At 38.0% G+C, this 107,570-nt stretch overlaps 2 protein-coding genes and 1 long non-coding RNA gene across 5 annotated transcripts; all 3 read left to right on the top strand.

Annotated features, from left to right (window-relative positions):
- Positions 1 to 26,036: 26,036 nt before the first annotated feature.
- LOC134854327 (synaptic vesicle glycoprotein 2C-like) lies at positions 26,037 to 54,864 on the top strand. 3 transcript variants are annotated; one of them, XM_063870539.1, is made up of 10 exons: positions 26,037 to 26,167; positions 37,293 to 37,394; positions 37,488 to 37,713; positions 38,060 to 38,339; positions 38,673 to 38,753; positions 43,251 to 43,474; positions 46,578 to 46,696; positions 47,169 to 47,281; positions 51,672 to 51,841; positions 54,552 to 54,864. In XM_063870539.1, exons 1-10 carry the CDS (start codon positions 26,074 to 26,076, stop codon positions 54,733 to 54,735), a joined length of 1,593 nt encoding a protein of 530 aa, XP_063726609.1. In that variant the 5' UTR covers positions 26,037 to 26,073; the 3' UTR covers positions 54,736 to 54,864. The 3 variants fall into 3 exon arrangements, with proteins under 3 accessions (XP_063726609.1, XP_063726608.1, XP_063726610.1); XM_063870538.1 differs by having other exon boundaries at positions 37,293 to 37,713; XM_063870540.1 differs by lacking the exon at positions 47,169 to 47,281 and having other exon boundaries at positions 37,293 to 37,713; positions 54,552 to 54,665.
- Positions 54,865 to 59,943: 5,079 nt separating this feature from the next.
- On the top strand, positions 59,944 to 62,121 carry LOC134854288 (uncharacterized). Its single transcript, XR_010164402.1, has 3 exons — positions 59,944 to 60,840; positions 60,913 to 61,165; positions 61,406 to 62,121. It is a non-coding gene; the product is annotated as an uncharacterized LOC134854288 (long non-coding RNA).
- Positions 62,122 to 62,615: 494 nt separating this feature from the next.
- Positions 62,616 to 78,982, top strand: LOC134854134 (beta-alanine-activating enzyme-like). The gene is made up of 7 exons (XM_063870257.1): positions 62,616 to 62,775; positions 63,291 to 63,541; positions 63,818 to 63,980; positions 69,251 to 69,487; positions 72,638 to 72,874; positions 77,688 to 77,975; positions 78,331 to 78,982. Exons 1-7 carry the CDS (start codon positions 62,721 to 62,723, stop codon positions 78,888 to 78,890), a joined length of 1,791 nt encoding a protein of 596 aa, XP_063726327.1. The 5' UTR covers positions 62,616 to 62,720; the 3' UTR covers positions 78,891 to 78,982.
- The last annotated feature ends 28,588 nt before the right edge of the window (positions 78,983 to 107,570 follow it).

Raw genomic sequence — 107,570 nt, forward strand, 5'->3', positions numbered from 1 at the left:
GAGTCCTTGAGTATCTCGCACTTTGATGGTTTACACTTTAGCCCCAATCTTTTCATGCACGCGAACACCTCGTCAAGTCTCTCAATGTGGTCTTCTAGTGTTGGCGTTGCTATTACCACGTCATCCACGTAGCACATTACCAGGTTGCCATACTTCTTTGTCACGCCTATCAGCGCGTGTGCCATCAATCGCTGAAACGTGGCTGTGGCATTGCAAAGTCCAAACGGCATCCGTTTCCATTGAAACAGACCCAACTCGCAGGCAAACCCTGTCTTGTCCCTGTCCTGCTTCCGTAGTGGTACCTGCCAAAAGGCCGAGCCTAAATCAAGAGTCGTAAAAAATTTTGCATCACCTAACTTCGAGAGGCTCTCATCAATCCTAGGTATGGGATAGGCATCCTTCACCGTGACGGAGTTCAGGTATCGAAAGTCACAACAAAACCTCAACTGGTCGCCTTTCTTTTTGGCCATCACTACTCCACACGCCCACGGTGACTTGGATGGTTCTATCATGTCATACTCTAGTAACGTCTCGATCTCTTTTCTACACGCGTCCGATTTGTGTGGGGTCATGCGCCTCGCCCCCTCCCTGTGTGGTACCGCGTTTTCCTCAAGTTCTATTTCAAGTTCAACGAAATTACAACACCCGATATCCGCTTTATGCCTCGAAAAAACTTCCTCGTTCCGCTCTAGTACGTCCTTGATGGCTTCGAGCTGTTCATCTTTCAGTTTGCCCCTCAAATGTTCAATCTCCGGCAGGACCGGTTTTTCATTTTGCATTTCATCTAGTGTGGGTCGCTCTGGATAGTTCGAACAGCTCGACAGCCCATCATCCGTTTCTGACTTAAGTGATTTAATAAGACCTGAAGAATCTTTTATTTTCTGCAATCGTCTCAAGATACAAATTCTGTCCCTGTGATTGGGACAATCAACAACTTCATTTTGTTTTGAGTTCTCAATTGTTTCATATCGAGTTTTAACCGGTAAAGCATATCCCAGTTTCCTCCCTCTCTGTATCGTGATCGGTATATCAAGGGTATTCAACAAGACACTGACGCAGAGGCCGCTCTTCGTTATCGAGAATGATCTTCCTAAAACAGCAGCACTTTGACTATTAGGATTTGGAACTATACACACTTGCTTGTTGTCACTTAGTTCATTGTAATTTTTCATCCTCAAGCTTACGATTGCCGCTTCATTAGCTTTTAGCCTCACCCTCCTACTCAAGAATACCGGTGCTTTGTTTTCATTTGCCATTATTAAATTTACCGGTTTGATTGCGTACCTCCTATCCGGGTTCCGTATCCTGAACATTGCGTTATTTAGATCAATCGTTACGTCAAAATTCCTGATGAAGTCTCTGCCCAAAATGAATTGGTCAGATTCATCTAGGTTTTCTACCACGATAAAGCTCATCCACAGGTTACGTTCCCCCAGATTGAGCGCTATTATCGGCGTTCTGCCTAACACGCGCAGGGCTCCTTTGTTCGCTGCCGACAACCGTATTCTCGAATCTATCAAGTCATCTTTGTTGAAGCCCATTCGTTCCCAAGTTTCGATTGGTATGACACTCAAGACCGCTCCCGTGTCAAGTAACCCACGTAACTGAGTCTTCTTGCCACTTATGTCTAGCACGTGCCCTGTCACATCTGCCTCTGTCCCAATGTGCATTGCATCTTCTTCGAGCATGGCGCAGTGTCCAATCGATCTCACTTTCAATTCTTCTTTCCCTACGTAGATTTGCCCAATTAGGTCTTCGTCACATGTTATCATCGTTCTGGTATAGATGTTGATCCCATCTATGTTTAGCATCACCTCGTGTGGACCATAAGCTTCAGTATACCTATTATCAACACGTACCGACTTGCTGCCCCTCTCGTGAGTAGTGCTCTCAACGCTCTAGAAGTCGTTTGTGGGCTTATACAACTCAAGTAATCTGCGTACACGTCAATGTGCATTATTGTCTGGTCGCTCGGTTCGCTCAAGTTTCTGGTTACCTCGTGGCCGCCCACTGTGATTATCGACATTATTCTAGCCCCGATTTTCGATATGCCGAATGGCTTTCCCGTTACCATTTTTACAGTGTTACAATTCCCGGTCTTTGTTGAGCCTGATACGGCCTCTGGTATTGGGTTTGATCCGGTTAATGCTTCGTTAAAATTCTTTCTTTCGATCTCCAGTTTTAGTCGTTGCTCTATTTCTTTCGCAGCCAGATCCTGCTTCACTTTGTTGATGGCCTCCGCTGCCGCTTTCTCGTAATCTATTTCTGGGGCTTTCTTCGCCGTGGCCTCTGCTGCACTACCACATTGTGTTACAGCTTTCACTGTTTTCGTTGGTAGCTCCACATTTGGTCCCTCGAGTTTTTTCGTCTCAAATTCACCCTGTCTGTTTCTCTGGTTCTGCACTGCTGCCAATGCCAACTTGTGTTTTGGATGACTCTGGTTCTTGACCGCTTCCCAGAACAACGGACAGTACATCCTGAAGTGCCCCTCTTGGTTACAGAAGAAGCATCTTGCACCTATTTTGATGATCAAGCCACTATAGAACTCGTGCTCTTCCATCTGGCTCATATCTTCCTCATCGGGTGCATATCCCAAACTCTTCATGCCCTGTTTGTATGTCGTGCAATCCGCCACATGATGATCAACTGACCCGCAGTTAGCACACGACCTGCGTTTGTCCATGTCATCTCTAGGCTTGTACCATGACGACCTTTGTGGCTGACTCCCCCCTTGGGTGTTCCTGTTGTCTGAGTACGAGTATTTCTTGGGTTTCATCAGCATGTATTCTCTTGACTTCTGCCTCATCTCTTCTGGAGTTGGCGCACTATCTTTCGACAATGTGTAATACGTTGCTAACATCGTTCTCAAGTCATCACTCTTTACCCCATCAATGAACTTTGAGGCTATGCTGAAGTTTCTTCTGTTGGTAGATTCTTCTGGGTCACTCCTTCTTCTCAAGCTCTCGAGATCATCTAGGAACCGATCAATTGACTCGTCGTCCCTCTGCCTTCTCTTTTCAAATCGCATCATCGCTTGGTGACCCTTCATGCCTGATCCGAATCGATTCAGCAAAATTTCGAAGATTTTGTCCGCGGTGTCGCGTTCTTCTTCTTTCTTTGCAACCACGTATTTTAATGCCGTGCCTTCTAAATTGCTGAGTATGGCTGTGCATGCTTGTCTTTCATCGTTCAAGTTGTCCTGTTCTAGGTTTAGTCTCATCACTTCCACCCAAGTATCAATGCATCCATCAGAGTCATCTTTGAATTCTTTTGGCTTCTTGAATGTTTTTCTGGATTTTCCCTCTCTTCTATCATTCGAGTCGGTGTTCCTTGTGGCGAAGGCCTCTAGAGTTCTATTCATCATTTCCCAAGTGTTTGCCCATGTCATAGCATCCGGTCCTGCGTTGCTGTTAGTTGTTGAGTCCCCCGGACCAGTCGTTGTACTCGACGTTCCATTCTTCATTATTGTTTTCGCAGCTGTTGGTGCTATGCTCACCGTGTCCCGGGTTAAGGGCAACGGTGTCGATTGCCGTTTGTTCCTTTGTGGTTCCACAAAGTCAACTCTGGTGCCTTGCATACGATCCGCTGCCGGTCTTTCTTGTGAAGTAGAATTTCTCAAGATTGCATCCAATTTCGCCTGTATTGCACACGAACTTTCTGCCTGATTCTTGCTCATTGTGTCCATTCTCTTTTCCAGGCTACCTAATTGGCTGTTGACATCATCATATCGGTTTTTCAACTGTTGCATATCTTTTTTGATGTTCTTATCTCGTTCTTCATTGGTGGCTTCTACCGTGTCTGACATCTCCTTGAGTCTCTCATCTGTTGCCTTAGCCAGGTTAAAATAACTATCCAGATACTCGTGTTTGTTGTATCTTAATTCTTTTCTTATCACCTCTCTGTCCTCTTCGCTGTGCTTCAGTTTTTTGTCGATCTGATTCAGTTTCGCCATCAAGTCACCTAGCTCAATAGTAGCCTCTTCATGATCAGTCGTCGGTCTGTCTTTGGCCGTAGCTTCTGCTTTAGTCTGTTCCTCTCTTGGATTGGCTTCTGTCGTCTTTGTGCTCACTGTCCCAAATGTTCATGCTCTTTCAGCTTTTGGTTCTTCAGTCATGTTTTCTTTCGTTTTTATTCCGACCATCATCGCCAACCTTTCTGTAAAAGATGTCTTTTTTACTTGAGAGTCTTCTTTCACCGTTTCTTCGGTGTTGCCTATTGCATCTTCCACATTGTCTATTGGTGAGAACTCTATGGGTTTCGGGTTTGGTTCTTCTGCATTGGGCATTGGAGTTGACTCCGTCGCAATTTTCCCTGTTTCATCCACACTTTGATCGGGTGTCTCTAGATCAATCTCGATGGTGGGTTCTACTCGTTCCCCTTCTGTGCCCTCTTTTGCTCTGTTCTCCGTTGTACTCCTTGTACTGACCATGTTAACTGAAAAGCTCTTCTTTGTTATCTTCGGACCCATTGATGTTGCTTTGCGTAGCGACGAATTATATTTTGCTTCGGTAGATCTTTTTTCAGCTACCGGTACCCTGCTCCGCCTCATTATTTACAATTGTTATTATTTACAGTATTATTATCTACAAAATTTCTACTCTAAGGTTAAAAACTCTAAGTAAAAAGAAATTGACAATTCGCTAAAAACAATTTTTCTTAAACTTTTGAAAACTTTTATGGGTTAGGTTAGGATATGGAATGTGTTGTTATAATTGGTTACTTCAACCCAACTTAGTACTCTTGTAGTACCCCCTTCCTAATACTGTTCCAAGACTTTCTCTCTACCGTCCCAAGACTATTCAGTGTTGTCCCAGTACTTCTTATTGGTATCCTCAGACCAATGTCCCAAGACCAACGTCCCTAGACCAACGTCCCAAGACCAACGTCCCAAGACTAACGTCCCGAGACCAATGTCCCAAGACTAACGTCCCGAGACTAATGTCCCAAGACCAATGGCCCAAGACCAATGGCCCAAGACCAACGTCCCAAGACTAACGTCCCAAGACCAATGGCCCAAGACCAACGTCCCAAGACTAATCTCCCAAGACCAACGTCCCAAGACTAACGTCCCAAGACCAATGGCCCAAGACCAACGTCCCAAGACTAACGTCCCAAGACCAATGGCCCAAGACCAACGTCCCAAGACTAATGTCCCAAGACCAATGGCCAAAGACCAACGTCCCAAGACTAATGTCCCAAGACCAACGTCCCAAGACTAACGTCCCAAGACCAATGGCCCAAGACCAACGTCCCAAGACCAATGTCCCAAGACCAACGTCCCAAGACTAACGTCCCAAGACCAATGGCCCAAGACTGTTTCGTACCAAGACTGCTCTGGTCCAAGACTGCCCCAAGGCTGCACTGTCCCAAGACTGTGTTGCCCCAAGACTGTCCCCAGACTGCAATGTCCCAAGACTTCTTTGGTACTGTCCCAAGACTCGTCACTGAATGTCTGGATATCGGATCTCTTTCTTCTTCGTTTTAGGGACTTCTTGATTCACTGTACCTTGTACCACCACTCAAGCTCTAGTGAAAATTTTACCAAAAACCCTCTCTTAATGGCCAAACGCTAACCCCCCTTTTTGAATTACCTCTTTTTCTATGTTCCAAGTAACTTGAAACCAAAACCTGTGCGCAGGTATCTTGTGATCACCTGTTCGTATAAAAACCAATCGCAAATCCTCACCAAAATGCAACAATATATATATATAAAAAAAAATTTTTAAACAAGAAAAATAATAAAACAGAGAAATCAACCCACCTAAAATTCAAAGGAGACAAATGTCGACCTTCTGTCGAGAAAAAAAAATGTCTGGTACCTAACTGCCACGCGTTTTCCTCCCCCCACTAGCGATCTTATGGGGTATCACAAAAACTTTCTATATCCGTTCCCCCCTACCAATCCAACCAACGTACCAATCTTAACTCGAGTTAAATTTTGGATATCCACCTATTATTACCAACGCGTGTTGATGGCTAATGCAACTAAATCAACGATGTCGATTAATTAGTTACTCTAATTTCCCCCCTTTTTACAATTTACAACCGCCAACCTCTAACCTAACCAGCCCCCCTACTAACCTCTCCCCTCTTTAGCCCCCCTCTTAAGCCGAAAAATCACTTAAGCGCCGGGTGCTAAACCTCTCGAGAGAAAACCGTAGACCTGTTTCCAGGCCTGCTTGAGTAAAAACTGCCTCAAAACAATGGGACTCCGCTTATCCAATTTTACACTTATTTCCTATAATGTAATGTGGATTCTAACGATACCCGTTGCTCGACTTGAGAACACCCCTGTGCGTCCTTTTGTAGTGGTCCTGTGCTGGTTGTCTCTGTTCTGCACTTGACAGCAGAACCACTTTCCCACTCGACTGGTCACCTCTTCCAATCAAGTCTCCTAGTGGTCCGTTTCGATCCTTGTGAACCACTTTCCAAGGATCGAAACGGACCACAAGAGAACCAGTCGGTCATATTTGGAAGTTTGACCTTGAGAAGAGCAGAAAACACTTGATTTTGGAGTGAAATTTAATTTTTCAAAATTTCGAATGGAACATGTCATGCACGATTTTCTCGCGATAACTGAAAATCAGAAAAAGAAATCAGAACAATTTCAGAACAATTGCGGGAAAGTTGTCAGATAAAAACGAGTGGGAAATTGCTATTCGCAATTTCCATCATAGTGAACAAGAGTAGAGCTGTCCTATCTGAAATAGAAGACAGAGTATTCCCGAGAGAACAATTATTCGAACTGGACCAGAGTGAACCTTCGACGGAAAGGTGGACAGCTTGAGTGTCCCAATGGTCCACATAAAACTGCAGTCTAGAGTAAAATTTTGTTCTTGTTGTTAAAACTGACTGACATTAAGCTCATTTTAGTTACTTTGTTGACTCTTGAGTTGTTTACCGACTTATTTACTTCCTGGTTCTTGAGCGTGCTACAATGTGAGTACTTAATTTAAATTCTAGAGTGTGTTTTATGATCGTTATGTTGAGGTAAGGCGAGTTTTAGGTTGATCCATCTGAAATGGATCAAAGTTCCACTGTCTAATAAAAAGTAACTTAACGGATTGTTCCAACCCGGTTTTTAACGGCGTTCATGTATTTTGGGTATCTAGAGACCTAAGTATGGGGACGTTTCTAATTCTAGAGTGGGGGGATATTTTAGTAGTAGCCTCTAAGCTGTAACGGGTCGTAGTCTCATGTCACAAGCGAACCGAACTGGCTCCGACCGTTCTTGAGGTAGAAAAACACAAGAGATAGTGTCCCTGACCCTTGAGCCAGTGGTTATAGGGCCTATTTTTCTTAAGCCTCATGTGTGACTGCAGTAGACGAATGTTACATAGTGTTTTTATGGCGCTCCTGGGTGTTTACGACATCAAGACTACGGAGTCGAACCCACTTGAGACAGCTTCGGGCTGAATGCCCATTCTAGAGTACCGGCGGTACGGTTCGACAGGAACGTGCAAACCTTCCGGTTGTACCGTGATAGCTTTTTAAGAAAACTCGAGAAAATTTCCTGGTACACTCTCCGAACGAGGCTTAGCTAACCGAGTAAAGGGGGGCAACTAGGGGGACAAAAACACGAGCAAAAAGACAAAAAGCAAAACAAAAACCAAAAAAGAATAGAAAAAGGAACAAAAACCATAAAACGAAAAAAGACAGTGACTTTGACACCAGATTAGTTGGATCAAACCTTTATATTAATTAAATAGTATACCCATACTGTTTTACAAGTTCGATCGTTTCGATCAACCTAGCAATTTAAACCAGTAAACTGAATAAAGTGCCCGAAGTGGGGCGTTGTCAAGGGTTTTCAGATAGCTTGGAACTTAGCTGGACCAATAGGAGACTTGACTGGAAGAGGTGACCAGCCGAGTGGGAAAGTGGTTCAGGGACACTTGAGCTGAACCAATAGGAGACTTGACTGGAAGAGGTGACCAGCCGAGTGGGGAAGTGGTTCAGGGACACTTGGCTGATCCAATAGGAGACTGGACTGGAACAGGTGACCAGTCGAGTGGGAAAGCAGCCAAGAAGGATTTGGCAATTCTCGAGTTCTCAAGTTGGGCAGAACGGGTATCGTTAGAATCCACATTACATTATAGGAGATAAGTGTGAAATTGGATAAGCGAAATCCCCCAGTTTTGAGGAACGTTTTTACTTGAGCAGGCCTGGAAACAGGTCTACGGTTTTCTCTTGAGAGGTTTAGCACCCGGCGCTTAAAGTAATTTTTAGGCTTAAGAAGGGGGGCTAGAAAGGGGGGAGGTTAGAAGGGGGACTGGTTAAGTTAGAGGTTGACGGTTGTAAATTGTAAAAAGGGGGAAATTAGAGTAACTAATTAGTCGACATCGTTGACTTAGTTACATTAGAAATTAACACGCGTTGGTAATATTAGGTGGAGATCCAAAATTCAACTCGAGTTAAGACTGGTACGCTGGTTGGTTTGGTAGGGGGGACCGGATATAAACAGCTTTTGTGAAACCCCATAAGATCACTAGTGGGGGGAGGAAAACGCGTGGCAATTAGGTACCAGACATTTTTTTCGACGAAAGGTAGACATTGGTCACCTTTGAATTTCAGGTGGGCTCATTTTTCTGTTTTTATTATTTTTCTTACTTAGATTTTTGTTGCATTTTAGTGAGGATTTGTGTTTGGTTTTATACGAACAGGTGATCACAAGATACCTGCGCACCTACATTGAAATAGAAACAACCAAAAAGAAGAGGGGGGTCAGCATTTGGCCTTTAAGAGAGGGTTTTTGGGAAAATTTTACTAGAGCTTGAGTGGCGGTACAAGGTACGGTGATTCAAGAAGACCCTACAACGAGGAAGACACTCCGTGACGAGTATTGGGACAAGACCGAAGAAGTCTTGGGACAGAGCAGTCTTGGGACAGGGTCTTGGGACAGGGTCTTGGGACAGTGGTCTTGGGACAGGGTCTTGGGACAGGGGTCTTGGGACAGTGGTCTTGGGACAGTGGTCTTGGGACAGTGGTCTTGGGACACTAGTCTTGGGACACCAGCCTTGGGACACTGGTCTTGGGACACTACCCTTGGGACACTAGTCTTGGGACAGTAGTCTTGGGACACTAGCCTTGGGACACTAGTCTTGGGACACTAGTCTTGGGACAGTAGTCTTGGGACACTGGTCTTGGGACACTGGTCTTGGGACAGTAGTCTTGGGACACTAGCCTTGGGACAGTAGTCTTGGGACACCAGCCTTGGGACACTGGTCTTGGGACACTACCCTTGGGACACTAGTCTTGGGACAGTAGTCTTGGGACAGTAGTCTTGGGACAGTAGTCTTGGGACACTAGCCTTGGGACACTAGTCTTGGTACAAGGGTCTTAGGACACTAGCGGAGAGTACTGTGATAGTGACGAATAGTCTTGGGACGGTATAAAAATTGAAGCAGAATCACAACAAGTGTGTCTTAAGACAGAATAAGACAAATCGAAATAGGTACGGTTAAGACCAAATTAAGGAAAGTTTTTCGGAGGTTTTAGAAAGAGAATTGGATAAGGTTTTTAACACGTTGTACAGAATTTGTTACCACAAAAAATATTTTTTTTACCCTTAGAATAGAATCGTGTATATAATAAAATTGTAAATAGGAGCAGTTGTAAATAGAAATAATGAGGCGGAGTAGGGTACCGGTGCTCGAAAAAAGGTCAAGTGGATCAAACACGAAATATAATTCATCGCTGCGCGGAACGACATCAACGGGCCCAAAGATAACGAAGACGAACTTTTCAGTTAACATGGTCAGCACAAGGAGTACAGTGGAGAACAGGGCGAAAGAGGGCACGGAAGGGGAGCGAGTAGAACCCACCATCCAGATTGATCTAGAGACACCCAATCAAAGTGTGGATGAAACAAGGAAGATGGCGACAGAGTCAACTCCAATGCCCAATGCAGAGGAACCGAACCAGAAACCAATAGAGTTCTCACCGATAGATGACGCGGAAGATGCAATAGGCAACACCGAAGAAACGGTGAAAGAAGACTCTCAAGTAAAGAGGACATCTTTTACGGAAAAATTGGGAATAATGTTCGGAATAAAAACAAAAGAAAACGTGACTGAAGAACCAAAAGCAGAAAGAGCACGAACATTTGGGACAGTGAGCACGAAGACCTCAGAAGCCAATCCAAGAGAGGAACAAGCTAAAGCAGAGGCTACGGCCGAAGAGAGACCGACAGCTGACCATGAAGAGACTACCATTGAGCTGGGTGACTTGTTGGCGAAATTAAATCAGATTGACAAAAGACTTAAGCACAGTGAAGAAGACAGAGAGGTGATAAAAAAGGAGATAAGATACAACAAGCACGAGTATCTAGACAGTTATTTTAACCTAGCTAAGGCAACAGAGGAGAGACTCAAGGAAATGTCAGATAAGGTAGAAGCCACCAATGAAGAACGAGAAAAGAACATCAAAACAGACATGCAACAGTTGAAGAATCGATATGATGATGTCAACAGCCAATTAGGGAGCCTGGAAAGGAGAATGGACACAATGAGCAAGAGTCAAGCCGAGAGTTCGTGTGCAATACAGGCGAAGTTGGATGCAATCTTGAGAGGTTCCACTCCACAAGAAAGACCGGCAGCGGATCGTACGCAAAGCACCAGAGTTGACTTTGTAGAACCACAAAGGAACAAACGGCAATCGACACCGTTGCCCTTAACCAGGGATGCGATAAGCATAGCACCAACAGCTGCGAAAACAATAATGAAGAATGGAACGTCGAATACAACGACTGCTCCGGGAGATTCGACAGCTAACAGCAACACAGGACCGGATGCTATGACATGGGTCAGCACTTGGGAGATGATGAACAGGACTCTAGAGGCCTTCGCCACGAGGAACACTGACTCGAGCGACAGGAGAGAGGGAAAATCAAGAAAGACATTCAAGAAGCCAAAAGAATTCAAGGACGACTCCGATGGATGCATTGACACTTGGGTGGAAGTGATGAGATTACATCTAGAACAAGACAACTTGAGTGACGAAAGACAAGCATGTACAGCCATACTGAGCAACTTGGAAGGAACGGCATTAAAATGCGTGGTCGCAAAGAAGGAGGAAGAACGCGACACCGCGGACAAGATCTTCGAGATATTGCTGAATCGATTCGGGTCAGGCATGAAGGGTCACCAAGCGATGATGCGATTTGAAAAGAGAAGGCAGAGGGACGACGAGTCAATAGATCGGTTCCTAGATGACCTCGAGAGCTTGAGAAGGAGGAGTGACCCAGAGGAGTCGACAAATAGACGGAACTTCAGCATTGCCTCGAAGTTCATCGATGGGGTGAAAAGTGATGACTTAAGGACAATGTTAGCAACATACTACACATTGTCGAAGGACAGCACACCCACCCCAGAAGAAATGAGACAGAAATCAAGAGAATACATGCTGATGAAACCTAAGAAGTACTCATATTCCGAAAACAGGAACACGCAAGGGGGAGGCCAACCCCAGAGATCATCATGGTACAAACCTAGAGATGATATGGACAAGCGCAGATCATGCGCGAACTGCGGGTCAGCGGATCATCATGTGGCTGACTGCACAACGTACAAACAAGGCATGAAGAGCCTAGGTTATGCACCGGATGAAGAGGATATGAGCCAGATGGAGGAACACGAGTACTATAATGGCTTAATCATCAAGATAGGCGCCAGATGCTTCTTCTGTAACCAGGAGGGGCACTTCAGAATGGATTGTCCCTTGTTCTGGGAAGCAGTCAAGGACCAGAATCACCCCAAACACAAGTTGGCATTAGCGGCGGTGCAGAATCAGCGGAACAGGCAAAACGAGTTTGAATCTAGGAACTTGGGGGCACCAAACACCGAATTGCCGACGAAGACAGTGAAAGCTGTTACACATGTTAGCGGTGCGTTAGAGTCCGCGTCCGGAAGCTCTCTAGAGATAAATTATGAGAAAGCGGCGACGGAAGCAATTGCCAAAGTGAAACAAGATCTGGCTGCGAAAGAAATAGAGCAACGACTAAAGTTGGAGATCGAAATACAGAATTTAAACGAAGCATTAACCGGATCAAACTCAAAACCAGAGGCTAGAACGGGCTCAATGAAGACCGGGAATTGTAACACCGTGAAAATGGTGACAGGTAAACCTTTTGGAATATCGAAAATCGGAGCAAGAATAATGTCGATAATAACAGTGGGCGGACACGAGGTAACCAGAAACTTGAGCGAGCCGAGCGACCAGACGATAATGCACATTGACGTGTATGCAGACTACTTGAGTGGAATAAGTCCACAAACGACTTCCAGAGCGCTCAGGGCACTACTTACGAGAGGGGGCAGCAAGTCGGTACGTGTTGATAATAGGTACACTGAAGCTTATGGTCCACACGAGGTCATGCTAAATATAGATGGAATCAACATCTATACCAAGACGATGATAACATGCGACGAAGACCTAATTGGACAAATCTATGTAGGGAAAGAGGAATTGAAAGTAAGATCGATTGGACACTGTGCTATGCTTGAAGAAGATGCAATGCACATCGGGACGGAAGCAGACGTGACAGGGCACGTGCTAGACATAAATGGCAAAAAGACTCAGTTACGTGGATTACTTGACACGGGAGCAGTCTTGAGCGTCATACCAATCGAAACATGGGAAAAGATGGGCTTTGACAAAGGTGACTTGATAGACTCGAGAATACGGCTGTCAGCTGCAAACAAAGGGGCCCTTCGGGTGTTGGGCAGGACGCCGATAATAGCCCTCAATTTGGGGGAACGTAACCTGTGGATGAGCTTCATCGTGGTAGAAAACCTAGATGAATCTGACCAATTCATTTTGGGCAGAGACTTCATCAGGAATTTCGACGTAACGATAGATCTAAATAATGCAATGTTCAGGATACGGAACCCGGATAGGAGGTACGCAATCAAACCGGTAAATTTAATAATGGCAAATGAGAACAAAGCACCGGTATTCTTGAGTGGGAGAGTGAGGTTAAAAGCTAATGAAGCGGCAATCGTAAGCTTGAGGATGAAAAATTATAATGAACTAAGTGACAACAAGCAAGTGTGTATAGTTCCAAATCCTAATAGTCAAAGCGCTGCTGTTTTAGGAAGATCATTTTCGATAACGAAGAGCGGCCTCTGCGTCAGTGTCTTGTTGAATACCCTTGATATACCGATCACGATACAGAGAGGGAGGAAGCTGGGATATGCTTTACCGGTTAAAACTCGATATGAAACAATTGAAAACTCAAAACAAAATGAAGTTGTTGATTGTCCCAACCACAGGGACAAAATTTGTATCTTGAGACGATTGCAGAGAATAAAAGATTCTTCAGGTCTTATCAAATCACTTAAGTCAGAAACGGACGATGGGCTTTCGAGCTGTTCGAACTTTCCAGAGCGACCCACGCTAGATGAAATGCAAACTGATAAACCGGTTCTGCCGGAGATTGAACATTTAAGGGGCAAACTGAAAGATGAACAGCTCGAAGCTATCAAGGACGTACTAGAGCGGAACGAGGAGGTTTTTTCAAGGCATAAGGCGGATATCGGGTGTTGTAATTTTGTTGAACATGAAATAGAACTTGAGGAAAACGCGGTGCCACACAGGGAGGGGGCGAGGCGCATGACCCCACACAAATCGGACGCGTGTAGAAAAGAAATCGAAACGTTACTAGAGTATGACATGATAGAACCATCCAAGTCACCGTGGGCGTGTGGAGTAGTGATGGCCAAAAAGAAAGGCGACCAGTTAAGGTTTTGTTGTGACTTTCGATACCTGAACTCCGTCACGGTGAAGGATGCCTATCCCATACCTAGAATTGATGAGAGCCTCTCGAAGTTAGGTGATGCGAAATTTTTTACGACTCTTGATTTAGGCTCGGCCTTTTGGCAGGTACCATTAAGGAGGCAAGACAGGGACAAGACAGGGTTCGCCTGCGAGTTGGGTCTGTTTCAATGGAAACGGATGCCGTTTGGACTCTGCAATGCAACAGCCACGTTTCAGCGGCTAATGGCACACGCGTTGATAGGCGTGACGAAGAAGTACGGCAACCTGGTAATGTGCTATGTGGACGACGTGGTAATAGCAACGCCAACACTAGAAGACCACATCGAGAGGCTTGACGAGGTGTTCGCGTGCATGAAAAGATCGGGGCTGAAGTGTAAACCATCAAAGTGCGAGATACTCAAGGACTCGATTAAATACCTGGGCAGGATGGTAGATAAACACGGTATCAGACCTGACCCAGACGCCGTGGAAGCAGTCCTAACCTGGAAATCACCGAAGACGGAGCACCAGCTGATGAGCTTCCTGGGTTTCGCCAACTATTATAGAGAATTCATCAAGGGCTATGCGGACAAGGTATACCCGATGCAACAATTAATGAGACACAAGGGCAAGAAGTTCACGTGGAACAACGCGGCAGAAGAGTCATTCCAGAGAATAAAGAAAGAGCTGTGTGAGGCACCAGTACTGGGTATGCCGACTGAGAAGGGGATGTACGTGCTAGACACGGATGCGTCAGTAGTCGCTATTTCTGGGATTCTCCATCAAGAACAAGAATGGAATGGGAAGACAGTCTTGAGACCAATAGCATACGGGAGCAAGGTCCTAAGTGACACAGAAATGAAGTACGGAGCACCGAAAGCAGAGATGTTTGCGGTGGTCACCTTTGTCGAAAAATACAGAGCATACATAGGCAGTGAGCCCTTCAAGCTGCGAGTCGACAACCGAGCACTAAGCTGGCTGAAAACGTACTCAATGGACCAGAGCTATATTGGGAGGTGGATAGTTCGCTTGGATGGATACAACATGATAATTGAGCACAGAACACGAGATAAACATCAAAATGCTGACAGCCTGAGTAAGAAGACGGAGTTCTACGAGAGGCAAGAACAAAGAGAGGCAGACAGACCTGAGATCAAAGACGGCTTCTCCTTCATGGACAAAGAAACGTACGACAGTCTTCCACTCACGAGATGGCTGGACAAATCAGGCAGACCGATTGAAGATCATCCCGAATTGCCGGAAGAGCCTCTTGAAAAGACCATCTTGAAGAAAAGCAGAAGGATTCCGATAGGAATAATGCTCAAGTCCAAGATTGTGAGGGAAACACTTAAGGCAAAAGGTTATGATCTCATCCAGGTAGAGGAGGGAACGGTCCGAATAGATGAAGACTTAATGAGGTTGCTTGAGAAACTATCAGATGACAAGCCCGTGATCCAAGGGATAGGTCAGGAGGCACCGGAACTAACCATACTTCGGAGAGAAGAAACAGTGAACAATACTGACGTCTCAAAAGGAAGCATCACTGATAGCAAGGAAGTTGTGCGATCACTAGTTGAAAAAATCCCCGAAAAAATTCTGGAGCAGACAAAAGTCAGGAATAAGAAAGTAACATTCAGAGAAGAAGTTGAACACCTGGGACTAGATCAAGAGTCCGGGGAGTGGTCCAGATTCATGGAAGAAGACGAAACCGGAGAAGGGAAATTGTCCGGGGAGCGTGAAGAATGGGATGAAGACTCGGATGAGAGCAGCGAAGACCAAGACAGCCTATGCATAATACTGGCGGAAGAGAAGATAAGACAGCACGACAGGGAATTACAGACGGATCCATCTTCAGGGACGTACAATCTGGAAATACAAGAGGTACGAGGTGGTGAAGAGCTCGAGAAAATAGCAGTTTCAAGAAAACCACTAAGGGAACTATCGTGCAACTCAAACGTCAGAACGAATCTGGTACCAGAAGACGACATGAAAATCGTGAAAAGGATGATATGTGTGAAGCTGAGCGATGACATCCACAACCCTGGTGAAATGAATGGACAGATCATGGCGCTAAAGGAGCACGTTAAGGCGAGATACAGGCTGTCTGACCTAATAAGGGCCCAGAAGAATGACAAAATGACAAGTAACCTCTCCAAATGGATCCATTCGGGAGTCAAGGAGAAGGGGGAACTTGAGGAAGACAGCTACAAGATCTTGAGCCAGTTCTACAAAGAAAAGAGAGATTTACTTTATCACACAGCTGAAGGGGTGGTAGCGTGCAAGAGAAGAGATGAGGAAAAAATATTACACAAACACAACCTCATCATACTACCACAATTGTACCAAACGGAGGTGCTTTTCAGATCACACGACCAGATGGGCCACCAGGGGATAGATAAAGTACAACAAAGGATACTTCACAGGTTCGACTGGCCGGGAATGAGAAAAGCTTGCGAGAGATGGGTGAATGCCTGCCTAGCATGCCTTCAAGTAAAAGACCCAAGGAAGATGAAGTTTCCGCTCAAGTCTGTCGAAAGTTCGGAATTCAATGAAGTGGTGCAGATAGACCATCAGAAAATCTGCATGACGGAGTCGGGTTATAACCAAATACTAGTTATAATAGATCACTTCACCAAGTTGGCGGAAGCGGTTCCGTGCCAGACAGCCTCAGCAGAGGAGACATGTGATCACCTGATAACGCATTGGATATCGCGGTATGGTTGTCCAATGACTTTCCAGTCGGACAACGGCAAGGCTTTTGTGGGGGACTTAACAAAAGAATTGATGAAGAGATCACACATTGCTCAAGCGCACTCGACGACCTATCATCCACAGACCAATGGGTTGGTAGAGAGACAGAACAGGACACTGGTCAACATGCTCAGGGTGTACTGCTCGAGATACATGACGGACTGGGACAAATACCTGCCACAGGTAGTAGGAGCCTATAATAGTACTCAGCACTCAACGACGGGTATCAGTCCTTTCATGATGTTGACAGGCAGGGAAAGGGCAATGCCTATAACATTCTTCTACCCGGAGTACGAGGGGAAGAGGACGTCACCTCAAGCATACGTGAAGGAAGCGATCAAAAGACAACAAGAGCTAAACGAGCTATGTCGGAGAAACACGGCGCAAGCGCAAATGAGGCAACGCAAGAAATATGACGAAAAGATACTAAGAGCAAAGCCATACGAAGTGGGCCAATACGTGTGGGTCTTCCAAAATGTCATACCGCCCAAGGGAACAAAGAAACTACTCAAGAAATGGAGAGGACCGTTCATGATTACGGAAGTACATCAACAAGGACGGTTCTATCGCTTGAGTACAGGGCGAGCAGCACATTACGAAAATCTGAAGCCTCATGTCCCGTCCCCGGAGGACTGGTGCCTACCAAAAGACATGGAAGGTCTTGAGTACCTGGTGGTGGAACCAGCGTGCGAAGTGAATGAGAAAGGCACTAGAGAGAAAAATGATGGTAATGAGAACTTGAGTTTGGACGACAACGAAAAGATAGAAGTGGAGTCGGATGCAGGTTCATTTGTAGAAGAAGACTGGAACGACCCAGAGCAAAACGAGGTACCGAAGTGGATGGAGCCGGATCGACCAACACCACCGGAAACCAGGACTGGCAATCGTAAACGCACAGGCATGAGGTACAATAGGTACGGGGATGACTTCTTGATCGATAAGATACAGCCAGACAAGTTGGGCGATGAACTACTAAGCGCAGGCGAACTGGAGGCCGGAGAGGAATGGCAGGTCATTGACGATGGTGGACATTATCCGCAGGATGATTACTCGACGCCAGAATTAGAGACGGATCTCGAACAGAGTGAGATAGAAAGGAGGGAGAACACGAACTTGAGGATTCTAGAGTGGATGCGTGATGTCAAGGACGAGAGCCGCGAAGGACAAAGCATTCAGCAAATCGATGTATCAGCAGCAAATTACATGAAGACAGAGGACCCTCTTTTCGGATGGACAGCAACAGACAGGCCACTGGACATCCCCAAGGACAATTCAGACCCGACTACATCGACGGGGACGTCGATAAATATTTTTGTCCGGGGAGTGGGGGTAGGACTTACCCACACCGAAAATTTGATGATAAAGAAGCTCAAGGAAGCGAGGGAAACAAGCGGATTGGAACTAGAGGAAGAAGAACCAGAGCCTACCATAGGAAGGAATTTCAAAACGAAATTCGATATACCCAATGAATACTCAGAGAACATCATGATAACGGATAGCGACTTCATCCTGTCAAACAGGACCAGCGCGATCTGCATCACGGCGGACATGAGTTTCAAATCAAGATTGGAGGCTGACTTCAAAAGAGAGTACCAGAACGTAGAGTTTCTGTTCAGACAGAGGCCAGGACTGGGAGGCATAGCAGCGCTTCCACCGTCAGTGGCACAAGTCCCGGGCAAATACCTCTGCTTCCTAGTAACGAGAGTCAACGACAGAAACACAATTGATCCCGAACACGTGATATTGGCACTGACAAGACTACGTGACTTCATGATTGAAAGAGGAATAGTGGAGGTCTCGATGCCGGTGTACGACCCAAACAGGGGCAAACTGAGCTCGAGGGAATTGTACGCTATCCTACATGTGGTCTTTGCAGAAACAGAGATAATGGTGCATCTTCACAAGAAGTACTACTTGAGCATCGCCTGAGTCGGGTACATGGAGGTATCAGGTCGGGTGTGGGGGAGGAGTCTTGAGTTAGGTACTGGGGTGCGGCGCAGGTAAAGGGATCTTAAGATGTGATTGGCATGACAATTGAATTTTAAAAGAAAGAATTGATGGTGCTAAAACATAAAATGAATCTGCATGTTCTTAAGGGAAAATCCAATCGAATTGCTTTAAGTGATATGAGAATGATAAGTTTTTAACCATATGGGTAGAAGGGGGGTCTCTAGGTTAGGAACGTGACATGCTAAGTTTTAATGAGCTTTCTGTTTTCAGATCGAGTTTGAAAAACAAAGTTGAAAATCCAACTACACTCAAGCGAGTAACAGAAAGAGAGAATCTTGATTGAACACGCGATAATCCGAATCTACAGCAAGTACTTGCAAGAGAACATTTCTAGAGAATTCTTGAATTGGGTAATACTTGAGTTGGTAAGGTAATTCTTGAGTTGGTAAGGTAATTCTTGAGTTGGTTAACATCTACCTATATACATCCCGAAGTTGCAAAAATGGCAGACCGATTCTGGAACTCCGTGCCCGCGGCTCTGAAGAAGCCCACTCTTGACGAGCTGTACAGACGCTTGAGGGACCTGGACTACACCCAGATAGACGAGAGAATGGCGGTGATGCTGAATGCGATCCTCCAGTTGGAGGACCAGGGTGAGTGCAGGGAGTCTGCGACGGAGGCTGTCTTGATGGTCGGCTACACCACCGAGGGCATATCAAATCGAGAACAGACCAGATGGTTATCTTGGAATGCGGATGGAGGAGTAAGGGGCTTTGACTTGGCAAGAAATCCTGGCCTGAGTAACAACACCGAACACGGCGCAGGAGAATTTCCGCTACCGACGAGACCAACAGCAAGATCCACAGGCCAGAGCTCGAGTAAGGTGCCGTCGATGTCGCGAGCGCAACAGACGACAGAGGCATATCCGGATCTGGGGGTTCTAAAGAAAGAGCTCGAGAAGGCGCTGAAGGAAAGGAATAAAGCGAACCTCGATCGGGATCAGGCGAAGCTGGACAGGGAGAAGCTTCAGCTGGAGATAGACCAGGCAGTCGACGAGCGAGATCAGACGTCGAAATTACTTGAGATGCTAAGGGCTGAACATCAGCAGGAGCTGAGGGTGCGGGAGAACGTCGCAAATCGTGATCAACTGAAGTCGGAGTTGGAAAGGATAGAACAGCGACAACGCGAGCTTGACGCACAGAAGGGAGCCAGGTCAAACGAACGAGTGGTGACCAGCTCGAGGCAAGAGTTGGAAGGAGTGGATGGAGAGGTCGAATCAATGATGATAGCCACAACACCCTCGAGCAGAGATGTGAAGACTCGCAAGAGGAAGAGAGAAGTGGAAGGATGGGGTAGTCCTTCAGTGGATGCTGTTTCGGAAGGAAACTTGAGAGAGACGGCGCCCATCGTTTTGGCTCGATGCAAGACGGCGGCATACAAGAACAGCTCGGAGCTCAGGAAACCACTTGAAGTAGAAAAGGAAATAGAGGTTTCCGCCAGTTCGACGTCAGAAGAAGACTTCAAGCCTCAGAAGGTAAACGTGAAGAGAGGTTCAACGAACGGACAGGTAGGGGAAGTGGAGATCGGCAAAGAATGGATCTCGAAGGCACATCAGGACATGGGCAAACAAGTGACGAGTGATCCATTGGAGAGGAACAAGACGAGGAACACTTCCCGGACGTGGTGGGTGGCCCTCGAAACATTGAAGGAAATGGAGGACTGCTTGAAGAAGTTGGACAGTGGAATAGCTCGCAGGCGACGCAATTGGGCCACCCAGCAAAAAGCTGAGGTTAATAAGATAGAGATGGCAAGTCATCTGAAGAGGTCCTGGCAGAGTTTGTTGAAGGATCATTTTGAAGAGGCGATGAGAACATCCTCATCAGCACCGCCACTAATGGCGAATCCCTTCGTTAGAACTGCGGGACAATTAATGTTCACCTGGAGTCTGGTGGGAATAGAGTTGGAGACATTGACCTCGTATGACAGGCTGAAGTTGGGAAGCAAGAAGCTAGAGGTGTATCAGGCACTGATGCAACACGTGGCCAGGGACAATTCAGGCTTGAGCCTGGCTAGAAGAAAAGATGCCACATGTTTCTTGAGATGGATAATGTCAATGATGTCTGATAGCACCATCCTGGCATGCCACCAGAGGGCAAGTGGAAGTAAAACCATGGAGAAAAGAGTCTCAACGATCATCTTGAACGTATATCAGAGTACAGGAATAGAGAAAGAAGATGGTTCCAGACTATCCTTAGAGAACCATCGGAAGCTGGACGAGGTACGGAGGTTCTCTAATAAGAAGTTCGAGGAAAAACATGATGTTCACCGTAACCTGGCCTCGTCAGAACAGTACTCGAGACTCAGTGAGAAGGGGGAATACCAATATGTGTCTGGAGTGATGGGAATAGCCTACAATCCCTTCTTAGACTCGGAAGCTGGAGGAGCCCACAGAAACCATGAGGTAGCGGAGCTACTGAAGTTTTGGACAGAAAGAATAATGAAGATAGACGCGGTGGAGAAAGAGGGGCCGAGCCTGGGCCTGATTCTTGAGAAAACACCAGAGGTGATAAGCATACCGCGCTCAAACAAGAGAGTTGAAGTGAACATGGGCGGTGGAAATGGCTTGTTGACCACGAACTTGGGAGTGATATGGAAGCTACTAAGACCCTCCTGGTGTCCACATCCCCATGCAAGTCTAATCGAGGAAACCACAGAGCGAGTGAGGTTAGCACCAACGGAAGATGAAGATCTGGCGAAGTTGAGTGTGCTACATAAGCTAATCACGCCCCAGATGCAAGAGCCAAGCGAAAGGACGAGCGACCCCGGGTCAGTAAAGAAATTGGAGCCGGGTAGCTGTCTGGATTCGACGTGTGGGAACGGAGAGCATATCTGCGATGGACGGTCATGCGTCAGAATACTGTCGTTTCAAAAAGAAGACCTGGTCACTTGGTTCGAAGACATCACAGAAAGGGAGAAAAGTGAAGTGCAAATAATAGCGGAATGTTACGCGAGAACCACGGTGAATATAGCGACAGCTCTCGGATTCTTCTCGAGAATGTGTGGTCTGCAGGCACTGGAGAGACTGGAGTCTGAACATCATTTAGTGACGGCGTTGAGCGTGGAATCATGGCCCGGGGTGTTGCAGGTGACTCAAAAACACATCCGGAGCTGGAAGGTTGGTCTTGAGGCGGAAATGGGATTTCCCATGAGCGAAGCTTATGGCTTGCCATTGAACGCGAAATCGCTGATAGGGTCAATGATGGCCAACTTGTGCGGAAGTCACTACCCGCTACACATGGCGATGGTGGAAGTGTCCAGCCAGAGAATACTGGTGGACAAGGCCTTCTCGGCGCCCAAGTGCGTGAGGTTGGCTCGGATGTCGCATCACTCGCACAAGTTGTTGAGAAAAATCAAAGGGACAGTACCAAAAGAATTGAGAGATGACTTAAGCGAAATCTGGGGAGAAGATCTTCTGAAGTTGGAAAGAGAAAACACGAGCGATCACGAGAGACAAAACGTGATCGGGAAACCTGTGGGAAGTACTCCGAACCTGGAAGACAACGACACGATGCACGAGAAAATGATGGAGCTTGAGCCTCTCTTGGAAGCCTCAGGGGAGCGTAATCTCAGGAGCATTGAGATCTCTCATGGGGAATGCCCATGCCACTGTTTGGCACAAACGGTGTGGTATCCAGATCACAAGAACCTTTGCCTGGTGTGGGATGTGGAAGAGATTCGGTCGATCGGACTACCGGATCACCGGCAGAAGGTGACGCTCTTAGTAGTGAGTACGATGTTAGCTCTGAGATGGATAGAAGAGAATATAACGAAGTATCGGGAGGCGACGACGCCAACGGCTGAGTCAATATACGCGATAGACTACAGCAGGAGACTCGAGTTGTTTGAGACTGCGTGCAAAGTATTCGCCATACCGACGGAAGTCAGGCACGTATGGAGTCGCTTGAGGTACTTTCCATGGTTTCGGGCGACACTGACGTCTTGGTTGTACATGGCAACGAAAGATCACATGAGAAAACATCAAAAAGAGTATCGACAGTTCCAGGCCGAGATTGGGCCGGAAGCTTTCAAGAGACCCCTGCTAACCCATCGTAATGCGATCACGACGGGATGGAAGAGAGTGGGTAAGATGTCTAGAGACAATACCAAAGCGAGGGAGTCGATACTAGAGGAAGACCTGGCGAAGAACGTGAGCTTGAGCCTGCACAACTCCTTTTGCTTGAACCGAGAAGCTAGGGTGAAGGCACTACCCAACCAAGCAAAGAGATTGCAGGAGCAGAGAGAATGGATGCGATCCTATGAACAGCTGAAGGCTTGGGAGGAGATTGTGATTAGTTCCGATGATGAAGAGGAACTGTTGAGACAGTTTGCCGCATCTAGCACTTCAGGATGCAGTACCTCCAAGGCGAAGAGTACGAGATGAATGGGCAAATCGGATGGATCTTGAGTCTTGAGAGGGAAAGGGGGCTTGAGCGTGGATCCGAGTGAAACTTGGATTCACGAAAAAGAAATTTTAACAAAGCAAATATTGTTACTAATATACTATATTTATTATATAAATCGAAATGCTGCATGACAAATTCCTGATTGAATAGGACAAAAGAGATTTTAAAATGATTGGCTTGAAAAGCGAAAATTCAAGGGTGCAGGTAAATGCAGATTTTGGTTGCTGTTTAGCAATAGTGTGAAAATTTTAAATGGCCGTGAATTTTGGGGTGTAGATAATCTTGAATCTGCTGCAAACTTCTGTAAATGACCACTGGCACTGTATCTTGAGCAACACTCGGTTTTCTGGGACTCACTGGCAGAAGACAGCACGCGATGAGGACATCGATCTCGAGTCCGGGGAGTATGTGCCAGTCGGTCATATTTGGAAGTTTGACCTTGAGAAGAGCAGAAAACACTTGATTTTGGAGTGAAATTTAATTTTTCAAAATTTCGAATGGAACATGTCATGCACGATTTTCTCGCGATAACTGAAAATCAGAAAAAGAAATCAGAACAATTTCAGAACAATTGCGGGAAAGTTGTCAGATAAAAACGAGTGGGAAATTGCTATTCGCAATTTCCATCATAGTGAACAAGAGTAGAGCTGTCCTATCTGAAATAGAAGACAGAGTATTCCCGAGAGAACAATTATTCGAACTGGACCAGAGTGAACCTTCGACGGAAAGGTGGACAGCTTGAGTGTCCCAATGGTCCACATAAAACTGCAGTCTAGAGTAAAAACTTGTTCTTGTTGTTAAAACTGACTGACATTAAGCTCATTTTAGTTACTTTGTTGACTCTTGAGTTGTTTACCGACTTATTTACTTCCTGGTTCTTGAGCGTGCTACAATGTGAGTACTTAATTTAAATTCTAGAGTGTGTTTTATGATCGTTATGTTGAGGTAAGGCGAGTTTTAGGTTGATCCATCTGAAATGGATCAAAGTTCCACTGTCTAATAAAAAGTAACTTAACGGATTGTTCCAACCCGGTTTTTAACGGCGTTCATGTATTTTGGGTATCTAGAGACCTAAGTATGGGGACGTTTCTAATTCTAGAGTGGGGGGATATTTTAGTAGTAGCCTCTAAGCTGTAACGGGTCGTAGTCTCATGTCACAAGCGAACCGAACTGGCTCCGACCGTTCTTGAGGTAGAAAAACACAAGAGATAGTGTCCCTGACCCTTGAGCCAGTGGTTATAGGGCCTATTTTTCTTAAGCCTCATGTGTGACTGCAGTAGACGAATGTTACACAAGTCTCCTAGTGGTCCGTTTCGATCCTTGTGAACCACTTTCCCACTCGACTGGTCACCCTTTCCAGTCAAGTCTCCTAGTGGTCCGGTTGTGTCGCAATCTATCTGAAAACCCTTAACAACGCCCCCCACTCGGGCACCTTACTGAAGTCACTGGTTTAAATTGCTAGATTGATCGAAACGATCGGTCTTATAAAACAGTATGTGTATACTATTTAATTAATACAAAGGTTTGATCCAACTAATTTGGTATCAAAGTCACTGTCTTTTTTCGTTTTATGGTTTTTGTTCCTATTTGTATTCTTTTTTTTTGCTCGTGTTTTTGTCCCCCTAGTTGCCCCCCTCACTCGGTTAGCTAAGCCTCGTTCGGAGAGCGTACCAGGAAGTTTTCTTGAGTTTTCTTAAAAAGCTATCACGGTACAACCGGAAGGTTTACACGTTCCCGCTGAACCGTACCACCGGTACTCTAGAATGGGCATGTAGCCCGGAGCTGTGTCAAGTGGGTTCGACTCCGTAGTCATGATGTCGTAAAAACACCCAGGAGCGCCATAAAAACACTATGTAACATTCGTCTACTGTAGTCACACATGAGGCTTAAGAAAAATAGGCCCTATAACCATTGGCTCAAGAGTCAGGGACACTATCTCTTGTGTTTTTCTACCTCAAGAACGGTCGGAGCCAATTCGGTTCGCTTGCGACATGAGACTGGAACCCGTTACAGCTTAAAGGCCACTACCAAAATACCCCCCCACTCTAGAAATAAAAACGTCCCCATACTTAGGTCTCGAAATACCCAAAATACATGAACGCCGTTAAAAACCGGGTCGGAACAATCCGCTTAGTTACTTTTTATTGGACAGTGGAACTTTGATCCATTTCAGATGGATCAACCTAAAACTCGCCTTAATTCAACATAACTATCATAAAATACACTCGAGAAATTTAAATTGAGAACTCACATGTCGATGCACTTGAGTATGAGGAGTAACTAAAAGATAAGCAGCTTGAGAATCAAATAATATAACTAAATAAGTTTGATGCTAATTAGTTTTAACAACAGAAGTAACTTCTGTCTCAAGAATCAAAGTTTCTGAATGAACCATTGGGACACTCGAGTTGCCGACTGTTCCATTGAATGTTCACTCCTTTCCGTTCGAATAGTCGTCCTTTCTCAAGTCTGTATTCTATTCTCCTGTTTTCAGGATAAGACAGCTCTACTCTCTGATTATTTCGTATCGAGAAATTGCGAATAGCAATTTCCTGTCTTTTTCTTGAGTAGTTTCCCGCAATTGTTAATTCGGTCGTTCTGATTTTTGATTTTTGCGTTTTCAGTTGGTTCGAGAAAACTGAGCATGACAGGCTCCATTCGAAATTTTTAAAATTAAAACTTCACACCAAAATTACGTGTTTCTCAAGGTCAAACCTCCAGACATGACCGACTGGCACAACGTTTGAAATTTACTTTTTTGCAAAGTCTCTTCAATATCAGTTGAAAACAACTTTGAATCGTCAGCGAACAAATAACAACTGGAAAATTCTATCACTCATGCAGAAAAAACTGGAGACATTGGGCTTCATTGTAAGAGATACCTCGAGCGACGCTGGAAATTCATAACAACAACATTTCCACCAAAATCAATTAATTAACAACCTTAGTTTTAACTAGAACCTTTCTGGTCCTGTGAATATTTGTTATCCAAGGCTTTCAGATCTTTGCGAATAAGTCGAGATGTACAACTAAGTTCGTTTGAAGTTGTTTACGGTGGCCGTTCTGTGCATGACTTAATTGACTTTTTCAGATATTAAACCGAATATTCAAATATTAGATGGGGAAAACCGATGTTAACGCTAAATGAGATAATATGCGATCAGCCGCGAAGTTCATGAGAATGAAAACAAAAAGAGACCAATATGAAAGAGTCAGTACGAGAGATTCTGAAGCTTTCACTACTCGAGGTAACGTGAAATGTCTTTCTTTTCACGACAATATATGAGTCATAATCTAATATCTATTTCTATTATATATTTAAATGCTGGCTTCACTATCTCGCCATGTTTACGCATTTTTAACGTACTATTTTTGCATGTTCAAGCTATATCGTATCATGCAATGGTTAAGAATTTTTTTTTCGATTTTCCAATTTGATTTTAGAGGTTATTTTACCGAGTTTAAATTAAGCAACCCAATATCGAATTAGGGGTTGTGAATTTGGCCTCCAATTTTGAATGCCCGAATCATTTTAGTTAACGAGATAAGACATTTTTTGAGATTTTTTCGAAAATTTTCAGAAATTTCAAATAACAAAATAATTTAAAAAACTTGAATTTCCCAACCCTGTAGTTGGGTGCTATCGGAGTACTCTAAGGAGTTACAAATCTTGCCTCCAATTATGACTGTTCAAATCCTTGTAGTTTTCGAGATATGAAGTTTTTTGTGAATTTTTCAAAAATTTTCAGAAAACTTAAATTATTATGATTCTTTAAAAATCTGAAATCCTGTAGTTAGGTCCTGTCAAAGTACTCTCAAGGATTGCGAATCTTGCCTCCAATTATCACTGCTCATTTCTTTGTAGTTTTCGAGATATGACGTTTTTTGTGATTTTTCGAATTTTTTCAGAAAACTTAAATTAATTTTTATCTTTAGAATCTGAAATTCCCAACCTTGTAGTTAGTTCCTGTTAGAGTACTCCCAAGGATTGCGAATCTTGCCTCCAAATATGACTGCTCAAATCCTTTTAGTTTTCGAGATATGTTTTTTGTGATTTTTTCAAAAATTTTCAGAGAAATTAAACTACCTATTTTTCAAAATTTGAAAATCCCACCCTGCAGATCGGTGCTGTCAGGGTACTCTAAGGAGTTGAAAATCTTGCCTCCAAGTATGACTGTTTAAATCCTTGTAGTTTTCGAGATATGACGTTTTTTTGTGATTTTTTCAATATTTTTCAGAAAACTTAAATTAATTAGTTTTTCGAAATTCTTAATTTTGTAGTTGAGTGCTGTCAGGGTACTCTCAGTAGTTACAAATCTTGCGACTGCTCAAATACTTTTAGTTTGCGAGAGTGAAGTTTTTCGATTTTTTTAAAATTTCTCTAAGAACTTATCTAAAAAGAAATTCAAAAAATAAGAAACTACTAACTTGATGGAGATACAACCTTATTCTCAGCGTACACCCAGGCGTCTCAAATCTTGCCTTTTAATATGAATGCTCAAATCTTTTTAGTTGCCGAGATAAGACGTTTTTTTTTTCATTTTTTTTTAAAATTTTGTTTAAAAAATTCACAAAATTTTTGATTTCTAACCCTATAGTAGAGTGCTCTCAGGGACTCTCATTGGTTGCAAACCTGGCCTCCAAATTTTTCCAGAGGCCCATTAAGTTTTCGAGATGACGCTTTTAAAATCGGAAAATTTGAAAGTTCGAAATTACGAACCCTGTAATTGGGTGCAGTCAGAGTGCACTAAAACTTTGCATGTTGTTTCCAATATATGCGGTTTTTCATGAGTTGTCGAAAAATTTCGAAGCACCGAAGGTGCATTAAACGCTAGTAAAGTATGAAATGGATGGTTGAATTTTCTGCGATCAAGTTCATTAGTTTTGTATCGTTAGTGTTGTGAAGGATGGAGTTAAACATGTGTTTCAGCGTAGCGTAGATGAGGCATGCATTCTCTAGATTTAACCCTTTAGGCGAGTAGCATTTTATTACACTTGCCAGAGCAAGTGTCTTGTAACTGGGAATTAGATTTTTTCCCAAACAATTTTTCATACAAATCTTTCTGGCTTTTCTTACTTGCTCTATTACAGAACCTTAACAACTTCCAGATTCGTTCACTAATTGTCTCAGCGGTAACGCGGTTGCCTTTCCTTTGTACCCCTAGGTCTAGGGTTCGAGTATTTTTTCAGTAGTTTCGGGAAAATTGAATTTTCGTTTGTGTGCTTATGCTTTGTAGTCTTAAATGCAACATCGGTAAATTTTCTTGTACTGTCAGCAATTTTTATCGTAGATGCAAGTTTGTTTGATTTACTCCTCTAAATTTGTTTAAAAAAATCGCAGACGTTATGTATTTTCTTTGGTTTTCCGTTTTGTTTTTCTCTTAAAAGTTTTATTCGGCGATTCGGCCTAAATAGGTTCGGCTTATGTTTAATTGGCTTAGCTACTTTTTTTGTTTCGCTTCAAAGCCAAAAACTGGTGGACTTTTTTTTGAAAATTTCCTGTAGTTTGTTTTGCAATATTTCAAAGTTCAAAATTTCTTTAACATTTTTGTGTAATAATTTATTGTGGCATTTTTTGAGAGTCGATGAACATAGTCGAGACACCCTGTATAGTCAAACTCTTTTGGAATGCCAACTCTGAGCAACGAGTTTCAAAACAATGGAAGCGTTCTATCAATTTAAGAATAATTTTCGAAGCCGGCATCTATGTCATATGGCTACATTGTAGCAATTATATCGTATGGATCAGTTGAAAACGTACAAAAGAAAGCGATTAGATGGATGCTTAACTGTTCACTAATTTCGTACTAGCAATGACTCGAAACTTCAGATTTTTGTCACTCTCGTATCACGAGATGCACGATCTCCTCTTCTTTTACAAATTTGCGAATAACAACTACTACTGCAATAGGTGTGACTTCATACACCGATACTTTTTGGTATATAGTGTCTTTTTATGTTTAACAAAATTGTTGCATGTGTTGGAGTTGGCCAGAATCTTTTGGGCTACAAAAGTTCAAAAGAAAAGTTCAGAGATATACTGGAAGTTCTTCACTGAAAAGTTCACAGAGATCGATTTATGAATTTGGTTAATAAAAATTTGGCTTGCAAGTGCTGCATAAGCTCAAATTACTTGGGTATCCGCTAAAACTGTGTTTAACTGGCAAGTCTGAAGCCGTTGCATTTTGTCCAAAATCCTTTTTTCTTATATTTATTATAGTTGCCGAAGATTTTTGTGTTTTTTTTTTTTCGTTTCAGGAAAAGTCAAAATTTGTTCACGCCTACTTTTAATTTTTCGCGGGTCTGACTTCTGATCTATTTTTAAGTTCAATTCATTTTAAAAGGAAGGCAAACTCTAAATTGTTAAAAGGAAGGTAAACTCAAATAGCAAAAGGTTCTGGTTTCGAAAATGGATTTAATTATCAGAATTCAAAGCTGAATTAAAATTTACCTATTGATCTTGTTTTCTCAGTTTGGGTTAAATTAATCAAACATGTGGAAATCATAAGTTGTTCCAGAAACTCAAAGAATTTCAAGGGCATCGATTAAAACTTTGAAATTTGAGTGTTTCAAAAAAAATAAGTTTTCATTTTTTCTGTTTACTGGCGTTCATTAACTTTTTCCAACTGTCTGTTGGCTATGTTCTTGTTTTTGGGTACTTAAACACCTTGTCGTCTCAGTAGTAGCTCGGTAAATACTAAAATTGTATTCATTACTGGTGGTTGTGATTTTTGATAATTTTTCTGAAATAGTTTTAATTTTTTTTTTTTTCGATTTTGTGATTTTCGTCTTTTTTATTCGCTAGCTTGCAATGCTGCGCCTGCGGTGTTGCGCAAGTAATGCGAAGCACTGTACCGTTTCTGTACATTACCCTTCCATCTAATATAACAGGGATGTAATGAGTTTCAAAAGTATTTACAAACCATTCAAGAGTTAAGAAAGTTTATCCACGAGGAAAAGGATCAACATACGAGCTGTTAAGCTCTCTACTGAGAACCACTGTAGTTCCCCCCTGGTTACCCTAGCGAGAGTAGTTTATTAGTATGACTCAACATTACACCCTTGCAAAGCCTATGAAAAAACCGTATTTTCATTTGAAATTCAAGAAATAATGCATGCTCAAATGTGTGTTCATAAGTTCTTTTGAAATCCTGAAATTCCAATTGAATCATGGCCAAGTATCAAAATATTTCATGTGTCGACAAACTACGTTTAATCGAATCGCATTCGGGTGGAGAAGATTATATTGCTTTGGCTGACTGTTTGGGAACAAATCGGAACACTGCGTATACAATTGTGCGACGTGGGAGATATGAGAATTTACCAAAAAATGGATCTCCTCTTCTTTTACAAATTTGCGAATAACAACTACTACTGCAATAGGTGTGACTTCATGCACCGATACTTTTTGGTATAGAGTGTCTTTTTATGTTCAACAAAATTGTTGCATGTGTTGGAGTTGACCAGAATCTTTTGGGCTACAAAAGTTCAAAAGAAAAGTTCGGAGATATGCTGGAAGTTCTTCACTGAAAAGTTCACAGAGATCGATTTATGAATTTGGTTAATAAAAATTTGGCTTGCAAGTGCTGCATAAGCTCAAATTACTTGGGTATCCGCTAAAACTATTTTTAACTGGCAAGTCTGAAGCCGTTGCATTTTGTCCAAAATCCTTTTTTCTTATATTTATTATAGTTGCCGAAGATTTTTGTGTTTTTTTTTTTCGTTTCAGTAAAAGTCAAAATTTGTTCACGCCTACTTTTAATTTTTCGCGGGTCTGACTTCTGATCTATTTTTAAGTTCAATTCATTTTAAAAGGAAGGCAAACTCTAAATTGTTAAAAGGAAGGTAAACTCCATAACAAAATAGCAAAAGGTTCTGGTTTCGAAAATGGATTCAATTATCAGAATTCAAAGCTGAATAAAAATTTACCTATTGATCCTGTTTTCTCAGTTTGGGTTAAATTAATCAAACACGTGGCAATCATAAGTTGTTCCAGAAAATCAAAGAATTTCAAGGGCATCGATTAAAAACTTTGAAATTTGAGTGTTTCAAAAAAAAATAAGTTTTCATTTTTTCTGTTTACTGGCGTTCATTAACTTTTTCCAACTGTCTGTTGGCTATGTTCTTGTTTTTGGGTACTTAAACACCTTGTCGTCTCAGTAGTAGCTCGGTAAATACTAAAATTGTATTCATTACTGGTGGTTGTGATTTTTGATAATTTTTCTGAAATAGTTTTAATTTTTTTTTTTCGATTTTGTGATTTTCGTCTTTTTTATTCGCTAGCTTGCAATGCTGCGCCTGCGGTGTTGCGCAAGTAATGCGAAGCACTGTACCGTTTCTGTACATTACCCTTCCATCTAATATAACAGGGATGTAATGAGTTTCAAAAGTATTTACAAACCATTCAAGAGTTAAGAAAGTTTATCCACGAGGAAAAGGATCAACATACGAGCTGTTAAGCTCTCTACTGAGAACCACTGTAGTTCCCCCTGGTTACCCTAGCGAGAGTAGTTTATTAGTATGACTCAACATTACACCCTTGCAAAGCCTATGAAAAAACCGTATTTTCATTTGAAATTCAAGAAATAATGCATGCTCAAATGTGTGTTCATAAGTTCTTTTGAAATCCTGAAATTCCAATTGAATCATGGCCAAGTATCAAAATATTTCATGTGTCGACAAACTACGTTTAATCGAATCGCATTCGGGTGGAGAAGATTATATTGCTTTGGCTGACTGTTTGGGAACAAATCGGAACACTGCGTATACAATTGTGCGACGTGGGAGATATGAGAATTTACCAAAAAATGGATCTCCTCTTCTTTTACAAATTTGCGAATAACAACTACTACTGCAATAGGTGTGACTTCATGCACCGATACTTTTTGGTATAGAGTGTCTTTTTATGTTCAACAAAATTGTTGCATGTGTTGGAGTTGACCAGAATCTTTTGGGCTACAAAAGTTCAAAAGAAAAGTTCGGAGATATACTGGAAGTTCTTCACTGAAAAGTTCACAGAGATCGATTTATGAATTTGGTTAATAAAAATTTGGCTTGCAAGTGCTGCATAAGCTCAAATTACTTGGGTATCCGCTAAAACTGTTTTTAACTGGCAAGTCTGAAGCCGTTGCATTTTGTCCAAAATCCTTTTTTCTTATATTTATTATAGTTGCCGAAGATTTTTGTGTTTTTTTTTCGTTTCAGTAAAAGTCAAAATTTGTTCACGCCTACTTTTAATTTTTCGCGGGTCTGACTTCTGATCTATTTTTAAGTTCAATTCATTTTAAAAGGAAGGCAAACTCTAAATTGTTAAAAGGAAGGTAAACTCCATAACAAAATAGCAAAAGGTTCTGGTTTCGAAAATGGATTCAATTATCAGAATTCGAAGCTGAATAAAAATTTACCTATTGATCCTGTTTTCTCAGTTTGGGTTAAATTAATCAAACACGTGGCAATCATAAGTTGTTCCAGAAACTCAAAGAATTTCAAGGGCATCGATTAAAAACTTTGAAATTTGAGTGTTTCAAAAAAAAAATAAGTTTTCATTTTTTCTGTTTTCTGGCGTTCATTAACTTTTTCCAACTGTCTGTTGGCTATGTTCTTGTTTTTGGGTACTTAAACACCTTGTCGTCTCAGTAGTAGCTCGGTAAATACTAAAGTTGTATTCATTACTGGTGGTTGTGATTTTTGATAATTTTTCTGAAAGTTTTAATTTTTCTTTTTTTTTCGATTTTGTGATTTTCGTCTTTTTTATTCGCTAGCTTGCAATGCTGCGCCTGCGGTGTTGCGCAAGTAGTTCGAAGCACTGTACCGTTTCTGTACATTGCCCTTCCATCTAATATAACAGGGATGTAATGAGTTTCAAAAGTATTTACAAACCATTCAAGAGTTAAGAAAGTTTATCCACGAGGAAAAGGATCAACATACGAGCTGTTAAGCTCTCTACTGAGAACCACTGTAGTTCCCCCTGTTTACCCTAGCGAGAGTAGTTTATTAGTATGACTCAACATTACACCATTTCAAAGCCTATGAAAAAACCGTATTTTCAATTGAAATTCAAGAAATAATGCATGCTCAAATGTGTGTTCATAATTTCTTTTGAAATCCTGAAATTCCAATTGAATCATGGCCAAGTATCAAAATATTTTATTTGCGGACAAACTACGTTTAATCGAATCGCATTCGGGTGGAGAAGATTATATTGCTTTGGCTGACTGTTTGGGAACAAATCGGAACACTGCGTATACAATTGTGCGACGTGGGAGATATGAGAATTTACCAAAAAATGAATCATACAATAGAAAAATTGACGAAGAATTTATTTTGGTCGCTATTGACATTCTGGAGGGCAATCCACTGATGACATTGCGGCAAGTTAATTTTGCGTTGAGAGCGCGCTTACCCCAAAAACCCCATTTTACACAACAAACACTATCAAAAGCATTAGAAGGGAGAATGACCAATTTCAAGCTTGCGAGAGATTGTCCTGCAAAGCGTAGCAGCGAAGAAAATATAGAAGATCGTTACAACTATGCATTGTGGATCATGAGCCTGACGTCGTAAGTTCGCTAAAAAATTTTGTGGATGAATTTGGTGTAAATATCCACATGCGGCGTTCTCAAGGGCGATCTGCTAAGGGTGACAGAGTTTATAGAAAAGTCAGTGCCCAGAAAGGACCCAATCTTGCAATCTGTTGCGCAGTTTCGACGGAAGGCCTTTTGCATTATCAGGTAATTCAAGGTGAAATGAAGAAGGACATTTTCAAAAGTTTTTTCGAAGTTCTAAATGGAAACGTTCTCTTTGACGAAGTGAACGATGCTGATGGATTTGCTGTTTTTACAATACTCTCGGGCACAGAAGAATTGAAGATATGGACCTTAGTGGAATATTCTCACTGAAGGGGCTCCCAAAGTACAGCCCATTTCTAACTTTGGTTGAAGCTGCAATTCCGTGCTGGAAACCGGCTATGAAACGAAAAATGCAAGAGATGGATTTGTTCATCAACGTTGATGCTTTGAAGGAGCCAGGACAAACACTTCAGGATAACCTTTCCCGTCATATTAAATCTATTGTGGAACGAACAAGTTGTGAGATTACCCCACAGAAATGTGTTGGTTGGTACAATCATACGATGACATATATCCCGGATTCTTTGTCCAGGAATAAAATAGATTGATGAACAATGGATGTTGCATAAAAAGCTATGATTCTGTATATTATATTATGTTCTTATTCATTTGAAATAACATGTGTTCAATTGAAGTCACTTGTGAGCACTCCATCTTTTCTATTCTTTAGAACTTACGAAATAAAGGTTCTTTCAATAGAAGTTACCTATAGTTCTTTTCAAATTACCGATTGTTCAATAGGCTTTAAAAAGGTGTAGTAAACTCCACCACCAAATAGCAAACGTGTAAAGGTCACGAAGAACGTAATCTACTTCTTGTTTCGAAAATGGATTTTTATTATCAGATTTCCCGGCGGAATTAAAATTTACCTATTGATCCTGTTTTCTGCAATTGGGTTAATTCAACCAAACACTTGGCAATCATAAATTGTTCCAGAATTTCAAAGAATGTCAAGGGCATTGATTAAAAAGTTTGAAATTGGAGTTTTCCAAAAAAAATATGTTTTAATTTTTTTGTTTACTGGCGTTCATTAACTTTTTCCGACTGTCTGTTGGCTATGTTCTTGTTTTTGGGTACTTAAACACATTATCGTCTCAGTACTAGCTCGGTAAATACTAAAATTGTATTCATTACTGGTGTTTGTGATTTTTGATAATTTTTCTGAAATAGTTTTAATTTTTCTTTTTTTTTCGATTTTGTGATTTTCGTCTTTTCTATTCGCTAGCTCGCAATGCTGCGCCTGCGGTGTTGCGCAAGTAATGCGAATCACTGTACCGTTTCTGTACAATACCATTCCATCTAATATAACAGGGATGTTAAGAGTTTCAAAAGTATTTACAAACCATTCAAGAGTTAAGAAAGTTTATCCACGAGGAAAAGGATCAACATACGAGCTGTTAAGCTCTCTACTGAGAACCACTGTAGTACCCCCCCTGGTTACCCTAGCGAGAGTAGTTTTTTAGTATGACTCAACATTACACCATTTCAAAGCCTATGAAAAAACCGTATTTTCAATTGAAATTCAAGAAATAATGCATGCTCAAATGTGTGTTCTTAAGTTCTTTTGAAATCCTGAAATTCCAATTGAATCACGCTCAAAATGGCCAAGTATCAAAACATTTCATGTGTCGACAAACTACGTTTAATCGAATCGAATTCGGGTGGAGAAGATTATATTGCTTTGGCTGACTGTTTGGGAACAAATCGGAACACTGCGTATACAATTGTGCGACGTGGGAGATATGAGAATTTACCAAAAAATGAATCATACAATAGAAAAATTGACGAAGAATTTATTTTGGTCGCTATTGACATTCTGGAGGGCAATCCACTGATGACCTTGCGGCAAGTTAATTTTGCGTTGAGAGCGCGCTTACCCCAAAAACCCCATTTTACACAACAAACACTATCAAAAGCATTAGAAGGGAGAATGACCAATTTCAAGCTTGCGAGAGATTGTCCTGCAAAGCGTAGCAGCGAAGAAAATATAGAAGATCGTTACAACTATGCATTGTGGATCATGAGCCTGGCGTCGTAAGTTCGCTAAAAAAAATTTTGTGGATGAATTTGGTGTAAATATCCACATGCGGCGTTCTCAAGGGCGATCTGCTAAGGGTGACAGAGTTTATAGAAAAGTCAGTGCCCAGAAAGGACCCAATCTTGCAATCTGTTGCGCAGTTTCGACGGAAGGCATTTTGCATTATCAGGTAATTCAAGGTGAAATGAAGAAGGACATTTTCAAAAGTTTTTTCGAAGTTCTAAATGGAAACGTTCTCTTTGACGAAGTGAACGATGCTGATGGATTTGCATTTTTTACAATGCTCTCGGGCACAGAAGAATTGAAGATATGGACCTTAGTGGAATATTCTCACTGAAGGGGCTCCCAAAGTACAGCTCATTTCTAACTTTGGTTGAAGCTGCAATTCCGTGATGGAAACCGGCTATGAAACGAAAATGCAAGAGATGGATTTGTTCATCAACGTTGATGCTTTGAAGGAGCCAGGACAAACACTTCAGGATAACCTTTCCCGTCATGTTAAATCTATTGTGGAACGAACAAGTTGTGAGATTACCCCACAGAAATGTGTTGGTTGGTACAATCATACGATGACATATATCCCGGATTCTTTGTCCAGGAATAAAAAAGATTGATGAACAATGGATGTTGCATAAAAACCAATGATTCTGTATATTATATTATGTTCTTATTCATTTGAATAACATGTGTTCAATTGAAGTCACTTGTGAGCACTCCATCTTTTCTATTCTTAGAACTTACGAAATGTTCTTTCAATAGAAGTTACCTATAATTCTTTTCAAATTACCGATTGTTAAACTCCACTACCAAATAGCAAAAGTGTAAAGGTCACGAAGAACGTAATCGACTTCTGGTTTCGAAAATGGTTTTTTATTATCAGATTTCCCGGCGGAATTAAAATTTACCTATTGATCCTGTTTTCTGCAATTGGGTTAATTTAACCAAACACTTGGCAATCATAAGTTGTTCCAGAATTTCAAAGAATGTCAAGGGCATTGATTAAAAAGTTTGAAATTGGAGTTTTTCAAAAATATGTTTTAATTTTTCTGTTTACTGGCGTTCATTAACTTTTTCCAACTGTCTGTTGGCTATGTTCTTGTTTTTGGGTACTTAAACACATTGTCGTCTCAGTAGTAGCTCGGTAAATACTAAAATTGTATTCATTACTGGTGGTTGTGATTTTTGATAATTTTTCTGAAATAGTTTTAATTTTTTTTTCGATTTGTGATTTTCGTCTTCTTTTCTATTCGCTAGCTTGCAATGCTGCGCTACGGTGTTGCGCAAGTAATGCGAAACACTGTACCGTTTCTGTACAATACCTGTCCATCTAATATAGCAGGGATGTTAAGAGTTTCAAAAGTATTTAGAAACCATTCAAGAGTTAAGAAAGTTTATCCACGAGGAAAAGGATCAACATACGAGCTGTTAAGTGATTATTTGGTGGCACTACTGCTGTAATCACGATCAGTAGCATAAGAATTTTCATAGCTTCTGTCCTCTGCTGTTTTTTGTGGCTAGTGTTTGCTTACTGTTAAGCACCAGTGCCTGAATGGGAAGCACGTGGTATTTTAAATTTTGAGGTCGCGGGATCGAATTGGACACAACAATAGGTTCTCTGTGATAAGAACTGCAGGCATTTTCGGACATTTTTCTGGGCTGGGTAATGCCTCACCCTCAAGCAAAGAGCACTTGTTCTGTTTCTGTTAGTATCTAACTCAAATTCAATGGGCTCGTCAAGAGATGAAGAGAGCGACGATGAGTCCTGGAGAACGAAAGATTACGAAGATGCGCTTCAGTGTGCCGGTTTCGGTAGGTTCCAGTACATTCTTGCTATGATATGTGGCTGGGCAAATGCGAGCGATGCAGTCGAGATTCTATCAGTGTCTTTTATTCTATCTCCAGCGCAGTGTGCTATGGGTTTGAAATCAAGTGAGAAAGGCGTTCTCAGTTCCATAGTGTTTGTGGGAATGATGATTGGTGGTTATTTTTGGGGATATTTGGCCGACATAAATGGACGCAGACAAGTGTTGATGGTGTCTCTGACTTTTAATGCCGTGTGTGCTATCATATCTAGTTTGTGTCAGACCTACTGGTGGTTCCTTTTGTTCCGACTTCTAAGCGGAATCGGGTAAGTTTCAAGCTGTTTAATTAATGAGAAAAACTTCCAAAGATTTTCTTCCCCCCCCCCTCTGCCTCGCATAAACCTGAATTTTACGCTGTAGCCAGTGGTTTCACAAGTAGTTTGAGTTGACCACCAAATACGCCAACTTTCGCGACGCTTTTGCAAGATGAACATACGTTTTATTTGATTTAATTCAAAAGCGGAGAAAATAAGTTCGTTTTAGTTCATAGGTTGCTCATACCATCCGTTTAATGGTTGCGTGTAACTTGCATAGATTCTTATTGGCCACCTCCAAATATTTTCTTGATATTTCAATGTATGCTTTTTGTGTTAATAGCAATTTTTTTTGCAGCGTAGGTGGATCGATCCCCGTTGTCTTCTCATACGTGGCTGAGTTTATGCCAAAACAACACCGTGGTAAAATGATCAGTGTTGTGGCCTTCTTCTGGATGTGTGGAAATATAGTGGCAGCTGCCCTGGCTTGGATTGTCATTCCGAGAGACTGGGGACACCGATCGGAACATTTCGATTACTCCAGTTGGAGAATTTTTATTGTAGTGTGCACGTTGCCGTCCTTGACCTCGGCTGTCTTTTTCGCATTGCTGCCCGAGAGTCCCAAGTTTCTCATACATGTCAGTTAAAATCACATATAAAATCACTTGAAGCGACCCAATGTTCATTTTCGCGTAAGAATTAGTTTTCCAGACAAGTCTCAAGGTAGCCTGAAAATTCGAATTTGCATGCAAAATTTGCTCAAAAAGGATAGATTGCTTTTCTTAATTCGTCCGGTCTTTTCATACTTTTTGATAGACATTTTTTTAGTTGGGAAGATGTAGCGTCTGTGTTAAGACCCTCACTAATCCTTCGTGCTTAGGACAGAGTTCGTGTTTTTTTAATGCAAGTAGCTATTAACCATCGCTCTCAAATAATCGATGAATTATCTCATATTGAATATATTTTTTTAGAAAGGAGAGGAAACGAAGGCCTTGCAGGTGTTGGCGATGGTTTACCAGATTAACAAGAGAAGAGCCCGTCAGTTCTACCCGGTAAGATGACAAAACCTTTCTTTTCATTTTTTTGGGTAGTTAAGATTATTTACTATTCAATTGGAAGCCAAGGTTAGAAAATAATGAACTTATAGATTAACTTAAGTCAGCATATATAATTTCATCCATGACGGACCGAAAATTAATCTCAACTCGATGGTATTTAATAGTTTATCATTCATGAAAGTATAAATTATTTGTGAAAATGTTGTTAGTTAGGCCTCAGTAGTCAGGTCTGGTGATTCTTTTCGCCTATGACGCTATAGATATCGGGACTATTAGGCTGCATGTAAGGGAACGCACTCGAAATTGTAGCACTTATGTATGAATACCAATCGCCGGTATGCACACATAAGCGGTTTTTCAATAGATCAAACTTGAAAAAAAAGCTCACTCCCTCGCTAGGATCAAGCGATATTATTATCAGAAAGGACCGCCCTCGAGAGGGAGCTGGACTACTTACGGCCGTACACAAACCACTTCTCTACGAAGAGTTGCAAACTGTAAAAGACGGGACATTAGAGGCGCAGTGTTTTGAAATAGTGGCCAACAACCAAAGCCACCGGTTCCCAAATTTTTACACTTCCCCGCGCAGTCGCTGCCCTAAATACTATACAGCTTAAATTACTCAGCTGTTCGCGAAAGACAATGTTATTTTCATGGGAGATGCAAATTCCCATTCCCTTCTCTGGTATTCAAATATCGCGGAAGGCAACAGGCGCCCATTTAGGCGCAGAAATTACTGACTCTGACTTCGTCCCTTTGAATGATCTGTCACAAACTTGTTTACCGTTCGGCAACTTAAGCTTCTCAACTTCTTTCTGTTCCTTTTGCGGCGCTCACCTTCATGAAGGTTAGCCAGGGTGTTAACCAACTGGTGTCGAGCTAGGTTAGTTTTAGAGACAACTTTTACCCAGCTTTGGAACAGAGTTACTGGCCTCCGGGCCCGTTTGTTTACCTTCTGTTTGTCTTAGTAGGAGTATGGCTCGGCTAAGACTCCTTCCTTCCCAACAAGGATAACCAGATTCGTCCGCTTGCGTGTCTTGCAACACTTTTTCTTGCTTGGGGAGATGTCCTTTGCGCTTTCCACCAATTGTACGTAGAAGATCTTGGACCTCGCTCCACATCCCCTGACTTATCCTTAGCATCGTTTTTTTTTACTATCTCTAAGTTGGAAACCACTGTTAACGTGAGGGTCTGACCATCTACCTATTTTAATTAGTCTCTCTCTAACGGAAGATACTCCTTTTCCTGCCAAATAAACTTAAAAATTTTAAACAATAGAAACAAGGTCGAGTTCACTGAAAAAACTGAGAAATTCTCTAAAATTGTTTTCATGAAAGGCGTTAAGGTCGCCAAAATTTTTTTACGAAACACCATTCTAAAGGCCGCATGGTGCTTTTATCGGTAGAACGCCTCTCTTTATGCCTCTGCCTTGATACTAAAAAGCTAGCGCAAGGGTGCGATAAAAAATAGACAGAGAACCACTCAAATCCTATTTTAACTAAGATTTGATGAAAGAAACGGCAAAAGAAAAAGAGAAGAAATTGCAGGATTTATTCCGGACGTTTAATCACCACACGTCCAATAAGTTTTTGGAAAGTGGTTCGCTCCTTAAATGGAACCAAATCCGTTGCAGAATCTCACCCAATCTCTTTTAATGGCGAAAAGTTAGCAGAGGATAAACAAATAGCACACGCTTTTAGCACTCAATACACGAAACTCCGAACCTATAAGTCCAAGAAACAACAGAGAAACACCAGCTAACTTTTTTCACTGCGAAACAGAAGAGGCTATCATAGCAGCTGAACCATCAAAAGCATTGTGCCCAGACATTCTCTGCACGGTACACCTCAAACATCTGGGATCAACTGCTATCAATTTATAACACATACCTTAACTTGTCCTTAATGTATAAGAAAATACCCTAAATTTGGAAGAAGTCACAATCAGTCGCCGTCCAGTCTTGCCGTCCAGTCTTAAATTTAAGCCCAGCAGTGAAAGTTTAAGAATCTTCAGTCCATCCTACTCTTATAAAGAATCTTTCTAAAGCAGACCATCAGCACGGCTTTCATTCACTCCAGACCACCACTACGGAACTAGCAACTCTTGATTTTTTTTTCAACGGTTTTTATAAAAAAATGACCATCTGAAAGAATTGTGCTGGCCACGTTAGAGTTGTCGAAAGCATTCGAAATGGTCTGGCATTGCACAACACTGGAACTTAATCGTGCCAGCACTGTATCAGATAGATCAACCAAATTGCTTGCAAGTTATCTGAGCATCAGGCAAGCCCAAACGCAATTTGGGGGCCCTTGTCATTCAGCCTTGTCTTAAATAGAACAAACATGTCCCCAAATAGACTTGTGGCTTCGTTCGACGGAGGTAGCAACTTTCCTTTAACTCGGCGAGAGCATGCCTGACGCGCTTCAAACAACGGGCTAATAACAACAACAGATTGCTCTCTCGTTGCAGTAAACTCATTTGAAAGGCATGTTTAGGTAAAGTTTGTTCTGGACGCTGTTAATCTCCAATTTAACACTGGTTGCTTGTTTTGAAGTGCTGCCTTGCCTTGGCGTTGAATTCAACAATTATAATTTTTCAACTTACAATATACAACTTAGTAAGATCCAAGGTTATACCGTGAATTGGATTTTTATATTAAGTGGTGAAAGAGCCAAAAAACTCATTGTCGCTCGATTCATGATTGAAGAAGTTTCAAAATGCTAAATCACTAAACTTTGAATGTTATGATTTCGATTGAATTCATCAATTTAAATTTCATAAACAACTTCGGAAGATCCAGCTTATACCGTCAATCACATGAAATTTTGTAGTTTTTAAAGCTCCTCCACACTTGTCATTGATTTTTTGATTTTTCCTAGGTGAAACCGTAGAAATCAAGATTTTTTTTCTGAATTTGGCACTGAATAGCTGGCTATTTTGTTCTCGGTACAAATGGCTTTTTGAATCGAAATCTTGACTAAAAGTTTTTCAAAATAGTACAATTGATCCCTTTTCAGTTTCTTTGACTAGCTATAAATATGGTGGATACTTCTTCCTACGCCATAATTCTTCTCAACCCTAAAGTAGTCGGAATACTTATTCGAGTTTTTTCGATTCAAGCACCAACCCTGAATCTCATAAATTGAATCTCATAAAAATTATTTCTGACTTTGTGAGATTCAGGGTTGGTGCTTAAGTTGATTTTTTTTTCGCGGGCCTTGCTTTTTTCCACCCGTACACAGTTCCACTACCCATCTGTTCAAGGAAGTAGATATGCCGGTTAGAAAGAACTGTTAACTTCTCGATATTTACACTAGCAAGCTTGTGAGCGTTAGTGTATTAGTACGAACCGTTTTTTTAAAACTTACTCGCAAATAAGAGTGTTCACTTATTTGTTGGCACTTTTGTTATAATCACGATCTGTAGCATTGGAAATTTCATTGCATCTGTCCTGCTTTTTTGTGGCTAGTGTTTGTGATTTATTAAGCGTCCGTGACTGAGTGGATAATGTGCAAGACTCATAACCTCTAGATTGCAGATCGAAAGCAAGACGTAGCCGAATTTTTACTAATTCAAGGCTTATTTCTACCTTTTCTTATTGCACTTTATAGAGCTGCTTTTTGTCGTGTTTGCGAAGTGAAGCTTCGTCTCTGTGTTTATCTCCACTACCACCTGAATAAATTTTTTTCACGCCCACGTTTCTTCCATTGGTCAGGTACCGCCATCTATTTTAAGTTGCCTTAGTTATTTTTTTTTCAGCCCCATGCTAGACAAAAATCCGCGCTGAGTTTTTACTAGTCGAGACGAAGTCTCTTCTTTTGTTTTTAATAAAAAAGCAGTTAACGAAGTGGTTTGCAGAAACTGGACCCTCCAAGGTCATCTGTATCCCTACCGCAACAGTTGACCTTTCAGAGCAACCGCTTTCCAGAAGTACCAGCTGTAAACTCTGAAACGGTTACATTCGGCTTTTCAACACCTACCTCTCCCGACTATACAGCTTTTCCCCCTCTTTGCACAAATTGTTCTCTTGAACCCCACTCAACTCGTTCCTGTTTAAATGCCCCAATAACTGTTCCTGGTTTACCCCCGCAAACCTGTGGTCTCGGCCGGTGAATGCCACGAAGTTCCTCTACTAGGAGTCAGACGAGCCCAACACGACAAACGTGGGCTAATAAACAAACAAACAGCTCATACTTTGCAATGCCTATGTGTGCGCGTGTGTATGTGTATTGAGGGGAAAGAGCTTTGTAATTACGTTTCTTCAGCGCCAATTTAGCTCTGAAACCTAAAACTTATCATTTATGAGCGGGAGTTCGAATCCGGGAGCTTTTTGCTGAACTTTCATATTATTCAAATCATGGAATAAAAGCAATCATTGGTAGCAATTTTTTTCGAAGTTTTAACGAACAGCTCTCTACCCATATGAATTTGGAAAAAATCCAGTGAGCACAAGTGATCTGTGGCTAATTTGTTTGTTATTTCCTGTTGTAGGTGAAGTCTATCCTTCTGGACGACTACAACTGCAACAGATATGATACTATTTCATCCACTGGTCCCTCTGTAATACACACCTCATCAAATCTGGTCAAGAGAGTGCTCCTCGACACATTACATAAGATAGCAGCTGTGTTTGCAACGACGTGGAGTCTGTTCAAGCCCCCTCTTACAAGGAGGACTTTAGTATTGGTAGTGCAGATGTTCACGCTCTCATTTGGGTTAGTCAATGTTTATGGTCCCTCTGATTCTAATTTTTAAAGGTTAATGAACGAATTGAAGACTCTTTTTAGGTCGTGTGGTTACTTTTTTTTTCTTCATTTTTTCTTCATCCAAAGTTGTTTAGGTTTATTGGATTTTTCGCGCTTAGACCTTTGATTTATTTTCAGTTCAAATTATTTTGTCAAATGGAAGTCAAATTAAGCCCTTCAAGAACACAAGAGCAAATGACGAAAAGTATGTACTTGGCTTGTTGTTTCAAAAGTGGATTTTAATTTTTCGATTTAACCGTGCAATAAAAAGTTTACTTATTAATCCGTTTTTTTTTTAAATTGGGTTAGTTTCATTAAAAATGTCACTCATAAATTTTTTTTTAATTCAGTGAGCTTTAAGGCCATATTTTGTTTCTTTCACTCAAAAGGTGAAATTTGATCAAAAAAGTCATCTTTTGGTCTCCTTTAGTTCGTTGAAATTTTATGGAAAGCGTTCTCTATAGCTGAATGTTTTTATACCGACGGAGCGTGGTGTGATTTTACGGTCTCGACTGTTTTTTCAACCTAAGTCGCAATTAGATGTGCTCATTATTTTGCATTTTTGTATCTGGGACCTTTTGCTTCAAAGAGTTTTTTTTGTATCTGTTTATCGTTGACTAGTTTCACAAGCGAAGTGAAGTGTATTATTACGAACCTTTTTTTTTCCAACCTAAGTCGCCAATAAAAGTGCTCATTAGTGTCACTTTTGGTATATTTCAATTTCATCATATTTAAGCATAGGAAATTTAATAGCATATAGTGCTGGTTTATTTTTGGCTAGTGTAAGGGTCCTGTTTGAAAACAACAGGTGTTATGAAAATGTATGGGATTTGTTAATTTTTGTTTTTTTTGCGACCCTTTGGAAAATTTTCATTTTTTTTCTCAAAACTTTTGAACCAATTTTCAAAACAATGGTGTCATTGGAAAAACCGGCTGCTATTTTATGTGCCTGCAAATTTTGCTAGTCTCTTTTCAGTTTACGCCACGTTCTACGGCTTTCGAAAGTTTCAGTAAAGGGGTTTTTTGACTTATTTGATTTTGAATTTGTTCGTTTCCTCAAATATTAAATGCATAAATCTGAGATGAACGTTTAAACTAAAGAACTAATCATTGGGATCTCTCCTTCTCAAGCGGCTTTTCCCTAAATTCGGAAGAAAAAATTATGGTCTCAAGCAAGCCCATTTTTTGACATTTTGGTTAATTAATAAGTTTTTTTGACTTTTCTCAAAAACTACCCTGCCAAATCGGAGACCAAGAGTTCAACTGGAAAAAAAAGTGGTATGCGAATCTTCCCTGCGCAAGCGGCTATGCCCAGCTTTTTGAAAAAATATGGCCTTAGAAAATATACAATTTTTGAAACTTTGTCCATTTTTTGGAAACTTCTTTTTTTCTTCAAAAACTAACCTGCTGATTGTTAGGTTGATAATTCATTCAAACTAACATCGTGCTTGGTTTTTTCCTGGGTAATCTGTTTCGCCTTATTTGTTTTGTAAAAAAAACGATATGGACATCGGAAAAATCCATTTTTTTTTGAAGTTTTTACCGTTTTTTTTTATAGAAATTTCATCACTGTTCTCGAAAGCTACTAGCTAAAGCCGATATTAAGGATTCAATCTAAAAATCAGGGTGTGGAAATCTTCCCTGCATACGAGACTATTCCCATGCTTTAAAACAGAAAATTTTGTGAATTTAGGAAAAGCCAACTTTTTCAATTTTTGATAGTTTTTCGGAATCTTTTTCATTTTTTTTTCGAAAACTACCCAGCCAAATCTGCGATAAAGATTTCAGTTGAAAGATCGATTATTAGTTTTTTCTTTAAAAATGCAGAAAATCACTAGGGTTTTGCGTTAAGTCCATTTTTGAAACGTTTAAAATTACGCATTTCGGTGTCAGTACAAAATATGATCGAAATATTAAAACATATGAATCTAGCATAAGCTGGGCAATTAGTTTTTCTTCCAAGCGTCCGTGGCGCGATTGCGAGGAATTGGAAATCAACCGGTAGGAGATCCAAATCCGGAACATTGAAAAAGTTAGTTTTATGGTAGAGTTTTTCCTGCATCGCATTGATAATTCGATTGAAACTGCAGCTGCTTTATTGGTGGCTAGTGTTGATAAAATTACAAGCGACCATGAAGCAGATGTGATAACGTGTTACTCCCAAGCCTTGCAAAAAAGTTTCTCAAGGTGTCTTTTTAACCTTTTCCTTATTTCACTTTTTTTGCCTGTTAGAGATCTTTTTTGCATTTTCCTCGCTTGTGTTTGCAAAGCGCCGCTTCGCCTCTGTGTAAACAGTTAATGGGAAAACGTATGGGATTTGGTTTTTTAATGTTTATTTTAAGAGACGCTTATGGAAAAAAAATAAACTTTTTGAAAAAATTGTAGTTTTTTCGAGAAATATATTACCGGGCGTTCTGCGGCCTTCGAAAATTTCAGTTGGGTTTTTTTGGTTTATTCTCATTCTCTCGAAAACGACCTTGACAATTCTGAGGTTAAGGGTTCGTCAAAAGAGCCTGTACTGGGAGCTCCCCTGCATAAACTGTTACATCCTAATTATTGGCCTAATGATCCAGGTTTCTCAAGTTGGGTTAGTTTTATCAAAGCGCCAAATCAGCGGAACGAGCAGGTGCTAGAAAATTTCTCTGCATAGCGGCTACGTCCTATTTTGTACAACAGCAATGTTAAATCTAGAAAAAGTCCATTTTCGAAATGTTAACCGTTTTCTAAATATCGAAAACTACGCTGCCTCACCTAAGATTCAATCGAAAAAACGTGCGATAGAAAATTTCGGTTCATAGCGGCTACGCCCGAATTTTGTTATAAATCTTTGTTAGTTTCGCCTGCCTGCATAAGCGGATTTTCGAAAAAAAAATTTGGTCAATTTTTCAGTCGTTCTTTTAAACTTTTCCAACTGCCTGTCGGCTACGTTTAATTGCTTATAACTGCTGCAAAATCAGCGATTATTTGAAACACAAACTAATTAAATTGAATCAATTTCATGCACCCTTCCTTTCTCTTTTCCCCTGCTCTCAAAAGGTACCATTTGTTCTCTGATTGTTTACTGTTTGTTCAGCTACTATGGTCTCTGGTTGTGGCTTCCCACTCTACTGGACGACATGAACAAGAACGGAGGCAGTGCTTGTGACAGACCCTCCAACACTAGCTCAGCCTCCGACCCAGACTGCAATCAAGGTGATAACACACCATTCAGTTTTCAATTCTAAGTTCAGCTGAATACATTGTATCAAATATAGACAAGACAAATGGAGCATACAAACGGTTCTGCTAGTTACTGATTATCCCCTGATTCTTTTCTATATGACGGGCGGATCCTCGATTTTTGAGATGGAAGAGGAGAATTTAAGGAAAAAACTTCTGTTCGGTGAGCGCTACGTCCCTCCATCCTTCAAAACTCATGAATATTAGAACTGTCGAAAATGGATGTCATTAAGAAGTACCACAGCAAGGAACCTGTGGGCGGCCATGGTGTCGAGGTACCACCAGGCCCAATATAATTCACACCTGGCCTATATGGAAATAATTTGTTGTCATAACTGAAATTATTTGATCTTCAGTGGCGATTTCAAGGTTACGAGTTTTTTAGTAAGTTGGATAGCTTTGGTTAATATTCCATGAAGTATTTTGTGATGATGTTTTGTGTCAGATGGGAGTGCGAACATAGATGACGAAGTATATAAGCAGTCCTTCATCACATCTCTCTCCAACTTGCCCGGAAACATACTAACCATATTCCTAGTAGACTACACCGGCAGAAAGGTAGTTAAAAAATTAATAAACAACTCATTTCTGGCTTAAATTTTAAACAAAAACCAGTGTTAATGTATTATATACATACCATGATTTATTTCGAGCTTGAAAGAGTATCAACAGGCCATATGGCACGTTTTCAAATATCCGTGAACTGAACATTAAGTTTTTTTACACTACGAGCAGGGTAGTGTATTAGTACGAACCTTCTTTTTTCTAACCTAATTGAGCAGGGTAGTGGTTTAGTCCGAACCTTCTTTTTTCTAACCTAATTCGCAAATAAAAGTGTTCATTGAAAATGTTCATTTATTTGGAGGCACTTTTGCAATATTTACGATCTGAAGCATTGGAAATTTCGTATCATTGGTTCTCTGCTTTCTTTGTGGCTAGCGTTTGTGATTTATTAAGCGTCTGTAGCTGAGTGGTTATTGCGTGAGACTCATAATTGCTAGGGCATAGTAGGTGTGTTATCGAATCCTAGACTTAGCCGAATTTTTATTAATTCGAGGCTTTTTTCTACATTTTCTTATTGCATTTTATAGATCTGCTTTTTGTCGTGTTCTCACTAAAGTTTGCGCAGTGAAGCTTTGCCTCTGTGTAATTGACTATTTTAACGATTATTTAGGCATTTGGAAACAAACATAGCAAACAAAGCTTAATTAGTTTTTTCAAGAGTCAATGACCGTAGTTCAGACTCTTATATAGGTCTTAAAATTTGTTCAGGCAAAAGGAAGGCAAGCTCCACTATCAATTAGCAAAAGTGTGATGGTTAGAAAAAACGTGATCGACTTTACCTTTTGATCCAGATTTCTCAAATTGAGTTTGATTTTATATAAAAAAAGTATCAAACATATTTTCTTGAAACTCAAAGAGCTGTAAAGCCATATCTGTTTTACATTGAAATGTAGAAGTTAAGATTTCATGTAGCATTGGAAATTGCATAGCATCTGTTCTCTGCTTAATTTGTGGCTAGTGAGATTCCCAATCACGAGGGCGAAGTAGGTCGTAGGTTTGAACCTGATACATATCCTAATTTTTTAAACTAATTCGAGGCTTATTTCTACTTTTTCTTATTGCACTTTATAAAGCTGCTTTTTGTCGTGTTCTCGCAAGTATTTGCGAAGCTTCACCTCCGTGTAAACTAATTTTATTTATTTAAAAATAAACTGCTTTCAGGCTTTTAATTTCAAACAATTAAAATGCTGTTCAGCAATTCAATTAGATGAAACATCAATTGGGCTAATGGCAAAGCGAAAGAAATGTTATTTGGCGTGGGTTGTTTAAACAAGCAAGTAGTGCCACAATGTAAACCGACGCATCATATAGTGGGTTATTTTGGTAGGCTGTTCTCCGATTTTTTCCAGAGGAAACTAGTCTTCAATATAGTTGATTAAATGTAAAATAAAAGAGTGATTCTCAGTTATATAATAGGTATTGATAATTTTTCGTTTTTTTTCCCTAATAACTGCAGAAGTTCATTTATACATATTGATGCATTTATGAATGCACTTAGGTATATATGCGCTTTTGATTTTTATTCAATATCATCTGCTTAAAATTGAGTAAATGGCGTCCTCTCATTTCGAAAGCGGAAATTATGCAAAGAAAACGTCAAGGACTTCTAGTTTTCAAAAAGGATTTTAAAGTTCCTAGCGGAATAAAAAAATTTACTCATTGATCCAGTTTTCTTAAATTGGGGCAACTTTATCAAACATGTTCCAATCATAAATTGTTCTTAAAGTTAAAAAAGCTTAAACCCGATATATTTTTAATTGTAAGGAACGTAGTGAAGACTCTTATATAGGTCTTGGTGATTTTTTTGTTTTTTGTTTTCAGGAAAAGTCTTAAAATGCTCTTATAACTACAGTTGTGCATTCATACATTTTAATGCATTTTCTAATGTATCTGATAAATATGCTTTTGTTGAGAGTATTGAACGTAGTGAAGACTCTTATTTAGGTCTTGCTTATTTTTTTCAGGAGAAGTTTAATAACTACAGATGTGCATGCATACATATTGATGCATTTATGAATGCACTTAGGTATATATGCACTTTTTGAGTTCAACTGAAATTCATCTGCTGAAGAAGACGTAAATAGCACTCTCAAAAAACGAACGTGGAAATGGCGCCAAAAAACGTGAACGATTTCTAGTTTCGAAAGTGGAATTTAATTTTTTGATTTCCAGCTGAAGAAAAACTTCACCTATTGATGCAGTTTTCTCAAGTTGTGTTAGTTTTATCAAAGAGCCAAATCAGCAGAACGAGCAGGTGCTAGTAAATTTCTCTGCATAGCGGCTACGTCCTAGTTTGTACAAAAGCAATGTTAAATCTAGAAAAAGTCCATTTTCGAAATGTTAACCGTTTTCTAAATATCGAAAACTACGCTGCCTCACCTAAGATTCAATCGAAAAAGCGTGCGATAGAAAATTTCGGTTCATAGCGGCTACGCCCGAATTTCGTTATAAATCTTTATTAGTTTCGCCTGTCTGCATAAACGGATTTTTCCGATTTGTGCAAGGAATCTGCTATTTATCTAAGAAATATTTGTCCGTTTGAGTCATTTTTGGAATTTGTTCAATTTCCCTAATTTCCAAATAAACTAATCAAACTGGGGAGTTGTTATCTCCCCAGAAAAAGCGTGTTATCCGTACTTTTGTCGATAGGAAACAGCTTGGGAGTTGGTAATCGTCCAAAAAAATTTTCTTTTTGACACACTTTGAAAGTTATGCATTACCTTTCGCATCAGTATATTTTTGAAAGTATCATAAAAAAGGTACCTCTTTGCTAGTCCCCTAGTGTTCATTTTATGGTAAGCAGTCTTGAAGCAGATGGTGCGACGCGTGATTATCAATCGCCAGATCGGAGGTTCGTTTCCGACACATAAAAGAATTTTTATTAGTTTTTATTATCTTTCTTTTTTGACTCTTTTAAGCTACTTATTGCTTTTTTCTCGCTTGTGTTTGTAAATTCCAGCTTCGCTTCAGTTTCAATAGTGCAATTTTTATTGGTGTATTTCTGTTTTTTAAGAAATTTTTTTCCGAGCAATAACTGATTTTCTCGAGAAAAATGAGATTTTCAGAAGAAGGTTTTTGAAAGTTTTAAAATTTGTTCACGCTCAAACTGTGTTTTCGCGGTTTGACTTTTATAGTTATTTTTAATATCATTCTTCTTCTTTTTTTAGGTAAGGCAAACTTCACTATTGAACAGCGAAAGTGAAAAGGTTACGGAAAACGTGAATGACCTCTAGTTTCGAAAGTGGAGTTTAACTTATAGATCGTAAATTGTTTTAGAAATTCGAAGTGCGTAAAGGACATCTTTTTTCTTTGAAATTCGAAAGTTGAGATTTTTTCAACAAATTCAGTGTTTTATTCTGTTCACTTGCGTTCATTACTCTTTTCGAACTGTCAGTTGGCTATTTTCAAGAGTAATAAGCGTAGTGAAGACTCTTATAAAGGTCTTGCTGTTTTTTTTCAGGAAAAAGTCTCAAAATATTGATACACCTGGTTATATATGCTCTTTTTGAGTTCAATTGAAATTCATGTGCTGAAAGTTACGTAAATAGCACTCTCCAAATACGAACGTGGAAATCGCGCGAAAATTCGTGAACGATTTCTAGTTTCCCAAGTGGAATTTAGTTTATAGATTTCTAGCTGAATAAAAACTTTACCTGTTGATCCAGTTTCTCAAGTTGGGTTAATGTTATCAAAAAAGCGCCAATCATGAATCGTTCTAGAAATTCAAAGAGCTTAATTACTCAAAGAGCTTAATTCAAAGAGCTGCGTTCATTACTTTTTTCCAATCTTCGATTGGCTATGTTTACTTTTTACCAATCGTCTGTTCTAGTTTGAAAGGTTTTTTGAAGACGAGTTTCCACGTTTCAGCCCTACTTTTGGCTGAGCAGTTTTAATATGTCACCATTGACACGTAAAATTCGACTCTCTCGCAATGATTGTACTTAAATTTATTTAGTTGTTTTGCTGTTGACTTCGATAAACGGTTAAATCAACCATTGAAGCGCAAGTCAAAAAGTATCTAAACATGTAGCAATGTCCTCAATCTTAATTGAAGATTCATAGCAAAATGCTAGCAAGTTTCAAAACTCTGAGGAAAAAGTTGTGTTGATCCATTTTTTAAATTGGGTGAATTTCTAAATTTAAAAAATGCCAAAAGATTCGAAGAGACTTAAGGTAATTATATTCTCTTTGAAGCTCGCAAATTTAAAACTGTTCAAAAAAATCAATCGTTTTTTTGGTATTTGTATTTGTTAGTTCATTCACAATTTTACAACTCTGTTTTCAATTAAAACTCGAAAGATAAAACTGTTTCAAATAAAATCACTGGGTTTTTCAGTCTCCATCAGGTCATTGACACTTTTCATCTTTATTTTTGCTGTTTTAGTCTCTGCTGGTATCAAGCATGATCCTGTCCGGTGTATCGGTGCTATTCATCTGGCTGGTGCAGACCACCACCCAGACTCTCATCATGATGTGCATATTCGGAGGCATATCGGTCATCGGCTGGAATGTGTTGGATGTATTGCAATGCGAGTTGTATCCTACCAATAAAAGGTCGGTCACGATACGTTTTTTTAAATGAATCATATTTTTTTACCCTTGCGAAAGCAAGGGTCTTGTAATCGTGAACTAGACATTTTTCCGTAAACAAATTTTTAACTTGCATTATTATTGAATCTTAAAAACTTCCAGGTTCCGTTGCAATTAGTCTAGAGGTAACGCCATCGCCTTTATATCTTAAGGTCCGGGGCTTGCATCGCGGGAAGATTTTTTCCGATAAAAATTGATTTGTCGGACTTTCGTTTACGTGCTCAAGTTTCGTCTAATTTCGAAAAAGGAGCGTAATTATCAGATTTCCCAGAGAAAAAAACTTTATTTTTGATCCAGCATAGACAGTTTAATAGCATAGGTTACTGCTTTATTTTTGGCGAATGTTAGGTCCTGTTTGGAAAAAAAAACAGATATAATGAAAATGTATGGGATTCGTTGTTTTTTGCAACACTTTGGAAAATTTTTGCACTTTCCCAGAAATTTTTCTCAAAAACTACTGTACTGATTTTAAAATAAATGAGAACGATGGAAAAAAATCGGCTCTTCTTTGTGCCTGTATATTTAGCTAGCCTGTTCTCATTTTACTTCACGTTCTACGGCCTTCGAAAGTTTCAGTAGGTAGATTTTTGACCTAATTGTTTTTAGTTCTTTCATTTTCTCAAATATTAAAGCCCAAATCTGAGATGAAAGCTTCAATAAAAAGAACAAATCATGAGGATTTTCCCTTCTCAAGCGGCTATTCCCTAAGTTTGGTCAGAAAAAAGTCATGGCCTTAAACATACCCATGTTTTGACATTTGATTAAATTTTTTTTACTTTTCTCAAAAAGTACACTGCGAAATTGGAGATTAAGGTTTTAATTGAAAGCAAAAAAAAAACCTACAACCGTCCATGTCTTACGGTTTGAAAAAATATATGGCATTAGAAAAGGTCCAATTTTGAAATGCTGACCGTTGTTTCTTGGAATTGTTTTTCAAAAACTAACCTGCTGATTCTGCGGTTGATAGTTTATCAAACTAACATGGTGCTTAGATTTTACCTGCGTCATCACCTTTGTCAAAAGCTACTAGCTAAATCTGATATTAAGGGTGCAGTTCAAACTTTATGGTATGAAAATCTTCCCTGCATAAGAGGCTATTCCCATGCTTTAGTAGAGAAAAGTTTATGGATTTAGGAGAAGTCAAATTTTGAACTTTCGATCATTTGTGGAATCTTTTTCACTTTCGAAACTTACCCTTCCAAATCTGAGTGAAATAATTTGCTTGAAAGAGATAGTAGTAGTTTTCCCATTTAAATAAGTGGCTAATTCGCTACTTAACCAGAGAAATCTTAAGGGTTTGCCATCACTGGTGTATATTCCATTCTTTTGAAAATTACTTATTTCCGTATCAGTACTAAAACATCAGTATTAAAACAGGCGCATCCAGCATTAGCTGGGTCACTAGTTTGTTTCCAAGCAGCCGTAGCGCAGATGCCAGGACAGGAGACACCAAATCACCAGGTCGGAGACACAAATCCGGAACATTGAAATAGTTTTTTTGGTCGACTTTTTACTACAGCATTGGCTACTTGATAGAAATTGTAGCTGATTTATTGTTGGCTTGTGTTAGTAAAATTACACGCGATCGTGTTGCAGATGTGAGAACATGATACTCCTAATCTCAGGTTAAAATTTTTCTCAAGTTGTTTTTCAATCTTTTCCTTTCTTTTTGTTTTGCCTGTTTAGACCTCTTTTTTTTGCGTTTTCCTTGCTTGTATTTGCGGAGCGCAGCTTCGCCTCTCTGTTAATCATTACAATACATCACAATAGTACTGACTAAAATCTTATTAAGAGTATTTTACGTAGCGAAGACTCTTATATAGGTCTTCCTGATTTTTTTGGTCAGGAAAAGTCTTAAAAGTCTCTAATAACTACACATGTGCATTCATACATATTGATGCATTTATGAATGTACTTAGGTATGTATGCACTTTTTGAGTTCAGTTGATACTCATCTGCTGAAAAAGACGTAAATAGCTTTCTCCAAAAACGAACGTGGAAATGGCGCGATAAAACGTGAACGATTTCTAGTTTCGAAAGTGGAATTTAATTTTTAGATTTACAGCAGAATAAAAACTTTAACCATTGATGCAGTTTTCTCTAATTGGGTTCATGTTATAAAAAAGCGCCAATTATAAATTGCTCTAGAAATTCAAAGTGCTTAAGGGGCATCTAATTTTTTCTTTGAAATTCGAAAGTTCATATTTTTCCAAGAAATTCAGTGTTTTTAAGAGTAATGTACGTAGTGAGTGTTCTTATATAGGTCTTGCTGATTTTTTTTGGTTTTTTCTGTAAAAAGTCTTAATATTTGTTCGCGCTCAATTTTGATTTTTCGCGGTTTAACTTGTGTTTTCTTTTTAATTTCAGCGCCTTTCTATTGTTAAAAGGACGGCAAACTCCACTATCGAACAGCAAAATTGTAAAGGTCAGGAAAAACTTGATCGACTTCTAATTCCGAAAAATTATTTATCAGATTTTCCAGCGAAATAAAAATTTTACCGATTAATCCAGTTTTTTCAAATTAGCTTAATTTTAACAAAACTGTCTGTTCGCTATGTTTTTTTATGTTAACTTGCGTTCATTACTCTTTTCCAATCTTCGATTGGCTGTGTTCGATATTTTTTCGATATGATTTTTAGGAATGAAAATATAATGTGCTTGTGTTTTGTTTTAGAGCCCTAGCAATTGGCTTCTTAACTCTAGTTGGCCGAATCGGCTCCATCATTGCCAATCTTGCCTTCGCAGCTCTCATTGAGGAGCATTGTGCAGTTCCCATCCTAACAGTAGCTGTATTCATGCTATTTGGAGGCTTCTTAGCGTTATTCTTGCCGAACATGCAGGGAAAGCCGTTGGAGTAGAAAAAAAACTGGTAGAAATCTACTTTAAATTTATGCCAGTCGGGCCATTACTGTAGATTATACTTAGAATTGAAATTATTTATTGAATTTTTAAATTTTATGCATATCTGAAAATTGTAAAGGTTTTATGTCTATTTATTTTTGACATCCTACTATTGATGAAATTGAAATTTAATTTCATTCAAAATACAGCATTTTGAAAGTATAAGTGCAGTTAAATATTAGTAATTAACGAATTTTCGATTGGAATGCCCGCTTTGATTTTTCAAAGCAGATCTTTTTCAAATTTAACTTTCAAAGCAGATCTGAACTTACTAGTTGGAGTCGCAAACGAGAAAATGGTGGTATAAAACGCTCAGGAATTTTTTATTCAAAAAAGGGGTTCAATGGCCGGGTTAGGCTTTCAGAGACGACTCTCGTAACAAACAATTTCTCGATGTAAATGTTTGGAATAATTTTAAGTTTTCAGCACTGGTCTGCCTCCGTCGAATTCAAACAGATGGTGTATAACCAGATGATAATGTTTGATTTTCAGAATTCACAGCGGAATTAAAATGCCTTTATCAAATTTTTTTTTATCGAAAAAATTGAACCGGGCCTCCCTGAAACAGCGCCAGATTTTAATATCGCCGCAGGCGAGAGAATACTTTGGGACGTAGTCCTCGGGGCAGCACGCCACCAGCCGTTTCATCAACCCCGCCTTTCTTTCTCTGAGGAATCTCTCACTCTCGCGCCAGAAAGAGATTTTAACCGTCATTTTAACCACGCTATAAATCGTGAACAAGCTTACCAACTGAATGGAAGAGTTTTGTCACAGACAGCAAAAGAGAAAACAAATGGCGTCAATTCCTCCAGACCTGTGATTGTCGCGTTGGCGCCAGATTTTTCTGGAAAGTAATACGTCCTCAAACGGATCCAGGCCTGTAGAAGGTAGCACCCTATTCAAACTGACTCAAAATCGATCAAGTTCCCACAAGACAGCCAAAGTTTTTAACAAACGTTTACTAAAGCAAGGACCCACACTTCGGACAAACTGCCTTGTACAACGAGACGCAAAATAGCCAAGCTTCCTTTTTCCACTGACCCTATTCTCCCCACAACAGACTAAACAAGCCATTGCGAACAGCACACATTCCCGAGCACTCAGCCTAGATCGCCTGTGCAATGATCACTTGAACTATTTCGGTTTTCTAGCCTTGCACTACTTAATTTGTCTTCTTACTTCTTCGCTGTCTGAAAACATAATCCCGCAAATGTATAAAAACTCGAAAATAATACCCTTGCACAAACTAGATAAAGACTCAAAGCTGTCAGCATCATACATGCATATAGCACGTTTTTGCTCAGCAGTTAAAATTTTAGAGGCTCATTTGTCCAATTTATTTAACGTCTACCAAATGCCAAGAGTTCACATGGTTTCCGTCCATTTCACATCATCACCACCGCTCTGTCAACACTTCAAATTACGTCACAGACAAATTTTCTACGCATGTTTGTCTTCATATTTTTCTTGGCTATTTCATGCAGCTCGTATTGTCAGCTTTTTTAAAGTGCATTGAACATAGTGGAGACACTTAATAGCTCGTGATGATTTTTCGATGTTTTTTTGGAAGTCGTAACAAATGTTCACGCTCAGATTTGTTTTTTTTTTCGTGACATATTTTTGATTTCGTTTCAGGTTTAATTACGCAAGCAAAGCTTGTGTTATAGTATGAACTAACTTTTTTCCAACCCAAGTCGCAAATATTGTTGCGACAAAGCGTGTTCTTCTTGAAAGTGTACATTTTGAGCAATAACCAGCTGTTAAGTATAGCCAATGCTAAGGATATTAACATAGACTATTATATTACAAATAGCACTTCAGCTTCAAGCTATCATGAATCTGTAGCGTAGTTGTAGGGAAGGAGACCAGCAACAAAATAAGAGGGTTCGAACCTGGGCAGAGTAGGATATTTTAATGAAATTTTTCGTATACTAGTTAAAATGCGTCCGCTTTATAAATTGAGGCATGTTAGTTGGTAAATTTCTTTTTTTTTGCAAATTGACTGGTGCTGCTAATGCGTCATAATTGGCTTGCGTCACGAAGCATTTATGTAGACTCATAATTGGAGTACGTCACTTAAGAAATTTTGTAGACTCAAAGTTATACTCATTCAGTTTTTCCCAGAAGCGTTATCGGTCATGTTTTTGCTTGTATATGCGATATGCAACTTCGCCCCTGTATTGAAATTTGTTTGCAACTAGGAGGGTAATTTTTGCTCTCGAATAACAAAAGTTCAAATGGCACAAAAAACCCGATTTATTTTCGGCGACTTCATTTTTCAGAAATCACAGTGGAATAAAAAATTCTCTAGTGATCAAGTTTTCTGAAAATGGGTTAGTTTATTGCAAAAGTTTCGATCAAAAACGATTCTGCCAATTTAAAAAGCTTCAATTTTATGTTTTTTAAACAAAAAAAATGATTTTTTTTTTCAGCTGCCTTGAGTTCATTGGCACATTTCCAACTATCTGCTGGCTTTATTTCATTTTTATAAGATGTCATCTCCATTTAGTTTAATTGTCCAGGTAATTGAGTTCCAAGTTTTTTTGTGGAATTTTTTCTAACTAGTTTTTAAATTTTTTTAATCTGCATTTTGCATGTGATCACAGTTTTACAGTGCAACTATCGCATAGAGGTAGCGCTTGAGATTTGTCCGAAATTTCTAGAAAATCGAGCCCCGGTCGAATTTTTTTTGAAATCTTCATATAAAGGTTTGTTACATGGCTTTAATTTAACTAGCATAACTTCAGAGATGAGATTTTTCAAGTGCTCAGTTTCAGCTGGTTTCGATTTTTTTAGCCTTCTGACAATTGCATGCGTGAAGACACTGTGTGCTCGTTTTTTTTTGTAAATGGTTTTTTTTCTGAAAAGCAATCCGCAGAGTCTCTGGTCTATGTTTTGTTCAGTAGCTCGATTTAAGCTGCCTTGAAAGCATTTTTGCTGATTGAAAGCTGAAAATATTTTTATCACCTTTAGACAAGAATTTTCCTTAAGTTGTCTTTTTTAAAAGATTTATTTTTGAATAGTTTTTGCAAAATTCTGAATATGGTTTCAAATCTACCGATTAGCGAAAAGAACCGAAGTAGTCATTTTTGAGAAACAAATGTTGGAATTAGATGAAATAATTTTTTTGGATACCACTAACAATAGCTATAACTATTTTGGATACCACTAAAAATTGCTAAAAGTTAGTTATTTTCATAATTTTTCGTTTTCTGTCGAATGCGTCAAGAGTTGGCAATAAAGTCTATGGCAGTGAGTGGTTATTGTTCCGACCATTGAAAATTTGGAGGAATTATGTATTCGAGTGAGTTCTGGTTTTTCTTTTTTTAAGAGTAATGAACGTAGTGAAGACTCTTATATAGGTCTTCCTGAGTTTTTTTCAGGAAAAAATCTTAAAATATTGATGTACTTTTTGAGTTCAATTGAATTACATCTGCTGAAAATGAAGTAAATGGCTTTCTCCAAATACGAACGCGCAAATGGCGCAAAAGTTCGTGAACGATTTTTAGTTTCGAAAGTGGAATTTAATTTTTTAGGTTTCCAGCGGAATAAAACTTTACCTGTTGATCCAGTTTTCTCAAATTGAGTTAATGTTATCAAAAAAGCCCCTGTCATAAATTGTTCTAGAAACTCAAAGAGCTTAAAGGCCATCTATTTTTTCGTTTAATTTAGAAAGTGGTTATTTTAATTAAATTTTTTCATTAAAGTGTTTTTTTTTATGTTTACTTTCGTTCATTACTCTTTTCCAATCTTCGATTGGCTATGTTATTCTTTACCTCGCAAAATCAGGTACCACAATTAATCATCAGACTGGGTTGAGCGATATATTATATTGAAGCACTTTCAGTCGTGATTTAATTGACATTTAATCATTTCCGAAAACTTCTCCCAGTGTCGAGAATAACCGGTTTGAAATGTTTGATTTTTTTTGTCTACTTTCGAGCGAGTAAAGCGATCAAGTAACGTTCGTTATATATGAAATTTACCCATTAAGGCTAAAAACTACTTGCTTTTACTGAAAGGAAAGTTAGTTTTGGAAGCCATGCTCAGTGATTTTCTGGCAAAAAAAAAGCTTTCGAAAGTATTTGAATTTTTTTTAGCGTGTATACAGTGCGTTCAGTTGGGTTTGGCACAGGTTCGAATCCCTTCTAAGTCGTTTCCTTTCTGAAGTTTGAGCAGAACTTGGTAGAACATAAATTGGACGCTCCGTAACCGGTTTCGAACACCCAAAAAATCTTTTTGATTTGCTGAGCTGTTTGAACTAGTGCTTAAAACGGCATTGACCGACCGTGTTTAACAGGTTCTTGTCTGTCAAAACCGTTTTTGCCAAAAGTTTAAAGGCTCTCATGCTTTACAAAGCGGTACTGATTCAACTTATCTTGGTCGAACTGTAAATTTATACTATTTCGAACCAATTTAAGGCCAAAATTTCCAAAGTTTATTCTAATAATTTCATCTATATATCGAAATACAAATATGAAAAATTCTTGAGTTTTTCATCAGCACAGAAATTATGATCTCAATCATATCATTTTTTCTCGTTTCTTAATTTTGGACATTTCGTCCATTTTTTTTGTTCGGCTTTTGTATTTTAGTTCATTCCAAAAAATCATTGGTCATGTTTTGTCATTTTGTTTTGCCACTCCAAAAGCTTCGATGGCTTAAAAGGTTTTTGTTTTTTGTTACATGGGGTTTATCACGTCAGATATAGTTGTAAATAGATCATTACGATTGTGAACTAGGATAGGGATAATTTTTACAATAAAATTTTTTGTTTCAATGGTCAATAGGAGTCTGTTTTATCGAAATCACATGGATTGGTAAGTGTAAAAAGCAGAAATGTAAGGGAATATTTCATTGTAGCTCAAATAACAATTGAAAGGGTTCAACCTGACATCTCACGCAAGCAAATTGGAACTTTTTTGCTTGTAGCTGCTTTTGCCTGCAGAACAAAACCCATCCGAATACAATGTTTTGTGTGGCTGCGAACAATTACTTGCTATGCAAAAAATGGCCGGATACGAGACCCTTTTTGACTAATGAGTACCCAGAGACAAAGAAGCGGGACTTTAAAAAATAAAATCTCAGGTATAACCAACTCATAGACCGGCTTAGCTTGTCTGTAAATCGACATGAATTCTGGTAGATGATTTGTTTTCAGACAGTCTGTGTCGATCAAATCGACAGTTTTGACATGAAGCTATCAGAAATATATTCCAACAGTGTTCGACAAAAACAATGTAGCATTATTGATGTTATTTCTTGCAAAGATTTCCAAAATTATCAAAATGCTGATTTGAGTAGCATTTCTGTTGTTGACATACTATTAGACCAGATATCGAAAAAAATTTTCGAATGTTTAACGACTTCTGAGAAGTTTATTGTAGCTTGCGCTTTCAAAAATTCTCTTTCGGGTCTTCTAGTTTTTCTTATGTGCGCGAAGAACAACCTGGTTTATTACCCAGTTGACAATGCAATAGAAATCAGTACTCTCGAAAATTCATTGAAACCTTTGAGAGCTAAATTCTACCTTTGTGGCAAATTACTACCGGAATCAAGTAATTTTTGTCATTTGGTTGGAACCGTTATTGGCGGGGAAATATTTATCTATCGACTTAATTTCGAGCTTAATAAAACCATTTTATTACCGGAAATTGAAGTAAAGCCTGATTGGCTGAACGACTTAGCTTATGTTATTTCCACTTCGGGTACGACTGGGTTACGTAAGCACGTCCTAGTATCGAACCAATCTATTATCTCTAATGTAAATTGTATTGTAGACCGATTGGCCTTGAAAAGTGATGAAGTTATAGCACAAAACACTAGTTATTTGTTCGACCCGTTTTTTGTTGAAGTTATATCTTGGCTTATAACTGGAAGCACATTGCTGATTTTTCCGCTGGAATTTAAACTCAATTTTGAAAAGTTCCACAATTTGATTACGACGCATAATGTTACGTTTTTGCAAACGACGCCTAGCTCTTTGGCAATTTTGGGCGCAGAAAATATTGGAAAAATGCTTCTGCATAATAAATCGTCTCTTCGTAACTTAGCTTTAGGCGGTTAGTGTTTGTTTTTTAAAATAAAACATTCAATTACAAAATTTTCTATTGAATTTTTTTTTATCATAATAGGCGAAGCGTTTCCGGGATCTCTTCTTGCCTGGAAATCAAAATCAAACAAAACGAGGATATTCAATTTTTATGGATTGACTGAACTTTCCTGCTGGGCTACTCTATGTGAAATCTCATTCGATCAATCAAGTTTTAAGAACGATTTGATTGGCCTTGAAGTCGACCGAGCAGAAAAGAGACCAGTGTTTGCGGATGTTGCCATTGGAGAAGCAATGGCCGATACAGAGCTGGATTTCCGCAAACTTGAAAATGGGTAGCTTATTTAATTTCAACGGCCTTCTTAGTCAGTACTAGAAAAAGTTCCTTTTTGACATCAACTATGACATAACAAATAACATGTAATAGATATGACTCACTGCAACTAATTTTTTCGGCAATCAAACTAAACTTGTTCGGGTCTTTTGTGGCTTTTTCATGTCTATCATTTTAATCTGACTTAGTTTTTGAATTTTGACAACAAAAAAATCAATTCGATAAACTTGTATGTTTGCAGCTCTAATGACGAATTGTACTCGTTGACTTTACGATCTCGAAAACGACTTTGTTCTGTTCTACAATCTGGGCAATCCCTCATAGATTTGTACAAACTACAAGAAGGCGAAATATTCCGCAGTGAAACTATTGTTCATACGAATGATTTATTCGAAAATGTAGAAAGCAAATGGGTCTTCAGAGGGAGAGCTGACAACGAAGTTAAAATGTTAGGGAGGGGGTTAAATCTGGATGGGATTAAACAGCTTGTTCTGGACTATAGTGACGACGAAATATCAGGATGCGTTATCGAGTTTTCTTTCTTAGTTTAACACTTTATCGATTATCCGCATTTTGATTGAAAAGAGTTCAACCAATTAGTTGATTGGATTTTGTAAATTGTTTTCATTTAATGCAAGGGGAACTTCATACAAGGTTCAAATTTCGTTTATGCTGAACATTTTCATGCTTGGACTGGTTTTTTAAGGGCGAAGTTCTTTCCAGGACTCACATGGAGAAATAATTAACAAGTTCTGGTTGATTTGAGGGTATCCCTCATTTCTAATAGTTTCAGGAAGTTTGTAGAGCCCTTTTTTGAAGATGTATTCCAAAAGTTTTAAAGGATGCCTCAATTTATTTCTTGGAAGCCATTTTTGTCGAAAGCTGTTTTCGCCAATTTTTTAGCTAAAGATATTTGAAGATTTTTGAAAGTCATCCTTAGTGACATTGAATTTAATTTTTTCGAGGAGTTGAATTTATTTTTCATTGAAATGCAGTAAGAAATTAAAGATGGAGTTAGAAAAATTAAAATCGTTGAAGAAAAATTGGTTTAGTTTTCTCAAAAACAGCAACATTATACAATTTTTTTGCCTCTAATTGAAGTTGCAGAAAAGTAATGAAGTTATTTCACATGTCTCTATATTTAAAAGGTTAGTCGACCAATAAAAATTCGTTTTTTCAAACCTTAATCAATGAAGCCCAATAAAACATCGAGTTAATAAGAACACTAAAATGACGAAAACTCGCCTCTGAAAAAGGAATCAACTTCGCTCTTTTCAAACTGTGCTGTTGTTTTTCGAGACAACCGAGTCAGCTGCTTCATACAACCCAGGTCCGATGAATTGTTCGGCAAAGTAAGTTTTCGAGATCTTCGTTTTCTGCTTTGCAAATTTAAAAAATATATTGAAATTTTAGAAAAGTTTGTTTTATAGGTGGATCAGATGGACCTGAAACGCAAACTGCGCACTTATTTGTTGAGAAAGATTCCAGAAATATTTGTGCCCCAAAATTGGTTTGTCGTGCCGAAAATTCCTTGCAACAACAACGGAAAATTAGATATGAATTTTCTGAAAGATTATATTGATTGTTACAAACAAAGCAAAAAAGTACCAGGTTTGCATCATTTTAAGGATAATTTCCAGTTTAATATTACTGGCATAATTAACATTTTAAAAAATGCATTAAAAAGTGCTGCCCTTATTTGGAGCATAAAAGCTTTATATTTCGAAAAAAAATCTGAACATAATTTTAAAATCGTTTGAAAACCGGCGGCTTCATATTACTTGAGCGTTTGCTTGTTCTAAGCTCACTCGGATCTTCTGGATTTTCGGGCTGTGAAGTCATGGGTTGTTTTGCTGTTCGGCTTGTGTAAAGTTAATAGAAGGATATCCTTTTTGTTTTTGAATATTCAATGGTAATTTGGGGGTCGAAAGTCACACTTCTTTGCTCCAAATTGTGAAAATAATTGCAGAGGGTTTGTCTGCCAGATGTTTGAATCTGTTTCTTGAAAGCAATTTTGGCTGTTAGAAAGACAAGGAATAAGCTAGTCATAAACCTCGAATGTTCAAGTTAGTCATATGCCTCAAAGCCAAATGCCTCAATATTTGACAGCGGTATGTTTAATTTAGTCAGTGGCGCACCCAGAAATTTTGCCCAGAAATTCGGCCAGTTTTTATATGAGGTTTTATCGGGCTGCAGCCAGTTTAGCAATTACAACATAGATTCTGGGTTTCTCTCCAACGGGGGAACTTCTCTGCAAGCATTCTACGTAATTCAGCAGCTTGTGAATGAATGTGCACTTACGGAAAATGGAGAGCAGAATGTTGTTTTGAAAATGATGCTAGCGGACCTTCCTCTCAAGTTTGTCCAATCGCAGTGTGTAAGTTTTGTTTTTTGTTACCTGAGTGCAGATTGTGATATATGTGTTTTTTCGCCTTTTCTAATACATTATGAAGTTTCATACAAATTAAGCTAGTAGATTTTGATTTTTCATGCAAGTTCTTGCATTTTTGCTTGATTTTTGCTTTTGGTATCCTTCCTCAAGTGTAAACAATAAACAGTACTGTTACCATAGTCGAGCAATGAATGCACAATGTTTGAATAAGTTAATTTTTTTAAAATATTTTGAGGCTTCATTATCATATTTTTTTTTCAGGAAAATTTTCTCAGTTCTGAAATAACAAATACTGCTAGGCATCAAAAGGAAACACCCAGTCCAGTTTATGGCGTTGCCCTCGAGAAGTTGTGGGAAGTAGATATGGAACTATGTGTGGATGCAGGAGTAGTCACCGACTCTAGCGAACAAATTGGTTATATTGGTCAGTTGCAAAGTCGTTGCTTACGTTGTTGCAAAGTTGTTATCAAATCGGAATATAGACAATTTTTCGGGGGAACAATTTGTCTAATAAAATTACTTGAATCACTAGACTTCATTCACGTTCACTTCGTTCACGTGCTGTCGTGCTCAAATTTTTGAAAATTTAAATTAAACTACCGGTCTACTGCTACTATTGACAGTAATTATAAGAAGTTGTATAAGTACTCTTAATATTGGTAACAAAATCAATTTTCTCCGCTAATCCGGCAAACCTGGCCGAAAGGTATCAGCTTCTACGCCTGGGACGGCAAATTTGACCTATCGTTTGTCTGATTTTGTTTTGTCTGCTTAGTTGCCGCATCACGGAAGGTTCCTGTTTTTAGAAAATAATTAAGTCATATGATAGCTTGGATTAAATCAAATTCAAACTTTTTTAAAGCTTTTTCGGCCTTAATGTTTTTTGACAAAAGTACTAGTTCTTAAACCTCAGTTATGGCGTAGTTTGGACATGTTTGCGTCAAATTGAACATCGTTCCAGTAAATTTCTGAAATTTTTGTAATTATGGTTGTTTCGAAATAGTTTTTTTTTCGGCTTAGTGGCTTTTGTTTCATTTTCTGTCTGCTAGCTTGCAATGTTCCGCTTCGGCACTGTGTTATTTCCTGCTCTTGTTGATCGCGCCACTCTCGCAGAGTGAGAGAAACTATGGCGTAGCTTGGGTTTTCGAGAAATTTTAACGACCTTGAAAAATGCTTTTAGGCTCAATTCAGGAATCATATTGAAGCCCTTTGAGTAATTAGATTCTAAAAAGAAATTTCGAAAAAAAATCGGTGTCGAGAATAATGTGTCTGAGCTTTTGCTATTTAGACTCAATTTCAGCGAAGAACGAATATTTTCTCATCCACTCAACGGTGACCTATTCAAGATTTAGTTCAAGAATAATTGGCTGCAGACTTTCAGTTCATTTTGAAAGCGAAACACAAAAACATGCAGACAGGATTTTATTTCTTGATTTGTATTACTTTTTATAATGATATATGAATTATTCTGTGCTAATTGTACAGTACCGGCTACTTTTATTTTATAGATACATCAATATTCTTACTTTTAAACTAGTTTTTAAACCCCAGTTATGCTGTATTTTGGACATGTTTGCGTCAAATTGAACATCATTCCGGATAGTAGGACGGCAATTTCGTAATCTCCAGGAGCGAGGTTCGATTTCAGCAGATTTTTCAAATCCTGTTATTGACTTTTTCCTTGTTGCTTTTTTGGGGCTACTTTTTGACATTTTCCAAAAAAAATTCTGACAAGCGGCTTTGTCTATTTTGTTTTCAAGCTCTCCTTTTATTATATTGAGAGTTTGTTAGTCGAGTTAACCATTTTTTAATCGTAGCCCTGAACGATCGTACGTTTTTTCCTTTTAAAAACATCAAAGTTGAATTAAAGCAGTTCTAATTACTTTTTAAAGCTGCTTCTTGGAGTTTTGTCGTTTGTGGTGGTTGCGAATTGCAGTCTAAAGTGAAAAATTTTCCAATTATTTGGGCTTTTTTGGTGTCAATGAACGCAGTGAAGTTTCTAAAATAGGTCCTGTTGATTTTGTAGGAAAAAGTCTCAAAAATTGTTTGCGGACAAATTTCTGAGTTTTTAGTTATTATGATTTTTTCGAAATAGTTTTTTTTTCGACCCAGTGATTTTGTTTTAATTTCTGTCTGCTTGCTTGCAATGATATGTCTGTGTTGTATCACAAGTGGTGCGAAGCTCTGCCTCGCTTATGTGTTATTGATTGCTCTTCTTGATCGCACCACTCTCGTAGATTGAAAGAAACTGGCGTAGCGTGGGTTTCTTCCAAGAAATTTAAACGACCTTGAAAAACGCTTATAGGGGCTCAATTCAGGAATCATTTTGAAGCTCTTCAAGTCATTTAGATTTTGAAAGGAAATATCAACGAAAAAGATTTTAAAACGAAAAATGGGTCTGAGCTTCTGCTATTTAGACTCAATTTTTACAGTTGCGAAGCTAGTGTATTTTTACGAACCTTCTTTTTTTCTAACCTAAAATGCAAATATTGGTGGGGCACATTTACAGCTTTTTGATAGCAGCGGAATTTAGTTTACTTATTCAGCCAGTTGCCTTATATTGGACATGAAAAAGGCTAATGATAAATATTCCAGAAGTTTGAACTGTTCTTTCATGATTTTTTAATGCGAAGTTAAATATTAAAAATTAATTCAATCATTTTTTTTTTCGGTTTCTTCGAGTTCATAGCCAACCGACAGTTCGAAAAATTTCAATATTTATTCAGGCAGCTTGTTTTTCTTAGCTCAAATCTGATACGTATGACCTAATGAAGCTCCATTATGGAAATTGAAACTGTGTTTCAAACTCCACAATAATTCGTTCAATATTTTTGCATTCGATAATTTTTTGCAGTCAATAATTGTTACACTTGCAACCAGCAAATGCATTCAACGTGGGCATAGAACTTGTTTATCGCTTACTTGACTTCTAGTAACAAGATTTTGAGCTGTATGATGTGAGATGGTTTTGTGCTCTGCCACTTGAGGTTACTCTTAGCGCCCCACTGTCTCTTCCGACCTTAGTCTTATCTAAGCCTGACTGTTCCGACCACTTCACTATGCGGGTGTTTCTTGTTTTTGCGTATTTTTGATACAATTTTGGTTGGGTATCGAGAGCTACCATGTTTTAAGCCCTCTCAGTCTGATTTGGGGCCCCAAAAGAACAATCAAAAGTTATCTCAGTATCAAGAAAAACTGGTGTCACTATTTTAATTCTGGTGTCACTTGAAACTTGTTTTTGACAGCAAACGCATGAATTATAACGAGATTTTTTTCAATATCATTTATCATTATATTGGTCATAATATTTCTGTTGAAGCGCATTCATTGCGGCTTGGTGTTAACCATAATTAAGAAAATAGCAAGGAGAATAGGTTACTGGAGAAAGAAAATGTTTCCCTATATGGAGTCAAGCTGTTTTTTAGAGTCAATGAACATAGTGAACACTCTTATATAACTCGTGAGGATTTTTTCAGGAAGAAGTGAAATTTGTTCACGCTTTAATTTGATTTTTTTTTGTGGTTTGGTTTTTGATAGCTTTGTTAAAAGGAAGACAAACTCAACTATCGAACAGCAAAATTGTAAAGGCCACGAAAACTCGGATACGTTCAGAAAATTAATGCTCAAGTTATTCCGGTGTTTCATATGGAGCAGAATGTTTCGAGTCACTTATCTTGAAATAATCCCCCTGATTTTATTGTCGAAGACCAGTATTTCGCTAAAATAGCCTTTTTTGCAAAATACCATTACTATCAATAGAGATTTTATGAGATTATTTTTTGGGTTCATGGTTTTTGGCTTTAGCTGTGTTTCAGTCTTCTGTTGTAAGATTTTTTGCTCTTTTGTCTCCGATGTTAGAAAATAACCAAAAAAGTGGTCGAATATTTGATTTCGATTCTGTTTTGTAAACTTTCTGCAATGCGGAAATTCCTTCAGCTGGGTTTAATTCGTCAGAGTGACCTTTTTGGTCCCTAAAAAAATCGAGAACGGATTTTTTTTCCTATTCATTAAACATATTCTTTGCCAATTTGTTCAAATTTTTGCAAAGTGGCTAAGTTTTTCTTCTCGATGAAAAGTCTTAAAATTTGTTCAGACTCAAGTTTATTTTTTTGCTATTTGAGTTTTGCTTTTTATAAGTTCAACTCATTTCCTTTGTTAAAAGGAAGACAAACTCCCTTATCGAACAGCAAAAGTGTAAAGGCCACGAAAACTTGGATATGTTCAGAAAATGAAAGCTCAAGTCATTCCGGTATTTCATATTGAGCAGAATGTTTTGAGTCACTTATCATGAAGTAATCCTGCTGATTTTATTGTCGAAGACCAATAGTTTTGGTACAATAGACTTGTTTTTGCAAAATACCAATACTATAAAAAGACATTTAATGAGATTGATTTTTGGGCTTATCGTTTTTGGCTTTTGCTGTGTTTCAGACTCCTCTTGTAAGGATTTTTACTCTTTTGTTTCCAATGTTAGAAAATAGCCAAAAAGGTGGTGGAGCATCTGAAAACTGATTTCGATTTGTTTTGCAACTTCTACGCAAGTCGGAAATTCCTTCATCTGGGTTGAATTCGTCAGAGTGACTTTTCGGTCATTAAAGAGTTCGAGAACGGAATTTTTTGCTATTCATTGAACATATTTTGTGTCAATTTGTTCACTTTTTTGAAAAGTTGGCTTAGTTTTTTTTGTCGATGAAAAGTCTTGATATTTGTTCAGGCTCAAGGTTATTTTTTGCGATTTGACTTTTGATTTTTTTTAAACTCAACTGATTTGTTTTGTTAAAAAGATGAAAAACTGCACTATCGAACAGCAAAAGTGTGAAGATCACGAATAACGTTATCAACTTCTAACTTCGAAAATGGAGTTTAGTAATCAGACTTCCCAGCGAAATTGAAATTTTACTTCTTTATCCAGTTTTCTCAAATTGGGTTAGTTTCATTAACAAAAGGGTCAATCATCAAAAAAGATCAGTTTCCAGAAGTTCATGAATTGTTCGGGAAGTTCAAAAAGCTTTAAGGCAATCTATTTTTTCTTTAAACTCGAAAGTCTTTCAAAATAGAAGTCGGCTTTTTTCTTTTCGTTCCTTTGCGTTCATTGAATCTTCTCCAACTGTCTGTTGGCTATGTTATCTAATTGCGCATTGTTTGCTGGATAGATCAAGACGGAATGGCTTATTGATTAGGTCAAAAGAACCCTGATGAGGAGCTTTGGGTTCGAGTCTGTACTTTCCTATGTTTCTACTCTAAATTGGCTCTTTTCCATTTCAAATTGGCTCATGAATTTCAGTTTTGAAAACTTTTTTTTTCGTGACATAATGTAATGAAGTTTGCCTAGATATATTCCCATCGTAGCACCACGCATTCAGCCATTATAACATTAAGGACAATTAAGAAAATGGAAAAAAAATTGCTTAAATCTGCAAAGTGCATCTTCCCTTCTGTGTTAAATTTGATATCGCAAGTGATGTGGCACTTCTCTTTGTTTATAAAATGCGGTTGACCCAGAAATTGAAAAGTCTAAAAGGCTTTGTTCATATCAACGCAATTTTTGGCGAATGAGTTATAGAAATCTAAGAATTTAAAATGTTGTGTTGCTGTTAGATCACCATTAGGTTTATAGGTGTTTGGTTGTTTTTTGGTTGAGATCGATTAATCGACTTCGAAACGCACTAATTCATTGAATTATGATTGTTTCAGGCTCTCACAGCGGACTGTTTGTTGCCGTAGAAATATCAACCGGGAATATTTTATGGAAGCGGCATTTTCCGGACAGAATTATATCTTCATGTGTTATATCGCTAGAGGACCAGTTTCTTGTCGTGGGATGTCAAAATGGGGTTATTTATGTTATGATGAGCAAAAGCGGAGAGGTCCATTGGTATTTCGAGACACAAGCTATGATTAAATGTACTCCAGTTATTGACTCTACCAAAGGTTAGGCTTTAAAAGTATTCTGAATAGGTGAAAAGCTGAATCTGTTTAAATTAGTCAATAAATTGATGTTTGATGATGAAATCTAACCGTCCGCATTGCAAAACCATGTGTTCATGAATTCAAGAAGGGTTAAAACTATTTTTCATAAACAAGGCTGATCGTATATCAGGGCGAAACCCTCAATGTTAAGACTGCCCACTATCGTCGATCACGAGCTTTTTGGTTTTAAAAAAAAACTTATAAAATGTTTGGAAAAAAATGTTTGTTCAATTTATCCCCCTTTAAGTTGTAGAGTACCAAGTGATAATATTGGTTATTTATGCGGCCGGTATTAACAAGAACGCTTTTATCAGGACGACCCCTTGAATGCTCCGAATGACCTTTAACGGTTATCGAGTAGTGTTGAATTTAAATGAAAATGCTGAAATTTTCAAAATATCAATTTTTAAAATATGATTAAGAGTAATAAAGTAGTGAGTACTCTTCTTTAGGTCTTGCTGACTTTTTTTCAGGAGAAGTCTAATAACTGCAGATGTGCATTCATACATATTGATGCATTTATGAATGCACTGAGGTATAAATGCACTTTTTGAGTTCAACTGATACTCATCTGCTGAAAAAGACGTAAATAGCACTCTCCAAAAACGAACGTGGAATTGGCGCGATAAAACGTGAACGATTTCTAGTTTCGAAAGTGGAATTAAATTTTTAGATTTACTGCGGAATAAAAACTTTAACCATTGATGCAGTTTTCTCTAATTGGGTTCATGTCATCAAAAAAGCGCCAATCATAAATTGCTCTAGAAATTCAAAGTGCTTAAGGGGCATCTAATTTTTTCTTTGAAATTCGAAAGTTGATATTTTTCCAAGAAATTCAGTGTTTTTAAGAGTAATGTACGTAGTAAGTGTTCTTATATAGGTCTTGCTGATTTTTTTTTGTTTTTTTTTCTGTAAAAAGTCTTAATATTTGTTCAAGCTCAATTTTGATTTTTCGCGGTTTAACTTGTGATTTCTTTTTAATTTCAGTGCATTTCTATTGTTAAAAGGAAGACAAACTCCCTTATCGAACAGCAAAAGTGTAAAGGTCACGAAAACTTGGATATGTTCAGAAAATGAAAACTCAAGTCATTTCGGTATTTCATATTGAGCAGAATGTTTTGAGTCCCTTATCATGAAGTAATCCTGCTGATTTTATTGTCGAAGACCAATAATTTTGGTACAATAGACTTTTTTTGCAAAATACCAATACTATAAAAAGAGATTTTATGAGATTATTTTTTGGGTTCATGGTTTTTGGCTTTAGATGTGTTTCAGTCTTCTGTTGTAAGATTTTTTGCTCTTTTGTCTCTGATGTTAGAAAATAACCAAAAAAGTGGTCGAATATTTGATTTCGATTTTGTTTTAGAAACTTTCTGCAATGCGGAAATTCCTTTAGCTGGGTTTAATTCGTCAGAGTGACCTTTTTGGTTCCTAAAAAAATCGAGAACGAATTTTAATTGCTATTCATTAAACATATTCTTTGCCAATTTGTTCAAATTTTTGCAAAGTTGGCTAAGTTTTTCTTCTCGATGAAAAGTCTTAAAATTTGTTCTGACTCAAGTTTATTTTTTTGCTATTTGAGTTTTGCTTTTTTTAAGTTCAGCTCATTTCCTTTGTTAAAAGGAAGACAAACTCCCTTATCGAACAGCAAAAGTGTAAAGGCCACGAAAACTTAGATATGTTCAGAAAATGAAAACTCAAGTCATTCCGGTATTTCATATTGAGCAGAATGTTTTGAGTCACTTATCATGAAGTAATCCTGCTGATTTTATTGTCGAAGACCAATAATTTTGGTACAATAGACTTTTTTGCAAAATACCAATACTATAAAAAGAGATTTTATGAGATTGATTTTTGGGTTTATCGTTTTTGGCTTTTGCTGTGTTTCAGACTCCTCTTGTAAGGTTTTTTACTCTTTTGTTTCCAATGTTAGAAAATAGCCAAAAAGGTGGTGGAGCATCTGAAAACTGATTTCGATTTGTTTTGCAATTTCTACGCAAGTCGGAAATTCCTTCATCTGGGTTGAATTCGTCAGAGTGACTTTTCGGTCATTAAAGAGTTCGAGAACGTATTTTTTTTGCTATTCATAGAACATATTTTGTGTCAATTTGTTCACTTTTTCGAAAAGTTGGCTAAGTTTTTCTTGTCGATGAAAAGTCTTGATATTTGTTCAGGCTCAAGGTTATTTGCTTTGTTAAAAAGATGAAAAACTGCCCTATCGAACAGCAAAAGTGTGAAAATCACGAATAACGTGATCAACTTCTAACTTCGAAAATGGAGTTTAGTAATCAGACTTCCCAGCGAAATTGAAATTTTACTTCTTTATCCAGTTTTCTCAAATTGAGTTAGTTTCATTAAAAAAGTGTCAATCATCAAAAAAGATCAGTTTCCAGAAGTTCATGAATTGTTCGCGAAGTTTAAAAAGCTTTAAGGCAATCTATTTTTTCTTTAAACTCGAAAGTCTTTCAAAATAGAAGTCGGCTTTTTTCTTTTCGTTCCTTTGCGTTCATTGAATCTTCTCCAACTGTCTGTTGGCTATGTTATCTAATTGCTCATTGTTTGCTGGATAGATCAAGACGTAATGGCTTATTGATTAGGTCAAAAGAACCCTGATGAGTAGCTTTAGGTTCGGGTCTGTAGTTTCCTATTTTTCTATTCTAAATTGGCTCTTTTCCACTCTAAATTGGCTCATGAATTTCAGTTTTGAAAACTTTTTTTTTCGTTGACATAATGTAATGAAGTTTGCCTAGATATATTCCCATCGTAGCACCACGCATTCAGCCATTATAACATTAAGGACAATTAAGAAAATGGAAAAAAAATTGCTTAAATCTGCAAAGTGCATCTTCCCTTCTGTGTTAAATTTGATATCGCAAGTGATGTGGCATTTCTTTGTTTATAAAATGCGGTTGACCCAAAAATTGAAAAGTCTAAAAGGCTTTGTTCATATCAACGCAATTTTTGGCGAATGAGTTATAGAAATCTAAGAATTTAAAATGTTGAGTGTTGCTGTTAGATCACCATTAGGTTTTTCGTGTTTGGTTGTTTTTTGGTTGAGATCGATTAATCGACTTCGAAACGCACTAATTCATTGAATTATGATTGTTTCAGGCTCTCACAGCGGACTGTTTGTTGCCGTAGAAATATCAACCGGGAATATTTTATGGAAGCGGCATTTTCCGGACAGAATTATATCTTCATGTGTTATATCGCTAGAGGACCAGTTTCTTGTCGTGGGATGTCAAAATGGGGTTATTTATGTTATGATGAGCAAAAGCGGAGACGTTCATTGGTATTTCGAGACACAAGCTATGATTAAATGTACTCCAGTTATTGACTCTACCAAAGGTTAGGCTTTTAAAGTATTCTGAATAGGTGAAAAGCTGAATCTGTTTAAATTAGTCAATAAATTGATGTTTGATGATGAAATCTAACCGTCCGCATTGCAAAACCATGTGTTCATGAATTCAAGAAGGGTTAAAACTATTTTTCATAAACAAGGCTGATCGTATATCAGGGCGAAACCCTCAATGTTAAGACTGCCTACTATCGTCGATCACGAGCTTTTTGGTTTAAAAAAAAACTTATAAAATGTTTGGAAAAAAATGTTTGTTCAATTTATCCCTTTAAGTTGTAGAGTACCAAGTGATAATATTGGTTATTTATGCGGTCGGTATTAACAAGAACGCTCTTATCAGGACGACCCCTTGAATGCTCCGAATGACCTTTAACGGTTATCGAGTAGTGTTGAATTTAAATGAAAATGCTGAAATTTTCAAAATATCAATTTTTAAAATATGATTAAGAGTAATGAAGTAGTGAGTACTCTTATTTAGGTCTTGCTGATTTTTTTTCAGGAGAAGTCTAATAACTGCAGATGTGCATTCATACATATTGATGCATTTATGAATGCACTGAGGTATAAATGCTATTTTTGAGTTCAACTGATACTCATCTGCTGAAAAAGACGTAAATAGCACTCTCCAAAAACGAACGTGGAAATGGTGCGATAAAACTTGAACGATTTCTAGTTTCGAAAGTGGAATTTAACTTTTAGATTTACAGCGGAATAAAAACTTTAACCATTGATGCAGTTTTCTCTAATTGAGTTCATGTTATCAAAAAAGCGCCAATCATAAATTGCTCTAGAAATTCAAAGAGCTTAAAGGGCTTTATCTTTTTTTTAAATTCGAAAAAAAAAATTTTTCAATTAATTCAGTGTTTTTAAGAGTAATGTACGTAGTGAGTGTTCGTATATAGGTATTGCTGATTTTTTTTGTTTTTTGTAAAAAGTCTTAATATTTGTTCACGCTCATTTTCGATTTTTTTGCGGTTTGACTTGTGATTTCTTTTCAAGTTCAGTGCATTTCTGTTGCTAAAAGGAAGACAAGCTCCACTATCGAACAGCAGAACGTGATTGACTTCTAATTTCGAAAATGGAAATTAATTATCAGGTTTTCCAGCGAAATAAAGTTTTGCCTGTTGATCCAGTTTTCTCAAATTGGGTTAATTTTAACAAAAAAGTGTCCATGATTTTGTTCTACAAATTCAAAGATCTTTAAGGCCATCTATTTTTTTCATCGAAATTCAAGAGTTGAAGGCTTTTGAAAAAACCAGTCATTTTTTTTCAGCTTCCTTGCGTTCATTTCTCGTTTCCAATCTTCAATTGGCTATGTTTTTTAAAATGGTTACCCAACAAGCTGTTCAAATTAGAAAGTTGTATATTTAGCATTTGTAATTTATTAATTAATATAAAAATCATGCCTCAATTCAATTTGGAATGATTTCTAAGCAGGGTTATATCGCCGCTGATGCATTAATAGCAGGAAATATCGAGTGTTATTTGTCCAAAATTAGCCAGATTGGCAATCTCTAATCCCCCATAGCTTTGCCAAAAGTGATTCAAGGTAATTTTTTTGCTTAAATATGAGCTTGGGGCAACAATATTTTTCAACAATAGAATAACTCCGCCAAAAATGAAATAGCTAGTTGAGAAGTCGAAATGAGTCTGGAGAAAAAAGCACCCCGAGTACAAATATTTGTCTTTCTTTTCGAAAGTCGAAACAACTCCGAAATTGCTGGCCTCAGTTTACTTTGGAAGGATTTAAGTTCAAAGTTAAGTTCAGCAAAATGGTGTCAATTTCCAGAAGTTCATGAATTGTTCCAGAAGTTCAAAAAGCTTTAAGGCCATCTATTTTTTCTTTAAAACTCGAAAGTCTTTCAAAATACAAGTCGGCATTTTCTTTTCGTTCCTTTGCGTTCATTGAATCTTTCCAACTGTCTGTTGGCTATGTTATTTAATTGCGCATTGTTTGTTGGATAGATCAAGACGGAATGGCTTATTGATTAGGACAGATGAACCCTGATGAGGAGCTTTGGGTTCGAGTTTGTAGTTTCCCTTGTTTCTAATCTAAATTGGCTCTTTTTCATTCTAAATTGGCTCATGATTTTCAGTTTCGAAAACTTTTTTTCTACTTTGACACAATGTAATGAATGAAGTTTTGCCTAGGCTTCATATATTCCTATCGTAGCACTATCCTTGAGTTCCTTGCGTTTTTTTCTCGTTTCCAATCTTCGATTGGCCATGTTTTTTTTGAAATCATCTCCCAACAAGCGGTTTAAGTTAGAAAGTTGTGTATTTAGCATGTTGTAATTTATTTAATAAAATAAAAAGCATGCCTCAATTCAAACTGGTACGATTTCTTAGCAGGATTATATCGCCGCTGACGCATTGATAGCAGGAAATATATCGAGTGTTAATTGTCCAAAATTAGCCAGATTGGCAATCGCTAATCCCCCATAACTTTACCAAAAGTGATCTAAGGTGATTTTTTTCTTAAATATGAGCTTGGGACAACAACCTTCTTCAACAATAAAATAACTCCGTCAAAAATGGCTAGTTGAGAAGTCGAAATGAGTCTGGAGAAAAAAGCACCCCGAGTACAAATATTTGTCTTTATTTCCGAAAGTCGAAACAACTCCGAAATTGCTTGCCCCAGTTTACTTTGGAAGGATTTAATTTGCCGCTTACGCTTTAACTGAACGATATTTATCTCGTGTTAATTATCCCACTTCGAAATATTGTCGTCAAAGCAATCGCAAATTCAAATCATTAAAATTTTGTGAAAAATAATCACATGTGAATTGTTTCTTGAGTTTGATTTATCTTTTTGAAAGTCGGTACAAGAAGTAAAGTTTTTCAAAGAAAACACGCGTGATCAAATTCATGTGTAAAAGTAGCAGTATTGAGATTGAAAATGCAGTATTTGCTTAAAAACCAATGAACGTAGTGGAAATTTTCATAAAGGTTGTGATGGATTTTTTCTTTCCTTCATAATTTTTTTCAGGAGCAAGTCTCTAAATTTGTTCAGGCTGAAAAACACTTGTTCTTGGTTTGATTTCTGATTTTTTTTCAAAGTTAAGCTTACTTCCTTTGTTAAAAGGAAGAAAAAATCTACTATTGAACAGCAAATATAAAGGTCATGATAAACGTGATCGACATCTATTTTCGAAGGTGGATTTTTGTTTTCAGATTTTCCAGCCCAAAAAAAAATGTTTTGATCCCGTTTTCTCAAATTAGGTTAATTGTATTACGCTTGCGATTAGCAAGCGTTATAAAACCTGAATATAGACTTTTTTCTGGTTAACAATTTGTTTAACAGAATCACTTGTATCTTTGTTCATAATGAAGTCGGCCGCCAACTTAGCCTGATAGGTAACGAATATACCTGGGACGGAAAAGATCCTGAGTTCGAATCTGACCAGGCCCTTTTTTGTTTCAAACGGGAAATATTTTGTTTCAAATAAAGTTGTCGGCCAACTATTTGTGTGCTTATCGGTTGTCGGCTTAGTTGTAACATCTTGGAATCGTTTTTTTTTTTGCTGCACGTTTTTCGCATTTTTCTTTGATGTTGCTTTTAGCGTTTGGTTTACTCCTGCAATTTGTAGTTTTAGTTACCTTGACTTTGTATTTCCTTGTTTGTTTTTATTTTTTCGCCAAAAAAATCCTCGGCCCAAATTTTTTCGGCCTATTTTTATCGGCTTAATGACTTAATTTTGGGTCGTTTCAAGGGAAACACAAGCTTAACACTTCCCTCTCTACTTTTCAAGTTGATTGTATGTTTACCAATTGGTCTGCTTACACAAGCAAAGCTTGTGTTATAGCATGAATTTTCTTTTTTTCCAACCTAAGTCGCAAATTTTGTTGCGACGCAAATAATGTTGCGACAAAATGTACCAATTTGAAAGTGCTCAGTTTGGTCAATAACCAGCTATTAAGTACAACCAATGTTAAGCATAGACTATTATATTACAAATAGATAGCACTTTAGCTTCATGGTATCATGGATCTGTAGCGTAGAGGTAGGGAAGGAGACCAGCAACAAAATAAGAGGGTTCGAACCCGAGCAGGGTCGGATGTTTTTAACGAACTTTTTCTTATACTATTTAAAATGCGTCCGCTCTATCAATTGAGGTATGTTAGTTGGTAAATTTCTTTTTTTTTCAATTTGATGGGTACTGCTAATGAGTCATAATTGGCTCGCGTCACTTAGCAATTATGTTTACTCATAATTGGCGTGCGTCACTTAAGAAATTTTGTAGACTCAAGATTTTGTTTTTCGTAGTAGTGTTATCGGTCATTTTTTTGCTTGTGTATGCGAAGTGCAACTTCGCCTCTGTGTGAAATTTCTTTTTTGTTGATAATGGAAAATTATTTCCAAATTGATTGGAAAATTTTAGTTTTTCTCAGAAAATTTTACTGCTTTTCAAAATAGGGGCATCAATTGAAAGACCTCTTACTCCCCTAGAGTCTCTTTTTCTTAACTCCTCTGTCTACAGCCTTCGAAATATTTGACCCATATTTTTGATTTTTTTTTCCGTTTTCTCGAAAACTATCCCTCTCAAATCTGAGTATTAGGTTTCAACGAATATAACTTGACTTTTCTGAAACTTGGATTTTCTAGCGTTTTTTGAAACTTGGATTTTCTACCGTTTTTTGAATCTTGAACTATTTTTGAAATTCAAAGAGCTTTAAGGCCATATACTTTTTCTTTTTTCTTCGAAAGTTTTTCAAAGTCATTTCTTTCGGTTTCATTGCCTTCATTGACTCTTTTCCAGATGTTTTCCATCTTTCTGTTGGCTATGTTTTTCACTTATTCAGGTTCTGTCGTGTTCTGTCCGTCTTACGACTGCCGCGTGTATGCCCTAGACTTCAAAAACAAAGTACACCTATGGACTTGCAGACTTCCCGCGCCGATAACATCAACACCGTGCCTTATATCATCTGCATCGGTACATACGGAAACTGTTTCCGAACAAGAGTTTCCGATTATTATTTGTGCCGATTTAAGTGGTCAAATTTCAACTTTAAACGGAGACACGGGCGTCATTTTGGGTTCGCTGCAGCTTAAAAAACCAGTGTTTGCCGATCTCATTGCAATCAAACAAGGTAAAAATGATTTTTTGACCACAAAATTTTGCGTTTCGTTGACTTCATTTTGGGAAAGCAGTCAAAAAATTCTTTTGCGGGATTCGGCTAGAAAATTTTGAACATTCGACCTGTTTGTTGTGGTAATTATATGAGAAGTGTTTAACTCTATTTTGACAACCAGTTCAAATTAAGGCTTCCAGCACTTCGGATTTCAAATTCATAAGAAATTTGAAATATTATTGTCAAAATAGTTTTTTTGAAATAGCCTGACAGCTATCACAACAAAGGTTGAATAATCAAAATTTTTCAACGAGACCCAGCTTTGGACTTTTTTGTGCTTGTAAAAGTTTAAATCAATCATTTCTTGGTTTAGGGTCATTAGTGTTGGCATGTGAAGTCAACGGAGTTATATCTCTTCTCTCAACGAACAATCTGAACATCATTTGGAGCATTTCTCTTACAAATCGAAACTCAAATATTTTCTCGAAACCTCTGCACGCTAAAAGCGTGAACAAAATATTCGTGACTGATTCAATTGGCAATGTTACGATTCTAGATGCTATCAATGGGATGATTTTGCAAACTATCGACATTGGAACTAATTGCAAGCTGGGAAATCCTGTTTTAATTGATGCGAAAAACTTATTGACTATGAAGGGCGCTTCTAAAGAACTCAACAAAACTGATAGTGTGAAAAATTGCAATAAAACTGTTTTAAGTTCCGAGGTCAGAAACTCGAGAACTCATTGTGCTGTAGTGTTCTGCTGTTCAAATGGAGTTATTTACTTAATTGAACTAGCAGATGATTTGTCGCGGTTTCATGAGATACACGATTTGAAAATTGAAGTGTTTGCTCCTCTAAATTTGTGCCGTAATTCAACTTTGATTATCGGAGGACATGATGATAAGCTACATTGCTTAAAATTAATATAGTTTCTCAGGACTTTTTCATAACAACATAAGGACTTAAAACATTATTTGACAATCGTTGAAGCAGATGTAAGTGCATGCAGCAAAAATTCGTGACTCAGTTCAACATTTTCTTAAAACCGGAAGTTGCTTATTTGAACAATCCCTCTCACTCTACCTCCTCCTCCCCTGTAATGACCTATTGAGCTAGCAAATCGAGCAAAAAAACACAAGAAAAATTAATTAGCCCGAGTAGGTGGTTAATGTGCGAATAGCACATAATCGAAGTTTTTTCTAGAGAAAAGTTTAAAAAGGGAAAATCAATCGTTAGATCAAGTAGTGTTTGGTTTGCAAGCACTGATTACGCTTAAACTTTTTTTTTGTGAAATCAGTTTTTTTCAGCTGAAGTGGTTTCTGCTCAAAGATTGTCGGCCATGTTTCCGCTTCGTAAATTTTGTTCACTTGCCAGTTTGAAATTCATTTTTCTTGCTTATCATGTTTGCGTTGACTTTCCTGTTTGATCAAAACATGTATTATGAAAATCGGTGATATGTTACAATAGGTGGCAATTTTGAGTGTAGTGCAAGTGTTAAATTTGAAAACTATAACGCCTAATATAGTCATTTCAATTTTAAAGAATTATACTACTACTAAGATAGTTTTTCTAAATACATTACTCTGCCAGATGAAATGCGATTCAAAAGTTCAAATTTTACACTTCTTTTGCCAAAAAGTTTAGCTTTTGAAACAAACTGTAATATGCTTAGTATAACAAAAAGTGATCCAGCTATTCAAATTCAACCTACCAGCTTTTGTAATATTACCTGAAAATGTATGGAATCGGGCTTTTTATTTTATTAAATTTTTTTGGGACGATTTGCCAAAAATTTTCGTTTTTCTGAAGAAAAAAATTTTTTTATCAAAAACTGTTTTAGCAAATTTCAAAAAAAAATTCGAATGTAAAATCCGTTCGCTAATCTGTGCGTCTGCTCAATTCCTTAGTCCCTTTTTACCTTACCCCTTTTTATACAGCCTTCAAAAAATGTGTGGAGAATTTTTGACCCATATTTTTGATTTTTCTAATACATTTCCCAAGAACTACCCTCCCAAACCCGAATTTTTGATTTCAAATGAAAAGGTGGGTAGTGGAAAGCTACCCTGCCGTAGCAGACACACCCAAATTTTTAAACGAAAAGTTATGGCACTGGGAAAAAAGAACAAAATTTCGATTGCTTGATCGTTTTTTGAAAGTTTTGGTTTTTCTCGAAAACTGCTTTCCCAAATCAGAGATTTTGATTTTAATCAATAGGACGGGTTGTAAGAAATTCCCAAACGGAAGCGACTACGCCCAATTTTCTCTACTTCAAAAGTTATGACCCCCGAGAATAGTCAAAAACGTGATATTAGAAAGTTTTTTCAAACTTTTTGACCCCTCTCAAAAACTACTCTCACAAGTCTGAGGTTTTGTTTACAGATTTTGAGAACCTACCCTGCTGATAGCTTCCTGCTCTGCCCAAATTTTTTTTACATGAAAATGTTTGACCCTCGAAAAATTCAAAACTGGTTTTTTGACCGTTATTTAAAACTTAATGACTTTTATCAAAAACTACCCTCACAAATCTGAGTTTTTGATTTCACTAGATTGAATGTAATATGGCAAGCTCCGCTGCGTAAGCTTCTACGCCCAAATCAATTTTACGCAAAAGTTAGGACCCTCGAAAAGTCAAATTTGTGGGTTTTTTGACCGTTTTTTGAAGCCTTTCGATTTTTCTCAAAAAATACCCTCCCAAAAGTGCCTTCAGAAAGCTTAATGATTTGATTTCGTGTCGGTTTTTGAAACTTTTTGACTTTTTTCGAAAAACCCCAGCCGAGTCTGATATCATCAAGTTTAACCGAGGCAAAAAATTGTTTGAAGCCTCTGTGCATAAACGCTACGTCCTAAATTTACCAACAAAATGTTGTCTTGAGGATATTTTCAAATTTTTTAAATTTTTTTACTCATTTTATTAAAGAAACAAATAAGTTTGTACGCAAAGCCTATGATTTGAAACTATTTCATCCCACATCAGCACAATAAAGTCAAAAGATATCAAAAAGGTACCTGCAGATTTAGCTGTACCCGATTCCTGTTTGATAAAAACAAGTATTTTGAAAAATAGTGGATTGGGTTATTTTTTTTTTTTTCTTGAGACGCCGTGGAAATTTTATCTTTATTTGCAAAAACAAATTAGAAAGGCCACCTACTTTTTTGTATGCCTGTTTACTCCTCTGGTCTCTTATTGCTTTACACCTTTGTCTACAGCCTACGAAAAATCTGTGTGGCGAAAATTTGACCGATTTTTTTTTTGATTTTTTCTAGAGATTTACGTCTGAATGAATAGAGTGGATTTCAAAAGCTCCCTCCAAAAGCAGCTACGTCGAAACTTTTTTATACATAAAAATATGTCTCTCTGAAAAGTGAAAGTTTTGATCCTTTTTGACCGTTTTTGATTTTTTTTTTACTTTTTTCGAAAACAAACCTCCAAGACCTGAGGTTGTGGGTTCAATGTGTAGTGAGAAGATCCCCTGTAATAGCACTTCATTGCAAATTTTTCCCACAAAAAGTTATGGTCTCCAGAAAAGTCAGTTTTTTGAATTTTTGAGCGTTTTTTGTTCCTAAATTTTAAGAATTTTACTGAAAACAACCCTCCCTTATCTGAGATTTTATGTTCAATCCAAAAAACGGGTTGTTGGTGGGAAACGTTTGTGTATACGCCCTTGCACCCAATTTTTTGACATTAAAAATTATGGCCATCTGAAAAGTAAAAGTTTTGGTTCTTTGACCTTCTATTGAAACTGCTTATTCACTAGAACTACCCTGTCAAACCTGGGTTTTTAGTTTCGTTCGAAAAAAAATATGTGGTGAATTTCTTCTGTATCAGCGGCTACGACCAAATTTTTTTAAACAAAAAAAATGATTCTCTGAATGTCAACTATCTGATTTGTTGAACGTTTTTGGGATTTTTCTCGACAACTATCTTGCAGAATCTCATATCATAGACTTAATCGATACAACTTATAATTTTCTACAAATTTAATCGACACAATAAATTTTTTCAGAAAAAAGTTATGGCCTTCAAAAAAGTGAATGTTTTGAAAGTTTGATCATTTTTTGGAAGTTTTTCGACAATACTCGATAGTTACCATGCTAATTCTCAGGTTAACTGTTAATCAAGAAATCAGATTGTGGGAATCCTCTCTACTCTAGCAGACACGACCTGCTTTGCGAAAAAAATATCGATTTCTGAAAAATAAGTTTTAGACATTTTGACCATTTCTTAGAAACTTTTTTGAATGTTCTCAAAAACTACCCTAACATTTCTGAGCCTAATTTTTGAATCTATGTATTTCAATCCGCATCAGTACAACAAAGTCTCAAACAGGTTCCTCCAGTTTTAGTTGTACCCCGAATCCTTTTTGATAAAAACAAATATTTTGAAAAAATAGTGGATTGGGTTTTTTATTGTACTTTTTCTTGAGACGCTTTGGAAAATTTTATCACTATTTGCAAAAAATTAAGAAAGACCGCCTAAGTTTTTGTATGCCTGCATACCCCCTGGTCTCTTTTTGCTTCACCCCTTGGTCAACAGCCTTCAAAAAATCTGTTTTGAGAAAATTTGACCGATTTTTTTGATATTTCTAACATTCTAAAAATCTGAGACTTATGTCTGAATGAATAGAGTCGATTTCAAAAGCTCCCTCCAAAAGCAGCTACGCCGAAACTTAAAAATATGGCCCTCTGAAAATATGGCCCTCTGAATATTGAAATTTTTGATTTTTCTTAACTGTTTTTGATTCTTTTTGCCTTTTTCGCAATCAAACCTCCAAAACCTGAGGTTGTGGTTTCAATCGAGATATGGGGTAGTAAGACGTTCCCCTGCGTTAAGGTTTTTCTCAATTTTTTTCCCACGAAGAGTTTTTGTCCTCGGAAAAGTCAATTTTTTTTGAGCGTTTTTTTTTGTTCCTTTGTTTTATGAATTTTACTGAAACTAGCCCTCCTATATCTGAGGTTTTATGTTCAATCTAAGGAACGAGTTGTTGGTGGGAAGGTTTTTGTATACGCCGCTACGCCCAATTTTTTGATTGACATTAAAAGTTATGGACCTCTGAAAAGTAAAAATTTAGATTTTTTGACCGTTTTCCGAAAATGACTTTTCTCGAGAACTACACTGCCAAACCTTACCTTTTTTTTCAGGGTCAATCAAAAATACAATTTTGGCCAATCTTTTCTAACAAGCGGCTACGCCCATATTTTTTTGAACAAAAGAAATGATTCTCTGAAATGTCAACTCTCTGATTTGGTGTGACAATTTTTTGGGGCTTTTCTTGACAACTATACTACAGAATCTGATATCATAGCTTTAATCGACACAACAGGATGTTGACAGTTTACCTTTATAATTTGCTACGCCCAGTTTTTTTTAAGAAAAAACTTTTATGGCCTGCAAAAAAGTTAAAGTTTCGAATATTTGACCGTGTTTCGAAGATTTTCGACATTACTGGATAGTTATCGTGCTAATTCTCCGGTTAAGTGTTTAATCTAAAAATCCGATTGTGGGAATCTTCTCTAATTTAGTATTGGGAGATGCGTAGCATCTGTTCTCTGCTTCATTTGTGGCTAGCGTTTAATCGTCTTTCTTCTTTTTCCTATTAAGCGTCCGTGGCTGAGTGGTTACTTTGTGTGACTCTCAATCTTAGGTCTAAGTTTTGAATCTCAGACTGGGCCGAAATTTTGCTTATTGTAGGCCTAATTATACTTTTGTATTTTATAAAGCTGTTGTTTGTCAGTGTTTGCTGTGTTACTAAATGCTGTGTTACTTTGCAGCTTCGCCTCTGTGTTACTAAATAAAATACTTTATAAAAGTTTTTTTTGTTTGAAAACTTTTTAAAAACGTTTTGCTCAATTTATTAGATAATGTATCTTTTTAAAGTTGTTGAGCTACATAAGAAAGTCTATTTGATGTAACTTTGACAGCAATTGATCCCGTCGTTCTGATGTAAATTTTTCATTAAATAAAAAAACCAAAAGTGATTGATTTTGGGGTAAAATTTTTGGCCCAAATTTTGCAAAACAAACTGCACCGTTTGGTTTTCTCAAATCTCTAAGCAAGTTTTGTCTTTCTCGTTTTTTTTCTAAACTTCAACTTAACTTGACAAAAACGCGTTTTAAATTTCAAGTTCATTGCAATTTCTCAAGAAAAATTGAATCAGCACTATTCACATCGTAGACTTAATAGCGTAGCAAAATACAGTCTGCTTAGTATATCTTAGGTTTTTTTTTCAATTTTTTGTTCCAGATAAATTTGTATGTGTTCTTTTTCCAACTTGTTGCTTGGTTTTGCGAAGTGCGGTTCGATCTCCGTGCTTAAAATTTACTTTATAATCCCATCTCATAGATGTTTTTTCGTTTCAAAAAATTTTTAAAACCTCAATTTTTGGTTGGTTGATTTGTCTAGTATAATGGTTGAATATGGAAATAAAGGAACATATTTATAGGAATGTTTGTCTTTTTGAGCGTTTATAAATTAGAGTGGCAAGAAAAGTATATGATTTAGAATAACAAACATTTTTTTTACTGCAATGAACTGCTATAAAACTAAAGCAGAAGTTCCAAAATATTTCAGTATGCTGAAGCATTCATACAAAGTCTTAACACTCTGGAAAGTGAAATTAGTTATATTTTGAATGTTTCTATTGAAGAATATAGCAAAAAAGACTTAATAAAGGTTTCAATTTACTTTGGTTAAATAATTTCTTTCATTTTTTACAATCAACAGAAAACTGGGCTGAAACTCTGTGCGTAAAATGAAGCAATGCAACTTATACTAATCAATCAATATTGGATCAAGAAAAATTTTTAAAAAGCAGAACTTGTTATTGAGCTATTTTTAAGAATCGAGTGACAATCAATATCAAGAATAGAAGCAAACTTAAACCATTATCGGAGCGGTTCTAGGATTTTTCGAGAAAGGCAGAAGAGGATTTTCAAAAAAAAAAATTTAGCCATTTTTTGGACGTTTTTCTAAGCCGATCAAATTGGTTTTCCGAGGTTTTTAAAAACACTGTGAAAAAACTCGCTTAACAAACTTTTTCAGAGCCGGGCTTGGGCATATTTTTGAAAGTTTTGACTAAAAAATGCGTATTTTCAGTGCGAGCTCCTCCCTTATAGTTTGTTTGTATTGATAAATGAAACAAAACTGCTCGTATCAGGGCGAAACCCTGAATTTTCCGTCTGCTTGAATGTTCGACTGCCCTAATGTTCCGATTTGCCATGGAGCAGTAATAGCATGAAAAAGTTAAATGTAATAAATAAAACGATTTTTTTGAATTTGAGATTTTTTGTTGCAAATCATCCCCCCACGCGCCATTTAAAGTACGAAGGGTTAAATTTCACTCTTAGGTCTAAACCAATTATGGCAACTAAGCTTTCTTTAATCAATTTGAAACGATTTCTAGAACGGATTAAATCTCCACTTACGCGTTTTTAACGCGAAATATATCGCGCTTTAATTGTCCCAAATTGGCCAAAATGGCCAATTTCTATACCCCCATAACTTTGCGAAAAGTGTTCTTAAGTATCTTTGCAAATTTAAGGTCAAGAGAACAATACCTTTTGAATGATATTTAAAAATTCCGTCAAAAATGGATAGTTAAAAAGTCGAAATTTGTCTGAAGAAAAAAAAACACCCTGAGCGCAAATGCTCCGTTACTTGCGCTACGAAAGTCGGAACTATAAAAAGAAGAGGTAGACTAATTCTTTGCTTTGATATTTGAAGGAGAGTGAAACTCAGAGTATATGTTTTCAAATCTATTTAATAATAATTAAAGTTCACTCGAGTCTTTTGCTCTTGCGCATTTTAGTTTTTTCCCTTAGAAGTTACAAATAAACCAGCTCAAAGCAAACAGGACTGTCTAGAAAAGGTGACTCAAGCAACGTTTTTGGGAATAGGGGTTGTGTTTTCTTAGTAAGGAAAGGTTAGATCGGAATTATCTAGAAGCTTTTTTGTGGATTTGAAGATCAAAAAATGATGTGTCGAGGTTTTGTAAAAGTTTTAGCTAAGGATGCTTGAGCACGTGCTTAAACTTTTTAAAAATTAATTTGCTTGTTTTAGCTTTAAAGTCTATTGAGTGTACACTTTTTCACTTCTTTCATCTCAATTGTGAAGAGTACTTTGATCACCGCCATGGCAAATGAGGTACGTTTCAGTTATTTGAGAAGCACCTCCATTTCATTCTTATTTATGTTAAACACCTAAAAAATTTCAGTTGCAAAAAATCTTTGCAGCTCTTAACTAGGGAAGCAACAATGGTTCTCCGTAGAAAGCTGAACATCTCTTAAATTGATATTTTTCCCCTCTTTAATAAATGGCCATAAGTCGAAGATTTGTATATAATGATTAAGGAGACGACAGCTATTTTTTCATTTCTACTCACATCACTCAATTTACAATTCTTTAGAACTCCCAAAAAAATTTAATTTTTTGGAATGTGGTCTTAAGTAACCATCCAAAATATTGTTTTAGTTGAATCGCGTGAACAAAACTTAAAACATAACGACAAAAAAACGGGCTCTTTTCCACCCTACCTCTCCCCCTTATTTCAAACCTTGTTTTTTAAAGTTGTTTTACGTCTTATTATGGCTAAACGTAACGCTTGAATTTGCGATGTAGAATATCAAGAGCAAATGTGTTTTCAATAGTTACTTGGCTTGCCATGAAAACTTGAGTGCAATATGACAATGTTGAAGTTGTGTTTAAAACCTGTCACTCAAATGTGAGGGAGGGAGGGGCGAAAAAAAAACGACAACGGAAATCAGCCTCAAGTTTAAAAATGAACGAGAAACAATTGTGTCTATTTAATGACATGGCTCTGTTATCATTGCCCAATCAGTGAAATTTTACAGATAATTTGTTCAATTGGTCCAATTGTAGTCTTAACAGATGCCCGAACATTTATAACTATTGATTCAACAGCATAGAATAGGTTTACGATAGGTGTTAGGGGGGTTGTAGGGTTTGGGGGTTGAGAAGATAAGTGAGGCTTAAATTAGGTGGGGGTAACTTAAACCCTTAATAAATTCGGTGCTTTGGGGGAGGAGGGGTTAAGGGGGTAACTTAAATCCTCCTCTCCCAAAGCACCGAATTTATTACAGGAGGCAAAATGTTTCGCTAACATCTATTGGTTCTTGCAGAAAGAAGTGTCCTCTAAATCGAAGAGTGCAAAGAAAAAGAAGAACGGAAAATCTACTTCGTCTAGAAGTAAAAACACCAGCAGCAGACGGAAGAATAAGTCACACTCGGGCAGGAACAAACGAAGACCTCACTCCGATGGACACTCACCAGGTAATCATGTACACTCAGGTGATCACGGACACTCAAGTAATCATGGACACTCAGGTAATCATAGACACTCAAGTAATCATGGACACTCAGGTAATCATGGACACTCAGGTAATCATGGACACTCAAGTAATCATGAACACTCAGGTGATCATGGACACTCAATTAATCATGGACACTCAGGTAATCATGGGCACTCAGATAATATTGGCCACTCAGGTAATCGTGGACATTCACCATGTAATCTATCACGGAGACGGAGCTTCGTATTTTTATACATTACACGTCTCTTTTTCCACTTCTCTGACACAATAACCATTGTGTCTAGGCTGGAGGTCAGGGTGCTATAATGAGAAAAAAGGGCGATACACAAAGACAAAAAAATAGGCTCCCAGGTTTTCAAAGACCTAAGATTTGCGACCAAGAAAATATTTGGCATGTACAACAAATACGATCGCAATAGTTAGTTTGTTTAGCATGTAAAATTTCATTAAATTACGACAACGTAGAAAACGTTTTTCAAGACTGAAAAACAAATGTCGGAGGGGAGCGGAAAAGAGCAGATATTATCAGCAAATTAATTAAGATTACTCCTGAAAGCACTGTGGTAAATTAGTAGAAAAAAAACGACACAAAAGCCTGGAAACACGAAAAAATTTCAACACGCAACCTATATGGAAGTTTCGCAGAAAAAGAATTTATTTTCGAAGAAAATATCATCAAAGATTACTATCAAGCACAAAAAACCACTAATTTCGCACCACTTTCCATACAAATATATGCCATGTGACATGATGTTTGAAAAATTGATTATTCGGAAATCGCAACATGTTTAGACTTATTTGAATGCTGTACAATCTATTGTCTGTTCTGCTTTGAAATTAAGATAGACACTGAAATCATTTAAAAATTGATTCATTTGTCACAGTTTTGTAGCCTGATAAAATCCTCATTTCAGATAATGCAAAACGGATAGGGAGCAAGAATCAGAATGATCTAAAAGCAGAAAATGTCCAAGAGCTGAAAAACAGAACAAGTTTAATTTCTAATGATTTTTTCGTGCTAATTGATACAAAACTTTTAGAATAGTCATTAATACCAAGAAAGCGAGTAAAGTATGCATTAGTTGAAAAATTTCATCAGTTTTTTATTGAAATTAACAAAAATCTCGGTCAAATTACTCAAGTTATCTATAATATATGAGTTTCTTTTAAAATATTCATAATTTTCTACTTAAATTATCGATTAGCTTATAAGAATAAAATGTTTTCTGTTTTCTGCTTTTAAGCTTATTCTGCTTATTGACTGGCCACCGTGCAAAAGTTGTGGCATCATTCATTGTTTTGTTGTGGTTGAGACAAAATTAAAAGAGAAAAAGGTTTCTATAAAAATTTCATCCATAGCAAATGATAATTATCTTGCTAAATCTTTCAATATCTTGAAAAATTTTTGAAAAATTTTCAACATAAGCCTTTATATTTTGTTAAGATATTGCAAAATTACAAGATAAATTTATTGCAAGATAATTATACTTTTGCAAGGTTACAAAGAAAATATTTTAAGCTGATTCGTAGATATACCTAAAAAGCAATCGATTTGCAAAGGAAGTATATATTCGCGACTCGAGCATACAAACAACCCACCAGCTGAAAAAAGTGTAAAAATGAAAATATGACAAAAAATTATTCTCAGGAATTGCATGCTAAAATGTTTAAATAGCTCAATTATAAATGAAACCCATCGATCGACTGAATTGCCTATTTACAAAAAATTTTCTTTTCAAAAATTTTGAAAAAATTGAAGTTATTTAGTTAAAATAATTTTCTAGGTCAAACCTATTTGCTAAAAACAACAACTAAAAGTTTTTCCTGACAGCTTTCTCACATTTCCATATTATTAATTTCGTTCAAAAATACGGCTAACAGTTTCAGAATGCGGTGATTTTTTGATTCTGATAAAATAATTTCCGCTGATTTTGTTTCATCTAACTTGCCATGGTTTTGTCTTGTGTCGTTAGTGTTGCCAAGTTCCGCTTCGCTTTTAGCCCTTGCGAAACCTTGCTCTGAGTCGCGTTAAATGCTAAAAATCTTATTAGAAAATATAGTTCAAGTCTTTCATGACAAGTATTTTTTCGGCTGTTTTTTTTATCAGTTTGATGAATTACGGCCTATGATATATCGGTCTATCGGTCGCATTTTGCCCTTTTCAATAGGCAAAAATTTGTGTGTGCGTTTCTATGTTTTGATAGTGAGGGGGACATGATAAATTCTTATAAGTCTTGAAAAGTTATGAAAATTTATATATATGTTCAGTGGCTTTGATCTATCCGTCGCAGTTTTAGATTTTTTAAATAATGATTTAACAGTTGCTAGGTTCAAAAGCTGCTAGGTTCCAGTTTTACATCAAGACCGAAAAAAAATTTCACGCTCGAAAATGTTACAACTTGAATAACTGAATAACGTCAGTTTATATCGATTAAAGTTAGCGCGGCAGAGGAAACTTTCCACACAAAACATGAATTAGATAAGCTAAATTGATATCGTATTACTCCGCATGTCAACCTGTCAAGAACTTTTTTTTAAAATTATTTTCAATAATTTTTTGTTTTCAGGAAAAAAGCCTTTGGACATATCGAAGGCCAAACCAGACAACAAGAAAGTTAACGGCAAGCGACTTGTTAAGAACAAGCTGAGATGTCCGGGACTGGAATACCTCAAGTACGTCGACACACTCTTGGTCATGCAGACGCCAGAAATGATGGAAGGTAGAATCAAAAATGGTTATCTTGGTTATCTTTTGGACGCCGAACCGGTCTTAGCTATCTCTCTAACGTCGATAGCTTTTGCTATTTTAGTTTAATCTTCAGAGAATTTGTCAATCACCAACATAAAGCCGACATAAAAAAACAGGGGAGGCGGGGAACTGAGCAGAATTATGCAAAATCAGATTTTGTCCAAATTTAGAAGCAATATTAAGGGAATGAGAGTAAATATTAATGCAAAGTCACGCCCAGCGGCATCCCGGTAGCTTTATCGTTTTTCATTATACAGTGCTGATTTAAATTATCCGGACAAAACGAACAAAACTTGAATTTTCAAACGCGTTTTTTTCAAATTGGGTTAAGATAAGACAAAAACTGAAGAGAACAAATGTTGCTTAGAATTTCACCAGAATCAATATGGTGCCATTTTTTCTCCAAAATTCTCAAAAAAAAATTTACCCCAAAAATGGGTAATTTTGGCTTTTTTCAATTAATCAAGAAGGAAGCCCCTTACGCAGCTCAAGAAAGTTTAAGAAAGGTTAAATCTCCAAAAATTTGCGCAAATTGTTTAAAACTTTTTTAAAAACATATTCTGGGTTTTATATAGTAAAAATCACATTTATTGACTATCAAGTGAAATTTTTTTCTCTTATACTAGTTTTTGGAAAATTAACCCTTCTTAAACTTTGTTGAGTAAGAGGCTTCCTGTGATATAATTTTTTTATCAATTATCAAAGTAGTTTCCGCGTAATTCTTGATTAATTGAAAAAAGCCAAAATGACACATTTTTGGGGTAAAATTTTTGTTGAGAATTTCGGAGAAAAAATGACACCATATTAATTCTGGTGAAATTCTAATCAAATTTTTTGTTCTCTTCACTTTTTGTTTAATCTTAACCCAATTTGAGAAAAACGCGTTTGAAAATTCAAGTTTTGTTCGTTTTGTCCGGATAATTTAAATCAGCACTATGTATTTCCGGAACCCCAATATGAGTCACCCAAAACCCCGAAACATCGGTCGCGCAAAACCGCAGCACATCATGTTTGGGTCGCCCAAAGTCGCAACATACCCATTTTGAGTCGCATTGGTTGCAACATAATTGTTTTTGGGTTGCAATAGTCGCAACATACCCATTTTGAGTCCCATTGGTTGCAACATATCTGTTTTTGGGTTGCAATAGTCGCAACATAAGTCCCCGACTGCCACCCACCGGAAAAGGGTTTTCAGTTATATGATTCTGAGTAGGCGGAGGAGGGAGGTGTTGGGGGCGGATGGGCCAGGTGGGACTAGGCTGGGGACAAGGCGTGGGGGGTGAGGGTATGAGGGGTGAGTATGTGGGATGAGGTAGGTAGTGATAGGTGAGCGTATCAATGTGGGGGATTGATGTAAACTTTGGCGTGTTCAACTTGGATGTAAAAATTGAGAAGAACGATAAAAATTAACTACATGTGAGTAGGTTTAGAAACCGAGTGGGCTGTTAGTAATGCAGAAAAAGCGGCAAAATTTATAGAGATTATAGTCCATTACGATCCATTTTAAGGGTTTTAAAATTGATCATAATCGATGTCTGTGGTGCGGTGCTGTTTAAATGTATTACTCTATGACGTCACTATATTGTAGGCCGTTAATCTTCTAGTGGTTCTCAAGGTCGCTATCGACCTGTCAATCCACGGTCTAATTTTAAACAAGCTTAAACGATCACTCTTATTCAATTTATGAAAGATTTAGCTTGAAGTATTTAATTGTCATGACATTGTTTACAACGTATCTATTACATAAAACAAGATGAATTAAGTCTTGTACAGACATCTTATTCCTTAAGAAATCACATGGCGCAGCCAGCAGTTCCGGTCTCAGACGACCGGACTGACCTGTTAGGTGTTCCTGTATTCTGGCACAAACCAACAGCGGACCCACCTACTAGTTGGGATTCATGGATAGGCCAGTTCAACTTGGCAATCACCTTGAGAGAAAGGTGTGATCCTCGTGAGTTATTGAAAACACCAGGTGTGGTACACGATGATCGTATTCCGAAACCAGAGGCGGTGGGGATAGATGAAGACGCTGTGGCAATAGCGAATCATATTGCAAGAAATTATGCAGCTGCTCGCAGAGTGGCTGAGATGAACGAGGAACGCCGGGCGAAAGGCCCCAGAGTAGCACCAGGTGGATAATTTAAATCAGCACTATGTATTTCCGGAACCCCAATATGAGTCACCCAAAACCCCGAAACATCGGTCGCGCAAAACCGCAGCACATCATGTTTGGGTCGCCCAAAGTCGCAACATACCCATTTTGAGTCGCATTGGTTGCAACATAATTGTTTTTGGGTTGCAATAGTCGCAACATACCCATTTTGAGTCCCATTGGTTGCAACATATCTGTTTTTGGGTTGCAATAGTCGCAACATAAGTCCCCGACTGCCACCCACCGGAAAAGGGTTTTCAGTTATATGATTCTGAGCGGTGGCGTCCCTCTTGATGGAGGGACCGAATGTAGGAAATTTCCTCTCAGTTATTTTCAGCCAAACAGAATTGAGTATTTAAAAACCTCGAAGAAGTCGCGAAAACCTCAAAGAAACCCGCAGAGAACTTCTATAGATAATAATTGATTAATATGCATTTTCAAAGTCTGTCTATATAAAAATCTTGAGTCTCGATACAAATCTTAAGTCTCCATAAAAATCTTAAGTCTCCATACAAATCTTAAGTCTCCATACAAATCTTAAGTCTCCATAAAAATCTTAAGTCTCCATACAAATCTTAAGTCTCCATAAAAATCTTAAGTCTCCATAAAAACTGATTATCATGGATTAAAATTCGATTATAAAACAAATAAAATAGAGGCTACAATAAAGAATACGATTTCAATCGACTACAATAGATTATTATGGATTAAGAGCCCGGATTTTCCAAAACGTTGAAATAACTATTCAAAACTTGAATGTTGCAATCGCTAATTTGTTTTTTACAATTGGCTACAGCAAAAAAAAATTAGTTGTTTTCCACTTTTTTCTTTTTGGCTTGCATTCATCGTCAAAAGACCTAAAAAATACCGAAAACGCGTGCCCCTTCCCCGCCTCCTCCCACGCCTACACGCTTTAACCCCCACCCCCTGCAGACTTTCACGCTCCCTGTATACGTTTGCGCCCGCACCGCTGCAGATTTTTATGCCCTCCAAACTTACGGGGGAGGGGTAGGTAGTGCAGTTAGTAAAGTGTGAAGGTAGTGAAGGTGAGGTGGGCTAGATGCGTGGGGGAGTAGGCGGAGGAGGGAGGTGTTGGGGGCGGATGGGCCAGGTGGGACTAGGCTGGGGACAAGGCGTGGGGGGTGAGGGTATGAGGGGTGAGTATGTGGGATGAGGTAGGTAGTGATAGGTGAGCGTATCAATGTGGGGGATTGATGTAAACTTTGGCGTGTTCAACTTGGATGTAAAAATTGAGAAGAACGATAAAAATTAACTACATGTGAGTAGGTTTAGAAACCGAGTGGGCTGTTAGTAATGCAGAAAAAGCGGCAAAATTTATAGAGATTATAGTCCATTACGATCCATTTTAAGGGTTTTAAAATTGATCATAATCGATGTCTGTGGTGCGGTGCTGTTTAAATGTATTACTCTATGACGTCACTATATTGTAGGCCGTTAATCTTCTAGTGGTTCTCAAGGTCGCTATCGACCTGTCAATCCACGGTCTAATTTTAAACAAGCTTAAACGATCACTCTTATTCAATTTATGAAAGATTTAGCTTGAAGTATTTAATTGTCATGACATTGTTTACAACGTATCTATTACATAAAACAAGATGAATTAAGTCTTGTACAGACATCTTATTCCTTAAGAAATCACATGGCGCAGCCAGCAGTTCCGGTCTCAGACGACCGGACTGACCTGTTAGGTGTTCCTGTATTCTGGCACAAACCAACAGCGGACCCACCTACTAGTTGGGATTCATGGATAGGCCAGTTCAACTTGGCAATCACCTTGAGAGAAAGGTGTGATCCTCGTGAGTTATTGAAAACACCAGGTGTGGTACACGATGATCGTATTCCGAAACCAGAGGCGGTGGGGATAGATGAAGACGCTGTGGCAATAGCGAATCATATTGCAAGAAATTATGCAGCTGCTCGCAGAGTGGCTGAGATGAACGAGGAACGCCGGGCGAAAGGCCCCAGAGTAGCACCAGGTGTGTACTTTTACGAGGTCGAGCAACGAATTAAATTTCGTTTATTTTTTTCTCTTGGCTCAGAAGGAAGGAAAACATTCCTCCAGAGTTATCCGCATGCGGACCTCAGTGCAATATCGTTTCAAGAATTTCATGAATTCTGTGTTCTTCTCTTCAGAAAGGAGTAAAACTACATAATCAAACGGCTGCAAATTTATAATGCCGTGCATACTGATCGAGAAAGTTTGGAAGCTTTCCATTTACGACTTACGGGCCAAGCTGCCCTGTGTGGTTGGACGATTGATCAGGCGAAAGAAGTCGTGAGGGATATCTTTATTGCCAAAATAAGGTATAAGGATATTCAAAGAGAACTCTGTATTCGTCTGGGGGCCACTCCTGAAGAAACGTTGAAATCAGCGTTACTGCAAGAGAAAGGAGCCCAAACTGCCACTGATCTGCAAAATCAATTCGGAAGTTTGTCTACGATGGGCAGCTTTTCCCATTCAGGATCCAGTTCGGGTCAGAATACACGTATCAAACAGGAACCGACATTTTCCGTTCAAGGGAAGAAATTGTCCGATAGAATCAACCGAGCTCAAAATAATAAATCGAAAAATAATACTACCACGGAGAAAGCGAAATCATGTTATTTCTGTGGAAACAGGTTTTCAGCAAATCATAAACAAAGCTGTCCGGCCAGAAATGTAACTTGTCGGAATTGTAGTAAGAAGAGACATTTCGCCAAATGCTGCAATTCCAAAAATGTAGCGAATGTAGATGTCGAATCAGATGAAACTTTAGAGGAAAATTGTAATTTCATCGCGTCCAATAGTGAATCCGAATTTGCAGTTTTGTCGGTTGCGGTAGAAGAGCCGGAAATTTCTGTTGAGTCAGTGAAGAAATTGGAAGTGGTTAATGCTGCTACGGGCAAATTACGTTGTATCCAGATAACACTTCGTTGTGGAAAAACATTCTTCAAAGCTACAGTCGATACCGGAATTCCTGCTTCCTTTGTTAATAAAAGGACAGCAGATTAGATTGTGAAGTCAGTACCATCAGCCAAAGTTTTAAGTAAACAGGATTCTCCAATAGACACGGTATATGTGGACTATAACAGGAAAAGAATTGAACTGATGGTAACACTGATAGTCGATGTGTCGTCATTGGGATGGCATGTGAAGTCTGCAAAATTCCTCATTTCGGAAAATCGTACGCGTTGTCTACTAGGTTTGGATTTGCAGTCCCAGTTGGGGCTGAGAACTACGCAAGTAGGACCGGAAAGGCCTTTGGTGGGAGAAATATCCCAGTCAAACACGAATGAGACGTCGGAATCCTGGAAATCACATTTTCAACGGAAGTATCAACACGTATTTTCTCGAATTGGTAGAGCCAAGAATCATCAATTTTTCTCTACATTCAAGTCACCACTCGTTCCGATTAAAGAAAAAGGAAGACGGGTTCAGTGCACATTCAAGATAAAATTGGCGTCGAAATTCAGAAGTTGATTCAAGAAGGTCACATTGTCAAACTTAACAAATGTACAAGTGAACATTTTATTTCTCCGATAGTAATTACGGCTAAGAAGGATGATTCTGTTAAATTAGCTATGGATGCAAAGCCCATGAATGATCAGATCCATAAGAACCAATATCAGATGCCGAATTTATTGGAATTGTTGGACTCAGCAGTCCAGATCATCACGTCAGATAAAGTCGGCGATGTTTGGTTTACGTCACGGGATTTGAAATATGCATTTAGCCAGATCCCGCATAGTGATGAAGTCAGTCGTCAGTGCAACTTTGATATAGTTTGTGGGGAACAAACCGGCACGTACCGGTTTAAAACTGGTTTCTTTGGGCTAACAGATATGCCTAAAGAGTTCCAAAAAGCTATGGATAACACTCTTCAGGGTTTATCGGGAGTTTTCTGTTTCTTGGACGATATTTTTGTAGTTTCCAAAGGATCAGTCGTAGATCACAATTTTCTTGTGGATAAAGTTTTCGCCCGATTGGATGAAGAAGGTTTTTGCCCTGAAGCTATCGAAATGCGACTTCTCGATGAATCAGCTGTCTTCAGTTAGGTTATGATATCGATTCCGAAGGAAATCGGCCGAAACGTTTCAAAATTGATGCGGTATAGCTCTTGAGCCTCTTAAGTCGTTAAAACATTTTCGGTCCTTTATGGGCGTTCTCAACCATTTACAACGAATTCTGCCGAATCTTCAGGTCTTTTCGGACCAACTCCGCCCTTCGTTGAAAGCGAGTAACAAAAGCAAACTTGTGTGGGGGGAGGATCAACAATCGGCTTTAGTGAATATTTTGCAACTGATCGCGAATATCACAAAAATTTTTCATTATGACCAAAACCGGAGTACTCGAGTGAAATGTGATGCTAGTCATAGTGGCCTGGGAGCGGCCTTAGAGCAGGAAGTAGAAGAGGATGTTTGGGTTCCCATTGCATTTGACTCGCGTTTTCTTAATGACCAGGAAATGAAGTATAGTACAAACGAATTGGAGCTTCTTGCTATTGTGTGGTCATGTGAACATTTTCGCAATTATCTATTGGGTAATCATTTTGTTGACCTCACTGATCACAAAGCTAATATTTCTGCTCTTAAGACCAATAGGGGTAATAAAACCCACCAAATAGGCTGATAGATTATTGCCTTTTGACTTCGATATTTATCATATTTCCGGCTGTAAACTGTGAATAGTGGATTATTTGTCACGTTTTCCAACTTTTGAGGCACCAAGGCCGAGTAGTTTCGACGAACAATATGTGGTTTAGTGTATTAGTCGATTTTTCGATGCTTGCGACTTCCTGGATTGTTGGGTTCGGGATTGTTCTCTATCAGACAGATTATCTGCTAGGTCGGGGGACAACCAAGTACCTAGTTTATCTGCTTCAGTCAATTCAATCGAGTCAGTTAGTTATTGGCAACTTCGGGCTATTTGTCCCGTTCAGGATAATCTATTGGATTTAGCACCGTTTTCATACAACGATATTGGCGTTCAATCGGTTGAGGTCGTCAATAATTTGGACATCCAATTTACTTCTTAGCGTACAAAATCGCTAGAGGGCGACAGATCTTTCGGTTTTGGTTATATCGAATTATGTAATCAACTCAACTCAGTTGTTACTTCTCCGCTAGAGGGCGTCAGAATTAATTGTCAAAATTCTATCCAATCAGATTCGAGCTGGTTTAATTCCCTAATTGTCACATTCTCAGCATGTGTCCCAAATTATCTGCCAATCTTGATTTTAGGTTGGATATTCAGTACAGTTATTTGTGATTGTGGGATATTTCCTGATTTCATTGGTCTATTTGAGATTACTTCCTATTTCTGGGTTTACTGGTGTATGTTTGTGTTACTCGGTGCTTTTCCTTTTCAGACTGTTGTGATGGACACTAATGCGAGTGATAGCTTCGAACAATTGCTCAATCACTTTATCCCGTTAAACCAACACTGGTTTTCTTCAGATCGTGCGCGGGGGCAGTGCGCCCATAAAGACAGACTTCTCTGCAGCGTGGGGTGGCGTTAAAGGGCCAGTACGCCCGTATTTTTGCAAATTTCCGATCAAAGAGGCTCAGGAAGACTGGAACAGTGGGTCATACAGTACAGCCAGTTCACAGCTTGGAAATTTTGAAATCCTCAGTTGTCGCCCCAGATCAAAAATCACTGTTAGAATTGGTGGGTATTCTGGACTCTGACGTTCTTTCGGAACCTACCGATGAAGACCCTAGTATCCCACTGATGAAACGGGAGCTGATTAATCGCGACCATGAAGGATTTTGTCGTATTGATTCATACTTAAAATCCTTTTGGCATTGTGCAGCGGTAGTTGATGGCTGCGTTGTTGTAGACAATAGGATTGCTATTCCCATTTGTCTTCGTAAACCTCTCCTTGCTCGTCTACAAAAATCGCACGCGGGTCAGCTTGCCATGGTAGATGCAGCTCAGTATATATGGTGGCCTCGTATGCATCGAAATTTTGTTCAACTGTGCAAAGACTGTCCTCAGTGCACAAAATTTGGTAAGAATTTGAAAGCTAACGCTTCGTTTAGTTCTACCAAACCTTTACCCCTTCTATCTGGTCCTAATGAAGAGCTCCAGCTCGATTATGCGGGTCCTCTAATCGATTCTGATGGTAACAATATTTATATTTTGGTCGCGATCGACCGGTATTCTAAATATCCGTCGGCTATGATTACACGTTCTACGGGGGGTAGGAAGATAATTAAGCTCCTTAAATCATATATTCAACAGCATAGTATACCAAAATCAATCAAAACTGACCAATGTTCGGGTTTTAAAAACAAACTAGTTCCATCTTTTTGTAAAGACAAAAATATTGCCCAATATTTTTGCTCGGTTGGTGATCATCGGGGCTGTGGTCTCGTGGAACGTTCCATCCAAACTATTAAGCATCGTTTGGGGGCTTCTCGTTTGAGTCCTGATTTTGCAAATATACAAGATACGCTCAGGTCTATAGTTGAGGATATTCGGGTCACTAAAAATTCAGTCACTGGGGTTTTACCTTTTGAACTACATTTTGGTCGTTCTCCAAATACGCAGCTATCTCTTGCGGCAGAACGATTGCCTACACGCGTTAATTTAGATAACCAACAATTGAAGCGCGATTTACTAACCATGGAGCAGCGTCGGGAACAGTGTGATAGCCGACCTCGAATCAAGCTGGTTAAGAAAGGGCAATCTAGCCCGGCAGTGTCACCTTACTTTGGGGGACCGATAGAGTCATTTGCTGATACACCTCATTATCGTGCGCTGGAGAGTTTAACCCATTCTGCGAAATAATGATTGACATTGAAAAAATCTCTCTCGCACCAAGAGGGGGTCAAAGCCCTTAGGACACTGACAGAGCGGAATCAAGTACTTGCAGCTACACTTCGCTCTAATTTATCCGCGGGAACACTCAGATTCCGGAACCAGATGCCGGCTGAACAAATTTGTCCGTCCCAACCAAAACTTAACTTGGATTATTTAGTTTTGAATGAACCAAGTAAAATTGAAATTTTTCGGAAGTTTCTTAATAGGAAATCTGGTCGGGATTTTTTCAAACCTTTTAAGGGTAAAATTGAGAGTATTACTGAGTCTACGTATATTACGGACAAGAATAAAATGATAAGAAGAAATCATCTTGCTGTACGCCTTAAGTCATCGAATCTAAGTTTTTCAGGCAAACAAGCAACGCCTATCAAGAAGGGGCAAAAGAGCCCCATTGTGTCTTCGTCGACATCCACATCGCCGGAAGATAATCGACCCTTGAAGCCAAATAGCTCCAGATCTAGGATTACAGCTAAAACTGTTTCTGTACCCGCTCGTCCCCAACTTCCAACTATTTTATCTTCTTCGACGCCGACCGTCACAAATCGTCATTGCCCAAATCGGAGAATAAATCAACCTCGGAGGCCCCAGGAGTTCAGGATATCCCTAACACTCAGGATTCTACACCGGTGATAGATTTGACGGCTTCTTCTTCTACCTCAGGCAATCAAGTAACGGAGGTACGCATTAGTATTAAAGCAAGGACATCTTCTCCAACTAAGGATAAGCCTCTCCTCTGCCCCGATTTGATACCAATCTCCTCCGATGATGAGTCGTCGGTTCCGAAATTGCAAGAGTGTACTTCGTCCAATTTGGCAGCTTCGGGCCTTCCCACCCTTGATGTATCGGGCTTTAGTTCGGATCCAGATGGGAATATATCTTCAGCTTCTAAATCATCTCGGGTATCATCTCGTCGCAAAAAGCAGACAACATTCTATGGCAGCCCGATCAGACATTCTGTGAATGTAGTTCACACTTCATTGTCGTCTCCATCTACTCCAGTATCTCCGGATAGGAAAGTCCGCTTTGCTATGACTAGTCAAGAATCCGATTTTCAAGTGGGGCATTCCAGGGTTGATTCTTCCAATGAGGCCGGGGGTTTTAGTAGGAAGTTTACCCGATTTCACAGTATCAATTCAGCAGATAACCCTTTACGACGTACCGAAAAGTAAACTCTCTAGTAATTTAATCTCTTCGTCATTTAATTTCTTCGTCATTTAATTTCTCGTCATTTAAAACTCTCTAGTCATTTATTTTTTTGTCATTTAATCTTTCTCGTCATTTAACCTCATTTATCAGTACATTTATCGAACTCATTTCAGTAAATTTATCAAAACTCCTCTTAGTGCTAAACTTGTTTCTATGGAGTTTTCTTTATCTGCAGTTCATTTACTGTTATAGTTGTTATTTTGCAAAGAACAATTCAAATGTTATTGATATTTGTCTAGAGGGGTAAAAGTGGTGCGGTGCTGTTTAAATGTATTACTCTATGACGTCACTCTGTTCTATGCCGTTAATCTTCTAGTGGTTCTCAAGGTCGCTATCGACCTGTCAATCCACGGTCTAATTTTAAACAAGCTTAAACGATCACTCTTATTCAATTTATGAAAGATTTAAATTGAAGTATTTATTTGTCATGACATTGTTTACAACTTATCTATTATATAAAACAAGATGAATTAAGTCTTGTACAGATCTCTTATTCCTTAAGAAATCACAATGTCATTTCTCAGAAAAAATGAATTGTAATGGAATTTAATCAATTGCGTGGTCCTAAAGTGTAATTATAATGGATGATAATGGCAACACTTGGGTTCAACAAAATTACTTGTAATTAATTTTTATCCAAGGAATCTCGTGCGGCAAGCGAATCAATCCAAGCTATTTAAACTGAAGTTGACCAATTAAAAAAAGCAGATACATGAGTTTTCAGTTATTGCGAAACCGAAGTCGGGTACTAGAAAAACTTCAAAGCCGGCTGTATAAAACATTACAAATAAAACAAAAAACTTCTTGTATTCTGCACGAATTGCCCAGCAAAAATTTCCTGTGCTGTTATAATTCATTTTCTGTTAAAATGACTTCCGTTTTTTGCAAAAAACGTTTAGCCAATAAGAACATCTAACGATTCTGATTGGTTGAACAAATCATTGCTGATGCGTTCTCCTCTTAGACGATTCTGCTTAGATCTCTGCCTCGGTTCATTTTCTGTTTTTAGTCAACTCTCTCGGCTCGAATTTTTTTTGCGACACTAAATAAGTTGTTCTGTATTTAGTGCTGACTGGGTGGCCGACTGAGAACGAGTACGTGATCCGGAACAGGAATGGCCAGCAGGTGTACGTGGCATTTGAGAAGACAGATGCCAGGGAGTTGTTCTGGCGCGAGGAGTACAGGGACTTCATCATGCACGTAGTCGACAACAGCATGCAGGTATTGTCAGCCGGGTACAAGTATGATAGTTGGGTCCCAGAAAAAAAGCAAGTTTGAATTATGGTCCCGCGAATTTTGAGAAACTTCAAAAACACAATTATAAAACTGCTCGCCCTATTTCGGAAGACTTTACTATCATACTGGTACCGTCAGCGGGAAAAAACGTGTTTCATCTGAAAGTTTACACTGAGGCGAAAGTTGACACTTCGCACCACAAGCGATACAACAATTAAAGTAGAGTGCTCAATGACGCTAAAAATTAGCAAACAAAATTTGGAACGATGTTACAATTGAAACAAGACTAAGTTACAATTGAAAAAAAAAACTTAAAAAAAGCTTTTTTTTCGTGTTTGAAATTACTTTCAAAAGTTTTACACAGGACCAAGTAAAATCCGAAACTATCACGATTCGACCTAGCAATTATGAAACGGCAACAGAAAATACGATGGCACGCGAAAAAGAAATCGAAGCGAACCGAAGGAAAGAAGACACCGAAGGAAATATACCACAGGAGGTGGAGCGCGAGGCAGAACAAATTCCAGCAACCGGGGAAAAAGCGTGTTCGGAAACAACGACTTGTTTCCTATTCAAGTCAAGATTGGGCGAGTTCCTTGGACGAAACAAGTTCAAGACGATCGGGCAGAAAACGAACAGCAGTTACGAAGATGGGGGTGGTTATGATCGATGCCATTCCAAAGGCGGATAAGTCAGGAGCGAAATGAAGAAAAAAAAAGAAAAGAGTAGAAAACATGAGTAACAAACTTACAAAACAAACTTACAAAACTTTGTAACATGAGGAGGTCCAGGGAGAGGGCATGCCGTGCAGCGGCAAAAACTCAAAAGTTTATGTTTTAAAATGTTGTCATAGTTGTTTGCTAAAACTTAGTTTGAAACTCGTTATTAACCTTACTGATTTGTTGATAACAGCATTGCATTGGATACGTTAATTAAAGTCATTAATTTTTACAAGGAGGGAAATGTCATAGTATCTAAATTTAGTTCATGTTTCAATTCCAGTTCCATTTCTAGTTGTGCTATTTAATTCATTTATCTGTCTGGCGCTAACTAGTATTTAACCTTCGGAGTTTGTCTGTCACCTTCGGTTGACCGCCAATCTATTGTCTCCGACTAACTTTCTAACACACGGTTACTTATCTCACTGGATTAATTCAAACTATCGAAACCGTGTTTTCACAACAATTTGGATACTAAACTGACAAAACTTAAGTCGACAAAAATGAACATAGAAAAATCATAAATAGATTAATAAAATCAAAACTCTATAATTATTCATACAAAGGTTTGAGCTCTAGATATAGCATGCAGTAGTACTAGTACCCTGTAAATAAAATTGAGTTTTCATGAAGTTGAGCATATCAGCAGCATAGCAGCATCAAAAAGGATTCAACTGATTTTGTTTAACTAGTTGTTAAACCAAAAACAAAGAATTTTTTTCCGATTTGATAACACTTGCTAATCGCAAGCGAAAAAAATAGCCATAAAAACTGACAAGTTTCCAAATTGTTAACAAGAACCAATGGGATTGTAAAAATAGTTACATGACATTCAACAAGTTGACAAAAATTACATGGAGTGCCAATTATTAGATAACACACGAAGTCAAATTTGCAGTGGGACTCATTCTAACCGCTTATTGTTCCGACTATTGAGTAAAAGGGGAAACTTACTCTTTGGGCCATTTTTTACTCAGTCAATTTCCAAAGTTCTAACTTAACTTTTTAGCAATTTGAAGGAAACCTACATACAATCTTACATTTATTGTTAGCCGAAGCCCAAGTTGTAAAAAAAAATCAACTGTGATAACTTTTCGTAGAATAAAGGGGTTTGAACATTGCTACTTTGGCCAATTTCGAATAGTTAACCCAAAATATTTTGCGATCTTATAACACTCGTAAGGTCTTATTATAAGGCATTTGGTCTTATTATAAGGATATAAGGACGGGCGCTGAATATATCCCTTTGTAGTTCATACTAGCGTGTGAGGGAATAAACTGAAAAAAAAAGTTTTTTTTAACCTTTTTTTTACTGTTTTGTCAATTTTTCAACCAAAAAGTAAAATTGGCATTAAAATGAAGTCGGAGCATTCAGGGTTTCACTCTCATATACGACGGTCTTGTTGCCATCTTCGGAGAAAAGGAGGGATATTTTAGCTCGACGTTGTTTTTTTATTTAGACCAATTTTCAAAAGTCTAACCAACTTATTTTTTGGGGGATCCATCGTTGGATCGTTGTGGGCTACGCCGAGTTCGCTCACCACTATAGTGCCGTACCAAAAGTCATTCAAGACTGCTCGTTTCATTCACCGCTGCTGAAAGTGTGACGCGCATTATTTATGAGTTGCGATTTATTATGCTCTAAAATCGTTCCAAGTGAACTGAGGTATGCGGCTTGGTCTTATTAATTCCATTCACGACTCAATTTTTAACTTTTTTTAAATCATACACTATCAATTTTTGTAAACCAAAAACTACTCGAGATTAATGGGCAGTCGGAAAATTCAGGGCTTCGCCCTGATAAGCAGTCTTGTTACTTTTGTCTTACCAATTGTGACTTTACTGAATTGATCTTTTATCAAAATTCAGTTATCGCTCGGGATCTTCGTGTATACTTTTAGAGCCAAGAGTACTGTTCGGGAAACAGTATAAAGTGTCAGTTGAAATAGGAGTGCAATTAAACAAGCGGGCATTAAATACATATGTTATAGACAGAAGCGATGCGGAGCTTCGCATTATAAGCAGCGTATCAACAAAAAATTCATACTTTTTTTTCAAAAATATTGATCAATAGCAAAATTGCTAAAATGCCATTAATTTTAAAAACATGTTTTCATAATCATGATGACAGGAATTTCAAATTGTAAAATTGATTTAAATAAATTGATCTCATTGAAATCGATCGGTATCAATGAAATAAATTTTTTTATTAGTTGATTTAGTCTATAATTTTCCATTTATCATTTTGCATACGGAATATGAAATATTGATTGCAAAAGTCGACCCAAAGTGAAAAAATACCCAGAAAAAATTTACTTACGCCATTGGGTATACCCGGCTATCATAAGCTTCCTTAATTGCTTTCATAAAAGAGTGAAAAAAATAAAAACACAAAATGAAAAAAATTTTAAAAGAAAAAATAAGAAGTTCGGTTCGAAAAATTGTGCTCCAAAAATTCCAAAATTACAGCACTTTTATCATTCCAAAAACTCAAAAAATTGAATTTAACGCAGTTATGATATTTGGCGTTTCAAAAGAGAGATCTTAAGGATCTCTCGCCTTTCAGATATAAGTCATTCTTTGATTGATTGATTCGCGAAATATTCATGGAACAGTTTTTTCCCGTCGGATGTCGTTGAGCACGAAACAAAGAAAATGCCAAAAATGGAATGGCTACTAATAGGTGAAAAAGTTCCATTAAGCTGGAAAAAGTGACTGCATATCTGGCTCGACGTGGTTAACTATACAGTCAGTCCCCGCGGCTAATGCCCGTGCCTGATTTAATCAAACATCTAAGCAAGATTAAAATACAAGCCTCCGCCATCATATGCTCTCAACGAAGAGGAAACACAAAACAAACAACGAAATCACATCGACAGCCACTCATTGCTCTTTCATAATCAACAGTAAAATGAAAAAAAAATGTTTTTCAGCTGACAAGCCCATTATCATAAAAATTCAAATTTATCTTTCTAGTTACTACAGGTATGTTTCAGGGGGACTTGAAAATTATAAAAGTTTTTCTTACAAAATCAGTATTTTTTCGGCGCAACTGGTGTCTGCTCAAAGACTGTCGGCCTTGTTTCAGCTACGTAAATTTTGTTCAGTTGCTAATTTGAATTTCAAATGTCTTGCTTTATAAAAACAGGTATTATGAAAGTATATGGGATTGGGTTTTTTATTTTTTTTGAGACGCTTTGGAAAATTTTTATACTTTAGTTTTGAGTTTTTTTCTTGACAAAAACCCTTCATTCAATGTTAAAAACAGGGGTATCCGTAGAAAGAGCGCCTACGTTCTTGTGTGCCTGCATATTCCTTTGGCCTCTTTTAGCTTTACCCCTTTGTCTACAGCCTTCGAAAATGAATGGAATATATCTGACCGATGTTTTTGATTTTCTTTTCGTTTTCTCAGAAACTAACCTACCAAATCTGAGAATTTGGTTTCAATGAACAGAAGGGTTTTGAAAAAATCCTCTCCATAAATGGTTATGACCTTAATTTGTACACATAAATTTATGGTCGTAGAAATAGTCAAAATTTTATTTTTCTTACCTTTTTTTGATTCTTTTTTTTGTCTTTTTTTTGTCTTTTCTTGCTTGTGGGTTCAATGGAGATAAAGGGTAATAGAAAGCTCTTCTGCGTTAGCGGCCACTCACAATTTTTCACAGAAAAAAGTTATCGCCCTCGGAAAGTTTTGATTTTTCGACAGTTGTTTCGATAATCTTTGACTTTCTCGAGAACTATGCTGGCAAACCTAAGTTTTTGGGTCCAATCGAATTAACAGAATGGGTGAACTTTTTGTGCATAAGCGGCTACGCCCAATTTTTGTAAGCAAAAAGCTGTGATTCTCGGAAATGTGAATTTTTCTGATTTTTTGACCGTTTCATGGAGTTTATACGATAGCTATCTGATAACATAGGTTTAATCAACATAACAGGTTCTTCGAAGCTTAACTGTATAATTTGCTGCGTCCAGATATTGTGTAGAAGAAAGTTATAGCACTCAAACAAGTAGAAGTTTTGAAAATTGGACAGTTTTTTTGGAAGTTCTTTGACTCTACTTAGTAAATACCGAGTCAATTCTCAGGTTGAGTGTTCAATCGATATGCCCGATTGTGAGAATATTCTCAAATTTACTGGCCACGACTTGCTTTAAGCAGAAAATTTTACCGATTTCAGAAAGTCAATTTTTAAGTTTTGACTTTTTTTTAGAAACTTTTTGATTTTTCTTAAAAACTGCCCTATCAAATCTGAGATGAAAATTTCAATCAAAAGAAGCAGTTGCACTAGTTCTTCCTCCAAAAGCGGCAACTTCCTAATGTTTTGCAAGAGAAAGCAAATGTTTTTGGGATAATTCCAAAATCTCAAAACTTTTTACTCTTCTCACTAATTTTACTAGAAAACAACTAAAGTCCAATTTTTGAAGTTACGCATTACGTCCCGCTTCATTATAACAATTTAAAAAAGTCTCCCGCTAAAGCCTAGGTGTTCTTGATTGAGACATTCGAAAATTTTCGTTCACCTAATTTTTTTTTTCAACTTTCTTCCTTTTTTTACCTATGCTTTTTATGATTGTGTTGTATTGCAGGTGGCGCCAAACTCCGCCTCGCTTCTGTGTAAAATATTGTTCATCGTAATTGTTATGAATTTTTTACAATTTTTAATCCAAATTTAATTAAAATTGATCCCAAAATGACAATATATTCAAGTTAATTTTACTGCAAATTGTAATGCAAAATGCTGTCTTACTATGTATCCAGTTTATTAAGAATTGATGAACGTAGTTCAGATTATCAGATAGGTTGTTATAATTTTTAGGAGATGTCTTAAATTTTTTTCTGGTTCAATGGTTATTTTTTCCGCGGTTTGACTTTTGATTTTTTTCGCATTCAGTTCATTTCTTTTGTTAAAAGGAATGCAAAATCCGCTTTAAAAAGCGTAAATGTAAAAATCACAAAAAAGGTGATCGACTTCTAAGTTCAGAAATAGATTTTGATTATCAGACTTTTCAGCCACTCGAAAAATTTCTTTTTGATCCAGTTTTTTTTCAAAAAGGGGTAATTGATCAGAAAAGTTTCAATCTTAAACTGTTCTAGAAATTCAAAGAGCTTTAGGGTCATTGCTTTTTTTTGAAATTCAAAATTGATTATATTTTCAAAAAAAAGTCAGCATTTTTTTCCGTTAACTTGCGTTCATTGACTCTTGTCCAGCTGTGTGTTGGCTATGTTTCAAACTATTTCTTATGCGAATTCTAATTCCTTTCGCTATTTAACTTTAGCTTACCTAACTTATTTTTACTTTAATCCGCTTTTCTTGGAAGATAATTCAAATAATTGAATCCCCGCCGCGTAAAAACTTTTAAGAAATTTTCTTCTTTGCAATTTTTATGATT

This window comes from Symsagittifera roscoffensis, chromosome 9, assembly GCF_963678635.1.
Source record: "Symsagittifera roscoffensis chromosome 9, txSymRosc1.1, whole genome shotgun sequence".
Lineage (NCBI taxonomy): Eukaryota > Metazoa > Xenacoelomorpha > Acoela > Convolutidae > Symsagittifera > Symsagittifera roscoffensis.

Coding starts and splice junctions, on each gene's coding strand:
- LOC134854327 (XM_063870538.1), top strand. CDS start 26,074: ATGCGATCAGCCGCGAAGTTCATGAGAATGAAAACAAAAAGAGACCAA. Junction 26,168..37,292: donor TGAAGCTTTCACTACTCGAG/GTAACGTGAAAT, acceptor TGTTTCTGTTAG/TATCTAACTCAAATTCAATG. Junction 51,842..54,551: donor TTGTATCCTACCAATAAAAG/GTCGGTCACGAT, acceptor GTTTTGTTTTAG/AGCCCTAGCAATTGGCTTCT.
- LOC134854134 (XM_063870257.1), top strand. CDS start 62,721: ATGAATTTTCTGAAAGATTATATTGATTGTTACAAACAAAGCAAAAAA. Junction 62,776..63,290: donor ACAAAGCAAAAAAGTACCAG/GTTTGCATCATT, acceptor TGTTTAATTTAG/TCAGTGGCGCACCCAGAAAT. Junction 69,488..72,637: donor AGTTATTGACTCTACCAAAG/GTTAGGCTTTAA, acceptor TGATTGTTTCAG/GCTCTCACAGCGGACTGTTT.